Genomic DNA, 144179 nt, shown 5'->3' with positions numbered 1-144179 from the left:
CAGGTACGCCAGTGGCACACTCACAACACATAAAAGGACTTCTGACAGCGATACAGTTACCCAGAACAGTACCCGTCATAAAGTGCAAAGCCCATATTTTTGAAGAAGACCCAGTGTCATTGGGCAACAACAGGGCAGACGAAGCTGCTAAATGGGCAGCAGGGCAACCTATGACTGTATCGACCGAGACTATGATGGTTTTCAGACATTAGACATGCAGAAATTAATTGAAATGCAAGATTTGTGTTCCCTGCAGGAAAAGGCGGTCTGGAAGGCGAAGGGATGTGGTCAAGAGTCCTCAGGACTCTGGAGGGATGGACAAGGTAAGCCTGTAGCTCCCCGAACATACTATCCAAGCCTAGCTGAAGCAGCACATAGTCTGACTCACCTGGGTAAAGAAGGTATGTGCAAACTGGTGAGAGCATACTGGTGTGCTCCTGGATTTTCCTCTGAGGCTGGTAAGAAAGCAATGTCATGTCTTACTTGTTTGAGGAAAAATGTCGGGAAAACTATTCCAACTGAGCCATCCCACATCCCTCCTACAGACAGACCTTTTCATGTAATACAAATTGACTATATCCAATTACCACCGTGCAGAAATCTAAAGTATGTGTTAGTATGTATTGATGTGTTTTCCGGTTGGGTAGAAGCATATCCGGCAGCCACTAATACTGCTGTGTTCACTGCAAAGAAAATTGTACAAGAACTTGTGTGAAGGTTCGGTATCCCTAGAATCATTGAAAGTGATAGGGGTACCCACTTTACTGGTGATATCTTCCAGAATATGTGTAAACTCATGGGAATCAGTAGCAGACTTCACACCCCTTACCGACCACAAGCCAGTGGTAAGGTGGAAAGAGTAAATGGTACTATAAAGAACAAGCTTGGTAAGATAATGGCTGAAACTGGGTTGGCATGGCCTGAAGCTTTGCCACTAGTCCTCCATAGCATCCGAACCACTCCTAGACCTCCTCTTAATCTGTCCCCCTTTGAGATACTGTTCGGACGACAACCTCATTTGATCGTGAGTCCGTAAGACGACTTAAAGTGTAATAATGAAGTGACTGTGCAATATCTTATAAAAATGAGCAGACAGCTGAAACAACAACAAAAACTCAAAATGCTGTCACCTGGTATGCCAAAAACGAATTGTCATGATGTTGAACCTGGGGACTATGTTATGATCCGCAATTTCTTACGTTCAGGTTATTTAACAGACCGTTGGGAAGGCCCGTACCAAGTGCTGCTGACCAAAACTACATACTGAAGGTCGCAGAGAGAGACACTTGGGTCCATTCCACCCACTGCAGGAGAGTCAATAACCCGGAGAAAGTGCGAGATAAAATAGAGACCGACGACACAGATCTGTCACTCGTAAATCTGTTCTGGGAGACCTAAGGCCCGCAGTCAAGACACCTGAGCCAGAGACATTGCATAAGAACTATCTTTCCAGCTATGGAGTGGCGGTTTTTGTTTTTCTTTTGTTCCAGGATTTTCCTTGTTTTTACTGTTTCTAGGACATTCTATTTTTGTGAAGGAGAATGGAGGACAGAGGAAGGTTCTGGCAGTGATACGGATGAAATAGAAATCGAGGAAACGTTATTAGAATACCCAGAGCAGTCCATTATTAAGCTTGGTCCAGGGGTTATGAAAAGGTCTGCTAGCTCGGGAACTCGGAGATAGTGTGAGGGGCTATTGTCTGATGAGTATTGTATCTGCAAGTTCTGTGACTCCCTAGTTGAAAAGAGATGCATCCAGCGATGTCAGTCCACCGGTAATCTGAATGTGGGCGGGCATCCTTTGGAGGATTATCACTCCTTGGTGGGTAAGGTTCTAAACCAAACCGAGTGCTGGGTGTGCTCTCACGTGCCGTAAGGGCAGCATAACATAGGACTAGTGCCATACCCATTAAACATCTCCGAAGTACTCGAATTGAGGGGTGGGAGGCCCATAGAGGGGAGGTACAATAAAACTAGGTCCCCTAGTCTAATGCTTCGACAATACTCTGTAGACAGATCTTTGCTGTGTCTAAATATCTCTCATGCAAAGCTTCTGGAGAATTGGGAAGCTGACCTATCAAATCAGACAATGGCTCGCCACGCTCATTTTGGAGGGAAACGGAGGCCACCAATAAGCAGGAATGTTGATGGAAGTCACAAATTAGGGCGTGTAACCAAACATAAGAAAGTATCCATTGGAAAAGTCTCAATAGATAATTGTAAAAATGTCATCCATGCTGACACGTGTCTTGAGCAAATGGGGACACTAGGCATGGGTAGTTTTATCGAAACTCTGTGCGATATAATTAATGGACATACTGTTCCTTATGTTCTCCCTGATGATGTGTACTTTGTTTGTGGGAGGAAAGCTTATTCCTGGGTGACTCCGAGTTTCAAGGGCTTGTGTTTCTTTGCTAAACTGGTTCCTGAAATCATGACTATTAGTCATGAAGAAATGGTTGGTATTCACCATACATTCACACACAGTATGAACACCGTGACAAGAGAAATATGATTCCTGGTGAGGAGCCCATAGCTACAAAATTGATTAGTGAAACCGCTGGCTTTCAAGTTATGGTTGCTCTAGATCTCATCAGGACCGCTCGGGGAACATTAAACTTTAAATAAATCCAAGACCTAGCTAAATTAATAGATAATATCACCGAGATGTACGATGACACTTTCAGGTATACTGGAAGGGAGCTGCAAGCGTACAAGAAGGAGTTGGTGCAACATAGACTGGTACTAAATTATCTCACCTCTATTACTGGTGGGTACTGTGTGACACTGGCCACCCAGTTCGGTGTAAAATGTTGCACGTACATCACCAATAATACGGATGACCCTAAGGAGGTTATAGACCGGAAGATGGATGAAATTCTGCAACTGAAATGGGAATTTCGAAGGAACCATAATTCTTCGTTATACAAGGTCGGGAAAAAGGTGGCCGGTTGGTTCTCATGGTTGAACCCTGTGAAATGGTTCTCTGGTCTGGGGGAGTGGGTACAGGAAATGGTTGCTAGTGTAGGCAAGCTCCTTCTCCTTATACTGGGTGTCATCTTAGCAATTGGTTTATGTGTCAAATGTGTTCCTACTGTGTTGAAGTGTGGGAAACAGTCTTCTAGGAGAAACACTAAGAACGAGACAGAAAGGGTGGTGCAAGACACCGAGATCATGGTATGTGAAGAAGTGTTGTATAACCCTGAACTTGAAACGGTGATTAGGTGATAGTTTATTATACTATCAAAGGGTGGAGCTGTCGAAGTAAGCATATTGGATAAAGTCATTTCAATTAAAATCGAGCAAACTTGGTTGTCTTTGTTTGAAAAGATGCGCACAGTACGCTACGATGTGAAAGTGCACACTACGGCGTGGAAGGGCGTACGCAGCTGCAACACATGGCAACAACAGTATTTAGTATTTTACATACATTCGCATAAACACGCACACTTGTAAAATAGTACACATTAATGGTAGTCGCAACACATAGTCATTTATGTCGAAATATAGTAGTATTTATATGTAATATTATAAGTTATAGGCATATCAGTAAAACATATGGTACACGTTGAAGTAATCCAGTCATGTGTGGTATCATACCAATCCTCTCCTCATTTGCAACTGTCCGGTTCAATCTGTGAGGGAATCGCAGAGTGCATACGCAAGTTATTAATGTTAAGGAATTATGGACCATTATGATGAGTAATCTTGGCAGGAAGAACAGAGCTCATCCCCTGGAGAGATGACCCCCTCCTTTGGATTCCTGAGCTTAAACTAGCCTATGATCTGCAACCCCCTGGACCCTCCTGATGCCTGGACCAATAGAAGCAAGCCACACCTTTGCATTGTTTTACTGTATCTCTGTTTGCATATAAGCAGCAGCTCCTCATCCAGAGTTCAGTCACCTAGACCACAGACTTCAGGACTGAATGACTGTTCACTGGATCCAGAGCGCCTGCGATAAGTAACGGCTGTACTTATTATTATTTCGCTAAGATATATCTACTGCTACTTTTTGAGAATAAATATTTGTGCGTTGGAAACACAAATCGAGATTCGACAATCGTTATTGGATAGCGACTGTTAGGAACTCCCAAGCCATTACAGTGAAACTCGGGGACTACTCTGAAGGCCCGGTGTTCACTGGAGCCCCTAGTGGTGGGGACAGACTTGGCTGCGGACCGACCGAGGGTCGAGTAACGTATACTGACTTAAAGGAGAACCCAGGAGAGGAGTGATTGGCAGGCAGTAGTGAGGAGGAGATCCAAGGTCAAGGTCACTAGCACAGGTACAAAATCCGGGGACAAGCAAAAGGTCAGATACACAGGCAAAATAAGCAAAATCCGGAATCCAGGCAAAAAGGTCAGGGTCAGAAGCGAAGATTCAATGGTCCAGGAACAAGCAAAGGTCATACACGATTAGTCAATCAAAGGTAATAATAACCAAACAGAGAGAACAAGCAGACAGCAGAACTGAGCAATAACCGGCAATAAGGCAGCAGCCCTCATTGCCTTAAATGCAGCCAAAAGCCAATCACAAGCAGAGCCACAATTGTATGCTAATTGCCAGATACCAAAAGGCCAATCAGGGCTTAGCCCTGAACTCCACACCTGCAGGCTAAGTCCTGCTGATTCAGCCACAGGCTGAATCTAATGATTGGACCCTAATGCGCAAGCGCGCCCGGCTGCCGCCACGCTGGAAGCTGGAAGGAAGTGACGTCCCGGTCATCATGGCGACGGCCGGGACAGACAGGATGCGAGGCGCGGCAGCTGTGAGCACCGCCGCGGCTCATGACAGCGGCAAAACGCTCTTAACATGTTTAAGATGTGTTCCTACTGTGTTTTAGTGTGGAAAACATTCTACTGAGGTAAACACAGAAAATGAGACTGTAATGGTGATGAGAAGTACAGGTATCGAAGTTAATGAAGAACTGCATTACAATTCTGAAATAGAAAGCATAATTAGGTGATAGATTTGTGCACTATCAAAGTGTGGAGCTATCGAAGTCAAAAAATTGGACGTAATCATTTCAAATTAATATCTATCAATCTGATTGTCTTTGTATGAAAATATGCGAATAACACGATACGGCGTGGAAGGGCGAATTTAACTACAACACGTACGAACACTTCACACATTTACACTTACACATTCACTTGTAATTAGTTCACCTTAAAAAAGTTCCAACACATAGTCATTTATAATCAAATGTAACAGCATTTATAGTTAAATATAATAATGTTAAATACACTTTAGTGAGATCTAAGGTTCAAGATACAGGAAACATATTATGTCTAGTATCATTCTAATCCCCTATTTATCCTCAGACCTCCATATCTATCGGCAAAGAGATCGCACCTTGAGTATGCGCGTTATGGATTATAGGGAATAAATGATCACAATGGTATTCTGTGTGTAATGCAAATGGACCAGTTTAAACCAGCTTTTCGGTGGGAATTTTAGTATGCCTGTTGGAGAGTTGACCCCCACCCTTGGAGGGCATCATTTGAACTGACCAATGACCTACATTTCACTGGACTGTCCAGAAGCCTGAACCAATCGAAACATGATAAATCATCTCTATTGTTCTCAATGTAACACCAACTGTATATAAGCAGGAGCTCTGGAACCAACAGTCAATGACTGTATATTGGATCCCGGGCGCCTGCGTATGTAATCGCTGTACTTATTTAATTGAATTGTTACTTTGCCACTTTTTGCTATTAAATCGCATTAAGAGATGGAACCACGCTTTTCGAAGTGGACAATCTTCATTGAATAGCGACTAGACGTACATAACAATATATATATATATATATATATATATATATATATATATATATACACACACATACATATACACACACATATACATATTGTAACAAAGGGAGGCATTTATCTGACAAGATGCAGAGAAAGCATACAAGCAGCATAAAACATTGGCGCAGTTATGCACCTAGATTAAGATTAAACCAGGTAAAAACTTATGTCTAGTTTAAAGTTTGGTTAATTTACATGATTTGAAAGCTCCTTCCTCTCAGCAAACAGACTGGGTGTGTTTGTTAGTGCAAACAGAGCCAGTGATGGGAATGTCCTTTTAAAGAGAAGGTGGGTGTGTCACCTGCCCATCAAGCTAAGGCTGGGGGAGGAGTATCATGCATAAAAGCTTGTTTGTGTCATTTGTGCACTGAGACCAACACTGGAGAAGCTGGCTGGTCTTGAGAGAGATTGTCTATGTCTTGCTAGCGTTTAGGGTCTCCATATCTGCTGTGAAATTCATATGGTGTCAAATACATTTTAAACCATCCTGACAATAAAGCTGCATAAAAAGAAGAAGTTGTTCGCGTGTGCTTCAGCAGTAGCGGACTCTTGCCACAAGTAGTGTCAGGAGTGTGATGCTCCGGGAAGCAAGTTTCCGCTACCCAACCCGCGTAGACGTCAACATGGAGGAAGTACTGAGAATCCTCGTGAATGTGGCCGCTGCGCAGCAAGAGCAGCAAGCTCAGATGCTATGAGTCGCCGAGGCACAGGTGGAAAACACAAGGCTCTTAAGAGAAGAGTTAAGCCAGGTGAGGCATGACAGAAATGAACCGCCTGGTCCGGTTCTCCAGAAAATGTCACCAGCTGATGACGTAGAAGCATTTCTGGTGTCTTTTGAGAGACTTGTAAAAAGGGCAAAATGGCCTCCTAAAGATTGGGCTAAGAGACTGACGCCATATCTGACTGGTGAAGCTCAGCGAGCTTATATGGATCTAGATGAGGAACGGGCCTCTGATTATTTGTGCCTAAAGTCTGAGATATTGTCTCGCATTGGAGTTTCCGGGCCAGGCCGAGCCCAGTGCTATCACCAATGGCGCTATGATGAAGAAAAACCTGTCAGAGCACAAGTGGCTGAGCTTTCTAAAATTTTAAAGAAATGGCTGCAGCCTGAGGAGAATTCGCCTTCTCGGATTATTGAAGTTCTGGCGATAGATCACTGCATCCGGGGGCTGAACCGCGATTTGCAAAGGTGGGTGCTGCAATCAGACCCACAAACTTATGAAGAGCTTGCCACCGTGGTAGAAAGGTTTTGTGCGCTACAGCAAATGACTAAAAAACCTGCATTTGTGCCAAAGCCGCTGCCACGCCAAAAGTCAGGTTTGACAATCCTTGCTACAGGGCCCAATGGCAAAACTGCTACGGACAGAAGGCCAGGTGCAAAGCTGTCTAATCTGAAGTGTTTTGAATGTGGTGAGCCAGGCGACTTTAAGGCAGAGTGTCCTAAACTACAGGAACCCATGGACCGTTCCGTGGCACATATTGGGCCTGAATTTCCAAGCTGTTTTACCATGAGTTCCACATCAGGAAGTCCTTGTTTGTTCCGGGTGACTGTGCTAATCAACCAAAACCTTGTTCTGGCCTTGGTTGACTCGGGGAGTGAACTCTCATTGGTTTCCAGCTCTGCCTTACCCGAAACCATAACTTCTCGGTTGCCCAAGGTGAAGGTTCTTTGCGTAAATGGCACGACAGAGGAGTATGAAAGAACTATACTACCAGTCACAATCAAAGACAAAACCGTTATGGTGGTAGCTGCCATAGCACCTAAACTCCCATATCCCCTCATTTTGGGGCGAGACTTCCCACTGTTTAATGATGTCCTCGGTGAGCGGATCCGGCCGGAAATGCCGGCAACTGATGCAACGGTCGGAAGCCCGGTCTTAAAGGAACCGCCTAAGAATCAAAACATTTGGACATCGATCTTTGGGAACCACCAAACCGGAATGCCATCTTGGGAGTCACAGCAGGAGTTCCACAAAAGCATCCACCTGCGGGGAAACATTGACAGTCCAAACTAGCACTGGTCGGTGATGTCGCAGATGAGCCCACCACGCCTGTCAGTGAGGATACGGACTGGTCCGCAATACCAACTTTGTTTCCTCTGCAGGACTTTGCTCGGGACCAACTTAATGATGCCACTTTGGAACATGCCTTTAAAAGTGTGACTGAGGTAAATGGGGTAGCGAAAGCCACCCAGCCTGCAGAAGGTATACCATATTTTATTGTCAAAAATAATTTCCTGTATAGAGTTATTATTGTACAGGAGGAAAAAGAAGAACAATTAATGGTTCCTCAGGTTCATGTACCCCTAGTGTTAAAAGCAGCACACACACATGTCTGTGAGGGACATCTAGGGGAGGAAAAAACACGGGAACGAGTTCTGATTAGGTTTTACTGGCCCGGTGTACACATGGCAATGAAAAAATATTGCCGGTCCTGTCCCAATTGTCAGAGAACCTGTCCCAAACCCATGTATAGGGCACCTCTCATTCCAATACCAATAGTACAAGTTCCTTTTGAAAGGATAGCCATGGACCTTGTGGGGCCACTGGAAAAATCTGCATGTGGGCACCAATATATACTAGTGGTGCTTGAATATGCAACCAGGTATCCAGACGCAATTCCCCTACGAAACATAAAGTACAGCACCATAGATAGAAAACTTGTATTGATGTTTACACACTTGGGAATACCCAAATAAATTCTCACAGATCAGGGTACTCCATTCATGTCTAAACTGATGAAGGACATGTGCCAGTTGGTAGGGATTACGGCACTTCACACCTCTGTATACCATCCACAAACAGATGGCTTGGTGGAACGCTTTAACCGCACATTGAAGCACATGCTCAGGAAAGCAGTGGCTCAAGAGAAAAAAGATTGGGACACTCTTATTCCCTATTTGATGTTTACCATCCGTGAGGTACCTCAAGCTTCAACAGGGTTTAGTCCCTTTGAGTTATTGTTTGGGAGACAGCCCAGGGGTATCTTGGATATGTTAAAAGAAGGGTGGGAGCGGCAAGTTCAAAGGGAGCCAAATCTGGTATAATTTGTGTCTCAAATGTATGAGAGGCTAGGAAAGATAGGGCCCATTGTGCAGCAACATGTAAAAGAGGCTCAAAAACGACAGAAGAAAAGCTATGACAAAAGTGCTGTTGTTCGGTCTTTTAAGCCTGGGGACAAGGTCCTAGTCCTGGTTCCTACCCAGGAAAGTAAACTTTTCGCCCATTGGCAGGGGCAATATGAAGTTCGAGAGGCTGTCGGTCCTATTAATTACAGAGTCCACCAGTTAGGTAGGAGAAGGGAGGAGCAAATATATCATGTTAACCTCCTTAAACCTTGGCATGATGAGGAAACCTCTCCTCAGGTAGTGAGTACTGCCATTGAAAAGTCTGAAGTGCCCATAGAGCCAGCATTGTCTGTTAAGCAGAGACAACAGACTGAAGAAATGATTTGCCGGAACAGGGATGTCTTCTCTTCCCTACCTTAATCGAACACGACATTGTCACTTCGCCAGGAGTCATTGTAAAGCAGAAGCCGTATAGTATTCCAGAAGCCAGATGACTGGACGTGATAAAGGAGATCGAGAAGATGCTCCAGTTAGACATGATTGAAGAGTCCACTAGTGAGTGGAATAGTCCCATTGTGCTTGTTCCGAAACCCAATGGGACAATTAGGATCTGCAATGACTTTAGGCGCCTAAACAGTATGTCGCAGTTTGATGCCTATCCGATGCCACGTGTGGATGAACTGGTAGAAAATCTTGCTGGTAGCAACTATTTGACAACTCTTGATCTAACAAAGGGTTATTGGCAAGTTCCCCTGACTTCCACGGCCAAGCCAAAGACGGCATTTTCCACCCCTGATGGTCTCTATCAATATAAAGTCCTACCCTTTGGGTTGCATGGGGCACCTGCCACCTTTCAAAGTGCCATGAATAAATTGTTACGACCTCACACAGCTTATGCAGCCGCTTACTTGGACGATATAGTGATTTATACCCCAGACTGGGGATCACATTTAGCCAAAGTTGAGGCGGTCTTAGCTTCATTAAGGTCAGCAGGGTTAACAGCTAACCCAGAGAAATGTGCTATAGCCATGAGAGAAGCCAAATATTTGGGGTACGTTGTTGGTCGAGGGCGTGTAAAACCCCAGCTACACAAAGTGGAGGCAGTCAAAAATTGGGCAAGACCAGAAAAAAAGTCGCAGTTAAGAACCTTTTTAGGCTTAGTAGATTACTACAGGCGGTTTGTAAGCCACTTCGCCACTAGAGCTGCTCCACTTACGGACATATTAACAAAAAGTTGTCCAGATAGATTAACCTGGCCTGACTCTGCAGAAATTGCCTGGTCTGATCTTCGGTTAGCTCTTTGTTCCTCTCCAGTTCTACAAGCACCGGATTTTACCCGGAGGTTCTTCCTCCAAACTAATGCTTCTGGTGTTGGCTTAGGTGCAGTCTTGTCACAGGAGAAGAATGGAGTAGAAAATCCTGTCCTGTACCTAAGTCGTAAGTTGCTTCCAGGGGAACAAAAATATGCCACCGTGTAGAAAGAATGTCTCACCATAAAATGAGCTACAGAAGCTCTGCGTTATTATCTCCTAGGCAGAAAGTTCACCTTAATAACAGATTATGCACCATTGAGATGGATGCAGAACAACAGGGAGGTAAATGCCAAGGTAACCCGCTGGTTCTTGGCACTGCAACCTTTCAAGTTCTCAGTAGAACATAGACCTGGGATTCTGCACAAGAATGCAGATGCATTGTCACGAAAATATGCGCTCCTCGCGAAGTCCGCGTCCCCCTACTTGGAGGGGTTTACATCTAGCAAAGGCTGGCTTGTGAGCCACACCCAAATGTGCCTTAAATAGGCTTGATGGACAGCTGCTATGACAAAAAGGCAATATTTTGAAACAAAACCAGAGAAAAATAAGCCCGCGCTCGGTATATCACACATTATATATGGTACCAGCTGCTTGGCAATAAGCCCGCGCTCGGTATATCCCATATTGTATGTGTTACCAGCTGCGTGGCAATATAAATGACCATATATGTATACAAAACAAAAAGAAAGTTGTCAGCGCTTATCCTTTAAACTGCATATCTGTGTGTGTCTAGCAAAATGAAAACATGAGGTATTCGTTCATATTTTGGACAAAAGACTTAAGCCTGCATCCCAACGTCAAGGGTACCTCATTATATGCAGGTCCTACACTGACCTATATGCTTTAAACACTATTAAAATGCAGTTAAAATCAGATGCACTCACCTTCCAGGTATAGGGGTTTATATCTAGCAAAGGCTGGCTTGTGAGCCACACCCAAATGTTCCTTAAATAGGCTTGATGGACAGCTGCTATGACAAAAAGGCAATATTTTGAAACAAAACCAGAGAAAAATAAGCCCGCGCTCGGTATATCCCACATTATATATGGTACCAGCTGCGTGGCAATATAAATGCCCATATATGTATACAAAACAAAAAGAAAGTTGTCAGCTCTTATCCTTTAAACTGCATATCTGTGTGTGTCTGGCAAAATGAAAACATGAGGTATTCGTTCATATTTTGATCAAAAGACTTAAGCCTGCATCCCAACGTCAAGGGTACCTCATTATATGCAGGTCCTACACTGACCTATATGCTTTAAACACTATTAAAATGCAGTTAAAATAAGATGCACTCACCTCCCAGGTATAGGGGTTTATATCTAGCAAAGGCTGGCTTGTGAGTCACACCCAACAAAACCAGAGAAAAATAAGCCTGCGCTCGGTATATCCTATATTATATATGGAACCAGCTGCTTGTATGTATGTATATATACATACATCTATTTCTATACACGTATATATATACATACGTGTATGTATACATACATGTATATATACATATTATACATACATATACACATATATATACACACACACATATATATATATATCTATAATATAAATGCTTAGTGGCGTGTGTTAGTCTGTCTGTGTGTGTGTGTGAAAAAAAAAAAAAAACCAAGCTGCAGCACCACCTGCTGGGCTGAGTTATACACTGACCTACTAACTTCTTAGTGTGTGTGGAAAAAAAAATTCAGAAAGGGCTGAAATTTGGTATACTAAGATGTTTTTAATTTGTTCATTTAATTTGTTAATTGTTAAAAGTGTTTATAAAGATTTAAAAAAATATATATATATATTTCTTGAAGGAGAAGTGACAGTTGGGAGTGGTTGGTGGTGTCCGGGGGTGACAGTGGGGAGTTTTTAACACCTTAAGTAGCTTGATGAAGGATGTGGCGATGAAGATGAAGGATGAGGTGATGGAGAAAAATGATGAAGTGGTGACATGTGGACAAAACCACGTTAAAAAAGGGCGCTTGCGTCATTAGATAAATGATTTGGAAATTTCCATTGTCTATATGAGCCTGTTTTATGTGTGTTAACTATTTCCATCCATAGCATGGCATGGTCTGACAACGAGATGACTTCTATATCTGATCCACTCAGAGTGGGAAGTAGAGACTGGGATACTAATATGTAATCAATCCGAGATAACGTGCCGTGTGCTTCTGAAAGACAGGTGTATTCTCTTGAGGTGGGGTTCAATAGGCGCCAGTAATCAGTTAAGTGTAATTGATCTATGATATATTTGATTCCTACCTTAGGCAGTTTGGAGGAGTATTGAATCCGAGCAGATGCCCCCTCTCTGTCCATTGTCGAAGATGCAATGAGATTAAGTCTCCTCCAATTATCATATTGGAGTCTAAGTAGGGATATAATTTTGAGACAATGTTAAGAACAAATTGCTTATCATATTTGTTAGGTGCGTACAAGTTACATAATGTCAATCTTAGACCATCAAGGGTGATATCGGTAATCACATAACGTCCCCTGATGTCCTGGATTTGTGAGTGCATTGTATAAGAGATGCCCTTTCTCAGCAAAATTGCTACTCCACATGACTTAGATGTGTAAGAAGCGTAGGTGATTATTTTATATTGTAAAAGATTAAGTTTGTCGTGTTCTTTGTCTATTAGATGTGTCTCCTGAAGTAGGGCGACATCTGCTCTCTGGTCATTTTAATTACCATTGAATGTGTATATTTTTCACCTGTTTATTATACTATGTATAGGGAATTGTAATAAATGTTGTTACATGCAAATCAGTCTTGACCTACTTATACCTAATAGACTATACCCATATTAAATACTGCATAATACTTTAGAAATATCTAGCCAGTGAGCGCACTGGGCTTTTTTCATTGTTTAGTTTACTACTAGGGAGGAATCCCTAGTCCTGATTGCAGCTCCTGCAACCATCAGGAGGTGAGTGCACGGTCTTTAAAACCCTCTACATTTTCTCTTCATCTGCCAGATAATTTGGATCAAGTTCCAAAAAATGCAGTCAACATTTCACAAATCCTCCACAGTGTCGGTTGAGAATCTAACACAATTAAGAGTAAGAGGAAGACACTATAACATACTGTCTGAGTGGGGATGCAACAAATAGTCACTGTAATAGAATTACTTTCTAGGTTTAGCTATAATTATTTCATAAGTCTTTACAATGTCTAGCACCTTTAGATGTAAGGGGCAGACCATACCATATAATGTCTTGATGAAAATGCATCAGATAGTCACTGTGATAGGTGTACATTCTAGACTTGAACCGTCTATCTGTGGAAAGAACAAAAATGCAAAGAAAAGAGACTAGGCTTGAGAGATAAGTAAATTAAATATGATCAAGTAGCATCTAGATCCCAGAGGAAGCAAAAAGAGTAAGCAAAGAGAGAAAAAGAAAATTTTAAGCATAGTTAGATTCATGCAATTCTGATCAATTAGTGGGATTTTCGGTACAATCCTGTATTTCTGCCTCTTCTTCTTCCAAAAACTTCTGGGCATCCGCAACGGAGGTAAAGTCATGGAAAACATTACCCGAGAACAAGCGTAGCCTGGCTAGGTAGATCAATGTGAATTTTCTTTTCCGTTGTATCAACGAAGAGTATAAGGGAGAAAAATCTTTACGAGCCTTTAAAATTCTTCAGAAAAGTCTTCCCATGAGATGCTCTCTTTTCTTTTATATGCTGCCCATAATTCTGTTTTTTGGACATAATTGAGGCATTTGAAAATTACTGCTCTAGAGGTAGTAGAGGTATCTTCTCTTGATGGGCCCAGCCTATGGGCTCTTTCCACTACAATATTGCCTTATGATTCTGGTAAACCAAGTATGTTGGGAAGCGTGGTGGGCACAAATTGCATCAAAGCTTGGTTTTTGACTGACTCGGGTAGACCAATAATCCGTAAGTTATTTCTGCGGGAGCGGTTTTCCAAGTCGTCAACTCTATTCCAGGCTTGATGATGAGATTTGGTAAGCGATTTGATTTGCTCTTTAAGATCTGTAACTTCTTGGAAGAGTGAGCAGATCTGGGTCTCATTTGCCAATGATCTCTGAGTATTCTGTACCACCTGTTCTTTTAATTCGTGGATAGCAGAGAAGAATTTTTTGGATTGATCAGCAAGCAATGGCTCCATGGTTTCTTTAATTGCTTTCTACACCTCCGCATAGGATACTGGATTTGTAGAGAGATCATTCATGTTTGTGTTAGGTTGTGTATCATCTTTTTTGTTCGATTTTGATGTGGAAGTATTTGAATCTGTTTGGTTTTTTTTTCATTCCTCGCTCTCTGGGGTTTAGCAGTAACGTATTTTTCCATTTCTGCATTAGTAGACATACAGAGATTTTTTTTAATTATTTTTTTTTTTAGTGAGTGATTATGGAGTCTTCATAAAAAATTATGTTGGGTATCTTCAGCCTGTGCCAAGTAATCTAAAATAGTTTTATTAGGTAGAACCAAGTTGAATTCTAGGATCTATGTGGTCTTTTAATGAAAATGACTCAGAGTATAAATACCGGTTGTTTAGATGGTAGTGCACGTTTGAATCTGAATATGTTAGTAAACTTCAAAGACTCACCTCCTTCTGACTATGGTGCCGACCTGTGCTACTGGTTATACACAAATTTTCTACTGATGTCGCCCCCTCTGCGGTAGTTTGATGTTTCAGATCAGCGGCAGGGCAAATGATATATGAGGCAACCGAGGCAGGTTCACACCCCAGGGGGGAATGTATCCAGGTGACACTGAGTAAGAATATTGTAGCAGGGCGGCCACACGTCTCAGGCAGGTTAATGTTAGGTAATATGCAAGCCCTGTACTCGACCCAAGCAGCGGGCGGCGGGCTCCGATCCAACCCAGCAGCGCAGACACAGCTCCCACAATGAAGCCCAGCTCGCGACGCCCGGCAGGCACTCGGGAACGCTGCACACCACAGTCTTAGAGACAGCACAACAGGTAAGCTGGTTTGGTGTACTGTGGTAATCTGCAATTCTGAGCGATGCAGAACAGAGCCTGGATAGGGTCCCACAAGGTCTGCAATAGCCGCTGTGTGGTTTTCCACCCACCTCTTACACCAGGAGCTTACCGCCGATCTTCCGAGGACTCCAGCGCCCGTTCTCAGGTAAGAGCTACCACCGTCCCAACAGTGAGTAGGTGTTCCAGAGCTGCACACCAAAATGGCAACGGGATCGCGGTGCCAAGTTTCGCCGACCCGCTAGCTTCCTTCTCTCTCTCCTCTTCTGGGGTCCCAAGGATCCCCCGGCTGATTCGGCATCTTAGTGTGCTGTTTTTATCTTAGCTCCTTAACTTTAGAGCTCTCTCAGACTCGATATGTGTCTTCGCGCCAAAATTACGTGAGGAGTCAAGTCGGGCGAATTATGAGCCTTTCAGAATATCAAACTCCGAAATAAGGCAATTAGAGATTCTCTAGTGTAATCTTTATCTAATGCTGGTAGGTGAGCCTGTAAATCGATGTTATTTAGTAAGATGTAGGCTGATAATAATTATTCCGCAGTGGAGCAGTTAAAGAACACGTCCAGCCATCTTGGGTATCAGGTCACGCCCCCCGGCGTGACTGTTTTTAATCTATCCAACCTTAACAATGGGTTGGTTCTAAGTAGTATGTAAATATAGTATTGCTGTCTTCTTATTTGTTTATATAATCATACTAAACACTTGTCAAGTTTTTTCTCGCAGACAGTACACAAGGTTGCAAAGGATAAATTACAGCCATGCCAGACAAGGGTTAAAATACTTGAGATACTGTCTCACCCAGTTGTGAGGCAACTGACAACAGACAGGATTCAGGCCATGCAAGACATGACACTGCTGCAAAACCAGCAACAGATATGTACCTTCTTAGGGCTGTGTGGGTACTGTTCCTGGATCCCAGGTTTTGCTATTCTGACTTGTCGTAGTCGTATAATTGAATGAGCGAAAGTATATTGGTTAATATTGTTTTATTGTGCGATTGCACTCAGTATGCCACACTACACGTGGCATAGCGCGATCACACGGTAAAATACACACGCACACACTCGCACTACAACATCTAGTTATTTATATATTTCATATTTATATTGATTCCAATCCACAGTGATGTATTAGCAGATAGTATTTAGTTTATTATTAGTTTATATATTATGATTATATGTACACTTTAGTGTTATTTAAGGTTCAGGTTATAGGAAATGTGTCATGTCTGGTATTATTTTAATCCCCTATTCATCAGCAGTTGTACGGTTCTTTAGCCGAAGAGATCGCACATTACATACTCTAGTTAGTGATGTTAGGGAATAAATACTTAAAGTTATACTGACTGTAATATGTAAATAGACTAAGGGTGTGCACCGGCCACTTGTGGTGTTTTGGGTTTTGGGTTTTGGGTTCTGATTAGCTTGAGGTTTTGGGTTCTGATTTGTTTTGCCAAAACACCCCACGAAAGGTTTTGGTTCTGATTTTGGGTTTTGGGTTCTAATTTTTTTTTTTAAAAAAAGCATAAAAAGTGCTAAAATCCATATTTTTGTTTTTCTTTCACTCCTACTCTATTATTAACCTCAATAACATTAATTTACAGTCTATTCTGAACACCTCACAATATTGTTTTTAGTCCAAAAAGTTGCACCGAGGTAGCTGGATGTCTAAGCTAAGCGACACAAGTGGGCGGCACAAACACGTGGCCCATCGTAGATGGCTGTGTAGGCTTGAATGGCCTTTTGCTGCTCCTCCATCCTCTGCAGCATATAGAGGGTGGAGTTCAAGCGCGTCACTGCCTCTTGTTTTAGTTGATGGCAGGGCAGGTTCATGCTTTTTTGATGTAGCAGGAACAGTGAACGTAGTTTAGTATCTGATACTAATATTTCTGCACTGCAGAAACAGTGAACGTAGTTTAATATCTGATACTAATATTTCTGCACTGCAGGAACAGTGAACGTAGTTTAATATCTGATACTAATATTTCTGCACTGCAGGAACAGTGAACGTAGTTTAATATCTGATACTAATATTTCTGCACTGCAGGAACAGTGAACGTAGTTTAATATCTGATACTAATATTTCTGGACTGCCTATTGAAGTGGAATCTCAACGGGATTTGGTACCGGGGACACAATACCTCCATCAACCGTCTAAATTCCACTGCACTGATGGCGGACACCGGACGCACGTCTAACACCAACATAGCTGTTACAGCCGCAGTTATCCACTTTGCAATAGGATGACTACTGTCGTACTTCGTGCTCATGGCAAACGACTGTTGGACGGTCAACTGTTTTGTGAAAGACGTAGCGTTCTTACGACTTCCCCTCTGGGAAGATGACGGACTACCAACAGCAACAGCAGCAGCGGCAGTAGTAGGCGTACCGCTGCAGGATCCTCCGGAAGAGGACTCAGTCATGCCGGTGACATGGCCTGCAGGACTATATCTGATGGAGATCATGGAGGAAGTTGACGAGGAGGGTGTTGGTGGTGTGTATACAACAGGACCAAAGGATTTAGGTGTCCCTGGACTGCTGACGGTCCTAGCCACAGGTCCTGAACTAAACACTGAATTATGAAGGTTCTTCAGGTGACGTATAAGGGAGGGTGTCCCTAGGTGGCCAAGATCCTTACCCCTGCTTATTTGAGCTTTACATAAGGTACATATGGCCATATATTTGTTGTCCGGATTGGGATAAAAATAACTCCAGACCGAAGAGGTGGATTTTTTGGTCTTCTGACCAGGCATGACGATGGGCTTTTTCATCCCATGGACAACAACTGTTATCCCCCTGGTGCCTCATTTAAGATAACCACATCAGCATCCTCCTCGTCAAGTTCCTCCTCAGCGTCAGCTACATCAATATCCTCCTCCCGGTGTACAACATTCACACCTTCATTAGCCAAATCTGTAACTGGACTGTGGGTGATCCTTCCAGCATATGCAGAGGGCGTGCTGCAAATGGTGGAAGGAGCCACCTCTTCCCGTACATTGATGGGAAGGTCAGGCTTCGCAACCACCAACACCCTTGGACTCGCCTTGGGGATTTGTGATGCCATCTCTTTAGAAGGCAGAGTTGTTTGCTGTTTTGTTGATGACAGCTTAAGTCTCTTAAATTTTTTAGAGGGGGGGGAGGAGGAGGGCTTAGATCCTTGGGTGAAGCTGAACCACTAGTCATGAACACAGGCCAGGGCCTAAGCCATTCCTTGCCACTCCGTGTCGTAAATGGCATATTGGCAAGTTTATGTTTCTCCTCAGATGATTTCAATTTTCTTTTTTTGCTAATTCTAGTGAACTTTGGCTTTTTGGATTTTACAATAAACGTAGTTTGACTTTGAAATAGCAGTACCTATTTTTTGGTACAGCAGCAACAGTGAACGTATTTTGACTTTGAAATAGCAGTACCTATTTTTTGGTACAGCAACAACAATAAACGTAGTTTGAATTTGAAATAGCAGTACCTATTTTTTGGTACAGCAGCAACAATAAACATAGTTTGACTTTGAAATAGCAGTACCTAATTTTTTATACAGCAGCAACAATAAACGTAGTTTGACTTTGAAATAGCAGTACCTATTTTTTGGTACAGCAGCAATAGTGAACGTAGTTTGACTTTGAAATAGCAGTACCTATTTTTTGGTACAGCAGCAACAGTGAACGTAGTTTGAATTTGAAATAGCAGTACCTATTTTTTGGTACAGCAGCAACAATAAACGTAGTTTGACTTTAAAATAGCAGTACCTATTTTTTGGTACAGCAGCAACAGTGAACGTAGTTTGACTTTGAAATAGCAGTACCTATTTTTTGGTACAGCAACAACAATAAACGTAGTTTGAATTTGAAATAGCAGTACCTATTTTTTGGTACAGCAGCAACAATAAACATAGTTTGACTTTGAAATAGCAGTACCTAATTTTTTATACAGCAGCAACAATAAACGTAGTTTGACTTTGAAATAGCAGTACCTATTTTTTGGTACAGCAGCAATAGTGAACGTAGTTTGACTTTGAAATAGCAGTACCTATTTTTTGGTACAGCAGCAACAGTGAACGTAGTTTGACTTTGAAATAGCAGTACCTATTTTTTGGTACAGCAGCAACAATAAACATAGTTTGACTTTGAAATAGCAGTACCTATTTTTTGGTACAGCAGCAACAGTGAACGTAGTTTGACTTTAAAATAGCAGTACCTATTTTTTGGTACAGCAGCAACAGTGAACATAGTTTGACTTTGAAATAGCAGTACCTATTTTTTGGTACAGCAGCAACAGTGAACGTAGTTTGACTTTGAAATAGCAGTGTTAGGAAACTCCCAAGCCAGTACAATGAAACTCGGGGTCTACTCCGAAGGCCCGGTGTTTGCTGGAGCCCCTAGTGGTGGGGACAGACTTGGCCGCGGGCCGACAGAGGGTCGAGTAACGTATACTGACTTAAGGAGAACCCAGGAGAAGGGTGATTGGCGGACAGAAGCGGCCAGTAAAACCAAAGTCAGAGGTCACAAGCACAGGTTCGAAATCCAAGGACAAGCAAAAGGTCAGGAGCACTAGCGAAGGAGCAGTATCCGGTTTTCAGGCAAATGGTCAGGGTCAGAAGCATAGGTTCAGTGGTCCAGAAGCAAGCAAAGGTCATACACGGGAAGACAATCAAATGTAATAATAACCAGGCTGGGAGAGAACAAGCAGGCAGCAGAACTGAGGACAGGACGCTATAACCGGCAGTGAGGCTGCAGACCTCACTGCCTTAAATACCAGCATCAGCCAATCAGAGCTTAGCTCTGATATCACATGAGCAGGTTCTGATAACCACAAGTAATTAGCCCACAGGCTTGTCAGTGCTCCTGCGCATGCGCCCGGCTGTCCCCAGCTGCTGGGACGCAGCGCTACTCCTGCTAGTGTCCAGCCGTTGCCTTGGCAACGGTCGAGAGGTTTCCGGAAATGACGTCCCAGTCGCCATAGCGACGGCCAGGATGCCTACCCGAGGTAAGAGTCACGGCGGTGCCCGCGGCCACCGCGACTGCTGACAGTACCCCCCCTTGAGGAGGGGTCAAGGAACCCCGACATCCAGGTTTCGTGGGAAAGTTCTTGAAAAACTCTTCGATGAGCCTTCCAGTGTGGAGACGCCTCTGTGGTATCCAAGATCGTTCCTCAGGGCCATAACCCTTCCAATGTACGAGGAATTGAACTTGGCCTTGAACCTTCCTTGAGTCAAGGATTCTTTCGACAATGTATTCGTGGTCCCCGTTCACCATCAGAGGCCGGGGCCTGTTAGAGAGAGGCCGATTAAACTTGCTGGGAGCAGCGACTTTCTTCAGAAGGGAACAATGAAACATAGAAGGTATTTTTAAGGAAGTTGGTAGTTTTAACCTAAATGCCACTGGATTCATTTTTTTTTCAATTGGAAACGGTCCAATGTATCAGGGCCCCAGCTTCCGCAACCTGATGTTTCGTGTGGATAACCAAACCTGATCCCCCACTTTCAATGAACATGGTTTACGATGGCGGTCAGCGAAGACCTTGGATTTTTGGGAGGCTTGACCTAATGCAGAATGCACCTTTTTCCAGACAGACCTCAACCTGGCAGTAAAAGCCGGTGTTCCGGAATCCCCACAGGGAATGGTAGTAGAGAACGAGTTGGATTTTGGTTGAAACCCGAGGTTGCAGAAGAACAGGGATGTATGTATAGCGGAATGGCAAGAATTGTTGTACGCAAATTCTGCCCAGGGCAAGAGAGAGGACCAGTTGTCGTGGAATTTAGAAACGTAGATGCGTAGGAACTGTTCCAAAGCCTGGTTAGTCCTCTATGTCTGTCCATTCGACTGCGGGTGATATGCCGAGGACAGACTGATAGAGATCCCGATGGATTTACAAAAAGATCTCCAAAATCGGGCAATAAACTGGGATCCTTGGTCTGAGACGATGTCTTCGGGAAGCCCATGGAGACGAAAAAATATGTGCCAAAAACAAGGTAACCAATGTCCTGGCATCAGGTAACTTGGGCAAGGATAAAAAATGTGCCATCTTACTGAACCGATCCAGGACTACCAAAATGGTGTTATGTCCTGCGGATACTGGCAGGTCGACAATAAAATCCATCGAAAGATGGGTCCAAGGCCTGCTTGGAGCAGGCAAGGGTAACAATAGACCAGAAGGGCGGTTTCTAGCAGCTTTATTTCTGGCACATTCAGGACAGGCACGAACGTAAGTCTCCACATAATCTGATAATGTGGGCCAGCGAGAAAGAACTTCGATAGTCCTACGAATTCCTGGATAACCAGCAGAGCGGTTGTTATGACCTTCCATGAGGACAGATTTCATTAAGTGCACTGGGACAAATAACTTGTTGATCGGTGTCTGAACTGGAGCAATTCGCTGGAAGTGTCGGATAGTGACTCCTAGATCCTGGGTGAGTCTGAGATGAATAGAAGTTGCAGAAACAATAGGCAATGGATCAGAAGACTGAGGATGATGGGCCAGTATTTTTGGAACCTGTATGGAATGTAATGATGAACCTAAATCTGGTAAAGAATAAAGCCCAACGGGCCTGCCTGGGATTCAGAGTTTTAGCGGTCTGGATGTATTGGAGGTTTTTATGGTCCGTGAAGATGGTAATGGTATGTGCAGCTCCCTCTAACCAATGTCGCCATTCCTCCAATGCCAACTTAATGGCCAATAATTCATGATTTCCAACATCATAATTACTGTTATGTACGTATTGTCGCTAACCAATAACGATTGTCGAACCTCGAGTTGTGTTTCCAAAGCACAAAGATTTATTCGCAAATAGTAGAATAAATATGCTCAAGCGAAGTAATAGTAAATACAGCCATTACTTATCGCAGGCGCTCTGGATCCAGTGCAGTCATTCAATCCTGAAGTCTGGGGACAAGATGTCTGCACTCTGGATCACAAGCTGCTGCTTATATACACAATCAAATACAGTAATACAATGAAGATGGTATAGCTTGCATCTATTGGTCCAGATCTCAGGAATGTCCAAGGGGTTGTCAATCATTGGCTGGTTCATCCTAAGGAATCCAAAGGAGGGGGTCATCTCTGCAGGGGGTATGCTCTGCTCTTCCCGCCAAGATTCCATAGTCTTAAGTAATTCATAATTCCCTATCATTCATAACTTGTGTATGCACTCTGCGATTCCCTCGCAGAGTGAACCAAACAGTAGGATATGTAACAAGGTTCATTATGATACCACTCATGATGTTATTCCTTCAACCCGTTCCGTGTATTTCACTAATATGCATGTAACTCTGATATAACATATAAATACTACTATATTTCGACATAACTGACTATGTGTTGCAACTACCATTAATGTGTACTATTTTATAAGTATGCGTGTTTGTGCGAATGTATGGTAAAAGACCAAATACTGTTGCTGCCACGTGTAGTGGCTGCGTACGCCCTTTCACGCCGTAGCGTGCCCTTGTACGTCGTAGCGTACCGTACGCCTCTTTTCAGACAAAGACAACCAAGTTTGCTCGATTTTAATTGAAATGACTTTATCCAATTTGCTGACTTCGACATTACATTCGGCAGGCAGGAAGGAATTTTCTAGAGAAAAAGGCACAGGGATGTAACTTTTTACTCCATGGGTCTTTCTGTGAGAGGATGGCACCAGCACCGACATCCGAAGCATCCACCTCTACAATGAATGGAAGTTCTGGATCAGGATGTCTCAGTACTGAAGCAGAAATGAAAGCAGCTTTGAGCGCTGAGAAACTTGCCAATGCTTCCGAAGACCACTTTGCTGGGTTAGCTCCTTTTCGGGTAAGGGCAGTGATAGGAGCCACTAACGAGGAAAATGAGCCAATAAACATTCGGTAATAATTGACGAACCCAAGGAATCTTTGGATCGCCTTCAGGTTAGTAGGGAGGACCCAATCTTGGATTGCCTGAACTTTGGCAGGGTCCATTGCGAATCCTGATGAGGAGATGATGTACCCCAGGAACGCCACTGTGGACACCTTGAATTCGCATTTCTCCCGTTTAGCATATAGATGAAGCTCCCGCAATTTCAATAAAACTAGACGGACATGCTGACGATGCTGAGGTAAGGATTCGGAATAGATTAAAATGTCATCCAAATAAACAACAACTGTTTTTCCCAAGAACTCTCATAGAACATCGTTGATCAGGTCCTGAAAGACCGCCGGAGCGTTGCATAGCCCGAATGGCATTACGAGATATTCTTAATGTCCCGACTGAGTATTGAAGGCGGTCTTGCACTCATCCCCCTTCTTGATTCGGATAAGATTGTAAGCCCCTCGAAGGTCATTCATCGAAAATATAGTGGCTGTTTTCAATTGATCGAACAGAACAGAAATCAACGGTAAAGGATACATATTCTTAATCGTGATGTTATTCAGTCCACGGAAATCAATGCAAGGTCTAAGACTGCCATCTTTTTTTGAAGCGAAAAAAAACAACCTGCGCCTACGGGAGATTTAGAAGGATAAATGAATCCTTTCTTCAGGTTTTCCTCTATGTATAGCTCCATGGCCTGGGTTTCAGGTATGGACAAAGAGTATAAACGCCCTTTGGGCAACTTGGAACCTGGTACTAAATCAATTGCGCAGTCATATTCTCGGTGTGGTGGAAGTGAATCAGCTTTCTTTTTGCAGAACACATCACTGAAGTCCTGGTAGGGTACCGGCAACAATTCTGGACAAGGCCGTAGGATTCTAAGCGGCAAGGTAAAGCAAGACTTAGAGCACCCGGAACTCCAACGGATAATTTCTCCTCTTTTCCAGTCAATAAGGGGGTTATGACTGCGAATCCAAGGATACCCCAGAATCAATGGAGCAGAGGGACAGATAATAAGGTATTATTATTATTATTATTATTATTAATTTTTATTTATAGGGCGCCACAAAGTATCCTTAGCGCTGTACAAGGACAAACAATGGCACAGTACAAGGTGAAACAGCACAGTACAAGTAACAGTAAGCACTATAACTCTGGGGGCTCAGTCACAGCAAGAAAGAGAGGGAGGGGAAAAGTGAGTACAGGCAGGTAACTATGGCCCAAGAGGGTGGGCACGGATGACAGGTAAAGAGTCACTGAGGGGAGCGGAGAGAAGCAAGAGGAGACAGAGGGCAGAGGGTTGGAGAGGAGGTGAACTGAGTAGCTGGAGAGCGCAGTTAAAAGTGATGGAAACAGGAGGTAGGAGAGCCCTGCTCAAAGGAGCGTACAATCTAAAGGGAGGGGAAGACAGACAGGCACATGGATGAGACGGAGACGGAATGGGAAGAAGGGATAAGAAAGAGAGGAAGCCGACCAGTGGGAGTTTAGGCATGAGACTGGAAGGCTTTTAGGAAAAGGGGTAGAAGGGCTTTTAGGAAAAGGTAGAAGGAGAGTTCCTCAGTATGGAGGGCTCCTACAGACAACCGAACCATTGGAGTCCTAGCGAGAATTCTTCCCCCAGGCAAGGGGTTACCATCCAACCCACAGGTGGTGATACTTGATCCTAGCTTGATATCCGGAATATCGAGCGTCAGAGCCAAATGTATGTCCAAGAAGTTACCGGCCGCACCACTATCAAGAAAAGCCGTCAGATCCATGGATTTCCCACGGAAGGCTAAACGTCCAGGAACTAATAAGGAATTTTCAGAAGTGATAATTTGAAGACCTAAGCGCACCTCTTCACCTGCACTTAGGCTTTGGAGTTTCCCGGCTTATTGGGACAAGAACTTACTAAGTGGCCAGGTTGACCACAATACATACAAAGGCCCAGTGAGCGTCTTCTCGAGCGTTCTTACGGAGGCAAGTGGTTAGCGCCCAACTGCATGGGCTCAGAGGAATCGGGCAAAGTGGTACCGGAGCTAAAGGATAAATCAATAGGTATAAAGGATTCCCGTTCTGTCCTCCTTTCTCTGATCCGACGATCAATTTTGGTGACGAGTTGCATCAACTCCTCCAGTGAGTCGGATACCAGATACTGGACTAAGGAATCCTTAATCTGCTCGGTAAGCCCTAAGCAAAATTGACTTCGCAGTGCTGGATCATTCCAGGCACTATCGGTGGACCACCGCTGGAATTCCGCACAATATTCCTCAGCGGAGCGATGTCCTTGCCTTAATGCTCGGAGATGGGACTCAGCTGAGGCCACCCTGTCTGGGTCATTGTACAATAACCCCAAAGCTTGGAAAAAGGCATCAACGGTCTGCATGGCTGGACTTGTTGAAGGCAAGGAAAAGGCCCAAGACTGAGGGTCGCCCTGCAGTAGAGAGATGATGATCCCTACCCTTTACTGTTCAGAACCGGAGGAGCGGGGTCTCAGTCGGAAGTACAACCTGCAACTTTCCTTAAAATTGTGGAAAGCTGACCTGTCTCCAGAGAAGCGGTCCGGCAAGTTCATTTTTGGTTCTGGAGTGTTTCCAGCGGGAGCTTGCTGAAGCTGCAGGTTTCTGGAAGCCTCCTCTTGGGCTGCCAACTGCTGGGATAGATTCTGCATGACTTGGGAAACCGTCTGTATCTGGTTCGCCAGGATCTGGGCTGGAGACAGATTCGGATCGTCGTTGTCCATGGCCGTAAAATACCAATCTTCCTCGGCCGGTAATAATGTTAGGAAACTCCCAAGCCAGTACAATGTAACTCGGGGTCTACTCCGAAGGCCCGGTGTATGCTGGAGCCCCTAGTGGTGGGGACAGACTTGGCCGCGGGCCAACAGAGGGTCGAGTAACGTATACTGACTTAAGGAGAACCCAGGAGAAGGGTGATTGTTGGACAGAAGCGGCCAGTAAAACCAAGGTCAGAGGTCACAAGCACAGGTTCGAAATCCAAGGACAAGTGAAAGGTCAGGAGCACTAGCGAAGGAGCAGAATCCGGTTTTCAGGCAAATGGTCAGGGTCAGAAGCGTAGGTTCAGTGGTCCAGAAGCAAGCAAAGGTCATACACAGGAAGACAATCAAAGGTAATAATAACCAGGCTGGGCGAGAACAAGCAGGCAGCAGAACTGAGGACAGGACGCTATAACCGGCAGTGAGGCTGCAGACCTCACTGGCTTAAATGCCAGCATCGGCCAATCAGAGCTTAGCTCTGATATCACATGAGCAGGTTCTGATAACCACAAGTAATTAGCCCACAGGCTTGTCAGTGCTCCTACGCATGTGCCCGGCTGTCCCCAGCTTCCGGGACGCAGCGCTACTCCTGCTAGTGTCCGGCCATTGCCTTGGCAACGGTCGGGAGGTTTCCGGAAATGACTACACGAGGAAGGTAAGAGTCGCGGCGGTGCCCGCGGCCGCCGCGACTGCTGACAAGCAGTACCTATTTTTTGGAACAGCAGCAACAGTGAACGTAGTTTGACTTTGAAAAAGCAGTACCTATTTTAAGATTTTAAGATTGTAACTCTGGGGCTCTATGGTGACTTAGGAACTTTTATGACAGTAACAGGACATCAGTAATACAGTCACAACACAGAAAATAACTTTTGACAGTGATAAAATACTCAATATCAATGGTTAATAACAGGGCAGACAGAGCTGCCAAGTGGGCAGCAGGTTTATATATGACAACTGACAGAATAATGGTCTTTGAAACGAAAACCACACAAGAATTAATTAAAATGCAAGGTTTGTGTTCCCTACAGGAAAAGGCAGTCTGGAAGGCGAAGGGATGTGGTCAGATGTCCTCTGGACTCTGGAGAGATGGACAAAGTAGGCCTGTGGCTCCCAGAGCATATCTTCCAGTCCTAGCTGAGGCAGCACATTGGTAAGAGCATATTGGTGTGCATCAGACGTTTCTTCTCAAGCTGGTAGGAAGGCAATGTCCTGTCTTACTTGATTGAGGGAAATATGTAGGAAAGATAAATACCAACAGAGCCATCCCATATTCCTTCTACAGATGGACTTTTTCCAGGTAAAACAAATCGACTTCATCCATTTGCCACCTTATGTACTTTCTAACTAGGTAAAGACATTTCCAGTGGCCTCTAATACTGCTATTTCATAGCCATCAACTTGTATGCAGATATCGCATCCCTAGAGTTATAGAAAGTGATAGGGGTACTCATTTTCAGATCATATGTAAAACTTATGGGCATATGATAGTAATTTACATACTCTCTATAGGACACAAGCCTGTGGGAAAGTAGAGAAGGCAAATGATACTAGCAAGAACGAATTGAGTGATAGTTGAAACTAGATTGGAGTGGCCGGAAACTTTTGCCACTAGTCCTCCCCAGCATCAAAGCTACTCCTAAATCAACTCTTAACCTGTCACCTTTTGAAATACTTTTTGACAACCAACATGTCACGGATCAATGTAGAAATACAGCTAAGGAGCCATGAATAATGGTGAAAAACATACAAGTTTATTGCTGAAGAGACTGAACAGATGATGTAATAATGGTCTTGTAGAAATTATCAGGTATACACAGTTGCAGGTAAACAGGAGGTGGGGAAAGACTCCAGGCAGCAAGTACAGGGAGATGCACAGGAAAGTACCAGGTTCACAGATGAAAACAGGTCAGCAGAATGTATGTTAAGATCCCAATGCAGCATAATCACAGGAGCAAAACAGGAGGAAGAATCCACAGGGTGTAACATCAAGAAATGACAACAGGATGGGACAACAATAACCAGCAATGACTGCTGGGAGGAACAGGTATATAAGGGAAATAAGAACACACCCAGGTGCATGGGATAATTGGAGAAAGTGTTAACCCTTAATGCAAACATGAAAGGCAAGATAGCAGCACCTCTGGTGATCAGAGGTACTGCAGCAAATACACACTAATAAAGTCAAAAGGCAGGAGCTGCCAGGCAAAGTAGCATGTAATGCATAACCTTGCAGGCAGATCCTGACACAACCTCACTTGATGGTAGATTGCCAAGATGAGATAATATGTATATAGTGAGACAGCAACAAAGGATGATCGAAACACCGTCTCCTGATATGATATACACTCACTTTTATAAATTTGGACTGGGAGAATATGTTATGTAATTTCCTACACTCAAGTTGTTTAACAGCCAGTCTAAGTTTTGGTGACCAGCACCACATCTCTAAAAAGGATATGGTTTTCATGCAGCGCTTGTTAGGGCAGTGGTCGTAAGCTACTAATTGCAAGAGGTCTGCACCCTCAACAGTTACAAAAAGTAGAAAAAAAAATATATTGCAATAGTCGCCTACGCCACAAAATCAATCAAATGTGCACTGGTGATATGTTCAAAAATATATTTTATTTATTCCATAGTATATAATGTACTAAAATAGCAATAAAAGACCTCAAAATTGCTGTTAATCTACAAATAAATCTGTACAACATATGAATAAAACACTTAACACCTGGATATTGATAAGAACCACAGAAAGTTTCAGTGCACCTAATTAATCAGCAATTGTTGTGAAAAATATGAATATTCAATAAAAGTTCAGAGTCTATGTGGTAGCTGTAATGCTGCTTTGTTGTGATCCTCAGAAAATAGTGGAAGCATCAGGAAAAATAATAGTGCTGAATCTTTAGACTTTTAGGTTTAGTAAGGTAGATAATGTCCTAGGTTATTTAAACAGAATTAATGGCCAAATTGATGTGTAAAATATATAGAATAGTCCACAGTATAAAGATGAAAATGTCTCTTACCAGATACCTGGAATTATTGCAGTTTAGATTTCACCGTTCCAATTGTATTGTACCACCACACTGGCTCCCTGGGGCCGTCCAATGTGTGCAATAATGAAAGGATTCCTCCTTACACACCTGTTCCGATTATAGGTTCCTAGTCCTTCTCAGGCTCTATGTACGCTGCAGAGCGTCTTATCAGCAGCTGGCTGTATGAGCAAATGAAATCCGCAGCACTATCCTCGCTTCATGCTTAATAGTGGTGGTGAATACAGCAATAAAACTTCTATGGGAAAGAGCTGACGCGTTTCACCGCCATCAGGCAATTTCCTCAGAGATATAGTTCAAACTGCTAGAGGTCTTATTATATATCTAACCACAACCTAATTAAAATTAATTTTCCCTAGTACAATTTAACCCTATAACCGCAGCGCACAACTTTATAGCACTGTATAAATGTATAAACCAACTATACATTTCAAAGAATCTTGTTTATAATTCATTCATTAAATATTATAAAATATATAATAAAGCAAAATAAACAATGATAAGAATACAATAAACAATACAGAAACAAAATATTTTGATTAAAATGAATTGATAAGAAAACTAAAAGCAATAAGACACAGTATAATCGTGACAAATAGTATGTCTAATAAAATGAATGCATTCTTACTATGAAAGGGATCAGAGGAACCCAGTAGACAGTAATAATATCAAACCTTTATTACCAATTCACTACTATATATACTACTACAGAAGACCAGAGTATGACCAACAAATACTATAACACTAGTAACATAATAAATATATGTATACATGTGTAAACCCACACTTGCATATATTTCAACACCCTTGTGAACACATCCATAAGGATACATGGTGGATGTAAAAAATATTTATTTTTTTCCCCAATTAGACTATTTCATTGAGCTCAAGTGTTTCATTTAGACCTGCAGGCGATAATGTATTCAATTGATAGATCCAGAGGACCTTTTGTTTGCAAAGTCTCCTGAATCTATCCCCACCTTTAGGGGTGGCTTTTATCAACTATATGCCAGTAATGGAAGGAAAGTCAGGATTGCAAGATTGTAATTATGTTTCACATAGAAATGTCTAGATACATTATGAGATTTTAGCCCATTTAGGATATTTCTTCTATGTTCATTAAATCTTATTTTTAGAGCTCTAGTTGTTCTTCTGACGTAATATAGGTTACAACTGCATTTTAGCAGGTAGATTATGAACACAGAATTACAATTGATAAATCCTGATATTATATACCTTATCACCAGACATAGGGGTATATTTACTAAGCTGCGGGTTTGAAAAAGTGGGGATGTTGCCTATAGCAACCAATCAGATTCTAGCTTTCATTTATTTAGTACTTTCTACAAAATGACAGCTAGAATCTGATTGGTTGCTATAGGCAACATCCCCACTTTTTTAAACCCGCAGCTTAGTAAATCTAGCCCATAGTCTTAACAGAATACACTCTATTCTCAATATGTTTGCACGTAATACAATGTTGTCCCCCAGAACTATCTGGGGGGGGGGGGGGTGAAAGCCACTCTAGGTCAGCCCTATTTGTAATCACTGGGGATGTGCATCGGCCACTTTTCGCGTTTTGGGTTTTGGGTTCTGATTACCTTCAGGTTTTGGGTTCTAATGGGTTTTGCCAAAACACCCCCATCAAGGTTTTGGGTTTTGGGTTCTGATTTTTTTTTTTTTTTTTAAGCATAAAAACTGCCAAAATCCAGATTTTTGTTTTTTTTTTCACTCCTACGCTATTATTAACTTCAATAACATTAATTTCCACTCATTTCTAGTCTATTCTGAACACTGAACACCTCACAATATTGTTTTTAGGCCAAAAGGTTGCAACGAAGTAGCTGGATGACTAAGCTAAGCGACACAAGTGGGCAGCACAAACACGTGGCCCATCTAGGAGTGGCACTGCAGAGGCAGACAGGATGGCAGTTTGAAAAGCTAGGCCCCAAAGAGCACATAATGCCAAAAAAAGAGGTGCAAGATGGAATTGTCCTTGGGCCCTCCCACCCACCCTTATGTTGGTGAAATAGGACATTACCAAACCAATCATTTACGGCAGGATCAGTGAACTTATACAGCAGTACCACTGGACTTATACGGCAGGATCAGTGGACTTATACAGCAGTACCACTGGACTTATACGGCAGGATCAGTAGACTTATACAGCAGTACCACTGGACTTATACGGCAGTACCACTGGACTTATAAGGCAGGATCAGTGGACTTATACAGCAGTACCACTGGACTTATACGGCAGGATCAGTAGACTTATACAGCAGTACCACTGGACTTATACGGCAGTACCACTGGACTTATAAGGCAGGATCAGTGGACTTATACAGCAGTACCACTGGACTTATATTGCAGGATCAGTGAACGTAGTTATTATATTGCAGTACCAATGGACTTATACTGCAGGATCAGTGAACGTAGTTATTATATTGCAGTACCAATGGACTTATACTGCAGGATCAGTGAACGTAGTTAATTATATTGCAGTACCAATGGACTTATACTACAGGATCAGTGAACGTAGTTATTATATTGCAGTACCAATGGACTTATACTGCAGGATCAGTGAACATAGTTATTATATTGCAGTACCAATGGATTTATACTGCAGGATCAGTGAACTTCTATAGCAGTACCACTGTACTGGACACAGGACAGCACCACTGGAATAATGGCAGCACCACCACTGGACTGAGCAGGACAGAGCACAGGACAGCACCACTGGACTGAGCAGGACAAAGCACAGGACACCACCACTGGACTGAGCAGGACAGAGTAATGGACAGCACCACTGGACTCAGCAGGACAGAGCACAGGACACCACCACTGGACTGACCAGGACAGAACCACCGGAATGACCAGGACAGAGGACACCTAACCTAACACACCCTCCCTCATCCCTGATCAATGCCCGAGTGAAGATGGCGGCGGCAAGCAGGGAATATAAAGAATCCGAATCTCGCGAGATCCGACGGCGGGATTATGACGAAATACCTTGTTTTGAGTTTGGAGTCCGCCGGGAATACCCGAACAGTGCTCGGATCGGGCTCGGATCCGCACTGTTCGGGGCTGTTCGTATTTAGCAAATCCAAGCCCGCTAATCCTTGTTAGGGTTCTGTTCAAAACCACTTCCTTAATTACAGCCATGGAGCCAGACACGTGATATAAATGTTTTAAACTGTTTATTGCAGAAAAGTATAATCCAGGTAAGGCAAAATAAACAGTAACAGTTCAGGCTGAATGGAACAATGGATTTCCAGATCTTGGCAAACAAGCAGTAAATAATAAAGAAATGCAGCAGGTGACTTAACTGAAACCAGTTTGTAGTAGCAGCCAGAAACATGCAGGTAATCCAGGAACAGAGAGACACATGAGCAGGCTAGGAACATCAATGACCAGCAAAGGATTCAGGAATAAGCAGACATATATAGGCCACAGACAGGTGAGGATAATTAATTAGCAATGCTAGTTAACCCCTGATAGAGGAATGGCCGGACAGCAGCTCCTCTGGAGAATCACAGATACTGCAGTGTAATGTGCACACAGGGTAACAAGGCAAATCATAACACAGGGTAAAATGCACACAAAGAAACAGGGCAGATCATAACATAGCCCCCCCCCCTTTAAGGAGTGGATTCCAGACGCTCCATACATGCTCCTTTCAGGTTTTTCTCCTCTTCTTTTTCTTTTTATAAGATCTCCCTGGAGACACAATTGGGCTCTTCTCTAATGGAGTACAGAGAAGACCCAATTCTTCAGAAGCAGAAGAATTGGCAAGTTCGTCCACTAATACTCTAGTATCCTCCAAAAATTCGCTTTCAGAGTCTGAGTCCCAGCCTAGAGTCGGAACAGGACTGTTAATTTTATGAGAAGATGGTGAAACGCCCACGAAGCCGGTAACCAAGGTTTGTTGTTTGTGATTGTCCTTTTTATTTTTTGAAGATATAGGCTGACCAATGGAAGCAACGGACATCGATGACTTGTGAATAAGCAGAGGAGCTGAAACACAGGCCGGAATGGAAACGGAAGGACTATGACCAGGAAAATCAACTGTTGATGGAGAGTACTTCTTGCAAACAGCATTAACAAAGTCCATGGTATTATGAATAATGGGGTCATCGGAATTTAGTAATGAGAAGGCCCAAGTTTGTGGCTCCCCTCTAAAACACATAATAATTGAACCCACTTGGTTAAATTGATCAATAAAATAATCCGGAGATTCTTGAAACTGTTTCATGGAAAGTTCGAGTACCGTAACAAACTGTTTGTGTCTCCATCAAAGAGGACTGGAGGAGGATCTGATGACTCGGAAGAGGCTTTTGGGCATTCAGACGCAATAGCAGACTCTGGAGTGTACCCAGCTTGTGCAGCAATCTCTGGAGAGTCCTCGGCTGGGACGGCAGAGCAGGAGTCCCCGGCTGGGACTGCAAGTTGGGCACACCTGACGGGAAGCCCGGAATGGGCACAGCACTCCGACTGGATAACACTGTGAGATGCCTCAGAGCAGACAGCACTGTGAGGAGCCGCAGAGCAGACAGCACTGTGAGGAGCCGCAGAGCAGACAGCACTGTGAGGAGCCGCAGAGCAGACAGCACTGTGAGGAGCCGCAGACCAGACAGCACCAAGTGGTAACTCGGGCTGAACCGGATAGAGTGGCAACTCGGGCTGAACCGCATGGACTGGCAACTCGGGCTGAACCGCATGGGACAGGGCCCTCTCTGGAGGGACAGGGCCCTCTCTGGAACGGACTGGAGGGACAGGGCCCTCTCTGGAGCGGACTGGAGGGACAGGGCCCTCTCTGGAGCGGACTGGAAGGGCAGCGCCCCCTCTGGAGCGGACTGGAAGGGCAGCGCCCCCTCTGGAGCAGACTGAAAGGGCAGCGCCCCCTCTGGAGCAGACTGGAAGGGCAGCGCCCCCTCTGGAGCAGTCGTGGTCTGCGGAGAGGACAGGCTTGTAAGAAGTGTATATTACTTGCACAGTAGAGACAGTTTGTTGGTTATTCTGCACCGTCGCTCCGCTTCGGTCAGGTGGGGGCGTGGACCACCTGTGAAACGGGCATTTGTTACACTGTAGTTGTTAGTTAAATGCAAATTTGTCATAGTACTATTAAGAGGTGCTGGCAGCACAGTTTCAGCAGCAGACAGAGTTGGCTGAAGCAAATCAACAGTATTGGATTTCAGAGAAACAGATTCTGATAGTCTCCTGAGTGGGTCCAAAAGTATAGCAGAAAATTGAGCCAGCTGAGAGCGTAACAGAATTATGTCAGTTTGTAGACACTGAAGCAGAGGCTGTTCAGCCATTTGTAGAGCAGACATGTTTGCAGGGAGAAAACAAATGAAATCAATTGCAATGAGAGTTCCAGGTGAAATCTGAAGCAGGGTTTTTCCACATGACTCCAAGGCTTTCTTTTTGGTGCACTGCTGTGCCCGGGGGCCCAAGATGTTCTTAAGAGAGCCCTGAAACAACCTCATCCTCATCAACATCCTCATTAGTGCCCTCGTCGCCTACACAAATCTCCCCCGCATCCTCTTCTATTTCCAAAGTGGCATCCTCAATTTGTGTATCACCGGCTACAATCTCGCTGTTCAGGCACACTTCAGCAGCACTGCTGAAAGGGTCCCTCTTTATGGGTACACTAACAGAATGGTCACGATTAGACATCCCACTGTTGGATGGACTCACCACAGGGATTGGTGTCATTTGTGATTCAGAGCAAACATTATCCTCTAATGCCTTACTGTTATCTTGCAGCTCGGCTTTGACGCATAACAGTAGTTGTGCACCACTTGTAGGCTCTGTAACATTTTTTGATCTGCCACTAATAGACAAAGGTGAAGGCCTCATTCTCTCTTTGTCACTTTTGACAGCCAGAACAATTAATGCAAAAGAATGGGGGACACCCCAAAAGCACTTGGAGTGCCAGAAACTGCAGAAAAAAAACTCTCCTTTATCCTCCTCTTACTGTTGTAACAACTGGTATTAAGATTACAATGGTATTGCATACAAACAATAATGTGTACAAATACTGAGCTGTCCCTGCGCTGATCTAGTCAGTGTGACCTAACCCTGCTCTCTCCCTCTGTGAAATGGCGATGGATTGCTGTGGAGGCTGGTATTTATGCTTTTCAAATCTTACGAGAACCGAGCTCAGAAATACGAATACGTCACAATGACATTTTGCCTTGATTTCGAATCCAAATGGGCGGGAGAGTGCCGAGCGTGCTCGGCTCAGTACTTGGATAGGCTAAATTCGGATGAATTCGGATCTCGGGGAACCGAGCCTGCCCATCTCTAGTTTTCAGTTCCTACTCTGGTCTTTAAAAATTATGGCAATTACTTGTAGGAGGAGCACCCCTTCATCTATATAATTATACTTATTCTGTTTGATTATGTGTATGATCGAGGTCGGTCCCATTCCTTGTGCGATTACAATTATTTCGGTAGGGTTTTTTTTTACTACCACTTCTCTTTGAGGCTTCAGAAAACTGGGATCCAACACTTTCTTCAAATTATTAGCTTCTTTAAAAACCACTATTGGATCCTTCTGTAGTAGTGATTTTAACAGTGGGTCTTGTTTTAAAATGGAGTAAGTAGAACAGATAATTCTTTTAATATTAAGAAATGCCATATTATATTTTGAAATAAATGCTCACTCGAAATTCTCATCCTGTTTCTTTCTATTTTCATTTGTATTTTTAACAATAGCCTTGCTTTGTTGTTCAGCCACAATCATATTTGTTCCATTATTTTTCCTCTTTATCAGAGATCAATCTCCATTTTTTTTTTACTTCTCTAAGTGCTTGGTACACCAAGGCCAATGGGTATCCTCAATCTAAAAAGTTCTTTGTCATTATATCTGCCTGTTTGAGAGAAACCTCTTCAGTAGAACAATTTCAACGGAAGTGCATAATTTGCCCTTTTGAGATATATTTCTTCCACTTAAAATAGTGGGCATTAGAGTAATGCAGGTAAATATTACAATCCACTTTCTTGAAATAAGTAGAAGTGGAAATGGATCTGTTCGTGGCTGAGATGGACAGATCATAGAATTCCATTTGTGCCACATATTTATAAGTGAATCTAAGGTGATAATCATAATTATTTAAATAATCTACAAATTCCAGTGCCGTGTTTCATCCCCTTTCCAAATAAAAAAAAGTCATCTATAAAACAGTCATAGAGGACGAGGTCAGCCCCGAACTCATCAACCCACACTCGGGACTCCTCAAAGTACCCCACATACAGGTTGGCGCAACTCGGGTCGAAGCTCGTCCCCATAACCTGTAGCCAGTGACCACCATAAAAAAAAAAGTGATTGTGAGATAAAATAAAAGATATTGAATCTGTGAGAAACCTCTGAAGCTCAGTCGATGTCCCACTCCCCCGCGCCAATACTTTTTTTATTACCTTTATTCTTTTCTTATGAAGAATATTTGTCTATAAGGATTCAACATCTAAGATGCAAAGATTATATTCTCCGTGATAAATGACTTGTTGCTAGTTCCGGTTTTTCATCTATGGAACGCAAGGAAGTGCAGGACCGGAACTAACAACAAGTCATCTATCGTGGAGAATATAATCTTTGCATCTTAGTTTTAAACTATATGATTGGAAATGTTTTGTTAATAACTCCCCAATCGGATACGTCCAAAACATTTGATAATCCCTTTTAGATTTTTTATTGTTTCTTTTAATGAGGCAATTATGATTGGTTGGTGGTAGTATTTAAAGAGACAACTTTGTGAATTCTCCATACACCTTGATAAAGACACAGATGAATCGAAACATGTTGGAGCAGGAGAACATTTGATTTAATTCTACTTAGTCCCTCTTCCCTCCTGTCTCCTTACCCGTTCTTCTGCTCCGTGTCTATTGCATTTGCCTGCCGTTTCTGAAGTATTGGTACTTTTGTTTATTGTTCTGTACTGTTATACCCTGTATAGTCTACTGTTTGTACTATGTGCGGCGCTGCGGAAACCTTGTGGCACCTAACAAATAAATGATAATAATAATACTTATAAGACACACTGCCTTCTATACCATCTTTGATCTCAGGAGACAAGTGATTTGGATGTTTCTCAGGCCCCATGTGAATCCTTACACCTCTGGTAGGAGTGTGTATACTCAACATAAGTTTATATGCCTCTTTTAACTATTATTATGTGAGTGTATTTATGTATTTTTTTATATTTTGGATTTATTAAACGGTAATACACTAGATTCTTTCCGGGTTTTTTTCTCTTTTCACATGCACTGTGTTTTATGGAGATTCCATTTGATGATTTAACAACATGATGTTTATGAAAGAAATCTTGATTCTCAAGGCCTATATTCTATCAGTCTTGTGAGTAGCCTCAGTTTGGGGGCCAATCCATGTGGCATCATCATATATTGGGATTTATATGAATTTCTCCTGAGATTACATACATTGTGTATAATTTGATCCCTACAATATCACACTATTGTGTATTTTTTTTCCTTCTCTTCTATGCATTCATGAGAAACTTCCCTATGGAAGCTGCAGTGACTTCAGATGTCTAAGAAATCATCACGCTAAAATAGAAGTATACCTTATTTAGGAGATATAATTGTGCCTATAGTGTTCTATTTATTACCATGTTTTGGAGAAGACTTAAAAGATGGCAGGAATCCCGGATGACCTACCTCAGCTGAGTCACCATAGGTTGTAGATAAAATCAACATAACTAGATAGATTTGCAGTTAGTGACCCAATACCAGAAATAATAGGGCGCCCAGGTGGAGAGTGTAAGTGCTTATGAATTTTGGGCAAATGATAATAAATTGGTGTAATTGGGTGAGAAACAAATAAAAAAAAAAAAACATTTCATTCCTTGAAATGACCCCGTCGGCAATGGCTTGATCCAAAAGGTTCAATTCTAATGTATAAGATTCACCTGGATTGCTCTCTAATCTCTTATAAAACACTATTGTCTATTTGTCTGTAGGCTTCCTTTTTATAATCCACCAAACCCTGTACAACTCCTCCCACTTGGCCAGCATTTTTGATGACTACAGAAGAATCTAACTGTATGTGCGGCTATTTCTTTAAACAACAGATTGGAATGTCTATTCTTATTTTTGCTCACCGTAGAGTATAATCCCTAAATTGCTCCATAGTAAACTTATAGAAGCAATCCATCTGTATACTTCTCATTTGTACTGGAAAAAAAATCAGATTTTAATTAAAATTTTGATATAGTGATGGCACTTTGTTGGTTACTATAAAAAATTACAGTAGAATCAGCTTCTTTGGTTTTATTCTGTGACCATAATTCCTCCAAGTCTAATAATATCCTAGCATCTTGTTCATTGTCTAGAGTAATCAGCTGTACATATGTTAGGAGTCATGACAACCAAAATGCGTTTTTAGAATGGTAGTGTTGAGGTGTTCACCATTAGCAGTCGCGTTTCCAATAGAGCTTTATATGCTAACAGGTACTTGAATGCCCCCAAGTCTATAGCTCAGTGTAGTAAAAGCTCATCTATGATGACCGTAGCGCAGGTGGAACCGAAACCGCTAGCTCCCAGGCTGGAGCAGATGGTCAAAGGCAAGCCGAGGTCAGGCATCTGTAGCAGATAGGGAAATCGGTATCCAAGCAGAGGTCAGGGTAACAAGCGAAACAGCAGAGTCAATATTCAAGCCAAGGGTCAGGGCACAGGCAAGGTCCAAGAAACAGGCAAGAGTCACAACCGAAGATCGGGCAAAAACAGGACTCCAACAGCAGGTCAGCAACAGTATAAACTGGAACGGTATAACCGGCAGAGAGGCTCAGTCCTTCCTGCCTTAAATACCTAGAGCAGCCAATAGGTGTAGAGAGGCATAGCCTAACCTAATCAGCCCCAGGAGGTTGATAATAAATTATCCATTAATGCGCACGTGCCCAGCTAATTACCCTGCCGGGACACAGCGTTTTGGTAGGATGACGTCCGGCCGCTGCCCTAGCAATGGTCGGACCGGTAGCCGGAAGGGACGTCCCGGTTGTAAAGGAGGCGGCCAGGACGCAGGTGGCAGAAGAAATCGAAATTTGCTGACAGCAGTTCACTTCACAAGTTAGTTACACCAGACCTCAAGAATGATCACAATAGCCACGACATCAATACTGTAACATGTTTAAAATATGTTAAATATAGAAAAAAATCTTAAAGAAGGGCACAACAGAGACCATGTTCTTTAATTGCCTCACATCAACCAGTATGAATCACAGGAGGTCTTCAATATATTACAAAAATATAAATGGATATGCAGTGCTTTCAAAACTTCAAGCAGCAGGACACCACAGGAACTCACTAAATTGCTCAAGTCTTCCCAGATACCTAAAGGCATGTCCACAAATGTAATTTTAGCCCCTTTATTCAAAGCATAGCACAGAACTCCAAAGTTCTTAACATAGCACGTTTTTGAATAACAAGACCCTTTCTCAAATGGAAGAAGTGTTAGTAACACCGACACTTTATTTAAATAAAGCTAAGGATACAACAAGTTTATATATTTCTATTATTTTATACTCCATTTTTTAATATATTAGTTTCAGATTCAGCCATGCTTGAATTAGTTTAGTGAACAAAAAGCAGGTTCTCTCCCCCATCTCAGGGAGAGAAGCTGGTGGAGGTTGTGTGAAAACCTGACAAACAACTCATATCAAATGCTGTGAGCAACTCCACCCCCAAGGAAAGGTTTGATAATATGTAACTCAAGACAGTGGAAGTCTCTTTTGCTGCCTGCTCTCACCCTGGTAAGATACTCCCAGCTACTGGAAACTATGATTAATGGAACAGAGGTTTTTATATATGTGAGGTGGCCTGGAAGGCAGTTTCTATTAGAGGACCGCTCGTATGTAAAAAAGGATTTTAGTATATTTGAATGGAAGGTGAAAGGAAAATGTGTAACTGCAAGGTTTGTGTAAGTTTGCACAAGTTAGATTAAGTAAGAATTTGATGATGCAGTTTTGATAATGGAGGTTGTATATGCGACCGTGTAGTTTGAGATTTCATAAATAGGAATTGTATACATACAGCATTATAATTGAGCAGCATAGCTAGATAAGATGGCTGACAATGTGGTAACTCTACTATTCATTTGATTTATGAGACACAGTGAAAAAGGATTATAGTATTTGAATGGCATATATATATATATATATATATATATATATATATATATATATATATATATATATATATATATATATAGTTTGTACCCTTTGTCTTTGGTTTAAACTGTAAGTCCTGGTGTTCTTATGATATTTAGAATCAAAGGTAGTTTGTAATGCAAAACTTTTGAGATAATTCAGTTTATTGTTGGATAACTTGAGTTACTTAATATGGCATCAATGTATTTCCATGCTTTCCAGATGGCTGCCATTGTACGTAAATGTGATCATCATGATTAGACAAAATGTCTCCTATGTGAGTTTCCATACGAGTGGAATGTGGACAGTGAGTAATGGCTGAATAAATGGTAAAGGTTTATATGGGAGATATATAGAAGTTTACACTGTGAGAATATTGCTGTGGAATGTATGTTTTAAGGTTTCAAAAGTGTGTTTTAAATGCTTAAAATGGAGTTTCTGTTGCTAGACTCTCTCTCTGTGTCCCAATTTAGTAAAATAAAGAAATATGTATTTTATACATATGGACATTAAATATATCACATTATTTTTCAATAGCAACTTGACATCTCCGATCACCCCACACAGTGCACTGCTACTCAGTCAAATTTAGTTTGTCTAATCCTGTGCCATATAGACAACTACATTTTTACTATGATCCTTTAACACCACATCTATCAAGGTGCATCAAGACTATAATTTATTTTCTTTATTTGTTAAAATAAACAGAAAAATAACATCCAGTTAACTGGAAAAAACAAATACAAAAGTTTTTTAAATATCAACCAAGGAATCTGTGAAGTTAACACAATGAGGCCTTTAACCTTAATTTTTCTGCCATAGACAATTTTACAAATTCAAAAAATATATTTCATTTAAGGTCTCCTAAATGATCACTGTTATCTTCTATAGCGATATCTCTTAAAGTGGAACCACAACTGAAAAATACCATTGGAGAATTGGCAGCGGAAACCATGTCTATGAGAATACTCCCACTCACGATTCACTATTTTAAAGGCAATGTCTTCATAAGGAGGTCCTGCATGAAATCTCAGAATTGCAAAATCCTTATTGTCATGGCAAGCCTCAAGAAAGTACTCGGGAGTTGATCGCTTATTAATCAGGTCTGGGTAGAAAATGTTAAATTTGTAGCCCTGCACAATTTTTGGAGGAGGATTGTCAAAATCGTAGTGGGTCTGGTTGTACTTATTCCACTCAAAGCCAGTGTGGACTCTGTTAAAGAAACGAGGTTTTCGGGGCCTGTACTTGTCTGCCCACAGATAAGCTTTGCTTGTGACTGGAATCTCCACACTGAACTGAGCTTCATCCCCGTCCATTCCTTCTTTTGCCTTCCGAATAAAGATATCTTCAGGGCTCTCACTGGCATCCCCTGGAAATTGCAAAAGTTAAACAAAAACCATTATTAGGCATCATGAAACAGTTAAGAACAAAATAGGGAAAACTTCTAGCATATGGCCTGTCCAGGGTAAAAATATCATTAGCCAGTACCTATATAGTGTCAACATATTATATGAAAAAAAATTACAGAATTGCTATGTTGCTAACAGGCTAACTACTAAAGTAAGTGGCAGAGCGAGAAAAGAAAAGTACATCATCTACACAGCTGAGGGCCTTAATTACCCTTTACCTCACCAAACCCTGCTTAAATAGCAAAGATGGCTCAAACCCTAGTGTACCCTCACTAGGAAATTGGTTATCCTCAACAAATTTCAACCATCCAACACGACTTTAAAAAAAAATAATGAATTTACCAACTGAGGCTGTCCTAAACAATACTATAATACTGGTATATCAGACTTGGCTGGACACCACAGCTACCCATCAAACTCCCACATCCATCCTCACACACCTCCTCCTGGTACCAACTGTAGATGCCAAATTTATTTGGGTCTCTGAACTATCAAAGTGTAGTCTAACATGGTTTTCTATGTTATTTCTTATTTATAAATAAAGTCCAAAGATTTTGTTTTCTTTGAACAAGTGTGCTCTACTGTCATCACAAAAAAACTTAAATGTTACCAATTCCTTACACTAATATGTAAAATACAGTAAATCTGCATTACCTGTTACTTGCAGCTGTTGTCTGCACAATACCAGCCTCTGCTGGTCTTCTTCAAAGTCAACTACATGAGCATCGAAAGGCAACTCCTGGTTAGTTAACAGTTTGGGGCTGTATCTGCCTGCATCATAATCATTAAGGCTCTGCTGTATGAGGTCTTCTTCCATGAGCACAGATTCCCCACCTCCATCCTTCACTTCTCCCTCTGGAGCACTTACAGTTTCCTCAGTCACTGTAGCAGATGTTGATGTGCCAGGCTCCCCTGACATAGGCTCATTATTAACTGGCCTGAGAAGAATAGCAGAACAAATTAAATTCAATAATCATAACAAAAATAATCAAAGACGTCACATGATTTGTTGAAAACTAGATTCTGTACTTTAAAAAGAAAACATACATTTGTGTTTTCTTTTTTTGGAAAGTGATTCTTATTTGCGGACTCTCCATGCAATCAGCAGTGCATTGAAGCATTTAGCAAATACAGAGCCTCCTGTACATTTGCACATGTAATCAATGCTCAATAACCAGGGAGCTTAAATTGGACATCTACTTAGGCATATCAGATACCGCCAAACGCTTAAATAATTCAACAGCTGCAAATTATGCTTTCTATTAATTCATTTTGCTCGAAATACTCAATGGCAGCCATTACAATGCGTAATTCCCTTTTCAGTTTAGGTAGAGACGGGTGTAAGGATGTAAGGTAGTTGTTACTCTTTCCCTATGTCTGAGTCATTTCCCAAGCTTAAGTATGAAAAACTAACAAAAAAACATTACAAGCGTGGGTGATCAACTGGATTGCCATGGAGTATTTACAGGAAAGGGAATGCATGGTAAGCATAATTCACATTTTTCCTCTTGAATCCTCCATGGCAGTCACTAGAATGGGATCTAAAAGTAAAATAGCAGGGAGGGCCAGACAAATTCAAAACTATCCATATATGCTGCAAAATCAAGAATTTACTTTGTGGCCGAGCAGAGAACATGTCTCCCCAACTGCGAATCAGAGGCGGATAAGATATCCAGATTATAATGACTAGCGAAGGTATCGATAGGCTACTAATGCAGTGAAGAATCCTCTTCACTGCTTGAAAAGAGAATAACTAAATCTTCTTAAGCCAACTTGGTATCTATAAACTTTCTCAGAGCAAATACCTGTACCTTGAGTGTAGATAAATTCAGACCTTTGCTGTGTGAATTAACAGATTTCACATGGAAATGTCTGATGCATATACATTTGTTGAGCCTAGTGAAATCAAGAATGCTGCAAAATGCCCCTAATGGCTTTCTGACAAGGAAGAGTCTAGCATAAAAGCCTGTGCTTTCTTGACCTGAAGCAGTAAGAGAAATTGCAGGAGGCTATATTAACGATTGCAGACTGTTTTGCAAGGCTAACAATTCTACACTGGTTGACGGAGATCTGGATTAAGCAAAGAAGTTAACGTTGGGACACTGATGAAACTATATTGTATCTATTTCTTCAATGTCTGGCACCAACTGATCTGTGATGGAGTGAGCCCATATCTCTGCATATTCTGTGATTCTACCCCCTATTTGTGATTCTAGGGGGCTGATCCTGACAATAGTCATTGTGGCGTTTTCTTAATTCTTCTCATGTCACCGAAGTGCTAACAAGCTGAGAGAGAATACTTAAGCCTCCTATCTTGTCGCAGGCAGTTACATTTTCCCCCAGAGGACTTCTGTATAACAGTGTCTAATTTATCTCCAAAAAAAAACAAGATCCTCCAAACTGGAAACTTGTTAGACTATTCATTGATTGTAAGTTTGTCACCCTATGGTGCAACTAAAGGGCTCTCCTAGCCACCACTGCTGTGGCTATTCTAGTCCTTGTTGAAAAAGCAATGGTATCCAAAAGATACACACAAAAACCGTATGCCGTCAGCATAATTTAAGTGCTTTTCAACATGTGTTGTCTGCTATTTCTCTTGGACATCTGTATTTCCTCATAATCTAAGTACTCTTGCAACTGAAACCATGGCTACACAAGACTTCAAAGTGATTCCAGATGAAATACAAAGTATTTAAAAAAAAACAAAAAAAAAACAAGCCAAAAACAAAAAAACAACACACCTTCCTATCTACGGGATATATGAGGGGACACCCATCTTCAATAGGAATAGTAGTTCTATGTGACATACCAGACACAGGCGTGTCTACTTTTGGGGCCATACTCCAGTTCTGAGTCTCCACATCACTGAAAGGATAAATACAGTCGAACCTATTTATGATAAAGTGATTCTTGTCCACTTGTGCCCATTCTTTATAAATCAGCTCCTTCACCACCTAGGAGCACAGGGAAAACTACCTTCCTATTACAGTCTTCAAAAAAAGTTTTTAGGCGTCTCTGCGCACTCCTGTTCCTGATCCATACTCACATTTGTAAATATACTTAAGCAGAATTTCCACATTGTCCAGATTACACATCCTAGGTGCATTTTTAATCTGTCCATATTCACTCATGATGGAATGAACCAAATCAACAGGGGAATCACATTGTGAATGCAAGTATGTGTCTTTTTAATCTATACTAGTCTGGGACCTTGCTTTTATTAAGCCTGTATGGCACACAAATTTTATTTAGTCACAAAAGCTTCTCTTATCCATACTATACGTTTCTTATACTGTTCAGGGACCATTGCATATTGGCAGTACGGTTGGCTAAGTGGTTAGCACTTCTGCCTCACAGCACTGGGGTCATGAGATTAATTCCCGAACATGGCTTTATCTGTGTGGAGTTTGTATGTTCTCCCCGTGTTTGCGTGGGTTTCTCCAAAAACATACTAATAGGCTAATTGGCTGCTATCAAATTGACTCTAGTCTGTCTGTCTGAGTGTGTATGTTAGGATATTTAGACTGTAAGCTCCAATGGGGCAGGGACTGATGTGAATGAGTCCTCTGTACAGCGCTGCGGAATTAGTGGCACTATATAAATAAATGGTGATGATGATGATATTGTGCAAAAGACTCATTCAATTTTCATTCACTAAAGCCTTTTCAGCCTCCATAAACTTTATACATCTTCCTGTCCTTCTGTTTCACAGTCGCTACAAGAGTACTGAAGATCTGAATTCACTAACTGGCTAATCAAAAAAGCACACATAATGGCACACCCCCTAACTTAGAGGCTTACCTAGAGCGGGAGTACCTTCGAGGGTCTGACTCAGGTTCTATTAAATTGCCAGGACAAGATGACTTGCTCAGCATCAAGATAAAATATTTCCCAAAGGCAGGGAACGCGGTTTTGTGCCTCTTACTAGTCTGATCTCCATCTTGGTGCCCTGTTACATTGGTGCACATGCTGACCCAAAGGTCTGAAAAATGGCACCAACTTCAAAACTACTACACCAGATCTGGTCCTGGAGGTAGGAGACGGGTGATTCTCAAGTAACCAGCTAAAATGCAGCATAGAATGATGCATCACTGGCCCCAAGAGAAGGCAAATTGCTATATCCGAAGCATTACCTGCTCTAACTATTCTAGAGACAGGAAGAGACATCGATAGAGTTACCTTACATACCCATCCAAGGGCTGTTCTTTTGCCCTTTAACTGGAAACCTACTCATTGTAATGGCTGCTATGGAGGATTGAAGAAGAAAATGATGTCAATAGCAGCAATAATGTCTGCTTAAATTGATTCCCAATGAAAACAAAGAGCAAAAAGGCTAACCAGTCATCTGTGTTTCTGCTTGGATATCCTATCGTAGCTACAATTATATTTCTGTATTAATTATTTGTGAAAACGTTAACTGCTTGGCAACTAAAGATTACAGTACACCAACACAAATGTTAACTTCCCTTTTACATTTGTATAGTCATAGATAACACATGCAAAGCTTATTTTACAGGTCTTTCCTGTATATCTTGTAATAATATGAACTGCTCAGGGCCTCAAGGCAAAGAAAAAAATAGTTTTAACTGTAAAACATTACCCTGTATTACTTTCTGATGCAGACATTTTTGAATTACATACAACAAAACAGTGTACAGAATCAATAAAGTTAAGCTTCAAACAACACATCGCTGTAATGCAACCTGTCATTGGGGGACTCCCGCTCCTGCTTTATTATAGGAAACAGGGGCTCACTCTCCACTCCCTGCTCTTGCTTCAGCTTGAACAACTTCTGGCGCAAAACATCCTGGTGGCGCTCTCTAAGCCTGTGAAAGTGAAGAGACAAAACCCCTGAAATGACTTATATGACAGTCAGTATTCTTTACTTGGAAGAACACTACTGAGACATTTGTTCACGTGCTTTTACAAAGCTGTAGAATTTTTTCTATAGCTATAAAACGAGATCCACAAAAACCATTTTCCTTACCTTGCTCGTGCCATGTACGCACGAAGCTGCTGGAGGAGGCTCTCCCAGTATCCAATATCCAAATTTGGTCCACCTGCTCTTATTCTGCTCTCAATCCCTTGTGAAATGACCTGTAGCTGGCTGTAGGTCTTTCCTTTAAACACAGCCTGCACATCTGTGCTGACAGAGGCATTCACCCCTTCTCGTCTCTCTCCTATAAGAAAGAAATGTGTAGCAAAAAAAAAAAAAAGGATAGCCGTCTGTAATTCCTATTCTCTGAAATAAATATTTTAATTCTCCTCTACATTTTGGCACCAATCATTCTGTACCAGAAACAGCTAGTCTAGGTAACAATGCTAAATTTGTTTTACATGAAAGTAGCTGTGATTAAGCAAGTAACAGTTTGGATGTTTATTATGAATTATGTGAACAAAAAAATATATATTAATAAAGACATGCACAGCCATGACTACTGTTTGTATTAAAACACAAAACTGATTTGATGGGGAAAAAAAACCAAACAAACTTGGAAACTGGTGTGAAAATATAACTTGAGGCTTACTGTAGGTTTGTTTCAGTGCAATATTTTCATTACATATAATCATTTGGATTGCGATTTTTATAAAAAATGGAACAATAAAAAAAGGACAAAAATGTGCAAAAAAGGTTATTTTGCAATAATTTGTGAAAATTCAAGTAAATGCCTTAACAAAATAAATGGTCAAAAACTTATTGCGCTGACCAAGGTTGTCAATGATTTGATCACAGCAAAAAGTAAAAACCATTACTCTCTTCTAATTCTGCATTTGACACTGTTGACCACACTCTCCTCATACAAACGCTACAATCCCTAGGTCTTGAAGGCACTGTTCTATCTTGGTTCTCATCCTACCTATCTAATCGCTCTTTCAGCGTTAATTTCTCTGGATCCAGCTCTGCTCCACTTCCTTTATCAGTTGGAGTACCGCAAGGCTCAGTCCTAGGTCCTCTGCTATTCTCTATCTACACCACTTCTCTTGGAAAACTAATAAGCTCCTTTGGATTTTAGTATCATCTCTATGTGGATGATACACAAATCTAGCTATCCTCTCCTGATCTTTCCCCATCTGCATTGTCTCGCGCTACTGACTGTCTTTCTGCCATTTCATCTTGGATGTCTTCTCGTCAACTCAAACTCAATCTTTCAAAAACTAAATTAATAATATTCCCACCCAAAAACAGAAACTGCCTACCTGACATTTCTATTTCTGTTGACAACATGACCATAAATCCCACCACGCAAGCTCGCTGCCTAGGTGTTATCCTTGACTTACAACTATCATTTATTCCCCACATCAACTCTATATCTAAATCATGTTACATACATATAAAAGAACATTTCCGGAATACACACATATCTCACACAAGACACTGCAAAAACCTTAATTCATGCACTCATCTCCCGCATCGACTATTGCAATTCCCTCCTTACTGGTCTTCCCAAAGTCAGACTTGAACCCTTACAATCTATTATGCACGCAGCGGCTAGATTGATTTTCCTTCCAAAACGTTCTTCCTCTGCTGAGCCACTCTGTCTCTACATTGGCTGCCTGTATTTCAACGAATCCAATAGAAAATTCTTCTACTAACATACAAGGCCGTCAACAAATTTGCAGACACATACATTTCCTCACTCGTCTCAAAATATCTCCCTACTCGACACCTCCGTTCTGCACAAGATCTGCATCTCTCTTCCACTCATGACATCCTCTCATTCTCGGTTACAGGATTTTTTCCGTGCTGCACCAACTTTGTGTAATTCACTCCCACGCACAATAAGACTTTCCTCTAGTCTTCAAACCTTCAAGCGTTCACTGAAAACCCACCTCTTCAGACAATCTTATGATATTCCTCAACCACCATCTTATCCTCCCCTATTACCACCCTCTACAGAGCTAACCCAAGATAACAACCCTCTGACCAACATTGGTACACACACAGCCCACTCAGTACTTTTGCCTGTGAATTCTAGCTGGTCCAGTGTGCAATATGATGTAGCACAAGTCCTTGTGTTTCAAACTCCCATTGTCCGATAGATTGTAAGCTTGCAAGCAGGGTTCTCTTACCTCTCTGTCTTGTGTGTACTACCCAGTATTGTCTTATTAATGTTTGTTCCCAATTGTAAAGCGCTACAGAATTTGCTGGCGCTATATAAATAAATGATGATGAGGAGGATTTCGAATAGATTCGTCATACATTTAAGTATTTAGTACTTGATAAAAATAATTCAAGCTTATCTGACATTTCTATTTAAAATTAAATTGGTGGGAGTGAATGGCCTTCGCGAGGTCCAGATCTGTGCAAAATATGTTTAGGTTGCAATATAAGTGATGTGATGAACCATGCGAATGCTGGATATTTGTTACTATCTAATGATTCTAATAACTACTTAATTTCATATCTAAGGGGTAAATTTATCAAACTGTGGGTTTACAAAGTGGAAATATTGCCTATAGCAACCAGATTCTAGTTATCATTTATTTAGTGCATTCTATAAAATGGCCGCTACAATCTGATTGGCAACATATGCACTTTTTCAAACCCACAGCTTCAAAAATTTACCCCTAAGGGGGGTATTCAATTGTTAGCAAATTTGGAAGTTCGAGCGTGAAGAGTCATTTTTTTGCTATTTTACCTTATTTTCGAGCGCGAAAACTTCTCACGCAATTCTATTTTTTTTTTTACCGAAACGGTGTTATCGCGCTCCTAGCACTTGTCAATGTTAAAGTATAGGCTGGCTGCGAACCCTTAGCGGAAAAAGCTATTCAATTGTTTTTTAACGCTGAGTGTGAAAAAGGCAAATATGCTGTTTTATCTCGCACCTCCATGGTCTGCTCAAAGAAAAATTTTTTTTATTAAGTTAAGAAAAATATACATTAAAATGAGAAAATAGGTGTAAAAGTTCATAAAAGTAACCTAAAAAAAGAAAAGTACTAAAAAAGTGTATAATAATTAATAATTTTTGGAAATTTCCCCCTTTAGAAATACATGTATTTAGAACTTTTTTATAATATTTTTTTGTTTTTAAGGGGGGGGTGGTTGTGCCAAAAAGTATCATGTTTTTTTATTTATAATTTAAAAGCAAAATCGTTTGCTCCCCACTCTATTTAGTCTTCGCCCTAGTGCTAGCAGGCTATTGATGTGTGAAAAATTTGACGTAGGGTTCCCCCTAATTTAATTGAACCAGCACTAGACAAACCAGCCGGGGTGATAGGCACTATAACAGGGGGTGGGGAAATGCAGTTTGGGTCCCACGGCCATAATGACTAAACACCCACAGACTGCTCAGCGCTGGCCTGGATTCCCTAGGGATTGTGGTCCGCTGAAAAATGTAAGCGGGCCACCCAGGCCAGTGCCGATAGCACTAGGGCTCTTCCTACTACCCCTGGGCTGTGGGTGGTAGGGTAATAAATGGGGATTTTGTATGAAAAAAAACCCCAAACATTTTTTTTTACTTGTGGAACTACATGTCCCAGCCAGTCATGTTGTCCTAAATAGTAGGGCATGCTGCTACTTGTCTAACTACAACCACCAGCGTACCCATAGCACCCAGGGCATGTTTGCACTTGTAGTAGAACCACAAGTGCCAACATGCTCTTACACCTACGGCTGGCTGTGATCTGTAGTTCCACAAAGCAAAATGTTAAATAAGCACAACACCCTCATTCCAACCACAAATCTTTATTACAAATATTAAAACCCCAAGAAATACAGTAAACACCCTCATGTACACCATAGATTTTAATAAAAAAAATAAAAATACAAAATACGCACCATGGACGAAATCCTCAGTTTTATGATGCTTTACTTACACACACTCATTTACGCAAAGTCCCAACAAATATTTTTACCTTCGAAGAAAGGTCCAGCTTGCCCACTGTCCCACAAATATTTGTACCTTACAAATGTCCATGCTTGGCCAGTGTTCAAATGTTTGTAAATTTCAAAAAATGTACCTCCTTGTAACATAGTTGATGAGGTGTTGAAAAAAAGACACCAGTCCATCAAGTTCAACCTATTTTGAATCTCCTGCGATCCTGCACTTATATTTGAAATTAATCCAGAGTAAGCAACCGCCAATCTGTTTCAATTTTGAAAATCCCCCCAGACTCAATATTGCAATCCAATTTTTACCCTATATCCACTACTATCCTTTATTTTAAATTAACGGCCGTATCCCCGGATACACTTTTCCGCTAAAAATTTGTCTAACCCTTTCTTAAACATATCTATTGAATCTGCCATCACAACCTTCCCTGGCAATGAATTCCATATCTTGACTGCCCTTACTGTAAAGAACCCCTTCCTTTGCTGGTTGTGAAATTTCCTCTCCTCTAACCTTAGGGGATGACCACGTGTCCTGTGTATGGTCCTTGGGGTAAAAAGTTCACATGAAAGCTCTTCGTATTGACCCCTAATGTATTTGTACATAGTAATCATATCTCCCCTTAGATGCCTCTTTTCTAAAGTAAACATGCCTAAACTGGCTAACCTTTCCTCATAACTTAATGACTCCATACCCTTTATCAATTTTGTCGCCCTTCTCTGAACCCTCTCTAGTTCCAAATTATCTTTTTTATAAAGTGGTGCCCAGAACTGTACTGCATATTCAAGATGAGGTCTTACCAACGATTTATACAGTGGCAAAATTACACTGTCTTCCCTTGCATCTATGCCCCTTTTTATGCATGCCAATACTTTGTTTGCCCTTGCAGCTGCTGCTTGTCACTGAGCACTATTGCTAAGTCTACTGTCTACGAGCACTCCCAAATCTTTTTCCATTATAGATTCTCCTAAATTAATTCCATTTAATTTATAGATTGCGTTCTTGTTTTTGATCCCTGAATGCATAACCTTACATTTATCTGTGTTAAACCTCATATTCCATTTGGCCGCCCAATCCTCCAGTTTTTTTTAAGTCCCTCTGTAGAGAAGCTACATCTTGCTCTGATTTTATTACCTTACAGAGTTTAGTGTCATCTGCAAAAATAGAAACTTTACTCTCTAAACCATCACCAAGGTCATTAATAAATATATTAAAAAGGAGTGGTCCCAGCACGGAACCTTGAGGTACTCCACTTAAGACCTTTGACCAATTAGAAAATGTTCCATTTATCACAACTCTCTGTTCCCTATTCTCTAACCAGTTTTCGATCCAAGTACAAATTTTGATTCCTAGACCCAGTTCCCTTATTTTGTAAACCAACCTGTTGTGTGGCACTGTATCAAAGGCCTTTGCAAAATCTAAGTAGACCACATCTACTGTCCTGCCCTGGTCTAAGTTCCCACTAACTTCCTCGTAGAAACTAATTCGATTAGTTTGACATGAACTATCCCTCACAAATCCATGTTGATTCCCACTAATAATTTTATTGCGTACCAAGTAATCCTGAATACTGTCCCTTAAAATACCTTCCAGTAGTTTCCCACTATTGATGTCAGGCTTACAGGTCTATAATTCTCTGGTTGTGATCTCGTCCCCTTTTTAAACAACGGCACCACATCTGCTATTCGCCAATCCCTTGGTACTGAGCCTGATGAGATTGAATCTCTGAAATTTAAGAATAGCGGTCTAGCTATTTCCGAGTTTAACTCCATAAGGACCCTTGGGTGTATGCCATCTGGACCTGGAGCTTTATTTATCTTAATATTCTTCAGTCGCCTTTGGACTTCTTCCTCTGACAACCAAGTATTAATTAATGGCATGGTTTCATTTCCATTTTTATGTATTACTCCTGCCATTTGTTCCTCTCTGGTAAATACTGAAGAAAAGAACGTGTTTAATACCTCTGCTTTTTCCTTAGTATCATTTATCAATTCACCCATCTCACTTCTTAGGGGTCCTATATTATCTTTTTTTAATCCTTTTGCCATTTATATTTAAATCAGGTAAAATTTTATTGCATTTTTTCCTTTAAACAACAAAAAAAACCAAAAAAAAAACCCAACACAGTAGATTATCCCCCCAACTATACCCCATACAGTTATACAAGTATTGTCAAGTATATGTACACCATGCAGTTAGGAAAAGCAAAAAACATTGACATTCGCATTTCCAAGTAAAGATATATACATTTTTCCAAGATATAGTGAAATAATGGTACAGCTTTGGCAATACAAGATACAATCGTTGATCTTAATAACATAATAGGCGGCTGGATGTCTGCCCCAAGCTTCAATCAGGAGAGTTCCACTTCTCTCAATCCCTCCGTGACATACGGGGATATCCTCCATCTATACCATATTCTTTCACTTTTGCCATTTATATACTTAAAAAACTTTTTGGGGTTTGTCTTACTTTCTTTTGCAACGTGCCTTTCATTTTCTAATTTAGCCAATCTAATTTCCTTTTTGCATGTTTTATTACATTCCTTGTACCTATGGAAGGACTCCTCTGACCCTTCAGATTAAACAATTTAAATGCCCGCTTCTTCCTTTGCATTTCTTCCCTTACCTTTTTTATTTAGCCACATTGGTTTAGACTTAATTCTTTTACATTTATTTCCCATAGGAATGAACTTATATGTGTATGTTTCCAACAACATTTTAAAGACAGCCCACATTTCTTCCGTATTTTTTCCTTCAAAGGCTTTGTCCCAGTCTATGCTCTTTATAGACTCCTTTAGCATATTAAAATTTGCCTTTTTAAAGTTTAAAGTTTTAAAGTTTAAAGTTTAAAGACATACTCCTCCTCCCCTTTTATTTACCCTATCCCTCCTGAAGAGAGAATAGCCTTCCAAGTTGACTGCCCAGTCATGTGTATCATCCCACCAGGTCTCAGTAATACCTATAATATCATACTGCTCATTCATTGCTACTAGTTCTAACTCCCCCATTTTACCTGTCAGGCTTCTTGCATTTGCAAGCATACACTTAAGTCTATTGCCTCCCTTAAGTATTTCTTTTTGCTTTAAAAAGGGCCGCTCCTTATCGGCTATGCTTCCCTTTCCCCCCTCTCCACCCCCTTTACTCTTTTTAAATTCCTCCTTACTACTCTCAATGCCTATCCCATAAATACTTGCTTGCCCCTCCCCCCCAGAGCCTAGTTTAAAATCTCCTCCAACCTTCTAACCATCCTCTCCCCTAGCACTGCAGCCCCCTCCTCATTGAGGTGCAATCCATCACGACAATAAAGATGGCAACTGACCGAGAAATCAGCCCAGTGCTCTAAGAATCCAAAACCCTCCTTCTTACACCAATCTTTTAGCCACGCATTAACCTCCCTAATCTCCCGCTGCCTCCCTGGACTAGCACGTGGCACAGGTAGTATTTCCGAAAATACTACCTTGGATGTCCTTGCCTTAAGTTTGCGACCTATGTCCCTGAAATCATTCTTTAGGACACCCCTTCTTCCTCTAACTCGGTCATTGGTGCCAACATGCACCAAAACCGCTGGGTCATTCCCAGCCCCTCCCAACAATCTGCCCACCCGATCCGCAATATGCCGAGCCCGAGCACCCGGGAGACAACCCACTGTTCGGCATGCACGGTCCCGGTAACAGATTGCCCTATCTACCTTCCTAATAATTGAATCCCCTACCACCACAATCTGCCTGGGTCCCTGAGTAACTTTGGTCCCCTCTATGCTGGAGAGACCATTCCCCTGGTTGCTAGAGGAAGCAGTCTCATCCAACTCTACCAATTCTGAACTGCCTTCCACAGTATCTTCATCCAATCTGGCAAATCTGCTGGGATTGCCTAGCTCAGAACTGGCCTGCCTCTTCCTCCCTCTGCTACCCCTAGTAACTGTTACCCAGCTGCCTACCTGTGCATCCTCCTCAGTCTCTGCTCCACCCTGCTCAGCTAACGCATCAACGGTGAGCTGTAAACTCTGCTCCAGGTTGGCAATGTCTCTCAATGTTGCAATGGTCTGCTTTAGATCAGTTACCTGGGCTTTCAAAGAGACCAATTGCCCACATTTCTCACAGAGGAATAAACCTTGGAACACTTGCTCCAAGTGTGCATACATATGACAAGATATGCATTGAGTGAGATCATCAAGCCTGCTACTACTCATCTTATTATGGCTAACCTAACTTCTTATAGCCTACAGTGAACTTTAGTACTAGCCTTTCCTAGCCACTTACCAGATTAAACCCCTTCCTGGATTCAACTCGTTACTGGAACTCCACACTTTAAACAAAAACAGCACTTGAAATCAAAAAAGCAGGGAAATCACAAGCTCAATGAAATCGCTTGCTACCTCCTGTTAAATAGAGCTTGCACTAACCAGCTGTATCAACTATGCAATTAAACCACTGTAAAATCTTTAATTCTGCTGTACAGGGGAAGCCATTGTTGCTTGCAGTGCTGGGGCCCTTCTTCATTGCAGTGTGGGGGCCCATTCTCTTGTGCAGTGCTGGGGCCCTTCTTGATTGCAGTGTAGGGGCCCATTCTCTTGTGCAGTGCTGGGGCCCTTCTTGATTGCAGTGTAGGGGCCCAATCTCCTTTGCAGTGCTGGGGCCATTCTTGATTGCATTAATTTACTTTTATTTTTTTATAGTAAAATGAGTGCCTTAACCATTTCAAACTCGCTAGGACCAATAATAGAGCGCGAGGGGGTGCATGCAAAAAAACAATTGAATTGAGGGTTTTGTTTTTTTAAACGCGCGCTCGAACAGGTAAAGAGGATTTATGTACTTACGTTAAATCCGTTTCTCTGATTCCGTCTGGGGGACACTGCTTACCATGGGTTGTGGTGGGGAGCTTGGGAGTTGGCACCTAACTAGTTAATTTAGTACTGCTGGCAAACCCCTCCCCTCTACAAACCCCCTGCCTCTTCCTGTCCAGTTAGTTTTAACAAGCCCAAGATAAAAAAAGGGCAGTCACACAAGAACACACAGAAGAAAAACAGAAGGGAGGGATCGCAGTGTCCCCCAGACGGAATCAGAGAAACGGATTTAACGTAAGTACATAAATCCTCTTTTCTCTTTCATCCGGTCTGGGGGACACTGCTTACCATGGGGACGTTCTAAAGCAGCCCCCTAAGGGTGGGACTACTCTGAAAATCCTGCTCGTAAAGCACTACGAGCGAAATTTGCATCCGCAGAGGCAAATATATTAAACTGGTAAAATTTGGTAAAGGTGTGGACAGAGGACCAGGTGGCTGCCCTGCAAAGCTGATCCGCAGAAGCTCCATTCCTTGCTGCCCACGAGGCCCCCACCGATCTGGTGGAATGGGCCGTAAGTCTCTCCGGCACAGCACGGCTAGCATTAATATAAGCTTGCCTGATGGTAGACGTAATCCATCTGGCGATGGATTGTTTTGAGGCTGGCCAGCCTCTCTTATTAGCGTCATAAAGAACAAACAGTGAGTCAGTCCGTCTAATTTGGGAAGTTCTTTTAACATAAATGCGGAGAGCTCTAACCACATCCAACTTTTTCATCGATTGCTGATCCGTATGAGAAGTGGATGAGAAAACCGGAACAATTATTTCCTGGTTTAGATGAAAAGCCGAAACTACCTTTGGCACAAAGGAAGGAAGGGTTCTTAACACCGCTCTGTCCTCGTGGAACACCAAATAAGGTTCCCGACAGGACAGGGCTCCTAATTCAGAAACTCTGCGAGCAGAGGCAATAGCCAGAAGAAAAAGGACCTTCCAGGTCAAACACTTCAAATCCGCCTTGTTTCAAAGGCTCGAAGGGGGGTCCCTTGAGCATGTCCAGAACCAGATTGAGATCCCATGGAGCTGTAGGAGGGACATAAGGAGGCTGTATATGGAGAACTCCTTGGAAAAAAGTCCTAATGTCTGGTAAGTCAGCCAACTTCATATGGAATATCATCGAAAGGGCTGAAACCTGAACCCTTAAGGAGCCTAATCTAAGGCCTGCTTCTAAGCCATGCTGAAGGAAAGCTAACAAGCGAGGGAGGCGAAAGGAGGACGAGTGGTATGTCCTACTTTCACACCATCTAATATATGCCTTCCAAATCCGGTGATGGATGCGAGATGACACTGGTTTCCTAGCTCGCATCAACGTTTGAATTACACTGGAAGAAAACCCTCTAGCCCTCCAAAGGCTGGCTTCAACAGCCATGCCGTTAAATTGAGCTGATGTAAATTCTGGTGATGGAATGGACCTTGAAGAAGGTCGTGACGATACGGAAGGTGGAATCCCGGACCTTCCGCCATAGATATTATTTCTGCGAACCACACACGCCGTGGCCAGAAGGGGGCTACCAGAATTACTGGTAGGGAACCCTGTCGAACTCGTCCGAGGACGCGAGGAAGCATGGGGATCGGAGGAAACAGATATCCCATCCTGAATTCCCATGACATCGTCAGGACGTCCACTGCCGCTGCTAGGGGATCTCTTACCCTTGCGCAGGACCTGTGGACCTTTTTGTTGTGTCTGGAAGCCATGAGGTCTATGTCTGGAAGACCCCACCTGTGAACCAGAGATTGGAAGACTTCCGGGTGAAGTGACCACTCCCCCGGCATCATCTGGTTTCGACTTAGATAGTCCGCCTCCCAGTTTTCTATTCCTGGAATGAAAACTGCTGATATTGCCGGAACATATAGCTCTGCCCAAACCAATATTTGGGCTGCGATATCCATCACCGCTGCGCTCCTGGTTCCTCCTTGTCTGTTGACATATGCCACGGCCGTGGCATTGTCGGACTGGATACGGACTGGGTGGCCCTGAAGAAGGGATTGTGCTCCCTGAAGGGCTAGAAGAATGGCCTTCAATTCCAATACATTTATTGGGAGAGCCGACTCCTGAACCGACCAACAACCCTGGAGCCGGAGGTGCAGGACCACCGCAACCCAACCTTTGAGGCTGGCGTCCGTCTTGGCTATGATCCACGACCAAGGTGCGAAGGATCTGCCCACATTCAAGTGATCCTGGCACATCCACCACTGAAGAGATGTTCTCGCCCTCTTGGATAGAGAAATCTTTTGAAGATCTAGGCGTAGGTGTGAACCTGACCACTTCGACAATAGGTCCCACTGGAAACATCGAGAATGAGCTCGACCGAAGAGAATGGTCTCGAAGGAGGCCACCATCTTTTCCAGTAGCCTCATGCACAAGAGCATTGAGGGTCTGGGAGAAGACAGAACCTGGGAGGTTACCTTCTGAATAGAGGTGATCTTCTCTACTGGGAGAAATATCCTTTGTTTGCTGGTGTCCATGATGAGTCCCAGGAACACCATGCGCTGACACGGAACCAACTGGGATTTCCTTAAATTTATCAGCCATCCGTGGCCCTCGAGAACCGCTTGGGTGAGGGATAGGTGATAGCTTAGGCAACTCTCTGAGGAAGCCTTGATTAGCAGGTCGTCCAAATAAGGAACGACCTGAACACCCTGCAGGTGAAGACATGCTGCCATCACTGACATAATCTTTGTGAAGACCCTTGGCGCTGTTGATAGGCCAAAGGGGAGGGCCCGAAACTGATAGTGAACTGATCCCACCGAAAATCTGAGAAGGGACTGATGGTGGATCCAAATGGGAATATGGAGATACGCGTCCTTTATATCTATGGACGCTATGAACTGATCTTTCTCTAGGCCGTTTATCACTGACCTTAGAGATTCCATCCGAAACTTGTCCACCCTTAAGTGAACATTGAGGCCCTTTAGATTTAAGATAGGGCGAAAGGAGCCGTCCGGCTTCGGGACTAGGAATAGGTTGGAATAAAACCCTGTTCCTATCTGGCAATCTGGAACCTTGGCGATGACCCTCTGAGCTAGAAGAGAAGCTACACAATCCTGTATAGCCTGTCTTTTTACTGGATTTCGGGAAAGAGGGGCCTGGAAGTAACGGCGTGGAGCCGGGCCTGAAAGGTCTATTTTGTACCCCTCTGAAATAATTCCCCGAATCCAAGGATCTTGGGAAGACGCTGCCCACTGTTCGTAAAACAGAGACAGACGTCCCCCCACAGGCACCCCCTGCAATACAGGGTGGTCGTCAGGACGCAAGCTTCTCCTGAGATTTAGGGGCCTGGCGTTTGGATGCAAACGAGGACCTCCCTCTGGTAGAGGAGCCTCTGGAATTGGATTGCCTGCCTCTAAAGGGCTGTCCCCTATGGGGAGAGGCCCCACGAAAGGGCTGACAAAAGGAGCTACCCCTCGGGGCGCGGCTCCTGCTAGCATAGACTGGCAAGGACATGCTCTTGCCCCCCGTGGCCTGGGAAATAAGGGTATCTAATTCCGGGCCGAACAAATCTGCAGCCGAGAAGGGGATAATTTCAACGGACCTTTTCGATTCCGCATCACCTTCCCAGGATTTCAACCAAAGCGTCCTTCTGGCTGAAATGGAGGCCGCCTGAATGGAAGAGGAGACTGCCGCTGAGTTCTGGGCTGCTTCATAAATATACCCCGAAGCCTCCTTTAGGTGTAAAGCTAGGGGAAGAAATTCGTGGTCCTGTAAGGCCTCAGCTAGCTGGTCTGCCCATGCCTCCATGGCTCTAGCCACCCAGGCCGAGGCAAATGTGGGTCTAAAGGCAGAACCCGCAGCCGCAAATATGGATTTGAGCTGTGACTCAACCTTGCGGTCATTGGCGTCCGGCAGGGACGCTGAACCCGGGGCTGGGAGTAAAGTATGTTTTGCTAAGCGAGCAATGGGAATGTCCACCTTGGGAATACTTTCCCAGCGAGCCACTTCTTCCTGTAAGGGATACAGGGAAGAGAACCTCTTGGGAATAGAAAATCTTTTATCGGGATGTTTCCATGCCCCTTCAGCGATATCTCTAAGTTCCGCGGAGGGAGGAAAACGGCTGGCCTTCCTCTTGGCCTTTTTAAAGAGACTTCTGTCTCTGGGGGTTACATCTTCCGGTTCCGGGAGATCCAACGCCTGTCTTACCGCTAAAACCAAATCGTTTACAAATTGGCCCTTAGACACTTCTCCCTGCTCAGAGGAATGACCTTGGTCAGTGTCCGAATAAATTTCCCCTTCTTCTTCAGACTCCTCCTCAGAATCTGAGAGGGTCAATAGGGGATTAACATATCTAGGCCTCTTTCTTTTAGCAGGCGGGGTACTAGAGGGGTCAAGTAGCTGGTTAAGCTTATTCAGCCCTCTGATAAAAGCTGTAGACCATGCCGGTTCTGTAGCAACCAGGGCTGGGTCAGTCTGTAATGAGGATGGTCCCGGCAAACTCAAAGCACTAGAACCTGAGGAAGCCGGGGGGTCTGACTGTAAACTTGCATTACTAGCCACAGAAGTTGCCACAGTAGTCAGCAACTGGTTAGACTGAAGGACCATTTGAGCTAAAGAGCTAACCGACTGCGTAAGGGAGGTAACCCAGGCCGGTTCCACCGACGGTGGGACTGAAACCTGCGGTATCTGTGCAGTGGAAGCCTCTGCTTCGCATGTCGTGCAGAGCGCCAACGGGTCCCTCAGAGCACTAGGTAATTTAACATTACATTTTGAACATGTGAAATATTTTGGCATAGGGCCCTTTCCCTTATCTGTCATATTTATAAAGGAAGGTACACCAAGCACAGAGTAATAAAAAATCTAGCTGAATATACAGATAGTTAATATAGAGAGAGAGTAAATAAGCAATGAAAAACAGAGCAATACCAAGTAAACAACTGATATATTCTAAAAGTTGTACTTGAAATAGTAAACACCATAAATATCAATGGCTAGTAGGAGGCTATAATAGTAAACCTGCTAGCCCAGTATAACCACATCAGATATGTGTGTAAATAAAGGTGATACTTAGCCAAAGGCCACCCTGGGGAGCAGATCTGACAGCAGTCTGTGCTTTCTCCTCAGCTCTGTTCCTTTTCCCGGGCTTGTGCTGGTGCCAAAAGACCTGGGAAGGACCATCTAGCTCTCTGAAGGAAGGGGGGAACTCTATGTATTAGCTCCCCCTTCCTGTAGTTCTTTTTTCCATGTCTTCTCCTTCTTCTTCAAAAGAACTATCATAATAGTGGCAGAGTGGTGGAGACAGAGGTCTCCGCAGCAGAAGGTATCCGACGCCCCCCTCCTATGACTGAGGGGGGAATCTTGGTTTAGCCCCTTCTCCTCGGCGCTTCTGCCGAAATCCAAGATGGCCGCCGCCATTTTCATGATCCGATAACCGGCGCTCTATGCCTGTAATGGGGAGGCTGTAGGAGTGCAGCGGTCCATGAGACCGCTTGTCACGCCCTTCAATCAGGCACCTTGTCTTCAGCCCCTGTCAGTGAGAACCTCTGGCTCTCAGCTGACAGGGGAATGCCTGCGCTGCCAAGCTGCGAGTGTGTTCTCTATAATAGAACACACTCCAGCGCTGCCACCTAAAAAAGTAAAAAAAAGTAAAGGAAAAAAAATAAATTTTCAAACATTAAACTAAGCAGTAAAAAATAAGGCTGCCCAACTCCAGGGCACCTAAAAAAACTGGACAGGAAGAGGCAGGGGGTTTGTAGAGGGGAGGGGTTTGCCAGCAGTACTAAATTAACTAGTTAGGTGCCAACTCCCAAGCTCCCCTCCACAACCTATGGTAAGCAGTGTCCCCCAGACCGGATGAAAGAGAAAAAACGAGCGCGGGTTTCTTTTTTTTTTTTTTCCGAGCGCGAAATTTTAACGCATCTCGCTAACAATTGAATACCCCCCTAAGTGTGTTAAACTTGTTAACAGTACTAGTTTGCATGTGACCGCTTTTGTAACTCTTAGGGCTAGATTTACTAAGCTGCGGGTTTGAAAAGTGGGGATGTTGCCTATAGCAACCAATCAGATTCTAGCTTTCATTTATTTAGTACCTTCTACAAAATGATAGCTAGAATCTGATTGGTTGCTATAGGCAACATCCCCACTTTTTCAAACCCACAGCTTAGTAAATCTAGCCCTTAATGTTTCCAGCTCTCTCCAAGCGTTGCACTATATTTAAAATTTTGCTTTTACTAGGATCTGCTATTTTATTCAACATGCAACAATCATATTACCAATCTCAAGTATGGACAATCTGGTCTCTTAGGCCTTGAATGGTAGCACTCACTCATATTTGCACTAGGTCCCGATCTCTGACTTACCTTAGTTATGGCAATTTGTGCACCTATACATTGGTACCTCAAGCTAGTTCTTAGTTTTTAGATAGGTATTTGTTTAATGTGTGGGTTATGTGTTTGAGTTTTCAACATCTATGTTCACTGCAAAAAAAATTGCCAGCCGGGTGGCATTAAGAAGTAGCTGGTTCGGGGCAGTGTAATACTTTGCAATAATATTGGAAAATGTTGGAGGTTATTGCCCACACCTGCCGAAACTGGTCAACGGTCTAACACGCACTGCTGGCTGCAGTGCTCACATAGTGCCTCTTCTAAGAGGAAAAACAATGGTTTATTCTATTATAATAGGACTCTCTTGGGCTCCAAGAGCCAGGAGGCGAGTAAATACAGCCGGTTGGAGCACCAGGGAAATAGGTGTTGGGGAGACCACTGAACATGTTAACAGTTTTTCAATACATAAAGTTGATCAATGTGTGAGTGTTTGTGGGGAGAACCTGCTAAAAGCATGGGTAGAGGGACATCGAACCACTATTATATAATGGATAAAGGTTTACTATTAAAATGATTGAGAAGCTAATTCAGTTTTAACACTAATATATATATATATATATATATATATATATAATTAGTGTTAAAGCCTCCTGAATGTTTCTCTACCAAGTATATTTTGGAGTAGTGCCATGAATGTTTTCAGAATGTTACATTATGCCTTTAAATGTGCTGGGGGTGCTGAGGTCTGTGATTTTACAGCACATTTTATGTGGGTACTACACAAACCTCTATTCCGTACCCCATTTTACAATATCTTGAATGCATTGATCTTGTGTAGTTTTGATCCAAATATCAATGCGTTGCAACCCCGTAAACAGGGTTGTGGATTTCTGGGGCGCCTTCCATTTTTTACTTCTGAAAGAACAAAAAGGCTTCTAAATTGTCGTCCCTCCATACTCAAATATTGCTTACCTAAGTGATAAGTCTTACCTTCTTTAAATTGTTGCCTCAATGAAAAAGATCTTCCAATGCTATCTATTGGAAGGTGATGCAATTTGCTTTCCATGAGGTTCTTAATCATCATATCTAACTTATTGCCAAAGAAGAGACCTCCTTAAAAGGGAAATATCATTAATCTATTTTTCAACTGATGAACTACTGTCCAAGGGCTAAGCCAAATCGCTCTCCTAGCCACTACTGTTGAGGCTATGATTCTAGCGGAGAATGTACTTGTATCCAATGATGCTTCACACATGAAATAAATCCTTTTCTTCATGAGATACAGATTTTTCCTCAGACTGTGTCAGCTTACTTTCTATTGCACATCATCATATAAATTATCCATACAAATTCTCAGTGCCCAAGATACAGAGGCCATTGCTATTCCCACTGTTTCAGATTATGCATGAAGTTTCCTGAAACATTTCTCCATCTTTCTGTCCATAGGGTCTCATAGATGCCCGCCATCTTCTTAAGGTATAGCAGTTTTAGCCAATAGAAAAGCTTTAACTTTTGATAGGCAGAAATAACCTTTGGAACCAGTCCAATTTAGTGATTTGCTCCTTCTTAAAAGGATAAATACTATCTAATCTTTTGCCAGTCATGTGTCTCTTTTCCAATTGTTCCGAATCTTTATTTAGGATTTAATTAATCACTATATAAACACTCTGCATCTGTAATGTTTATCTTCCAAGAAGGTGTCTTGTAAGGAAGTTGTGGCTGGGATGTCTTATATTCCCATAGCCCTATTAATATGATAAATGAGTGTGCCCACTATTTCAGGGTTAAATAATATTTGTTCCTCCTTGATCTCTCCCTCTTCACCATCTAAAAATTCCTCACCATAACAATACACAGATTCAATTGATAGACTCCCCACCCCTGGGGTCTCCCATGTAACCCGTTGCAAGATGCAATTTCAAAAATTTTTCGATCCTCCCTTGTATATACAGCATAGAGAATGGTTCAAGCCATGAATATAAGGGTAAATCAAGAATTATTGTTCATGTTGAACTTTTCTGCACCTTGGTGAATTGAAGACGGCAGCAGGAGTGCCAAAATGCAGCTGCATTTAAAACAGTGGGATTGTTAATAGCCGATAGTGAATACTGTTATTTTAATACATACTGTCTATGGGTAATACATGGTTTGTTTTAATTTTTTTGTGGAGAAACACTTTCAGGTGCAGGAAACAAAACCTACAATCAAATCACATACACATATCAAGCCTCTTGTAACACACCTGGACCCTTCCCCGAAGTTTCCAGCTTCCGTAGCTTAGAAATTTCATCCTCTGTGATGGTTGTCATGTCTCTCCAGAAATCAACGTTCTTCCCCTGCTCCAGCTCCATGTAGATCTGAAATGAAACAGAATTATACTGCAAAATATATAATAATTCAGATCAGTCTCTGCCCCAATGGAACTTACACTTTAAATCAATACATGTGGCTATACAGAAATAAAACTAGACCTTGCCCTTATCCAAAGAAAAATACTCACTTGGATGTCTTCCAGCAAATCATCTAGATCAGACACTGTGAGTCCAGTTAAAAAAGTGTAAGGTTCATGCATTTCAACAGCCAAATCATCATCTTCTGCACTAATGTACTTTGCAAGCAGATCTATGGGTTTCGCACGACCATCCCTTATACGTATTTTGGACCTATTGTTAAAAAATAAGGGCGAGATAAGGAGAAAAAGTAAGTTTGAAATGTGTCCAATGTCATAAAATATGTCATGACATTTTATTATACTTCTCTCAACACCATTGAGTGTAGTGTAGTTTGGGAGGAGAGTTTTTTTGTGGAAAAAGGCAAGTATTTACAATAGTACATCCTAACAGAAGTTCGCAGAGAGACTTAAAAAGAGCCATTAAATCTGAAATAGGAGCTCATTCTACATTTACCTTTTAGCTGGCAGACAAGTTTTTACTCTCCTCAAGCAAAAATTACATTGTTTTTTTCAGGACAGATAGGGTTCTCGTTAGATAGCAAAGTAAGAAACAATAACACAAATAAAAAGTACACGCCATCTCCCCATGGCAAGCACAATAAAATGGTAGGGGTGTGAACGACATATAAGGCTGAAGCCTTAGTAGCAAATCAGTGGATTTAAGGAAGATAATGCAAACACAGCTTTTGTTTGTCTTTTTATTTTACAGAGACTTCGTAATTGTTGAAACAGAAGTGCCACTTCAACTTGGGCCAAATTATTAGACAAGAAATACACTACAGGAAAATCTGTTATTGTAATACTAACAAATTCCAGTTATCTTATTACAGGTCTCACAACACACATTGCAAGTGTCACCTAAGTTTTGCTTGATGGAGATGAAAATTGTCTTCTTGTTCCTCCCATGTCTTAAAGTGCTCTGCCTCCTTCTCTCGTTGTAGCATCTCCAACTCTTGCTCTCTCATGGCTTTTTCTCGTTCGCGCTCTAGACGAAGTTGTTTCACCTTCAAATGTAAAAAAACGTAATGGTTTCTATGCTTTATGTAAAATGTATCCATTTAAAATATTACGGCAATTCAGACTACTGCAAAAAAAAAATTTCTTTTGAGGCTGTAGGCGCGTGGAACACAGATGATGGTCCGTGTTTTACTCTAAGAGGCAGGGCATTTGTAATAGACTCGATGACTATTCCTCTTTGAAAAACCCCACCCTGTCCCCTTCAATTTGCAACTAGCCCAATAAGGAGACAAGAAATTGAGAGTAGCATACAGAAACAGAAGCTCATATTAAGAGCACTGTATAATAGAGCAGATCACAGTGAGTACATAATATTCAGTCTTCTGAGAACATGGCAGAATGTGATATACTCAATATATGTATTTTGAATGGGTTGTGTGGATGCAGATGTTCAAAGAATTACATTTTTTCCTTGCATGATAAAAAAATAAGCGAACATATAATTCCTTACAAATCTTCTATTCTCTCCACAGCACAAAATTGCACTTCCTAAATGTTTAGAGTGCTTCATGGAGTACATTAAAAGTCAAATCAGTTACCTCTAATTAGATAAATATTGAAAGAGACAAAACTCTTAATAACTCTGTTCATGTATGTATGTATGTATATATATATATATATGGTATGTCTATTAAATAACGAGACTGATTAAATAACTCACCTTTATTTATTGGTATTACAAATTTAACGTTTGTCCCCTTGAATATACTCCCCATTTGCACCAATACATTGCTGTAGTCTTGTTTTCCACTGGTCGAAGGCATGGAGCAAATCAATTTCTGTCACTTGTTTCAACATATCTGCCGTTTTCTTCTTTACAGCATCAAAATGTGTCCCTATAAGCACGGATTTAACTTTTGGGAAAAGATATAAATCGCAAGGTGCTAGATCGGGCGAATATGGAGGATGTTCAAGTGTAGTAATGTGTTTGTTGGTCAAAAACTGCTTCACAGGAAGTGTTGTGTGAGCAGGCTCATTGTCCTGGTGAAGAAACCATTTTTCCACAGTTGCGGCCGTTTCTTTCTGACTCTCTCAGCTTTTGCAAAACTTCCTTATAATAATGCTGATTAACTGTTGTGCCTTCTGAAACCCATTCTTCCAAAATTACACCCTTGATATCGAAAAAAACAATGAGCACTGCTTTGAATTTTGACTTGCTTTGACAAGCTTTTTTTATTCTTGGCGACGACGGTGTTTTCTAATGCACGGACTTGTCTTTTGGTTTCAGGATCGTACTGGAAGATCCAGGTCTCATCACAAATGATTACTTTATGAAACAGGTTTGGATCTGTGTCAAGTTGCTGCAGAATGCCAAGACAACATTCCTTGCAAGGTTCTTTTTGCTCTGGTGTGAGAACCCTTGGGACCATCTTTGCACAAACTTTCGTCTTGTTAAGATCCTCATGCAAAATTTTCCATACGGTGTCTTTGTCAATGTTCACGGATTCAGCTATCATTCGAACACTGAGTTGGCGAACTTTTCGAACAATCTAACTGATTTTTTCTAAATTTTCTTTGGTTCTTGAAGTGCAAGGTCATTCAAGGGCGTTCATCATCTTCAACATTCTCACGTGGCTCACTAAATCTTTTGTGCCACTCAAACACACGCGCACGAGACAGGCAGTCATTCCCATAGGCCATGTTAAGCATTTGAAAACATTCTGTTGGTGTTTTGTGCAATTTTACAAAAAATTTCAAATTGACACTTTGTTCAACTTTTAAACTTAGCATTTTTTTCAGCACTCTACAGAAAACACAACCAAACTAAATGGCGACTCATCAACTGAACGTCATAGGCTGTTGCAGCTTGTCATGCAGGTTCAAGGTTACTACGTATACAGTTATAACCGGGCTCTGACTGCTTTGTTTACTAGGTGGAATGACAGTCTCGTCATTTAATAGACATACCGTGTGTGTGTGTGTGTGTGTGTGTGTGTGTGTGTGTGTGTGTGTGTGTGTAATATATATATATATATATATATATCTGTATGTCCTGTTTTCCCTTCTGTACAACGCTGCGGAGCACTGTGGCGCCTTACAAAACTACAATAATAATATTTCTTTCTATACATTTTAATAATCCCCATCAGCTTGATTCATTAACATTATATCTCACTCATTTTAATATATGAACAGATTAAATATTTCATCTTAATAATGGATTTTATTTTTCATATATACACAATACATAAGGAAGTAGCTCTAGGTCTGCCTATAAATGAGACTACATGGCCACTCCCCCTCCCCCTTGGGGACACTATACACAAGTAGAAAACTACTCACACATTAAAGACTTCTGTTGAGGAGCTCTGTCAGCACTATTGTTCAAATAAAGCAGAGCAGTGCACTCTTCACATGATTGATCAAATGAGTAAGGAGGATCTTTATTCTCTTTCTATTCTGGGAACTGGAAGAAGTTCTAACCAGAACAACCTGCAAAGTAAGTTATACGTGTGCTACATCCACATACCATAACCCAATTTTTTTTATTAAATTCCATTCAGTGTTAAAAATACATGTAGTGAGTTATGCATATTAAAACTCCTGCAGACCATTTCATGTGTTTATGCACTGTTCCTCAAGGCAAAATATTTTGTTGAATGAAACCCTTTTTATGACTGTGCATATAAATCCGACAAACATTAAAATCAACCAGAATGCACACCAAATGCAAACGGTTATATAGCTGTACCATATATTTCAAGAATATAGGTAATGTAAATTTTGTTATGGAAGTATGTAGTATAGACAGATAGCCAAAACAACCATGGGTAGTAATGTTTCGTCGCCTCTGGTAAATTATTTCTTTGGAGAAAAGATATATTGATGATGTCCTAATTTGGAGGAAACACTCAATGACAGAGTAGAGAGTAACCAGAAACACCTTAGGGCACCAGCAATCCAAAACTAAAATAAGCCTGCTGAATCATGGACTTGATCTAGCAATAACCAGCAATGAAGCAAACACTTGGCAGTGGCGTGCAGTAGAGAACCATTAGAGACTTCCTTTTAACATCTAAAAATCGAAAATATCCAAGAGGACCAGCTAATCCTGGTTCCCTGAAAATCCTGACTTCTTAAAGAAGGGAAAACGAATCTCCTGATTAAGATAGAACCGTGACATCAACATTGGCTGGAAAGATGGCGTTGTGTGCAACCACCATGTCACTGGGGAAAATCAGGAACGGGGACCAGCAGTAGAGAGCCCAAACTCTGACACCATTGTAACTGAAAAAATAGCTATAAAGGAAGGTCACTTTCCAAATCAAAAACTACAACTAAGCAGTCTTCAGAGATTCAAAGGGAGGCCCCTGAAGAGACGAAAGGATAAAGTTAAGGTCCCAACCACAGCCTGGGCTAGTTGGGGGAAGACCACCATCATAGACTATGCTTCTTTGATCACATTGGCCCTTGGAAGACTGATCAAACCATTTCTCTATGGCGTTTATAACCAACGCCGACACCAGCATCCACATAAATTGTTTTCACATTTTTCCATCCTTGAGGCAAGCTGTCCCTGGGAAAGGTTAAAGTCATACAGTTAGGAATGTGCACCACTGAAACATCCACTCTCGGAATCTGCAACAATGTCATGAGCTAGTAAGGGATACACCATGGGAGACTTACATGGAACAAGGATTTTCTTATTCCCATAACCCATGCATCCCCATTCAACTCAGATAACATCTTGCGGATCGGGTGGACAGATTGTTGGGAGGGGCTGGGAATGACCCAGCGGTTTTGGTGCATGTTGGCACCAATGACCGAGTTAGAGGAAGAATGGGTGTCCTAAAGAATGATTTCAGGGACATAGGTCGCAAACTTAAGGCAAGGACATCCAAGGTAGTATTTTTGGAAATACTACCTGTGCCACGCGCTAGTCCAGGGAGGCAGCGGGAGATTAGGGAGGTTAATGCGTGGCTAAAAGATTGGTGTAAGGAGGGGGTTTTGGATTCTTAGAGCACTGGGCTGATTTCTCGGTCAGTTGCCATCTTTATTGTCGTGATGGATTGCACCTGAATGAGGAAGGGGCTGCTAGGGGAGAGGATGGTTAGAAGGTTGGAGATTTTAAACTAGGCTCTGGGGGGGGGGGGGGGGCAAGCATTTATGGGATAGACATTGAGAGTAGTAAGGAGGAATTTAAAAAGAGTAAAGGGGGTGGAGAGGGGGGAAAGGGAAGCATAGCCGATAAGGAGCGGCCCTTTTTAAAGCAAAAAGAAATACTTAAGGGAGGCAATAGACTTAAGTGTATGCTTGCAAATGCAAGAAGCCTGACAGGTAAAATGGGGGAGTTAGAACTAGTAGCAATGAATGAGCAGTATGATATTATAGGTATTACTGAGACCTGGTGGGATGATACACATGACTGGGCAGTCAACTTGGAAGGCTATTCTCTCTTCAGGAGGGATAGGGTAAATAAAAGGGGGGGAGGAGTATGTCTTTATATTAAGCCAGAATTAAAACAAAGTATTCAGGAAGTTATATACGAGAATATTGGTGATAATATAGAGGCATTGTGGGTGGAAATATCCAGCGGAGGAAAAAGTTCAGAGAAGTTTCTGATAGGGATATGCTATAAACCGCCAGATATTAGTACGATTGAGAAAGCCCAACTTCTACAGCAAATTGAAAAGACTACACAACTAGGTCAAATTTTAATTATGGGGGATTTTAATTATCCGGACATTGATTGGAGTACTTAGACCTGCGGTACAGCTAGGGGAAATAGGTTTCTGAGCACGCTAAAAGACCATTAAATGTCCCAATTAGTAGAGGAACCAACTAGGAACCGGACTATACTGGACCTAGTAATAACAAACAATGTAGACGTAATATCAAATATTCAAGTAAAGGAGCACTTGGGAAACAGTGATCATAATATGGTCTCATTTGAAATTAGTTTCCAGAAACAACACTATAAGGGATCAACTAGGACTTTAAACTTTAAAAAGGCAAATTTTAATATGCTAAAGGAGTCTATAAAGAGCATAGACTGCGACAAAGCCTTTGAAGGAAAAAATACGGAAAAAAATGTTGGCTGTCTTTAAAATGTTGTTGGAAACATACACGTATAAGTTCATTCCTATGGGAAATAAATGTAAAAGAATTAAGTCTAAACCAATGTGGCTAAATAAAAAGGTAAGGGAAGAAATGCAAAGGAAGCGGGCATTTAAATTGTTTAAGTCTGAAGGGTCAGAGGAGTCCTTCCATAGGTACAAGGAATGTAACAAAACATGGAAAAAGGAAATTAGATTGGCTAAATTAGAAAATGAAAGGCACGTTGCAAAAGAAAGTAAGACAAACCCCAAAAAGTTTTTTTAAGTATATAAATGGCAAAAGGATTAAAAAAGATAATATAGGACCCCTAAGAAGTGAGATGGGTGAATTGATAAATGATACTAAGGAAAAAGCAGAGGTATTAAACACGTTCTTTTCTTCAGTATTTACCAGAGAGGAACAAATGGCAGGAGTAATACATAAAAATGGAAATGAAACCATGCCATTAATTAATACTTGGTTGTCAGAGGAAGAAGTCCAAAGGCGACTGAAGAATATTAAGATAAATAAAGCTCCAGGTCCAGATGGCATACACCCAAGGGTCCTTATGGAATTAAACTCGGAAATAGCTAGACCGCTATTCTTAAATTTCAGAGATTCAATCTCATCAGGCTCAGTACCAAGGGATTGGCGAATAGCAGATGTGGTGCCGTTGTTTAAAAAGGGGACGAGATCACAACCAGAGAATTATAGACCTGTAAGCCTGACATCAATAGTGGGGAAACTACTGGAAGGTATTTTAAGGGACAGTATTCAGGATTACTTGGTACGCAATAAAATTATTAGTGGGAATCAACATGGATTTGTGAGGGATAGTTCATGTCAAACTAATCTAATTAGTTTCTACGAGGAAGTTAGTGGGAACTTAGACCACGGCAGGACAGTAGATGTGGTCTACTTAGATTTTGCAAAGGCCTTTGATACAGTGCCACACAACAGGTTGGTTTACAAAATAAGGGAACTGGGTCTAGGAATCAAAATTTGTACTTGGATCGAAAACTGGTTAGAGAATAGGGAACAGAGAGTTGTGATAAATGGAACATTTTCTAATTGGTCAAAGGTCTTAAGTGGAGTACCTCAAGGTTCCGTGCTGGGACCACTCCTTTTTAATATATTTATTAATGACCTTGGTGATGGTTTAGAGAGTAAAGTTTCTATTTTTGCAGATGACACTAAACTCTGTAAGGTAATAAAATCAGAGCAAGATGTAGCTTCTCTACAGAGGGACTTAAAAAAACTGGAGGATTGGGCGGCCAAATGGAATATGAGGTTTAACACAGATAAATATAAGGTTATGCATTCAGGGATCAAAAACAAGAACGCAATCTATAAATTAAATGGAATTAATTTAGGAGAATCTATAATGGAAAAGGATTTGGGAGTGCTCGTAGACAGTAGACTTAGCAATAGTGCTCCATGTCAAGCAGCAGCTGCAAGGGCAAACAAAGTATTGGCATGCATAAAAAGGGGCATAGATGCAAGGGAAGACAGTGTAATTTTGCCACTGTATAAATCGTTGGTAAGACCTCATCTTGAATATGCAGTACAGTTCTGGGCACCACTTTATAAAAAAGATAATTTGGAACTAGAGAGGGTTCAAAGAAGGGCGACAAAATTGATAAAGGGTATGGAGTCATTAAGTTATGAGGAAAGGTTAGCCAGTTTAGGCATGTTTACTTTAGAAAAGAGGCATCTAAGGGGAGATATGATTACTATGTACAAATACATTAGGGGTCAATACGAAGAGCTTTCATGGGAACTTTTTACCCCAAGGACAATACACAGGACACGTGGTCATCCCCTAAGGTTAGAGGAGAGGAAATTTCACAACCAGCAAAGGAAGGGGTTCTTTACAGTAAGGGCAGTCAAGATATGGAATTCATTGCCAGGGAAGGTTGTGATGGCAGATTCAATAGATATGTTTAAGAAAGGGTTAGACAAATTTTTAGCGGAAAAGTGTATCCAGGGATACGACCGTTAATTTAAAATAAAGGATAGTAGTGGATATAGGGTAAAAATTGGATTGCAATATTGAGTCTGGGGGGATTTTCAAAATTGAAACAGATTGGCGGTTGCTTACTCTGGATTAATTTCAAATATAAGTGCAGGATCGCAGGAGATCCAAAATAGGTTGAACTTGATGGACTGGTGTCTTTTTTTCAACCTCATCAACTATGTTACTATGTTACTATGTAACAGACGAGGAAAAGAAAGAACCGTTTTCTCTTTCTATAATGCTGCCTCAGAAGCAACAGCATCATCCAGGTCAAAAACGTCCATGGCTTAATGGACTGCCAGAACTATTTTGTCAATTACCTGACCTCCAAAAGATTTGCTTTCGAATCCAATGGGGTCCACTGGGTCTGAGTAAACCTGTCAGAGTCAGTCCTAAAACAGATTTCTCCAGCCATTTGGTCCATGTTGATTCACCCTGGGCCATATCTGAGACACCTGACAAATCCTTGATTATAGTCTCCAAATGTCACTCACCTCCCAATGATGCGCAGCAATATTTAGTCAACTTAACAATGGAAAGTATCTGGGATCTTGCTCACACTGGCACCTCCATCTCAGTTGCATCACTCCCAGATGTGCCTATACCATAGTTCTCCGCATTACAGGCTGCACACCAGGCATCTAGAACCTAATGTCCATTAAGTAATTTAGTTTGGTATTGGTTAGTTACTGGTGGGAGTGGGCTCACTCACAATTTTGCCTAAGAACACAGCCATGAATTATAGAATGGTACCAAAACATCCTCCAAGAGCAACTTCTTCCAACCATCCAAACACTTTGGTGACCAACAATGCCTTTTCCAGCATGATGGAGCACCTTGCTTCAAGGCAAAAGTGATAACTAAGTGGCTCGGGGATCAAAACATCGAAATTTTGGGTCCATGGCCAGGAAACTCCCCAGACCTTAATCTCATTGAGAACTTGTGGTCAATCATCAAGAGGTGGGTGGACAAACAAAAACCCACAAATTCTGACAAACTCCATGCATTGATTAGGCAAGAATGGGTGGCAATCAGTAGGTTGATTGACAGAATGCCATGGCGAATTGCAGGTCTCCAAAAAGAAGGGTCAAGACTGCAAATATTCACTCTCTGCATAAACTTAATGTAATTGTCAATAAAAGCCTTTGACACTTATGAAATGTTTGTAAATTTAGTTCAGTATAACATAGAAACATCTGACAAAAGACTTAAAAACAGTGAAGCAGCAAATTTGGTGAAAACTAATATTTGTGTCATTCTCAAAACTTTTGGCCATGACTATGTATAATAAACACATATACACATATATAAATGCACATACATATACACATATAAACATACATACACTACTGTACAAAGCTTTCAGCCAGGTTTAGAAAAAATGCTGCAAAGTAAGAATGCTTTCAAAAACAGGTGTTTATGGTTTATTTTTACCAATTGATAACAGGCTAAGTGAATGAACAGAAGAGAAATCTAAATCATTTGCTGTGACCACCATTTGCCTTCAAAACAGCATCAATTCTTCTTGGTACACATGAACAAAGTCAGGGATTTCATAGGATTATAGTCAGGTGTATGATTGGTTAATCATACCAAACAGGTGATAATGATCATTTTCATATGTAGGTTGGAACACAGTCATTAACTGAAATAGAATCAGCTGTATATGAGGCTTAAAGCTGGGGAGGAACAGCTAAACTCTACTGCAAAGGTGAGGTCGAGGAACACTGATCACAGCAACAAGACACAAGGTAGTTATACTTCTTCAGTAAGGTCTCTCCCCGGTAAAGATTTCAAAGCAGACAGGATTTTCAAGATGTGCTGTCCAAGTTCTTTTGAAGAAGCACAAAGAAACAGGCAACGCTGAGGACCGTAGACGCAGTGGTTGGCAAAAGAAACTTAGTGCATCAGATGAAGGACACATCATGCTTACTTCCCATCAAAATCGGAAGATGTCCAACAGTGCCATCAGCTCAGAACTGGAAGTTACCAGTGGGGCCCAGGTATACCCATCTACTGTTCAGAGAAGTCTGACCAGAAGTGGTCTTCATGGAAGAATTGCTGCCAAAAAGCCATACGTGGAAACAAGACCAAGCGGCTCAAATATGAACGAAAACATAGCAGCTGAGTTGCAGAAAAATGGCAGCAAGTGCTCTGAACTGACGAGTCAAAATTTTAAATATTTGGCTGTAAAAGGAGGCAGTTTGTTCGCCGAAGGGCTGGAGAGCGGTACAATAATGAGTGTATGCAGTCAACAATAAAGCATGGTGGAGGTTCCTTGCAAGTTTGGGGCTGCATTTCAGCAAATGGGAGTTAGATTAATTAATTAGTTGCTCAGAATTAATGGTGTCCTCAACGTGGAGAAATACAGGCAGGTGCTTATACATCATGCAATACCATCTTGGAGGCGTCTGATTGGCCCCAACTTTATTCTGCAGCAGGACAACGACTACAAATATACAGCCAATGTCATTAACTACTATCCAAGTGTAAAGAACAAGGAGTCCTAGAAGTGATAATATGGCCACCACAGAGCCCTGATCTAAACATCATTGAGTCTGTCTGGGATTACATGAAAAAACAGAATGATTTGAGCAAGTTTACATCAACGGAAGATCTGTCGTTAGTTCTCCAAGATGTTTGGAACAACCTCCCTGCCGAGTTCCTTCAAAAACTGTGTGCAAGTGTACCTAGAAAAATTGATGCTGCTTCGAAGGCAACCGATTTAGATTTTTCTTCTGTTTATTCACTTAGCATTTTGTTAATTGCTAAAAATAAGAGGATTTATGTACTTATGTTAAATCCCTTTCTCCGATTCCGTCTGGGGGACACTGCTTACCATGGGGTTGTGGAGGGGAGCAAGGGAGTTGGTACCTAGCTAGTTAACTTCAGCACTGCTGACAGACCCCTCCCCTCTACAACCCCCCTACCTCTTCCTCTTCCTGTCAGTTAATTAAAAAGCCCCAAGGAGAAAGGTCAATCAACCAAGAGCATACAGAGGAAAAGCAGAAGGGAGGGATCGCAGTGCCCCCCCGAGACGAAATCAGAGAAACGGATTTAACGCAAGTACATAAATCCTCTTTTCTCTTTCATCCAGTCTGGGGGACACTGCTTACCATGGGGACGTTCTAAAGCAGCCCCCTAAGGGTGGGACCACTCTGAAAGCCCCGCTCGTAGAGCACTACGAGCGAAATTTGCATCCGCAGATGCAAATAGATTAAACTGATAAAATTTTGTAAAGTCTGGACAGAGGACCAGGTGGCTGCCCTGCAAAGCTGGTCTGCAGAAGCCCCATTTCTCGCTGCCCGCGACACCCCTACCGATCTGGTGGAATGGGCCGTAAGTCTCTCTGGCACCGGACGGTTAGCCTTTATGTAAGCTTGCTTAATGGTTGCCGTAATCCATCTTGTAATGGACTGTTTTGAGGCTGGCCAGCCTCTCTTATTAGAATCTTAAAGAACAAAAAGAGAATCTGTACGTCTAATCTGAGAAGTTCTTTTGACATAAATGCGGAGAGCCCTAACCACATCTAACTTTTCCATAGACTGTTGATCCGAATGGGAAGTAGATGAAAAGACCGGAACTACAATTTCCTGGTTCAGATGGAAAGCCGAAACTACTTTTGAAATGAAGGAAGGGAGGTTTCTTAACGCTCTGTCCTCGTGGAAAACCAGATATGGTTCCCGGCAAGACAGAGCTCCTAATTCTGAAACCCTACGTGCAGATGCAATAACTAAAAGAAAGACGACTTTCCAGGTAAGACACCTAAAATCTTCCGTAGGTAATGGCTCAAAAGGAGGCCCTTTAAGCATATCCAGTACCAGGTTAAGATCCCATGGTGCTGTGGGCGGAACGTAAGGAGGCTGAATATGTAAGACTCCCTGAAGAAAAGTCCTGACGTCTGGCAGGTCCGCTAACTTCAGGTGAAAGAAAACAAAGCGCTGAAACCTGAACTCTTAATGAACCTAAACGGAGCCCTGCTTCCAGCCCATCCTGAAGAAAAGCCAATAAGCGAGGGAGACGAAAGGAAGACGTGTGACAGGACTTATTTTCGCACCATCTAATATAGGCTCGCCAAATACGATGATAGATGCGAGCCAAAACCGGTTTTCGAGCTTGCAGCATAGTGTTCACTACACTGGGGGAAAAACCCCTAGCTCTCCAGAGGATGGCTTCAACAGCCATGCCGTTAAACTGAGCTGAGGTAAATTCTGGTGACGAAAGGGACCTTGGAGAAGAAGGTCGTCTCGTGACGGAAGACGATATCCTTGTCCTACCGCCATGGATATTATGTCTGCGTACCACACTCAACGCGGCCATGAGAGAGTTATTAGAATCACCGGCCGGCCGCCTTGCCTCACTCGTCTGAGTACTCGAGGAAGCATAGGAATCAGGGGAAACAGATAACCCAACCTGAATTCCTATGACATGGACATCACGTCCACCGCTACCGCTAAGGGGTCTCTTGCCCTTGCGCAAAACCTGTGAACCTTTTTGTTGTGTCTGGAGACCAGCAGATCTATATCCGGAAGCCCCCACCTCTGAACTAGGGACTGAAATACGTCTGGGTGGAGGGACCACTCCCCTGGCATCATCGCATTGCGACTGAGGTAATTTTTATTCCTGGAATGAACACCGCCGAGATTGCTGGAACATACTGTTCTGCCCAAAGGAATATCTGAGCTGCCCCTCGCATTGCAGCTGCGCTCCTGGTTCCTCCCTGTCTGTTGACATATGCCACAGCCGTGGCATTGTCGGACTGAACTCTGACTGGGTGGCCCTGAAGAAGAGTCTGGGCCCACTGGAAGCATCGAGAATGAGCTCGACGGAGGCCACCATCTTTCCCAGCAGCCGCATGCACAAGTGAATTGAGGGGTTGGGAGAAGACAAGACCTGAGATGTTATACTCCGAATTGAACCGATCTTCTCGGCAGGCAGGAACACCTTTTGCTGACTGGTGTCCATGATGAGCCCTAGGAAAACCATGCGTTGACACGGAACCACCTGGGATTTCTTTAAGTTTATCAGCCACCCATGGCTCTCGAGAACCGCCAAGGTGAGGGATAAGTGCTGACGTAAGCAAATCTCTGAGGAGGATTTGATAAGCAGATCGTCCAAATAAGGCACGACCTGAACTCCCTTTAGGTGAAGACACGCTGCCATCACTGACATGATCTTCCTGAAGACCCTCGGCGCTGTGGAGAGGCCGAAGGAAAGAGCCCGAAACTGATAGTGGGAGGACCCCACTGTGAATCTTAGGAGAGACTGATGGTCGCTCCAAATGGGAACGTGGAGGTATGTGTCTTTTATGTCTATGGAAGCCATAAACTGATCCTTCTCTAAGCCGTTTATTACCGACCTCAGGGATTCCATCCGAAATCTGTCCACCCGTAAGTGCACATTGAGGTTCTTTAGGTTTAAGATGGGTCGAAAGGACCCGTCCGGCTTCTTGACCAGAAACAGATTTGAATAAAACCCCCTGTCCCTTCTGTTCCTCTGGAACCCTGCAGATGACTCTTTGCGAAAGACGAGAGGCGACACAGGCCTGTATTGCCTGTCTTCTTGTTGGATCTCGGGGTAGCGGGGTTATGAAGAAACGATGTGGTACCGGACCCAGCAGGTCTATCATGTACCCCCTTGATATAATGCCCCGAATCCAAGGGTCTTGGGATGACGCTGCCCACTGTTCCTGAACAAAGACAGACGTCTCCCCACTGGCGCCACCTCCGGCAGAATAGAGCGGTCGTCAGGACGCAGACTTCTCCTGGGTTTTGGAGGCCTGGCGCCTAGCTGCAAACGAGGATCTACCCGACAGAGGAGCCTCGAGCATTTGGTTGTCTACCTCTATATGACTGTCCCCTAGGCAAGGAGATCCCCTAAAGGGCTTACGAAAGGAGCTGACCCGAGAGGTCCGGCCCCTACTAGAGAATACCGGCAAGGAAGTGCTTTTGCCCCCTGTTGCCTGTGAGATCATAGTATCCAATTCCGGGCCGAACAAACTTGCTGCTGAAAAAGGAATGGTTTCAACAGACTTTTTTGATTCCGAATCTCCTTCCCAGGATTTCAGCCATAACGTTCTTCTTGCTAAAATAGATGCAGCCTGAATAGAGGAGGACACAGACGCTGAGTTCTGGCCCACCACATAAAGGTACCCCGATGCCTCTTTCAAATGTAAAGCCAGGGTAAGTAAATCAGAGTCCTGTAAGGCCTCTGCCAGTTGGTCTGCCCATGCTTCCATGGCTCTAGCAACCCAAGCTGAAGCAAATGTGGGCCTAAAGGAAGAACCCGCTGCCACAAATATAGATTTCAGCTGGGATTCCACTCTGCGATCAGTGGCATCCTGCAGAGTTGCTGAACCTGGGACTGGTAGTAAAGTGTGTCTGGCCAAACGGGCTACTGGAATATCTACCTTAGGAATACTCTCCCAGACAGCCACGTCTTCCTCCTGCAATGGATACAGGGAAGAGAATCTCCTGGGAACAGAGAACCTTCTATCAGGCTGTTTCCAGGCTCCCTCTGAAATATCTCTGAGTTCTACAGAAGGGGAAAACGGATAGCCTTCCTCTTGGCCTTCTTAAACAGACTTCTGTCTCTAGGAGTAGGATCCTCCGGTTCTGGGAGGTCCAACGCCTGTCTCACCGCTAAAACCAAATCAATAAATTGGCTTTTAGTGTTCCCTTCCTGTTCTAAAGGTTGAACCTGGTCAGGATCAGAATTTATTTCCCCCTCCTCCTCTGAAAACCCCTCAGAGTCTGAAAGGACCATAAGGGGATTAGCAGATCTAGGCCGCTTCCTTTTAGCAGGCGGGATGTTTGTGGATTCAAGTAACTGGTTTAGTTTGTCCAAACCCTTTATAAATGCTGCGGACCATGCCGGTTCTGTGGGAACAGGGGCCTGGTCCGCAAGCCATGACTAAGGTCCAGGTATAGACGTTCCAATAGAACCTGTGGTAGCAGGGAGGTCCAATGAACTAGCATTATTAGCCGCCGAGGCTGCCACACTAGATAGAAACTGAGTAGATTGTGATATCATCTGTGCTAAAGAGGAAACCGACTGTGTCAGGGAGGCCACTCAAGCCGGTTCCTCCGTCAGTGGGGCTGGAATATGCTGGGTTTGCGCAGGGGGGACCCCTGCTTCACAGACAGAGCAGAGCGCCAACGGGTCCTTCTGCCCACATGGTAATTTTACATTACATCTTGAACATGTAAAATACTTTGCCATAGGGCCCTTTCCTTTATCTGTCATTTTTTACAAAGGAAGGCACACCAAACACACAGCCTTAAATAGTTAGATTTAGCTGAGAGAGACAGAGAGAACAGTGGAAAAAAACAAGTAATCAACTAATCTTACATAAAAGTTGTACTTGTAATTTGTTAAACAACAAAAGAATATATTGGCAAGTAGGAGAACTACAATATAAACCCTACTAGCCCACTTTGCAGTCAGCAAATACAGTAATATGTGTTTAAATAAATCAGATACTTAGCCCACAGGCCACACAGGGGAGAAGTCCAACAGCAGTGTCCTGGTGCCTGCTCCCTCTGATCTGTGTCCTTTCCCGGGCTTCTCTTTGGCGCCAGAAGGCCAGGCTAGTCCAATTTTTCTTGGAGAGCAGGGGAGCTCTATGTCTTAGCTTCCCCCCCCTGATAATGCTGTCTCTCTGGATTTTTTTTATTTTTTTTAGAGGCCGCCATTAGAAAAAAACGGGTGGTATACGGCAGAGTATGAGGTCTCCACAGCGGATTTGCACCCCGATGCCCCCTCTTATGTATGAGGGGTGATTTTGGTATGGCCCCCTTCTGTTTTCTCTCCTCCGTGGAAGATGGCCGCCGGCAGTTTGTTCACTCCGATAAACGGCACTCCATGCCCGCAGTGGCAGTGCCGGTTATCGGGGAGGCCCCCAAGAGTGACAGCGGTCCGGAGAGACCGCCTGTCACTCTGTATTCAGGCACCCTATTTACTCTGCCAGTGAGAGCCTCTGGCTCTCATCTTACAGAGCAGTGCCTGCGCTGCTGTTCTGGGAGTGTGTTCTCTATAATAGAACACACTCCCAGGTCTGCCACCAAAAGAAGACTTCCTATATCAAAAAGGAATTAAATAAAATAAAGTTAAATGAAAAAAAACACTAGCAGTACTAAAACACTGCCCAACTCCATGGGCACCTAAAAAAAAACTGACAGGAAGAGGCAGGGGGATTGTAGAGGGGAGGGGTCTGTCAGCAGTGCTAAAGTTAACTAGCTAGGTGCCAACTCCCGTGCTCCCCTCCACAACCCCATGGTAAGCAGTGTCCCCCAGACTGGAAAGAGAAAAACTTTTATTTTTGAGAGCATTCTTACTTAGCAGCATTTTTTCCACACCTCCACTTTGCTGAATACTTAGGTCTTAGGGTACAACTGATTAGCCAAAGTTAAGACAATTTAAGACAATGGTCTTGGAGAAGCCAACCATGCAATCTGCATAGTATCCAACCTTCTGGAGCAATAGCCCATATCCTGCATTCCCCTTGTAACATGAAACATACACTTTTCCTTATTGCACTAGGTTTTATTTTTTTAAAATTTTGCTCACCTTCTGTAGTTCCAATCGATTGTCTTCTTGGATATGTTTGTTCCTGTCTTTCAGATCTTTTTCAGTAAGATGGCCAATACCTTTCTTTTCAAGTGCCTTTAAAAAACAATGAGATATTAGGAACTTCAAATTCAACAGAACAAGCTAGTTCAAAGACCACAGTCAAGCTGTTACGTATTAGCAAGACATTTGAGATAACAATCACCCTAAAAAGATTCAAAATAAAAAAAATGTATTATTATTATTATTATTGTTTATTTATAAAAGGCGCCACAAGGTTTCCGTAGCGCCGTACACAGTACAAACAATGGACCATACAGGGAATAACAGTACAAAACAATAAACGAGTAGTACCAAGACTTCAGAGGCTCCAGGCAAGGCAAATATATTGAAGTAGGAGCAGAAGATAAGGTAGCGAGACAGGAGGGCCCTGCTCATACAAGCTTACATCCTATAGGGAGGGTAGACAGATGGCAGGCACAAAGGGAGTCGGAGGAGGGGAGCGAGTGCTCCCCACTACTGAGGAGGAGCGAAGTGAAGCGAGTGAGGGTGGAGAGAGGGTTAGGTGGAAGGCTGGTAGGCTTTGCGGAAGAGATGAGTTTTGAGTGCCAGTTTGAAAGAGCACAGGTTAGGGGACGGGGGGCAGCTCGGGAGAAGTCTCGAATTCTGGAATGGGATGAGGTGATCAGGGAGGCGGAGAGGCCATGGTCATTGGCCGATCGCAGGGACCGGGCGGGAGTGTGGATGGAGAGGAGACTGGAGATATAAGGGGCAGTGGAATGGGAGAGAGCCTTGTAGGTGAGGGTAAGAAGTTTGAAGAGGATTCTGTAAGGGAAGGGGAGCCAGTGAAGGGCAAGGCAGAGAGAGGAGGCAGAAGAGGAGCGGCGAGAAAGGAAGATAAGCCTCGCAGCCGCATTGAGTATAGAATGAAGTGGGGCAAGGCGAGAGTGGGGGAGGCCAGTGAGGAGAAAGTTACAGTAGTGCAGCCGGGAAATGAGAAAGGAAGTGCCGGATGCGGGCGATGTTGCGAAGTTGGAAACGACAGGATTGAGCGAGGGATTGAATGTTTGGGGCAAAAGAGAGCGAGGAGTCGAGGATGACTCCCAGGCAGCGGAGTTGGGGGACAGAAGAGATAGTGGAGTTGTTGACAATGATGGAGAGATCCAGATGGGATGGGGACTTAGATGGAGGGAAAACAAAGAGTTTGGTTTTAGCAATGTTAATTTTGAGAAAGCGTGAGGACATCCAAGAGGAGATGGCAGAGAGGCAGTCAGATACACGAGAGAGGAGGGGGGAAAAAAATTAAGAGAAGAGATGTAAAGTTGAATATCATCGGCATATAGGTGATACTGAAGACCGAATGAAGGGATGAGAGCACCTAGGGAGGTAGTATAGAGTGAGAATAGTAGAGGGCCAAGAACAGAGCCCTGAGGGACTCCTTACAGGGAGGGAGGAGTGGGGGAGGGGGGAGGATGATCCGGACATGGAAACCGAGAAAGAGCGGTTGGCGAGATAAGAGGTGAACCAAGTGAGGACAGAGCCAGAGAGACCGAGAGTGAAGGGTCTGCAAGAGGAGGGGGTGGTCTACAGTGTCAAAGGCTGCGGATAGGTCCAGGAGGATGAGGAGGGAGAAGTGACCCCTGGATTTAGCAGAGAGGAGATCATTAGTTACAGTGGTCAGGGCGGTTTCAGTGGAGTGGAGGGGGCGGAAGCCAGATTGGAGAGGGTCAAGGAGGGAATTGTCTGAGAAGTGACAGGTGAGGCGGTTGTAGACAATTCGCTCGAGAAGTTTAGAGGCATAGGGGAGAAGTGAAATGGGGCGGTAGTTGGCGAGTGAGGTGGGATCAAGATTGTTTTTTTTTAGAATAGGGGTGATAAGGGCATGTTTGAAGGAGGAGGGGACAGTGCCAGAGGAGAGAGACAGGTTGAAGAGTTGAGCTAAGTAAGAACACACAGTGTGGGAGAGGGAGCAGAGAAGGTGAGAGGGGATGGGATCCAGGTGGCAGGTGGACAGGGGAGAGGAAAGAATGAGAGAGTAGATTTCATCGCCCGTAGTAGGGTGGAAGGAGCACCAGGGTGGGATGCGGGAAGAGGGAGGAGCTAAGAGAGAAGCAGGAGAGGGAAGGGAGGAGGAAATATCAAGTCTGATGGCCTCAATTTTGGAGGAGAAAAAGGATGCAAAATCAGTAGCAGAGAGGGAGAGTGGGATAGGAGGAGGCGGAGGGGTGTGGAGAGAGGTGAACGTGGCAAAGAGGTGGCGGGGATTAGAGGACTGAGAAGAAATGAGGGACTTGAAGGATTGTTTAGCTAGGGAGAGGGCGGAGCAGTAGGAGGAGAGAATACACTTGAAGTGAAGGAAGTCAGCCAGGGAGCAAGATTTCCTACAGAGGCGTTTAGCAGCACGAGTGCACTTCTGGAGGAAGCGGGTGAAAGTGGAGTGCCAGGGTTGGGGAATTAAGCGGCGGCGAACTGAGGTGGCAGGGGCGACGGCATCCAAGGCAGTGGTGAGAGTGTGGTTATAGAGAGAGGTGGCTTGGTCAGGGCAGACCAGGGAGAGAAGAGGGGAGAATAGGGTTTCAAGAGTGGAGGAAAAGGAAGTAGAGTCAACAGCATCAAGATTACGCCTAGTGAGGGTAGATTTAGGGAGGGGTGGGGCAGGGGAAGAGGAAAGATTGAAGGAGAGTAGGTGGTGGTCAGTGAAGGGAGAGTTGGAGAAGTCAGAGAGATCACATCGATGAGAGAAGACAAGATCAAGGGAGTGACCAAGGCAGTGGGTGGGGGAGGAGGTCCACTGAGTGAGGCCAAGGGAAGAGGAAAGGTCAAGAAGTTTGATGGAGGCAGGGTCGGAGGGGAGATCAATAGGGATGGTGAAGTCGCCAAGTATGATAGCGGGGAGGTCAGAGGACAGGTAGTGGGGAAGCCAGGATGCGAAGTTGTCGAGAAAGAGGGAAGTGGGGTGGGGGGGGGGCGGTATAGGACTGAGACACGGAGGTGAATGGGGGAGAAGAGGCGGATGGAATGGACTTCAAAAAGGAGAAGGAGAGGGAAGGTTCGGAGGGAATGACACGAAAAGTGCATTTGGGGGATAGGAGGAGTCCCACTCCCCCACCTGGACGGTCGTCCGGTCTGGTGGAGTGGGTGAAGGTGAGACCACCATGGGAGAGAGCAGAGGGGGAAGCAGTGTCAGCAGAGGAGAGCCAGGTTTCGGCGATAGCAAGGAGGTTAAGAGAGTTGGAGATGAAGAGGTCATGGATAGCCGGTAGTTTGTTGCGTATAGATCTTGAGTTCCAGAGGGCACAGGAGAAGGGGAGGGAGGGAAGGGGAGTGATGTGGAGGAGAGTGGCGGGGTTGGTGGGGCCTTAATGTATGTAACAATTAATTGAAAGTATCTTTTATATATGTGCTCACACACACACATATATTATAATATATATATATATATATATATATATATATATATATATATATATATATATATATATATATATATATATGGGAAGAGAACATTGGATAGAAATTAAATTAGTGTCTCATTTCATCTAGGGGCACTGCTCCATAGGCATAGAGGTCTTTTGCAGAGGTAGGAACTTCATTTAAAATATTGAGAACTGTCAACTTGAAGCTCATCATCATTTTCTACCACATGTACCAATAGTCCCTATTTTTTTTATCCAACAAAGCCCATTGGAAAGCTCATAATAATCAAACAACCAACCATTCTAACTTAAAAATCATACTCAACATTAAAACAGAGCATACAAAGGGGTGAGAATACAGTATCCTCCAGATGCAATCAGAGAAATTGATATAGCATGGATGGATTTATGTTCAAAGATCTTTTCTCTTTCATCGACGCTGGGGGACACTGCTACCTTCAGGACATTCTAAAGCCTCCCCTGGGGAAGATTATACAATGAGAAGACTATCGTTCCTATGCATGGATGAAGCTCTGTTGACATATACCCTCCATGATCTGACCACATCTAATAATTGCAGGGACTCTTCCCTTCCAGAAGATTAACTCTGTCCATAAGGTAAGAATAAAAATGTCCTGGTTCAGCTAAAAATCAGAAATTACCATGGGCTGGAAAGATGGTTTTATGTGCAGTACAGCTCTGTCATTCTGAAAAATAAGGGATGGCGACCGTAAAATAAGGCCACCAACAAGTATATTCTTCTAACTGATGCAATGGGCAAAAGTAGGGAACTTGATATCAACTGTGTCTAGAGGTTCAAAGGGTTTTTTCAGCAATTAAGATGTCATGGAGAAATTGGGAATACATAAGGTATTTGGATGTTTAGAACACCTTGAAGAGAAGTCTGAATTTCTGGAATGATACTCAACTCATTTTGAAAGAAAAAGAAGACCAACAGAGCTGAGATCTGGACCTTCTAACAAGACAGACTCAGATTACCTTCCTAATAAAACTGTAAAAATGACAAAATCCATGTCAAATTAAAAGTAGTGTGTACGGCTTTCTTTTCCATGAAATGTATGCCTTCAACACTATGGTAATTTTTCAAAGAAAATGGGTTTCTGGCTTTAATCACGGTTTAGATAATGGTCAGACAAAACCTTTGCCCTAATTAACGAATCCTCAGCAGGCACGTCGCTAAAGGTAGCAGAGCTAAACCTTGGTGGCAAGACGGATCTTGGCTTAACAGACCTTTTCTTAGAGGAAGATTCCACGGACGATCTTTCGCCATGCCTAAAATGTCAGCGTTAAAGTCTCAGTCCAACTTATACAGGTGCTGGAGTAATTATTTGCCGCCACAGTCAATATTATTTGCTCGAAACTTTTATGGAGACCAAATACCAAAGAATGCAAACTGATTTGAGATAAATGTCAGTATATTAATGTTAATCTTAATGAAAATTTCTAATGCTCATAGCATATATTATATATATATATATTTTTATTTTTAATTTTTTTTCCCCTCAGATTAACTAGGGAATCGAGCAAACAGTCTCCTTTACAGCTGCAAGAGGTAAATAGGAGCTCGAGATTTCTCTTTAATTTACTGTATTGACTCAAAATACCCAGGTATTGTTGAGGTTTGTTTTCAATTTCATATGTAGAATTGTCGACCATTGTTCATATTTTCCTACTTCAGCCACCAAAGTAGGGACAGATGGATTAGTGGTGAAAGTTTGACGAACAGAGCTTTCACATGAGGATTTGATCTGGACCATTGGACTAGGATCTCCGCTTGAAAAATCCTCTATTGAAACAGAGTGGATTGGACAACCTTGAGTGAAACTCCCCACAAGTTTTATGCAGTGGAGAATCGCTACTTTCTTGTATCTCAAAATATATTTCACCCGATTCTGCATTGTTATGAATCATTGGCTTTATTGACTAGGTGATTAAAGAAATAGATCAAGAAGGGGCAATGGATGTAGCTTATCCAAACTTTAGCAAGGCTTTTGACATGGTCCCATATTGCAGACTGTTAAATAAACACAAATGCTTGGGATTGTATTCTAAGATGGTTGCATGGATAAGATCTTGGTTGCAGGATAAAAAACAGAAAGTAACAGTATGGAGTGCATTCACAGGAGGGAAAGGTGGAGTACCCCAGGAATCCGAACGGAGACTAGTGTTTTTTTTAATATCCTTATTAGCGACATTGCAAATCATATTGAAGGGAAAGTATGTCTTTTTGCAGATGACACAAGGATATGCAATAAAGTAGACACACCAGGAGGGGTAAAACAAATTATTTATAATCCAGGTTATATATCAGCTGGCTACCTACTGGCAAAGGCCACCAGCATCAAGAACTTTGTCTCCCAAATATTCTCATGCTACCCTGATATGGTCCATAGGCAACAATTCTGTTCTGGGCCTAAAAGACTGCGAATCCTCACAAATCTGCTCAGCACATTTCTTCTTGTTACACAGGCAGCTGTAAGGATTCTTACCTGTCCGCGATCCAGCACTGTCAGCCACACTTCCGGGTTCGCGGCGAGGAATGTCATGTGAATCCTCGTCAGCGATCATCACATGATCCCGCGGCAGGGAGTTCGAATAAAAGAAGCATCTGACGTTTACCTGTATCAGATCAACAGCCGCCTTCTGACTACATGGTTAATTTGTTCCTGTGAACTTGCTGCTTCTCCTGTGTACCAGACCCGGCTTACTTGCTTGTTGTTTCCTTGGATTCTCCTGTGTGCTGTCTACCATCTGACCTGTGTACCGAACTTGTCTTGTGTCCCGACTACTCCATTGCTCATTCCAGTGTGCTGTCTGCCATCTAACCTTTGTACTGAACTCTGCTTGTATCCCGATTCCTCCCTGTGGGACCGATCCTCTACAGGGTGCAAGCCGTATCCAGTATCACACCTTAGCACTCTCCAAGGTACCATCTGATTTATATATTGTGTTGCCTTTTCACCTATCCCTCCCATGTCTGCAGTCCCTTTGCAGCCAAACCCATCCCACATGGTGGTGGTTCTTGGTGAAGACCAGGGGACTCCGCCTTGCTAGGCCTGTGTAAATCTAGTAGACTGAGTGTACCCCTGAGCGTAACAGCAGCTGCTTGAACAGGTCTGAAAGATGCCCAAATTGCACCTTCTATCCGTATTATCTTTTAGTAAATCAGCATTGAAAATAGGAATGTTCATGGATTTAGAAAGCAATGCAATGGGAGCATCCACTCTTGCTGAATTTTCCCATATAAAAGGATCTACTTCAGGTTTTGGATAAATTATCCTTTACCTGGGATTAGGGAAAATATTTTTCTAGACCTCAAGCCAGTGGTGGGACCTAATCAACTACTTCAGAAACACCCTGCGAAAAAACCTCCTTCAAATCAATAAAAATGGCCCTGAGGAAGAGGGAGGAGGAATTTTGTAACCTACCTCTTGCGGACGTGCAACGAGTCACATCAATTCAGCAGTGGATAAATCTAGCGACTTTGCTACGCCAGTTCTCAAAGGTCGCCTATTTCACCACCAGATGGGTATAGACTGTGACCCTCAGCCACACAAGCCATGCATCAGGCTTCTGGCTCCGAATCTCCATTAGGTAAAATTGCATTTTAAATAGATGAAGTAAATAACCATTTTATCACGGCAGGTTTAGAACTGGAACTTTTTCACTTCTCGGGCATGAACTATATTACAATAGCACAATGCTACACTTTGTATAGAGAACGCAAATGTGAAGACAGACCAACTGTTAGACTATCTTGTACTGTTAGAGAACATAACAGATCGACAGGATAATTAGTCACACACTGAGCCATTTTACAACACATGAAAAAGAAAAGGTTTACCACTTTTTCCCCTTAGGAGTATATTGAGGAGGAGCCTCAGACTGTGTAGAGCAAGCCTGTCAGATTTTTGCAGGCTTTCCGGTGTAAGTATAAGCCTATCAAGAAGGAGGCTACACATAACTTTGGCGTCAAACCGAACAGGATCCGAGTGCATCAGGAGAGTAATACCCTCAGTGAAAAATGGATCAGCAACCGGCAGGGCCTCAAAACCTAGAACAGGCTGCCCCAGCAACAACACCAAATGTGCCCATAACCCTACCGTACTATTTCGGGGCCCCATGGCTCCCGAAGTACAGCGGGGACGACGACAAGCTACAGAAGACTTCATTCACAGAATTCGAGAACAAAATGGAATCCATGTTACGGCTATACCCGTTGAATGAACAGCAGAAAGTGGAGATCGTAATAGGGCAACTCACAGGGTCGGCGCTCAGAGAAGTAATCTCATGGCCGAGGGATGACAAGAAAGAAGCGGCACAAGTTTTAAAAAAAAATTCCACAACGTTTGAGACAAGAACTCTTCCGGAGTTGAAGATGAAACTATATGCTCGCAAGCAACAACCGAACGAGACACTGCGGGACTATGCCCTGAGCCTACAAGAGATGTTAAGAGCCATTCAGGCAGTGGACAAAGAGGAAGTACGAAACGTGGACGAAGCCCTAACCGTACAGTTCGTAGAAGGAGTCGCCCAAGAAAGCGTTAAGATTCAGCTACGACTGATGAAAGCACAGATGCCAGGCAAAACCTTCCGAGAGTTTAAAGAGACCGCCATCGCCATTGTCGGTAACCAACGGGGAAGGGAGGAAGAATACCCAGAATTGGTATTTGTCAGAGAAAGCGCAAGCTCGACGAGAGCCATAGCAAGCATTCTTGGTTATCACCATTTCTGCAACAAACTCTGAGGAATAAGCAACTACCCTAACTAGTCTAGTACAAGTATGGCTCTTCTTTAGACAGCTCCCTCTGCCCAGTTTGCCTCACAGTGCCCAGTGGTGACAGCAGCACACCCCTTCTCGGTCTTTAGATGGCAATGTCCATCAGCATGGATGAAAGAGAAATAGATTTTTTTAATTAATTTTCTTGCAATCTCTTCATTATAATCAAACAGACATCCACCAGAGCAGTAGGACAAATTTAAAAAAGCTTCAACCAATCAATATCTAAAATACACACACACACACACACACACGTATGTACACATACACATATCAGTGTTTGTTATCACATAACAAACAATAGTTATAGGATGCTGATTAACATAAAGCAATTTAAAAATATGCACAAGTTGTTAAAGTGCTCAAAAAAGCAAAGTGCATACATTTCATGCAGTGCACTGTACCAGCTACCAATTAGACTGTACCAGCCCCTTCGGTGCCACAAGTTATAGGTTATTGAGTCTAGTATATCCACCAACAACTTGCATTATATCAAAATGTCTTGGGGAACTACAGATAAACTGAAGCATGAGACTTTGCTTGGTACTTTCTCTTGAATGGTGTGTTAAGTTTACACTTCAATTAGAGTTTACTATTGAATATAAAATGGGTTTCAAATACACATAAGAGTTATGCTTTATGACAAGTGAAAGAAGAAAAAAAGAAATAGCCCAGCAACTAGAGTACCCTGTTACTACCCCCTTTACATAGTTCACACAAGACAACAGCCCAATGGTCCCCTGACCAGCATTGTGACGGGATCAAATAGCCCACTAAGCAATTTATACCTTTGCAATCTGGCTGGACCAATATGCAATATGTAGCACTTAACCTCCTTTATCAAACTTCTATTGTCCTATAGATTGTAAGCTTGCAAGCAAGGCCCTCTTACTCTGTCTTATGAGGACTGCAATATTCTACTAAGCTAATGCTCTTTAAAAAAAATGCCCCCTTTGTATTTACTCCCATTCAGCAGGCTTTTGTCCCTATATGTGGTTAATACTTGAATCCTACAATAAGTGCGATTAGTAGAAGACCTCAGATAATAAGATAATTTCTCCTGATCTAACCTTGCTCCAGATGAAAGTGCCTAGTAAGTTGTTATCTCCAAATGGGTTGTCTGTATTTGTATATCCCATATACTCCTCTCCCCATCCCATCTTTTCTCTCTTTTTTCTCTCTTTGGCCTCTTTCTTGGCTAAGCGCCTGGCTCTCTTTTCTTCTGGTGTCTCGATAGCCTTCATCATCTCCATTTGTTTCTTTTTTTCTTCCTTCTGTTTCAAAAGCTCTTGCAGACTGAGACCTCCATTAGCTCCATCTTCCGGGCTCTGAGACCTCGCTGGTGATAAAGACGACACAGAGGACACTGAACATCTTGATCTTGATGTTCTCCTCTCTCTGTTACGTGCTTTGCAATGGACTTCTTGCTCTGATTCAGAAGACAACTGAACATTTTTCTGTCTCTTCTTATCTCTGTCACCTCGAGCTTTCCTTCTTGCACCTGAGTTTGACCTTAAATAAAGTCAGACAAAGATCAGATAAAGGCAATATGTACCCTGCTTCAATGTAATACACATATTAATTTTGTATGATTATACAATAGCATCACTTGAAAAAACCATGCTACAGTGTATTGAAGTCATTTCCCCACCAGCACTTTGGCCCTGGCTGCCAACCCGAGTCCCAATAAGAGCTGATGTAGAACCTTTGTTTAAGCAGGAACACCCCTGATAATGAGCACAATATTCATAATAATGATATCCCCCTTTATGCTATTTAGGATTCCTAATATTGGAATTATCTTTCATATGTAATCTCACTGGCATACTGTATAAACTGATGTGAAATCACCTCTCATACATAGTAACTCATAGAAAATATTAGACAGAACATCTTGAACAAGACCACAATAAACATTATACAAAAAAAGAAAATTGTACTCAAATCCATTTCTTTGATTCCATCTGGGGGCACTGTTACTATGGGGTTGAGCTGGGCACTTTGGGGTTAAACATTTCAAAGTCTGAAGCTTCTTCCCTCTCCAGTTCACAATTTACAAAGTTACAAAAGGACAGGGTAAGCAGGACATAAGAAAAAGAAGTGGACACTCGAAACAAACCTCAGAACTGAAACACTAAGCATAATGGATGGGACAGCATTGGATTTAACATAAGTATAACTATCCTCTTTTTCCCTTCTTGACATCTGGGAGATACTATTACAGTGTTCTCTGCAGAAAATTTTGCCAGCCAGGAGGCATTAAGAAGCAGTCGGGTGGGAGCAGTGTAATACTTTGCAATAATATTGGAAAATGTTGGAGGTCATTACCCACACCTGCCAGGACTGGTCAGGCTGGTGGTCAGTGGTCTAACACACACTGCTGGCTGTAGTGCTCACATAGTGCCTCTTCTAAGAGATAAAACAATGGTTTATTCTATTATAATAGGACTCTGTTGGGCTCCAAGAGCCGGGTGGCTAATAAAAACAGTTGTGTAGACCACCCGGAAAAAGGTGCAGGGGAGAACACTGTGCTATCATGGGGACATTCCAAAGATACCCCTAGGGGAGGGTATGTTCAGACACTGCTGAACTTAAAACCTTTTGCCCAGAACTAGCCTCTTTGGATGTGAAAACATGAAAATGGTAAAACCTAGTAAAAATGTGGACAGAGGATCAATTTCCTACTCTACAAAGCTGCTCAGCCAGGGCCCCATGCTGCGCCGCCCCAAGAATTACTTACTGGGTGAGCGGAGTTTTTCTTCCTACAATCAATTTACGGGACCAGAGATAAGCCTGATGAATAGTGGCCCTGACCCACCTGTCAATAGTCTGTTTTGTTGCTGGCCAACCCCTCTTCTGCATCATAAAGAGACAGAAAAGAATCAGTCTTACAAATAACATAAGTTATGTCCAAATTAATTGTTAATGACCTGACCACATCCAGTAAGGCGAGCTGGTCCTGAGCATTTGAAGAGAAGGAATAACAATCCCCTGGTGAAGGTGGAAACTAGAAACAACCTTCGATTGGAATGAAGGAGTACTCTGCAAGACCAACCTATCTTCGTGAAATATCAGAAAGAGAGATTTACAGGATCCCAACTATGGCAAGAAGGATATTTGTTTTCCCTTGTCAAAAATGTCCAATCAAAAGGTGGAAGCTGAAGGGCAGAAAGTACCAAGTTCAGGTCCCATGGTGCTGTTGGATAGATATACATGGAGGTTGAACACGTAAAACACTCTGCAAGTAAGTTTGCACCTCTAGAGTAAAATCCAACATCTTTTGAAAATAAAGAGACAGGGCCGAGGCCTGAACCCTAAGGGAGCCAGGTCAGAGTCCGCTGTCACAACCGCCCTGGAAAAACCAAACAAGTCCAAAAAGCGGAAAGGAAGAAGAAGCTCAAAAAACCTTTTGTTCGTACCATACAATATATGTTTTCACACCATGATAATTTCCTGCCACTGGCTTTCTTGCCTTCAAAATAGACTGGATAAGTTCTTCTGAAAAATCCCAGCTCCAACAGTCAAGCTGTCATAGCCAGTTCATGAAGGTTCTTGTGAAGAAATGGACCTTGAGAAAGAATATCCTCCCTTAGTGGAGCCACTAAGATCAGTGGGACTTCCTAATTTCTCATATTCTTGAGAACTCGAGGAAGCAAGGGAATCAGCGGAAACGGATGTATCAATAGGAACCTCCACTGTACAGTTATGGTGTCCGCTATGAATGCCAGGTGACCCCTGGTTCTAGAACAGAACTTGTCCTCTCAGCACAACAACAAAGTTGACATCATGTCAACCTCCAGCTGAAGGGACCACTCTCATAGGTCCAGCCTCCTCCAAAGTCATGTTAACCCTATGCTGTCAGCAAAGGGCTCACTTCCAACCAGCTGTATGCGTAGCAAGGTGGGGCTGGTAGTACTACAAGAACCAGCATACCCATGCCTGATCCTGACACTGTCATCAGGGACGTTTTTTTTACCACGCTGTCTTAGACTTTTTTTTTTTGCCATCCATGTTCTGGCTGGATTACTTTGGGGATCAAGCTGTAAAAATGTAAACGTAAAATGTGTGGGGGTTTTTTTTCCATCACTTAGGGGAAAAAAATTTGGTTTCATTTATTTTCTTCTTCATCTATTGCAATATTTTTTGGTCTTTTTATTTTTAACATCATTTGGAATTTGTTTTTGTTTTTTTTTTTACTTCACTCATTTTGGATTAAAAGCTTACAAGACTAGATCATAAAGAAGAAAGAAGAACAGAGTTGGTAAGTAAGATTGCTTTTATTTTGCTTTTTTTTTTAATAAAATATTGTGGTGTTAACTAAGAGTGTGTTTTATTTACATTTTGGTGCACTATAAGAGTGGTTCCCCAAGTGCCAGCATGCCCAAACTGCTCGAGGCAGCGTAAGGTTTGCTACGATCTGTAGTTCACCAATGTAAAATAGCAGTTCATTAATTTATTACTTTTTTACACTTTCATTACCCCAAATCCACCGCCGAGGGGTGTGGGAAGAGTCCTAGTATGTCAGCACATTTTTGTTGCAGACCCCAATTCTTCCACTGTTTACTGCCAGCGGGACCCGGTCGCATTGCCGTTTTAGTGCCGGCAGTGTGGCTGTCTGCATTTTCAATGTCAGCAATTACACGGTCGGTATTTTATCCATATAGATATTTTATCCATGCAGGTATTTAGACTGTATGGATTTTCTCCATGTCGGTATATACACTAACCGTATTTTAACAGTCGAAAATATTACTACTACCTCTCTGGACGACAGCTTCGTCTCCGATGCACCCGAGCTGTAAGCATTAAATACTGAATGGTGCCAATGTATAGCATTTACAAAGCAGCTTTCACTGGAAACATCTCACAGTCGGGTTTTGAAGAAGGGTGAAAGTGGCTCTAGCTACGGTAACAGTGTTGAGAATTGTGAACTAATATTACTAAGTCTGGAAGCACCAAGATAACAAGAACTAGGTGGGTTATTGGGATGACCGGCTGGTGACTTATTTTGTTATAGGGGCTTTTTTCTGTTATGGCATATAGGCAGGTGCAATGCTTTTCTTGTAGGGACACGTAGACTAGTGTAATGCTTTTCTTGTGGGGACACGTGGACTAGTGTAATGCTTTTCTTGTGACATTACCACACTATCAAGATTTGCAAAACAATGCATAAACAAGATTTCATTTTGCAGAGCAAGATTTTTAAAATGAGAAAAAGGAGTGCAATTTAGGGGAATTCCTTGTCGTACAGAGGGGCGCACATCCATTTGCATTCTACAAAAGCACTTTATTCCTGCACCAGTTGCACTTTGGAGGGAAAGTGCGTTTTTAAACACACTTTGTTAAATATAAAATATCTTCAAACATATGAAAATGTAATAAAGAAAGTCTTGATGGTTCTTTTACATGATGTTTACACTTTTGCACAGTATTCCTTAATAGATTTTTCCACTTCTCCACACACCTAGGTGCACTTTTAGTTTACACTGGCGTCTCCCTAGAATGCAGAATAGGTGAGCCTTTATATGCACTGTGCAGAGCATCAAGTAGCACAAGTGCCAAAACCTGACTATTCAGTGTGTTACTTAAATGAGTTGCAGTGTATTCTATGCATAAATATAGATCTGTCAAACTTGTGTGCTATTTTATCAGAACAATGTATCTGTTCAGTTGAATAGTATAATTTCAAGTAAAAATGGTCCTAGATTGCTAAATATTTTGCAGTGCTCTTCTTCATATCCTGGGTTACCCTGCAGTCATTTATTCTTTTTAAACATAGTTTGCAGATAAGAGACCGTTTTGAGTTCATACAATGTATTTCATCACTAACGCAGACCATATTCCTTACCTGGATTTTTTGTGCCCTCTTCTTTTTCTCCCTGGACCATTTTGACTGCTGGAACGAGCCCTGTGCCTCCTTTGCTCTGTGTTCTCCGGACTGCTGGAACGAGCCCTGTGCCTCCTTTGCTCTGTGTTCTCCGGACTGCTGGAACGAGCCCTGTGCCTCCTTTTCTCTGGACTGCTGGAACGATCGCTGTGCCTCCTTTGCTCTGGGTTCTTCGGACTGCTGGAACGAGCCCTGTGCCTCCTTTTCTCTGGACTGCTGGAACGATCGCTGTGCCTCCTTTGCTCTGTGTTCTCCGGACTGCTGGAACGAGCCCTGTGCCTCCTTTTCTCTGGACTGCTGGAACGATCGCTGTGCCTCCTTTGCTCTGTGTTCTCCGGACTGCTGGAACGAGCCCTGTGCCTCCTTTGCTCTGTGTTCTTCGGACTGCTGGAACGAGCCCTGTGCCTCCTTTGCTCTGTGTTCTTCGGACTGCTGGAACGAGCCCTGTGCCTCCTTTTCTCTGTACTGCTGGAACGATCGCTGTGCCTCCTTTTCTCTGGGTTCTTCGGACTGCTGGAACGAGCCCTGTGCCTCCTTTGCTCTGTGTTCTCCGGACTACTGGAACGAGCCTTGTGCCTCCTTTTCTCTGGACTGCTGGAACGATCCCTGTGCCTCCTTTTCTCTGGGTTATCCGTACTGCTAGAACGAGCCCTGTGCCTCCTTTTCTCTGTGTTCTCTGGACTCCTGTTACGAGCCTGGTGTCTATTCCGCTGAGTATAGTCCTGACTCCTAGACCTGGAACTCCTTTTCTCAGTGTTCTCTTGACTGCTGGAACGGGCTTGGTGCCTTATTTGCCCGGTGCTTTCTTGACTGCTGAAAAAGGCCCGGCATCGATCTCTTTCTTTGTTGTTGAAACGTTTCCAATTCCTGTCACGATTGCGAGACTCATTCTCCCCAGAGTCAGAGCTACTAGAGCGCCCTGAGCTCCGGCTTTGTCGCCACCACCTTCTAGAACGATCCGTTCCTCCCGGAGAAGGAGAACCAGGCGGCATGTCTACGTTCTAACAGGGGTCCTACTTTCTAAGGCTACTTAAACTCTGCCAGGGGAAAAAATGCGAAAGGATCGCTAAAACCACAACTTATCAAACACTGAGAAGACACTGTTAACTACTAGGTGTCGATATTGGAGTTGAAGGGGGAAGCAACAGTGAAATTAATTTTGCCGTTTTTAACAGGCACATGCAAAGACAATTATAAAGTCCTTACTGAGTTGTAAGAGCGTAACTGCAGGATAGTATCGTGTCCGGGGCTCTGCAATTGAAAGCTCCCCCTGCTGGTCAGTTTAGTGATCGCTTGTTATAGGCAAGGGAAATTTGAGTCAGTAGTTAGGAAAAAGTATCCAAATTGAATGTGAGGCTTGGCTACCTAAAGTTTAAACAGAAGTCAGTGGGACCCTGGTCAGGGCTCTCTTAACAGCATTATAGGCCCCCGGGCAAAGCACACCTACACAACCACTCAGGCCCAGCGGACAAGGGGGCCCGACTCAGCACTCCTATTAAAAGAAAAAAACAAAAACTTACCTTTTGCGGTACCGTTCAGGTCAGGTGACGATCCGGCTCCCTCCCTGGTCCCCTCTTCCGTGCTGCGCTCGCAGTGAATGTCGGATGTGATGTCATCACGCCCGACATTCACTGCGAGCACAGCTCAACCTGCTGGAAGCCCCGGATGTGCACTGTCTGCAGAAAAAGGCCCTTGCTGCCTGCTGCAATCACTTCCAGAGACGACTCACAGGTTAGTGGTTTGGATCTAGCTACACGCCACAGATCTTCCTGCATTGCTCATATATATATATATATATATATATATATATATATATATATATATATATATATATATATAAAAATCACTGTGTGTGTGTGTGTAAAAAAAAAAAAAAATCACTTTTTTTTTACACACACACACACACACACACATGCATACATATATATATATATATATATATATATATATATATATATATATATATATATATAAATAATAAGCAAAAGGCGCTTAGTGCGTTTATATGAAAACCACCAAAATTGTGACAATACTTATGTGTATATGTGTAGCTCATACACAATAAGGATATAAAAACATACAAATTTATGCAGCAGGCAGCTCCTCAAAAGCAGGCACTCATTTGCAAGTGCCCAAATAATTCTAAAAGACAAAAGGAGAGAGAAGCGCCACGCATAGTGTATTAAATGACTAACAATTAGTCTTCTCAGTGCGACAAACAAGTGAATTGGCCTCGTACCAAAAAACGAATAATAAACAGCTTATCTGTAATTAGATTCCCGACATCCTATATAGTAAAGATCTTTGATGTCCAGTCCTTATGGCTCCAAATATTCAGATCACTATGGACTCAGAACAAAACTATTATGGTGTAGTATGCCAAATAAGGCTACCAACAATTCCTCAAAAGTGGGTACCAACATAAACTCATAGCAGAATTAATCCATTAAAAATTTATTACAAAGGTAAAATAGTTTTATATATATAAAATGCGCCCGTACATAATATATAACATATATAGGCTTATCTGCAGTCTTTCCAGATGGTAGTCACGGATCTCTCAAAACCACCTGGCCAAGGTAGATATGGTAATCCAAAGGAAAGAATCAGAAGACGCCTTATCCCCCTCAACGCGTTTCGTCACTCGACTTTTTCAAGAGGATTCCGGGTATGTAGTGTAGTATATTAGTCCAAATGTCTAGTTTATATAGTCCCACAAAGCACAGACACCTGTAAGTATCATTATCCGGAGATCCGGCCGGACAAAGCGATATGACATCACTTCCGGTAACGGACCCTCCGTCACTTCCGGTATCGGAAAATCTATCACTTACCAAAGTAAAACATTTTCTCATATTATTAGATACAGATTACTTCCACATTATAACTATATTACATATTGTTTATACACAGCACTCAAATAGTAACTCTTTATCGAAAACGAGCCTCCTCATACTTATCAATAGAACAGTTCACATATCATATTATCGTCCTCATTTTTGTACAATGGAGAGCGCCATTTTCTAGTGGATTATACCACTAAAGCATACGGAAGCCATTTCTAAGTAGATCCCCTCGTTGTTACATAGGGCATTAAAGCAATACATACAAGCATCTATTAAAATACCATACTTATTATATATGTAATACAAGCATCAATTTATACACAGTACAACAAAGAATTAACATCGAATCAAAGTACATTTCCATACATAAAATTACATATAAAAACATATAAAAAATATTTTGAATATAATATATCTTATTATATCAAGAAGTATTAGAACTTCCAAAATACATAATCCCCCTGTCAAATAAACAAGAGAAAAAAAAGAGGAAAAAAGGAGGAGAGAGAGAGAAGGGACAAAAAATCAATTAATATTACAAATTAGAAACATAGATCATATGAAGGCAGCTAGCTCAAAGGCTTCATTTAATCCCCTTGGTGCAAGTGTATCCAGTTTGTAGATCTAAAACATCTCTCTACGTGATAATTTATTAGCTAAGTCTCCACCTCTAGGGCCCAAGGAGACTTGTTCTATAGCCTTAAATTTAAGCCCCTTTGGATCAGCATTGTGATGTTTAGTAAAATGTCTAGGAATAGAGTGTATATCTAATTTATTTTTAATTGATCTCACATGCTCCTGGATTCGTAATTCGATATTCCTCTTAGTTTTCCCAATGTACTTTAGGCCACATGGGCATTCCAGCATATATACAACAGATGAAGCCAAACAATTCATATATGTTTGGATTTTAAACTCTTGTTTACTACCAGAGTCTGTAAATATCTTATTCAGTCCATCCACAAATTTACATACATTACATTTGGTACATTTATAAAAACCATTAGGATGTTTTAAAAAATTATTAGTTTTGTCCTCACAAACCAGACTTTTCAGATTACTAGGTGCCACCATATCTTTCAAATTCCTAGATTTTCGAAAAACAATATCAGGTTTTTTTGGCACTATGGGACCTAAAACCCTATATATATATATATATATCCTTTTTTTTATATATATATATATGGTCCCTGGTGCACTGCTTTGCCCGGGGGCCCATAATGTTGTTAAGATAGCCCTGCAAGTGGTGACAAAATTTCCCACCCATCATGTTCGATAAGTTTATGCTTAACAGCTTGAGAAGTCACTGAGGGACTGAAGGGGGGAGGAGAAGCTGCACTATTAGCTACCTGGGTGTGTTTCTTATTTCCTGTCTTTACCTAAAGCTAGAAGGGACTAACCCATTGTAATGGCTGCCATTAATTATCGGTAAGTATAGTTCACGTCTATCATTTGACTTGTGTTGGCTTAAAAATATGACACCAATCACACACAATTATGGCCTGTGGCTACCATGCACACGTCTGTGATTTCTGAATGTGCTGAAGATTTGAACTTTGGTGAATCATGGCCTATGTACCACATCAAAATGATACATATATGAAATGCATTCATCTCGCATAGTAATATGGGATGTGAAATACATGGTGCATAGAATGGTTCTTACTGTAACGGATTAGCTGGATTCTGTACTAATCTTGATTAGCGCTTGTTACCTGAGGCGCGGAGTCTAACAAACTCCCCGGTGTTCACCAAGAACCGCTGCAAGGTGGGAAGGGCTTAGCTGCTGGGAGACGCAGGTTGCAGTCCTCAGGCTTGCCTCAAGATGTAGTATAGTAGATGGAGCAGCGGATAGATGCAGCATTAAGGAAAATGGGTTCGGTACACAGACTGGCGGCAGAGGTACAAGTGGAGGCAAAGAGGCGTCAGACAATCCGGGTCAGGGTCACAGGCAATCAGAATGGTCAGCAAGCCGGGTCGGTACACAGGAATAGCAGAGAAACGGAGTAGAGAGTGGAACGTCAACAATCCGGGTTAGGGTCACAGACAAACAGAATGGTCAGCAAGCCGGGTCGGTATACGAGAGCAGGAGATCCAGGAAGGTGAGAATAGCGGGGACTGGTACACAGGAAAGACTTCACAGGGAGCAGGCACAAGGATTTATCCAAAGGAACAGGAACCAGGTAAGTTGCTCTGACACTCACCGAGTGTCAGAGTAGGTTTTAAATAGGAACCGCTTTTCAAACTCCCCTGCCCCGAGATTGCGGTCATGTGACCGCCAAACCCGGAATTGCAGCTTCCGGGACCGACGGAGCGGCGGGGGAGCGAAATAAGATAAGTTTGTGACAGTACCCCCTACCCTAAAGGTGGACTCCGGACACCTACAAGGCTTTCAAGGGAATTTTTTTATGAAAGAGTTTGAGTAGACGGGGGGCATGAAGGTCAACAGCTCTTACCCAGGATCGTTCCTCGGAACTATAGCCTCTCCAGTCCACCAGGAATTGTACAGTCCCTCTGATTTTATGGGAGTCCAGAATCTGCTTTACCTCATATATCTACCCTGATCCTGTACAAAAACGGAAGGGGGAGCTCTGGGAGGAGTGAAAAATTTGTTAGTAACCCCCGGTTTCAACAAGGAAACATGAAAAACGTCTGGTATACGTAGAGAACGTGGAAAGCTTAATCTGAAGGCTACTGGATTGATGATCTCAGAGATGGTAAAGGGTCCAATGAATTTGGGGGTGAATTTCTCGCTGGGAACTCTTAAACGAATATTTTGTGTAGATAGCCATACTTTGTCACCGATGGTCAGGTTAGGGTCAGCTCTTCTCTTTCTATCATAGGCTTTTTTAGAGCGAATGGTGGCCTTTTCTAGGTTCAATTTGGTTTGTTCCCAGATGTGCGAGAAGTTGCGAAATAATAAATCCACTGCTGGAACTTCGGAAGAAGATATTTGGGAAAGGATGGGTAGTCTGGGGTGACAACCATAAAGGACAAAAAAAAGGGGAATTGGAAATGGCCTCGTGGAAATGCTTGTTGTGGGCAAACTCGGCCCATGGAAGGAGATCCACCCAGTTGTCTTGATTAGCTGAAACAAATATTCTTAAGAATTTCTCCAACTCCTGGTTGGTTTTCTCTGTCAGGCTATTAGACTGGGGGTGATATGCGGAGGAAAAATCGAGCTTTATTCCAGACTTGTGACAAAAAGATCTCCAAAACTTGGATATAAACTGGGATCCTCGATCGGAGACAATATGATGAGGACAACCATGAAGGCGAAATATCTCTTTAATAAAAATATCAGCTCAGGATAAGGAAGATGGAAGACCTCCCAGAGGAATAAAGTGGGCAGTTTTTGAAAAGCGATCCGTGACCACTAGGACTACAGTACATGACTTGGAGGGAGGAAGGTCCGTGATGAAGTCCATGGAGATCTGTGACCAAGGGTATTCAGGAACTGGTAGTGGAAGTAAATGACCATAAGACCCCCTCCTAGGGGTCTTGTGTTGGGCACATTCAGAACAAGAAGAAACAAATCTTCTTACATCCTCCAGTAGGGAAGGCCACCAGTAGTTGCGATATAACAAATCCCAAGTCTTGCGAATGCCAGCATGACCGGAGAAGAGAGAACGATGAGCCCATCTTAGGAGTTTGATGCAGAGGGGAGCAGAAATGAAAGTCTTGTCCGGAGGACAACTTCTCTTGAGATGTGTTGCTGCCAAAATTTGGCTAGGGTCCAGAATAAATTTATTCTCCAAGGGTTCCGAGTCAGCAGGATCAAATGAGCGAGATAGAGCTTCCAGATCGGAAGGAGATGTTAAAATCAAAGCAGGAGAAGAATAAGGACCATCTTGCCTGCTGAGGATTTAGACAGTGGGCAGAACACAAGTATAGAATTTCTTTGTGATCAGTGTAGATTGTGATTGGAAACTGTGCTCCTTCTAGGAGGTGCCTCCATTCGAAAAGTGCCAATTTGATGGCCAGGAGTTCTTTGTCACCGATACCATAGTTCCTTTCAACAGGTAAAAAGCAACAGGAAAAGAATCCACAAGGACTTAGTTTACCAGCAGAATTCTGTTGTGAGAGCACTGATCCTGTACCTACGGAGGATGCGTCCACCTCCAGGACAAACGGAGAATTGCTTTACCAAAGTGGCTGAAATGAAATTCCTTGCAGCTCCGGAGTCAAGGAGTGCGGACTGAGAAAAGGTATATAACCCTGTCTGTAAAGAAATGGGAATGGTAAGGCAATCGTTGCTACAATGGGACGAGGGAGACTGAGTTAGGAGGCCCAAAGATACTGGACCCGAACACGTTAGGTCCTGTCGTTTTCCGGACATTTGGGACAGGAATTCAGAAGGTGGCCGCTCTCGCCACAATACAGACACAACCTGTTTCGGAATCTATTCTCTCTCCAGCCGACAGGCGGGTCCTCCCCAATTGCATCGGTTCTTCAGGAGGAAGAACAGGTGTTTGTAAGTTAGGAGCCAAGCGAATCATACTGCGCCGAGATTGTTCCCTCTCGGAATTGCGTTTCTTAAAACATAGGTCAGTCTTAACTCAGAGGGAGATAAGATCATCCAGAGACGTAGGAAGTTCCTGAGATACTAGCTCGTCCTTAATACGATCCGAACGGCCCTGCCAGAACGTAGCCACGAGAGCCTCGTTCCAGCAGAGTTCAGAGGTCATCGTTCTGAAGTGGACCGCATACTGCCCCACAGACTGTTTTCCCTGGCGCAGACACAAAAGCCGGTGGCGACATTAGACACCCTCCCTGGCTTATCAAAGATCCTCTTGAAGGTGGACAAGAAAGTGGTAAAATTGTGCAGAATGGGATCGTTCCACTCCCACAAAGGAGAAGCCCAGGCTAAGGCTTGACCAGACAGGAGCGATATCACATAGGCCACCTTGGCTTTCTCAGAAGGAAAATTTCCGGGCAGAAGCTCGAATTGAATGGAGCATTGGTTCAAGAATCCTCTGCAAAGTTTAGAGTCCCCATCGAATTTAGGCGGATTAGGTATCTGTACTTGGGAGGAAGCAGCTACAGACCGGGGGTCGGAGGCCGCAACCACAGGTGCAGGTGGTCCAGTAGCCACCAAGGTATTCTGAACAGTATCCAAACTGGTAGATTAAGCTCTGGAGAAATTTTAGAAGTTGCTTTTGATTGGCCTCTTGTTTTTCCATTCTTCCCACTAAATGCTTCAGTAGGTCTCCTGCTGCTGAATCCATGGTCAGAGCAAACTGTAACGGATTAGCTGGATTCTGTACTAATCTTGATTAGCGCAGGCTTACCTAAAGCACGGAGTCTAACGAACTCCCCTGTGTTCACCAAGAACCGCTGCAAGGCGGGATGGGCTTAGCTGCCGGGAGACGCAGGTCACGGTCCTTAGGCTTGCCTCAAGATGTAGTATAGCGGATGGTGCAGCGGGTAGATGCAGCGTGAAGGAATCCGGGTTCGGTACACAGACTGGCAGCAGAGGTACAAGCGGAGGCAAAGAGGCGTCAGACAATCCGGGTCAGGGTCACAGGCAATCAGAATGGTCAGCAAGTCGGGTCGGTACACAGGAATAGCAGAGAAACGGAGTAGAGAGTGGAACGTCAACAATCCGGGTCAGTGTCACAGGCAAACAGAATGGTCTGCAAGCCGGGTTGGTACATGAGAGCAGGGGATCCAGGAAGGTGAGAATAGCAGGGACTGGTACACAGGAAAGACTTCACAGGGAGCAGGCACAAGGATTTATCCAAAGGAACAGGAGCCAGGAACCAGGTAAGTTGCTCTGACACCAAGTGTCAGAGTGGGTTTTAAATAGGAACCGCTATTCAAACTCCCCATCCCGAGATTGCGGTCATGTGACCGCCATACCCAGTAGTGCGACTTCCGGGACAGACGGAGCGGCGGTGGAGCGAAATAAGGTAAATTCGTGACACTTACATAAGGTAAATGTGCAATTCAGGTGAATACTACAGTTCAGAACATTGTTATTATATATTTATTTGTTATTCTGGAAACAATCACAACATTTAGAAATTGTAATTTTTATATATACACATACTTGATTCTACATTCCAATATAGGACAAAAAGTACCATTATTAGGAATAGTGTGGATGATAGTATGACACTACATTTTAGGTACCTTTGATGAAAGGCGCTTTTGCTTGTTGAAATCTAGTGCCATACCATCATCTCCACTCTTGCCACTAATTTGTATCATGTGATCTATTTGTTTTTGTGTCTTTTTTTAGCACCTTGCACCTATTTTTTCTATTTCTCTTCATATTAAGGAGAACAAGGGGGCTTTCCTTTTTTGTATATGTGTGAGAGAGATTGTCATTATAATGATGCCAATCTACCTTATCATTGTTACTTATATGAAAAATTTATAAGAGTGTATAATCTAAAGTTACTTTCTTTTTCATCCAATTGAGGGACACTGAAGACCTTGGAGTATAGAGTCTCAGACAATATTTAGATAATAAGCATATGCTTTTTGTATTTAAGAAAGATTGCTCGCAATATGTGGCTTCATTATAAATGGTTACTTAATTAACATTCTAATTGTAACACATATATAATAAAACAGTATATTATACAAACTCAACAGGTTTCGATTACTCTATTGGCAAATGATATAGCATAGATGTTAATACAATACATTGCATTCATTGCCTGTTTTATAATATATACCTTAGTGTGTGTGGGGATAATTGTATTCCTATATTTGTGGGGACATTGACCTATTTAAACACCAAAACTATGGGGACCTCAGTTTTAGTGGGGACAAATAATGAAGTCCCCACAAAATTTACCAATCCTAGTCAATGCAGAGGACCTATCTAATATTCTTTGCATCAAAATCTGGCATGTCCCCATTAGTCACTTTTGTTGGACCAAAAGTGTGTGTGTGAGTTTTTAACGTAGAGGGCAAAGTATGTGCACGATAGCACCAGATGTCAGTGGAACAGTATGCTCATGCGTATGTTCGAGTACGCCCTGGAACTGAAAGAGATTGCAGCTTTCCTGCTCTTTAAGACAAAATGTGGATAGGACATGGTCACATCCTTCTCCTGCTGAAAGTAAAGTGGTGGACAGTGGGGCACAACACAGCACAGTGATAGCTCCAAATATAACGCGGAGAGCAATGGAGGCAAATATATCCCTGACCCTTCAGAAGAGAGTGGTTCAGACACCAGCTGCAACAGCGGTGATGCATCATCACGGGGTAGTGGAACAAAGCGAAGGAACATAGAAAAACGTTCTATGCACAATGACCCTCAACCTTACAGCAGTAGCGTTTTGAACACAGAAGACCAGAAAGATGATGAAAGGTCTGTGCAAACACTTTCCAAAAAAAGTGATGGCTCCAGGGCATATAACAAAAAGCTGTACTGCCTGTAATGTGAGAAGCCCCTCTCAAACGTAGCCTAGCATATGGTGCATGTTCACCGTAATAAGACTGAAGTTAGCTGGGCCATGAAATTTCCCAAGCACTTGAAAGAAAGATGCATGCAATTTTCACATCTTCAGAATAGATGCAACTTTGCACAAACTCTAAGGTGGTAAGGACAGGACGCAGTTTTCTGATTCCATGTAAACTACCAAAGAGATGTTTCCCAAAGGCTTCATGTACAGTGTAGCTTGCCAAGGCTTGTTTGCTCAGCTTGTTCCACCTGACATCAATGGTGGCTTGTCAAAGCTCTTGAGCGACCTGACCCCAGATGAAATTTTACTCACAGTCAAAAATGACCAATGCAGATGGGGCAGCATCTCTTCAACCGGGTTGGATTAGATGTTGGCAAACACTAGTACATCCGTCAGAACCTCAGACATGGGAAGGCTACTGTTACATGCCAGAAGAGCTACCCCTTTGGAGAGGATGGAAGACTTCACATTCCATCAAACTTTCTGCATTTAGTAGATCTGGTGAAGCTCATAGCTGCTATAATAAACACCCTCACTGGCACTAAAGGTCTGGCATGACTTGCAAAAGTTATCGAGCCTTGTGGATTGCCGAGCAATGGTGGAGTCCTGCACTGCTGTGGTTGAAAATGCATGCAACTTCATGAAAATCTATGAAGCAAGATGGAACGACTTGTTCTCATCAGCTGCCTGGTAAGCGCTTACCAAACTTAAAGTGGAACATGCCTCAATTCTTACCTTTCACTGAAGATGTGAAACATATGCACTTGTATCTCGATGCAACAGCAATGCTACCAAATCAATTTATCCACAGAGCCTTTGCTTAAATATGGGTGTTGCATGCACAAATCACCCTAGCACAGGTGGACTTATTCAATCAAAGAAGGGATGGGGAAGTTTCCAAGACACTGTTGACTACCTTCTCTTCAAGAGATACTTTGGATCTCCACAAAGACATTATCCTAGCACTTTCCGAGTTTAAGAAGAAGCTCTGCTGACACTTCGCACGGATTGAAATTTGGGGAAAGCAAGGGAGCAAAGTTCCAATCCTTCAGAAACCAGCAATGCAAAGCGCAATGAATCTTCTTGCAGAGAAATATGAAGTATGTGGAGTGACTATCCAAAATATCTCTATGTTTGCCCGACCAGCTGCATCTTCACATTTCATAGGCTCTGATTCTTTGTGTCTTTGCCCGAGAGTGTGGGACTCAAACTCCCCAAACGGTGTCTTCCATGAAGCTTCGAAAGCATGTTGCCACTTTTTCCAAGGTCCTCATCCTAAATGACACAGAATTGGATCAATTGGCAGACTTCATTAGGCACAACATCAGGGTGCCTCAGTAGTATTACCACCTCCCAAAAGGTGCCCTCCTACTTGCCAAGATCACCAAACTTTTAATGGCTCTCCAGAGGGGAAGACTGCTGAATTCAAAGGCAAGAATTTCAAAGAGATTGACGTTGATCCAGACAATAAGTTGAAAACCTTTGTCGAAGTCAGCAAATTGGATAAAGTCATTTCAATTAAAGTCTAGCAAACTTGGTTGTCTTTGTCTGAAAAGATGCGTACGGTACGCTATGACGTACAAGGGCACGCTACGGCGTGAAAGGGCGTACGCATCCACTACACGTGGCAGCAACAGTAATCGGTCTTTTACCATACATTCGCACAAACACGCATACTTATAAAATAGTACACATTAATGGTAGTTGCAACACATAGTCAGTTATGTCGAAATATAGTAGTATTTATATGTTATATCAGAGTTACATGCATATTAGTGAAATACACGGAATGGGTTAAAGGAATAACATCATGAGTGGTATCATAATGAACCTTATTACATATCCTACTGCTTGGTTCACTCTGCGAGGGAATCGCAGAGTGCATACGCAAGTTATGAATGATAGGGAATTATGAACTACTTAAGACTAAGGAATCCGGGCGGGAAGAGCAGAGCATACCCCCTGCAGAGATGACCCCCTCCTTTGGATTCCTTAGGATGAACCAGCCAATGATTGACGACCCCTTGGACATTTCTGAGACCCAGACCAATAGATGCAAGCTATACCATCTTTATTGTATTACTGTATTTGATTGTGTATATAAGCAGCAGCTTGTGATCCAGAGTGCAGACATCTTGTCCCCAGACTTCAGGATTGAATGACTGCACTGGATCCAGAGCGCCTGCGATAAGTAACGGCTGTATTTACTATTACTTCGCTTGAGCATATTTTTCCACTTATTGCGAATAAATCTTTGTGCTTTGGAAACACAAATCGAGGTTCGACAATCGTTATTGGTTAGCGACAAAACGCACATAACAATTTGGGGGCTCATGAGCTTTGGAGGTTTCGTTGCCGATGATACGCAAGACCAACGGATTTCGGTTCCTCAACAAAGGATGGAGACGCGTCATAAACGGGAAAGAACGCATTGTGTTCAAAACCTGAATTTTACTCTGTGTTGTGAAACCGAATGTCCGTTTTGCATTATCTAGGGCACGCTAACTAGAACCTAGGGACAAAAGAGAAAACTGTTTCTTTTTTCTGTCATTGTGCGTTTTAACTGTATTGCATTGCTTAGCGTATGTGTATTTCCTGCTGTGTGTACGCGAACTTCCGGTAGACTTGCCACGTGGTTAAACAATCGTTTTGATAGTTATTGTACGTGTATAGTATAATTACTTGTGAAAGCCTCTGAGGTATTATGACTGTTGTTGGGAACTTTTGATTTTCTGCGCAGAAAAGGTGTATAGTGTGTGATGTTGTAACGTAGATACACTGTTTTGTTGTGGATTGTGCTCAGTTGCTGTCTGACGAGGCGGATTGCCCAACTGAAGGACGGTATACAGGGCAGGTATACCGAATGCGAAAACCGGGTTTTCGCAAAGCGCTACCAATAGATCGCAAGGTTTGCTAATAATTAGTATTGGTAGGCAGTGCGATCCGATCGCACCGTTAGTGCGAATTGGTGAAGCAGCTAGGAGGAATTATACTGGAAAGGCAGGTTGATTGTATTAACTTGCGCTCCCAGCGATAATAAACTCAGCAGATTTTTGTGGTTGAGCCAGGGTATCGAGGAGCTGATAGCCCTTGGGGCCCACAGTGATATTTCTGTATTAGGGATCCTCGCCAGGGGCGAGAAAAGCGAGTGAACGCGGCTAAAGGAAATACGTTCACCGAGTATTATAGATCTCTATCGGTGAGTATAGCAACAGAGTTGAAATTATTAGGTGGAAAGAACAGAGCATTGTGGTGTGTCTGTGTTTCACATTTGGCCGGAAGGAACAGAGCATTGCGGTGTGTCTGTGTTCCGGGTAGAAGGTATATTGTTCAACATGGGTGCTAAGCATACGCTAGAGAAGGTCAGTGTACTGCCTAAGGAAGGCCGTATTGGTTCAGCGAAGTTTCTCATGTGTAAGAAATATGGTGCATACGCAACTGTGTATTGTGACACGTGGGTCAAGATGACCAAAGATTGTGATAGGCCTTTCCCAACAATAGGAAGTTTTAATACAGAGATACTAAATACTGTAAAAGATAAAGTAAGGTTGATTACCTCAACGAAAGTGAGGAATAAACATAATGATTGTTTAAAATTGTGGCAAATGGAAAGTAACACGTGGCAGAGCAGCGAATGCAAACCGGAAGTAGGCGTGACGAAAAGCGCGCGCAAGGCGGATGTAACCGTTGCGAAGCGTGGCGAACTCAGCGCAAGTGCGCCCCCGCCACCTTATGTGGCGGGAGGGGTAAGTACAGCCGTTGTTAAAACTGAAAATAGAAAAATTGCTAAGTTGTATCCTGTTTTAAACCAGTTTAAATCAAGTGTATCTGAAAGTGAAGATGAACCCACTGTGATTTCGGCCATTGCCCATGCCGTTAGTGTACTAGAGGCTCAGTGCAAGTATGAGAAAATGGCTGAGATAGGTGAGAGTAGCGTGATCACTAGGAGTGAAAGCGTTCTAAATCTAGGACCAGTAAATCCTGTAGTGTCTCCTGAAGTCAGTGTACCAGAGGGTGCGTTCCCGGTCCGCACAATATCAGTTCCCAATGGGAAACCGGATAAGGATGGTGTAGTTCCTTTAAGAAATGTTACAATGCATTGTCCCTGGACTAGATCAGAATTACGTTCCATTATGACTGAATTCCCAGATCCTAGAAAAGAGTTAGCTAAATGTCAGAAATTTGTTAAAGATTTAGGAAATGCTCACGAACCAACCAGTAAGGATTGGCGGGTAGTGTTGAGGGCGTGTCTTCCTCCCAATACTAACATACAAAAATTTATTAAAGATTGTTTGTTGGAGGAAGATGAAACCTTGACTGATGAGATTAACCAACGGAATATAGAACAAATTGTCAAACACTTAGCCATCTGTTTTCCAGTAGTAGTAAATTGGAGTAAGATTTTCACCATTAAACAAAAGGATAGTGAAACTGCCTCAGATTACTTTGCTAGAGCTATAACAGCGATCGCACGATTTACTGGGATATCCAACATAAGTGAGGACCCACATCACAGAGAGGTAGCTGTAGGAGTACTGATGGATGGCCTTAGAGAAAATTTAAAGACGAGAGTACAAACCACATTACCTAATTGGAGAGGCGTCACGGTAGACTCTCTTAGAGAGTCTGCTGTGGAGCATGACAAAAACCTTTTTAGAAAAAGGGAGGAGAAAAGTGATAGGTTAATGATGGTAAGTATACAGGCTCTAGAAAAGGTGCATACACGACCACCAGCATACAACCCATATAACCGGAAACCTAAAGTGATCAGGTGTTTTAACTGTAACGAGGAAGGACATTACGCTAGAGAGTGTAAAAAGGAAAGACTCAATACACAGAGAGGTGGGTCACATAGATATCCTCCAAGGAGGGATTCACATAGACTAGAAGACTCACATCTACCCGCGCATATTACGGCAGCAAATGCTGCGCGGGAAATCAATAGTCAGCGGTAGGGGTCAGGTCATACCTGTAGTCTACAGCCAGTGAGGTTAACTGAGAGTCAGAGTGAAGAACCAACAATGATAGTTGACATAGCTGGTAGGAAACAAACTTTTCTTGTAGATACAGGGGCGGCCCGATCTGTGATAACCTCTCCTTTCAACCTACAGGTGACCAGCAAAACTATTCCAGCTATGGGGGTGACGGGAAAAGTGTTACATTATCCTCTAACTAAACCCGCCGAAGTTACTATCGGGCCTCTGCATACTAAGCATTCGTTTCTCTTGGCTGCAGCGGCTCCTACTAACTTGCTAGGGAGAGACTTGTTATGTAAAATGGGATGTGTCATATACTGTACTTCAGATGGTGTGTTCCTAGATATACCCGAGAAGGTTGCACATGAGGTACAGGACATATTGGACACCCCTCAAAGGTTAATGTTACACACTCCTGTTATAGAACAAAGTCCATCTCAAGTAAAGGGGATGTTGCTGGAAATACCAGGTTCCCTATGGACCAGAGATGGACAGGACACTGGACTGATGGCAAACGTAGCCCCTGTCATGGTCAATCTAAAAAGTGGTAGGATAGCTCCAAAAATCCCACAGTATCCATTAAAACCGGAGGTGGAACTAGGGGTATATCCTGTTATTGAGAGGCTGTTACAACAAGGGATTTTAATTCGTACAGCCAGTACAGCAAATAGTCCCATTTTCCCTGTGAAGAAGAGTGGGGGGAGGGGCTATAGATTAGTCCAGGACTTAAGGGGAATTAACAAAGTTGTTGAGAGCCAATTCCCCGTAGTGCCGAATCCAGCTGTCATCCTCATGCAGATTCCACCGTCTGCCAGTCATTTTACTGTCATTGATCTATGTTCTGCTTTCTTCTCAGTCCCTCTTCACCCTGACTGCCAATACCTTTTTGCATTCTCCTACAGGGGAGTGCAATACACATGGACCAGACTACCCCAGGGGTTCATTGACAGCCCCAGTATTTTCTCCCAAGCCTTACATGACTGTTTGCAATCCTTTCAACCCCACAATGGGTCCGTTCTAATTCAATATGTGGACGATTTGTTGTTGTGCTCTGATTCTTTTATGTCATGTTTGCATGATACTAAATTGTTGTTGCTTCATCTTTCACAAACAGGGCACAAGGTGGCAAAGGATAAATTACAGCCATGTCAGACTAAGGTCAAATACTTAGGACACTGCCTCACTAAGGGGCTAAGACACCTGACAACCGACAGAATTGAGGCCATACAACACATGACCCTGCCGCAGAGCCAGAAGCAGATTCGTACTTTCTTGGGGATGTGTGGATACTGTAGGTCCTGGATCCCAGGTTTTTCTATTCTGGCATTACCATTGCAGGAGCTAGTCTCTTCCTCAAAACCAGAGCGTGTTGTACACACAGAAGAGTCAGAGCAAGCGTTCTTTAACCTTAAAGATAGTCTGACAAGAGCACCTGCATTGGGAATACCTGATTATGAAAAGCCTTTTGAGCTATACTGTACAGAAGCTGATGGCTGTGCAGCAGGTGTCCTCGCACAGAAACATGGTGACGCTAGTAGACCGGTAGCATACTACAGTGCACAATTAGACAATGTGGCAAGGTCACTCCCAACATGTCTCAGAAGTGTAGCAGCAACGGCCCTTCTAGTAAGTAAGAGCGAGGATGTAGTATTAGGACATAATTCAACCATCTATACACCCCATGCTGTATCAGCTCTGTTAAATTCAGCCCAAACCAGACATGTTTCTTCAGCTAGATTCACAAAGTGGGAACTAGCCCTGATGGCACCCTCAAACATCACCATCAAACGATGTAGCACCCTAAATCCAGCTACATACCTTCCGTATGTGTCTCAAGAGACACAAAGGGTGGGAGGTGAGGAGACCCTGGTTGATGATGAGTTAGGCAAGAATACTGACACGCATGACTGTATGGAACACCTGAATCAGACCTTTACTGCAAGGCCCGACATACGTGACACCCCCTTAGAAAATGTAGATTTTACGTTTTATACAGACGGAAGTTGCCATAGACAGACAGAGACAGGAGAGCTATGTACTGGTTATGCTGTTGTAGACGATCAGGATGTGGTAGAAGCTGAACCCCTTGGTCCACCTCACTCAGCCCAGGTGGCGGAACTAGTAGCACTAAAGAGAGCGTGTGAACTGGCAGAGGGTAAATCAGCCAATATATATACTGACTCTAGGTACGCCTTCGGGGTAGTGCACGATTTTGGGGCCCTTTGGCGTCTTAGAAACTTTACGACAGCAGCAGGTACACCAGTGGCACACTCACAACACATAAAAGGACTTCTGACAGCGATACAGTTACCCAGAACAGTAGCCGTCATAAAGTGCAAAGCCCATACCTTTGAAGAAGACCCAGTGTCATTGGGCAACAACAGGGCAGACGAAGCTGCTAAATGGTCAGCAGGGCAACCTATGACTGTATCGACCGAGACTATGATGGTTTTTCAGACATTAGACATGCAGAAATTAATTGAAATGCAAGATTTGTGTTCCCTGCAGGAAAAGGCGGTCTGGAAGGCGAAGGGATGTGGTCAAGAGTCCTCAGGACTCTGGAGGGATGGACAAGGTAAGCCTGTAGCTCCCCGAACATACTATCCAAGCCTGGCTGAAGCAGCACACGGCCTGACTCACCTGGGTAAAGAAGGTATGTGCAAACTGGTGAGAGCATACTGGTGTGCTCCCGGATTTTCCTCTCAAGCTGGTAAGAAAGCAATGTCATGTCTTACTTGTTTGAGGAAAAATGTTGGGAAAACTATTCCAACTGAGCCATCCCACATCCCTCCTACAGACGGACCTTTTCAGGTAATACAAATTGACTATATCCAATTACCACCGTGCAGGAATCTAAAGTATGTGTTAGTGTGTATTGATGTGTTTTCCGGTTGGGTAGAAGCATATCCGGCAGCCACTAATACTGCTGTGTTCACTGCAAAGAAAATCGTACAAGACTTTGTGTGTAGGTTCGGTATCCCTAGAATCATTGAAAGTGATAGGGGTACCCATTTTACTGGTGATGTCTTCCAAAATATGTGTAAACTCATGGGAATCAGTAGCAGACTTCACACCCCTTACCGACCACAAGCCAGTGGTAAGGTGGAGAGAGTAAACGGTACTATCAAGAACAAACTAGGTAAGATAATGGCTGAAACTGGGTTGGCATGGCCTGAGGCTTTGCCGTTGGTCCTCCACAGCATTCGAACCACTCCTAGACCTCCTCTTAATCTGTCCCCCTTTGAGATACTGTTCGGACGACAACCTCATTTGATCGTGAGTCCACAAGACGACTTAAAGTGTAATAATGAAGTGACTGTACAATATCTTATAAGAATGAGTAGACAGCTGAAACAACAACAATAAAAACTAAAAATGCTGTCACCTGGTATGCCAGTAACGAACTGTCATGATGTTGAACCTGGAGACTATGTTATGATCCGCAATTTCTTACGTTCAGGTTGTTTAACAGATCGTTGGGAAGGCCCGTACCAAGTGCTGCTGACCAGTACTACATCACTGAAGGTTGCAGAGAGAGACACTTGGGTCCATTCCACCCACTGCAGGAGAGTCCATAATCCGGAGAAAGTGCAAGACAAGACTCAGACCGACGACATAGAGCTGTCACTTGTGAGCCTGTTCCGGGAGACCTAAAGCCTGCAGTTGAGACACCTGAACCAGAGACGTTGCCTCAGAACTATCTTTCCAGCGATGGAGTGGCGGTTTTTGTTTTTCTTTTGTTCCAGGATTTTCCTTGTTTTTACTTTTTCTTGGACATTCTATTTTTGTGAAGGAGAATGGAGGATGGAGGAGAGTTCTGGGAGTGATACGGATGAAATGGAGGCCGAAGAAAAGTTAATAGGATATCCTGAGCAGCCCATTATCAAACTTGGTCCAGGGGTTATGAAAAGGTCTGCTAGCTCAGGAACTCGGAGGCAGTGTGAGGGGCTATTGTCTGATGAGTATTGTATCTGCAAGTTCTGCAACTCCCTAGTTGAAGAGAGATGCATCCAACGATGCCAGTCCCCCAGTACTCTGAATATAGGCGGACATCCTTTGGAGGATTATCACTCCCTGGTGGGTAAGGTGCTAAACCAAACCGAGTGTTGGGTGTGCTCTCACGTGCCTCAAGGGCAGCATAACATAGGACTAGTGCCATTCCCTTTAAACATATCCGAAGTACTCGAATTAAGGGGTGGGAGGCCCATAGAAGGGAGGTACAATAACACTAGGTCCCCTAGTCTGACGCTTCGACAATACTCCATAGGCAGATCTTTGCTGTGCCTAAACATATCTCATGCAAAGCGCCTGGAGAATTGGGAGGCTGACCTATCAGATCAGACAATGGCTCGCCACACTCATTTTAGAGAGAGACTCACAAGGTCACTACTAGGCAGGAATGTTGATGGAAGTCACAAGTTAGGGCGTATAACCAAACATAAGAAGGTATCTATTGGAAAAGTCTCTACAGATAAATGTGAAAATATCATTAATGCCGACACGTGTCTAGAGCAGATGGAGACACTAGGCATGGGTAGTTTTATCAAAACTCTGTGTGATATAATTCATGGGCATACTGTTCCTTATGTTCTCCCTGATGATGTGTATTTTGTTTGTGGAAGGAAAGCTTATTCCTGGGTGACTCCGAGTTCCAAGGGCTTGTGTTTCCTAGCTAAACTGGTTCCTGAAATCATGACTATTACTCATGAAGAACTGGTAGATATTCACAAGACTACATCACCACCATACATACACACACAGTATGAACACCGTGGCAAGAGAAATATGATTCCTGGTGAGGAACCCATAGCTACAAAATTGATTAGTGAAACTGCTGGTTTCCAAGTTATGGTTGCTCTAGATCTCACCAGGACCGCTCGGGGAACATTAAACTTTAAATATATCCAAGACCTAGCTAAATTAATAGATAATATCACCGAGATGTATGATGACACTTTCAGGTATACTGGACGGGAGCTACAAGCGTACAAGAAGGAGTTGGTGCAACATAGACTGGTACTAAATTATCTCACCTCTATTACTGGTGGGTACTGTGTGACACTGGCCACCCAGTTCGGTGTCAAATGTTGCACGTACATTACTAATAATACGGAAGACCCTAAAGAGGTTATAGACCGGAAGATGAATGAAATTTTGCAGCTGAAATGGGAATTTCGAAAGAGCCATAATTCTTCGTTATATGAGGTCGGGGAAAAGGTGGCGGGTTGGTTCTCATGGTTGAACCCAGCAAAATGGTTCTCCGGTCTGGGGGAGTGGGTACAGGAAATGATTGCGAGTGTAGGTAAGCTCCTTCTCCTTATACTGGGTGTCATCTTAGCAATTGGTTTAGTTGTCAAATGTGTTCCTACTGTGTTGAAGTGTGGAAAACGGTCTCATAAGAGTAACACTGAGAAAGAGACTGAAAGGTTGGTACCAGATACCGAGATCATGGTCTGTGAAGAAGTATTGTATAATCCTGAACTTGAAACGGTGATTGGGTGATAGTTTATTACACTATCAAAGGGTGGAACTGTCGAAGTCAGCAAATTGGATAAAGTCATTTCAATTAAAGTCTAGCAAACTTGGTTGTCTTTGTCTGAAAAGATGCGTACGGTACGCTATGACGTACAAGGGCACGCTACGGCGTGAAAGGGCGTACGCATCCACTACACGTGGCAGCAACAGTAATCGGTCTTTTACCATACATTCGCACAAACACGCATACTTATAAAATAGTACACATTAATGGTAGTTGCAACACATAGTCAGTTATGTCGAAATATAGTAGTATTTATATGTTATATCAGAGTTACATGCATATTAGTGAAATACACGGAATGGGTTAAAGGAATAACATCATGAGTGGTATCATAATGAACCTTATTACATATCCTACTGCTTGGTTCACTCTGCGAGGGAATCGCAGAGTGCATACGCAAGTTATGAATGATAGGGAATTATGAACTACATAAGACTAAGGAATCCGGGCGGGAAGAGCAGAGCATACCCCCTGCAGAGATGACCCCCTCCTTTGGATTCCTTAGGATGAACCAGCCAATGATTGACGACCCCTTGGACATTCCTGAGACCCGGACCAATAGATGCAAGCTATACCATCTTCATTGTATTACTGTATTTGATTGTGTATATAAGCAGCAGCTTGTGATCCAGAGTGCAGACATCTTGTCCCCAGACTTCAGGATTGAATGACTGCACTGGATCCAGAGCGCCTGCGATAAGTAACGGCTGTATTTACTATTACTTCGCTTGAGCATATTTTTCCACTTATTGCGAATAAATCTTTGTGCTTTGGAAACACAAATCGAGGTTCGACAATCGTTACTGGTTAGCGACAAAACGCACATAACACCTTGTATATGATGTGTGGTTTTGACTTTTACCTTGGTCATTTACTTATCTGTTTCTTTTCAGAACCAGTCCAACTACAGAATGATGGATTTTATAATGAGCTACAACAGTGAGACAACTGGGCCTGCATTTCGGCAATACTTCACCGTCAGAAGGGAGTCAGTGTATGGACCTGGCAACACGAAACCAATGCCCAGTCAAGGCTGTCAAAAGTCACTGTAGCACACAGTATTGTTATGCAAAAGCATGTTGCCTTATCTATTTTTTGTAGATTCGTATTGGACCACTCTGCTTCCTTTCAGGTTGTAAAGAAGTTCAGAGAAAAACCTGGGAAAGATGAAATCCAAGCTGTGAAGAAGCACATGATTGAGTTTATCCAGACATGCGTTGCATGCATTATGGCTGAACCATCAGCACTAAAAAATCTAAACGGGTTAGCTCTGAAGTTTTAAATAAAGAATTCTATAACGACTGTAAAGAGAAATAAAAATTAGTTGAAACAATATGCAGTGGTTGAACATGACTGTGACCTGCATGGCTAGGTGTTGGTGTATGCGGGTGTATGGATGTCCTCAGATGACCGAAATAAATGACACTTGCCCCACCAAGCAGTCCATGTTAATACTATGATCAAAGGCATACTGAAAATCTCAAGTTGTAACACTGGTGACAAACAGCTCCTACACATACCCATATAATTGTTCTGTTGACAGGGAATTAGGAAAATGGTGTCCCTATGTGTCATGTTCCAGACATGGGTCCTCACACTACAATACAAACAAGTGTGTGTGCGTGTGTCGTAGCTAATGTTTGTAATGGTGTATATATACCAACATGAATTGTGTGGTGTGAGGGAGACACTCTCAGACTGCCCTCCATTTTAAATATCCAAAAAAACATACTTACATTTATATATTACAGAAGCTTAAAATTATTCTAACCAGTACAAACTACATACCACTCAAACTCTCTAATCTCAGCCACACGCTAACAAAAATCAATCCATCTTGTTTCACTACCATAGTATTTCAAAGCGCACAAGCATTCCACATAGCTAATTGTTCACATATATACCATATAATCCTCTAGATATAAATCAGTTCTCATAGCACTATCATTATATGTATATAACAACTATCTCACAACCATAGTGCCTCCCAATACACAACCCCATAGGCAGACAGTGTTACTCCATTATACAGTATAAACCATAGTATTGTCACAATCTGCATCTGGCTGCAGTTCTGCACCTTCTCCATAGATGCTGCTTTGATTTCCCCTGATCCTGCCTACAAAGGGTTAAACTCTCATCATTGGATTTGGATCATGCTCACCTGTCTATGGCCTTTAAAAGACTGTCTCCCAGCAATCCAGTGAGTTCATAAACTGTCTTTGCTGCAGCTTGTTTCTCAGTGTAACTCCTGTGTTCTGATCCTGATTGACTCCCTGGTTATTTTACTTGCCTGTAGCTTCCTATGCTAATCTGTTAATCCAGTCTCTTTGTGCTGTAGATCACCTCATCAACCTGGTATCCAGCTCACAAACTTATCAGCTATATCTAGCAATCCATACATCCTTTATCTCCAATCCACCTTATAACTTGGAAAACCAGAATCTCCAGCTTCCCAGCCAAACCTGCTTACTCTGATTAACTGTTACGAACCGCCGCGACTCTCTCACAGGTGTCTCGGCCGTCGCTATTATGACCGGGACGTCACTTCCGGGGCTCGTTCTGGCCGTTGCCTAGGCAACAGTCAGGACGCTGAAGGACATAGCGCCACGTCCCGGCAACGGAGTACAGCCGGGCGCGTGCGCAATTAAAGAAACTAGCCTTTGGGCTAATTAGGGATAATTTATTAATTAGGCATAGGCTAGGGGCGGTTTCAGAGCTAGTCTCTGATTGGTCACATTGAGTATTTAAGGCAGGGACGGCTTAGCCTCCCTGCCGGTTATAGCTTCCAGATTTCTGTTTGCTACCTGCTGTTGTGCTTTTGGTGTAAAACCTTTGGACTTTCGTTTGCCGTGTATGACCCCTGCCTGTACCTTGGATGTGCCTTTTTGCCTGTGCCCTTGACCTTCTGGCTTGAACCTTGGATACTGCTGATTTGCTTGTGACCCCGACCCTTGGCGTGTTTTTTTGACTATTCTACCAAGCAAGTGACCCCTGACCTCGGCTTGTTCTCTGGATATGCTGTCTGCCATAACTCTCTGTTCCTGGGTTCTCCACAGCCGGTACACATCTCACGACCCTCCGTTTGTCTGCAGCCAAGTCTGTCCCCACCACTAGGGGCAACAGTGAACACCAGACTTTCGGAGCAGACTCCGGGTTTTGTTGTACTGGCTGGAGGGGTTCCTAACATTATAACCGGCCCTAAACTTCTGGAGTATTCGCTTCAATGGATGAAAGCGGGGCAAACCTTTCTCCAGCCCAAGTTCTGGCAGGTCAGATCCAGTCCATCTCCCAAGTGGTCCAAAACCTGGTTCAACATTTATCTGTTCAGGAAGAGGCCACCAGAGCCGCGCAATACCAGCAAAACCGGTCAGCTCCCGCCGTGGAGCTCAAGTGTCACGGTCTCAATAGATTCCGGGTCTTTACGATGTGAATCCTAGGATCTGCACAGTTAGCGTTTACACTAACAGGGCGCGAAGTCTAACGAGCAGATGGTGTTCACCAGGAACTGCCGCAAAGCAGTATGGTCTTAGCTGCGTCTGCTCTTAGGTCGCGGCCCCTGCCAGAGTACTGAGCAAAACCCTCTTGGAAAGGCAGAAGAGTAGAAGGAACTAGATAGGAATGTCAGCCTTGTAGACAATAAAGTAGCAGGTACTTGAATAGAGAGAAGGGTGATGCCCATAAACCACCAGAAAGGGAGACTGAGAAGTGGATTCATGGAAGGCATTGTTGTGAGAGAATTCAGCCCACGGTAGGAGATCTATCCAATTGTCCTGGTTAGCAGAGGAGAACATTCTGAGATAAGTCTCTAAATCCTGGTTCACCCGTTCAGTCTGCCCATTAGATTGTAGGTGGTAGGCTGACGATAGATTCAACTTGATTCCCAATAGTTTGCAGAGGGACCTCCAGAATCTGGAAACAAATTGAATGCCTCGGTCCGATACTATTTCGAGAGGACAGCCGTGCAGACGGAATATCTCCTTAACAAAGTGAGATGCTAGGATGGATGAGGAGGGAAGACCAGGAAGTTAGAGAAGCGATCGACCACGACCCAAATGACTGTACAATTCTTGTTAGATGGAAGATCGGTTATAAAGTCCATACTGATATGGGTCCAGGGTTCCTGAGGAAGCGGCAGAGGTAGAAGTTGATGAGTAGAAGCTGCAGACGAGTAGAATAGCAGGTACTTGAATGGAGTGTCAGCTTTGCAGACGAGTAAAATAGAATAGTTGGTACCTGAGTAGGGTGTCAGCTTTGCAGACGAGTAGAATAGCAGGTACTTCAATAGAGTGTCAGCTTTGCAGACAAGTGGAATAGAATAGTTGGTACCTGGGTAGAGTGTCAGCTTTGCAGACGAGTAGAATAGCAGGTACTTGAATGGAGTGTCAGCTTTGCAGACGAGTAGAATAGAATAGTTGGTACCTGAGTAGGGTGTCAGCTTTGCAGACGAGTAGAGTAGCAGGTACTTGAATAGAGTGTCAGCTTTGCAGACGAGTAGAATAGAATAGTTTGTACCTGAGTAGAGTGTCAGCTTTGCAGACGAGCAGAGTAGAATAGTTGGTACCTGAGTAGAATGTCAGCTTTGCAGATGAGTAGAGTAGCAGTTACTTGAATGGAGTGTCAGCTTTGCAGATGAGAAGAATAGCCGGTACTGGAATAGAGTGTCAGCTTTGCAGACGAGTAGAATAGCCGGTACTGGAATAGAGTGTCAGCTTTGCAGACGAGTAGAGAAGAATAGCAGCCACTTCTTAGGTACCCAAAGGCAACTGAGGAACAGGCACTGAAGGTTTGGAGGAAGTGCCTATTTGTATTCCCAAGATGCCACCAAATGCCTTATCCACTCTCTGATCATCTCCCGCCTGGACTACTGCAACCTCCTCCTCACTGGCCTCCCCCACTCTCATCTCGATCCCCTTCGATCCGTCCTTAACGCTGCAGCTAGGCTTATTTTCCTCTCTCGCCGCTCCTCTTTTGTCTCCCCCCTCTACCTAGCCCTTCACTGGCTCCCATTCCCCTTCAGAATCCTCTTTAAGCTCCTCACACTCACCTACAAGGCCCTCGCCAACTCCACTGCGCCCTACATTTCCACCCTCCTCTCTATTCATGCTCCATCCCGCCCTCTCCGTTCTGCCTCTGACCGTCGCCTCTCTTCCCCCCTTATAACCTCCTCCCACGCGCGTATCCAAGACTTCGCCCGCGCTGCCCCCCTCCACTGGAACAAGCTCCCTCCCTCCATCAGAACTTCCCCTAATCTGTCCAGCTTCAAACGGGCCCTAAAAACCCACCTTTTTCTTAAAGCCTTTCTGTCTCCCACTTAACTTCCTACCTTATCTTCTGCCTCTGTCCCCCTACTCTCCCTCTCTCCCCTGCGTCTCTCTGTCTGTCCACCCCTCCCCTTAGATTGTACGCTCCTCTGAGCAGGGCCATCTCTCCTCCTGTTTCCACCACTTCTAACTCTGCTCTCCAGCTACTTAGCCCTCCTCCTGAAAGGTCCTCCACCCCACGTCCACTTTCGCTCCCTCCTCCCCCCCTGGGGGTCTCCCTGTCTTCCGCGCCCCCCTTCTTGGGCCCCGTCGTTTTCGGATCCTCCCTCCCCTTTCCCCGCCCTCTCTAGCTGTGCATTGAGCGTACTGAGTTGCTGTGTTTACTGTACTGTGCTGTCTCCCATTGTATTGTGATTTTGTTTGTCTCTGTACGGCGCTGCGGATGCCTTGTAGCGCCTTATAAATAAATATTAATAATAATAATAATATTCGGCGCCAGGATTGCCTGGCCAATAGGAAGGCAGTCAGAGTTTTCATAAGTTGCGGGTCTGCGCAGCAGACCCGAATCCAAGATAGCGGTGGCCGGGACAGAGCGGACCGCCAGATCCAGGTAAGTTTGCCGGGTTCGGGTGAGCTGCCCGATACCCCGGCGGGTGACACCAAGCTGAATTTACCGGACCGATTCTCTGGGGACAGAAGCCTGTTCCGTAACTTTAAGGAGAATTGTAAACTTTACTTCCATCTACGCCCCCGCTCCTCCGACTCTGAACAACAGAGAGTGGGTTTAGTGATTTCACTACTTCAGTGGGACCCGCAGTCTTGGGCCTTCAGCTTGCTTTCTGACAGTCCTTCGCTGAGCTCAGTGGATTCCTTTTTCAAAGCCCTAGGCCTTCTGTATGACAACCCAGATCGGGTAGCCTCCACTGAGGCCCATCTCAGATCCTTAAAACAAGGCTGACACTCTGCGGAAGAATACGCTGCTGAGTTCCGGCGTTCGTCCACTGACAGTGAGTGGAATGACCCAGCTTTACATACTCAGTTCCGTTTGGGGTTGTCGGAACAAATTAAGGATTCCGTGGTACAGTACCCTTCACCTACCTCCCTGGAGGGACGTATGCAGCTCACTATCAAAATTGATAGACGCCTCAAGGAAAGAAGAGCTGAGAAGGAAGCACCCACTCCCTGTACATTTCTTTCTGTGCCTCCTCCTAATATGGAAGTTGTGGAGCCTATGCAGCTAGGGGCCTATCGCCTCTCCCAGGAAGAGAGAACTAGGAGACGCACCTTAGGCCTCTGCCTATATTGTGGAACCAAAGGTCACCTTCTGCGTTCCTGTCCCAACAAGTCGGGAAATGATCAGGCCTAGAGAATGCGGAAGAAATTCATCTAGGTCTGCAGTTCATTTCTTCCAAAAATGCATTACTAGTTCCCGCTCGTCTTTCCTGTGGATCACACTCCTCTGTCATCTCAGCTTTTATTGATAGTGGTGCCGCAGGGAACTTTTTGGATATCAGCTTTGCCAAGTCCATTGGAATCCCTTTTGTGAAAATGAATTCTATCACTGTCTGTGGTTTGGATGGGGGTCCCTTACCCGGAAGCAGGATTTCCTTCACGACTCCGTCATTACAACTTACAGTTGGGTCTCTTCATTCCGAAACCCTGTCTCCTCTCCTCATTGATTGCCCTTCCGTTCAACTTATTCTGGGTCATCCCTGGCTCCATCTCCATAACCCAGTAATCGACTGGAATCTTGGAGAAATTATTCGTTGGAGTACCCACTGTTCTCAAAATTGTTTGGCCGTGTCTCTTCGGCTTCTGCAGCCGCTACCAGAACAACTGCCTTCTGCATATTGTGATTTCCAGGACGTGTTTTCCAAGAAGGCGGATGATTCTCTACCTCCGCATAGAGACTTCGATTGTGCCATTGATTTACTTCCAGGATCCAAGTTGCCCAAAAAGAAGGTTATACTCCCTTTCTAACCCTGTGTCACGGGCACTAGGAGTCTTTACCCAGTATCACCCGCTAATGGTCTTATCAGAGCAGTAGAGTTGGTATATGATACTCTGATGGCAGGGTGATAATGGAACTGGAAACAGCAGATGGTTAGAGAATGCTCAGAAAGTCTATGACTGGCAGCACTGGTAAACAATAGGTAACTGAACACGAGGATCTGGATGGACAAGGACACGTGAGGGTAGTCAGTGGTCTGCGCACGGCAAGTTGTACCACTGCTATAGTGAGAAGAATGTCCAGGAGTAATAAGGAGGTGGAAGTCAGCAGTCTGCGTATAGCAAGTTGTACCGCTGTCTGTAGTGAAGGAATGGAATCCAGGTGAAGGTAACGGGGAAGTCAGTGGTCTGCGTGTAGCAAGTTGTACCACTGCTTATGTGAGAGGATATATGCAACTGGTGACACAGGGAAACAGGAATCAGTGGTCTGCCTCTAGCAAGTTGTACCACTGAATATATATGTGAGGAAGGACACGAGGAGATAAATGCTATGCAGAGTCTACACGGGTACACTGAACTTGATCCCACGTTGAACTGCACACAATAATAATAATGAATGAACAGCACTGCACAGATAAACAAAGTCACTAGAATAGTCCAGCAAAAGGAAACACAGTCAATAATAGCAATAGTCTCAGAGGATGGAAACTCCGGAGGAGAACAACTCAGTCCAGATGGATATGCAATACACCAGCACAGTCAATGAGAAGTATGCATACCGTGGTTCAGATGAGCAGGCTGTTAGAGATAGCTGCAGGGATACCTGAGCGGCAGGGAACAGACGAGATGAGAAGTCCTTGCAGAATGGAAGCGGCAGGTAGGTGCAGCGCACTGTAGGTAGGCCAGCAAGGACGACAAATACTCAGGAAGCAGTAGTATATCGAATTGAACAGCAGGAGACCACGGGAGAGTTGAAGCGATGTAGCAGAGCTGGAAGCCGAGGAGCGTAGACTCGATGCTAACAGGCAAGTTGACACAAATGGACACACTGTAGAAGCAGTAGGCAGCGGGTCAGCTGACGGCAGATAGAATGCAGACTGGAGCGCTGAGACGAGCAGGACTCTGTAGACACGCTGAAGTAGCTAACAGGAATCAGCTGGAACAGTAGCGATGTAACACAGGAGAGTAGGAGAGATCTGTAACTTGTTAGACACACGGAGGCAGCGGGTAGGAATCAGCTGCTGGAGTCACGATGAAACACAGGAGAGTTTGCAGTAATCTGTAACTGTAGATACACGGAGGCAGCGGATAGGAATCAGCTGCTGGAGTCACGATGAAACACAGGAGAGTTTGCAGTAATCTGTAACTGTAGATATACGGAGGCAGCGGATAGGAATCAGCTGCTGAAGACACTAGGAACACGAGGAGTAGAAGTGGTCTGGAAACCACAAACGGCAAACAGGAATCAGCATCAGCTGAACACACGAGCAGGCACTGGAACACCTTCAGAGACTCATGAGGAATGAGACTCCAAGATCAGGCAACGTGGTATTGACCACAGGTGCTTAATATAGGGAGTGTTGCCTGATCAGCCAATTAAGTTAAAGGAACAGAACTGAAGGTTAAAAGGGACTGCACATGCGCAGTACCTCATTATAATGGACGGACACGGTTCCTAGCTACCTTAGAAGTAGCACTCACAGTCCGGTGAGTGACAGTACCCCCCCTTTTAAAGGTGGGCACAGAACACCTGGAACCGGGTTTGTCCGGAAATTTGGTATAGAACTTTTTCAAGAGGGCTGGAGCATTGAGATCTTCAGCTTTGATCCAGGAACGCTCCTCAGGACCAAAGCCTTTCCAATGCACGAGGAAACGAAGGACTCCTGGCGAAATATTTTAGCATCCAAAACCTGAGTAATCTCAAAGTCTTCCTCCTGATGAACTTGATGTGGCCGAGGTGCTGAAGGAGGGACCGAGAAACGGTTGATGATGAGAGGTTTGAGCAAGGAAACATGGAAGGAGTTGGAAATACGAAGACTCTTGGGAAGTAAAAGTTTGAAGCAAACTGGATTTATAACTTGAATGATCCTATATGGACCAATAAAACGGGGAGCAAATTTCATGGATGGAACCTTCAAACGAATATTCTTAGTAGATAGCCACACCCGGTCTCCGACTTTCAATGGTGGAATAGCCCGTCTCTTTTTGTCCGCAAAAGACTTATATCTGGCAGATGTCTTCTTTAAACAGGTTTTTACCTAAGCCCAAATATTTTTGAAGGTTTGACACAAAGTCTCAACAGCAGGAACTTGGGTGGGCGGGAGGGCAGGAAATTCCGGGAAAGACGGATGGTGACCGTAAACCACAAAGAATGGAGTTTTAGATGATGACTCATGGTACATGTTGTTATGAGCGAATTCAGCCCAAGGAAGTAATTCTACCCAGTTGTCTTGATTGGCTGACGAGAACATCCTTAAGAAAGTCTCAAGATCTTGGTTGACTCTTTCAGTTTGTCCGTTCGATTGAGGATGGTAGGAAGATGAGAGTGCTAATCGTATGCCCAAGGTCTTGCAAAGGGCCCGCCAGAATCTGGAAACGAATTGTACTCCTCTATCTGACACGATCTCGGACGGACATCCATGTATACGGAAAATTTCTCTAATGAAATGTTCAGCCAGGGTAGAAGAAGAAGGTAAACCAGACAAGGGAACGAAATGCGCCGTCTTCGAAAATCTATCCACCACTACCCAAATGGTGTTGCAATTCTTACTAGGAGGAAGCTCAGTAACAAAGTCCATACTAATATGGGTCCAAGGCTTAGATGGAATGGGTAGTGGCTGAAGCAACCCCGCTGGAGTTCTGCGGGGGGTCTTGAACTGGGAGCATAAATCGCATGCCGCGATAAACTCTTTGACATCTCTCCTCATAGAAGGCCACCAATAACTTCGAGAGAGGATTTCAAAGGTCTTGCGTTCACCAGCGTGTCCAGAGAAACGAGAAGAGTGAAACCATGAAAGGATTTTTTTCCTAAGAGCAGGAGGCACGAGGGTCTTCCCAAATGGTAGCACTTTAGTGGAAGAAGCAGCCAGAGAAACACATTTGGGGTCTAATATAAAGTGGTTAGGACTCTCTTCAACGTCTGAGGACGCCACAAAGGCTCGAGATAGAGCGTCTGCTTTTTTATTCTTTGCAGCTGGTTTGAAGGTTATGATTAGATCAAAACGGGAAAAGAAAAGAGACCATCTTGCCTGACGAGGATTTAAACATTGAGCAGACTGTAGGTATGACAAATTTTTATGATCCGTAAAAATTGACACCGGATGACGAGCTCCCTCTAACAAATATCTCCACTCCTCCAATGCTACTTTAATAGCCAGCAACTCCTTGTCCCCGATGGTGTAATTCTTCTCCACAGGCAGAAGACCCCGAGAGTAAAAGGCACAAGGATGGAATTTTTGTTGCTCCGATTTCTGGGAGAGAATGGCTCCTAGACCAACATTAGAGGCGTCTACTTCTAGGAAGAAGGGAAGCGTCACATCAGGCTGTCGAAGGATGGGAGCAGAGGAGAAGGACTCTTTAAGAAATTGAAAGGCTTGGAAAGCCTCAGATGACCATTGCTTAGTATTGGCCCCTTTGCGAGTTAGAGCCACATTGGGAGATGCAATTGAAGAGAAGTCTTGAATGAAGCGTCTATAGTAGTTGGCAAAGCCTAAAAAACGCTGAATGGCACGAAGAGTAGTTGGCTGATGCCAAAGAAACACAGCATTCACCTTTTCTGGATCCATTTGTAGACCAACTCCGGAAACAATATAACCCAAAAATGGAATCTGGGGCAACTCAAATGAACATTTTTCTAATTTACAGAATAATGAATTTTTCCGGAGTCTGGAAAGAACTTCGGCCACTTGTTGGTGATGTGAAGGCAGGTCTTGGGAAAAGATGAGTATGTCGTCCAGATATACTATGACACATACATATAACAAGTCCCGAAAGATCTCATTAATGAAGCCCTGGAAAACAGCAGGGGCATTACATAACCCGAAGGGCATTACTAAGTATTCATAATGCCCATCTCTGGTGTTAAAAGCTGTTTTCCATTCGTCACCAGACCTGATTCTAATCAAATTGTAGGCACCACGAAGATCCAACTTAGTAAAAATCCGGGCTCCCTTGATCCGATCAAACAACTCAGTAATCAGAGGAATGGGATATCGATTTTTGATAGTGATAGCATTAAGTCCACGAAAATCTATGCAAGGGCGTAATGATCCATCTTTCTTCTTCACGAAGAAGAACCCAGCTCTAGCTGGAGAAGTAGAAGGTCGAATAAATCCTCGCTGGAGATTCTCTTGGATGTATTCAGCAGTAGCCTGAGTCTCAGGTAATGAAAGTGGATACACACGACCCCTAGGTGGAGTCTTGCCAGGTAACAGGTCAATCGGACAATCCCATGAACGATGAGGGGGAAGACGTTCAGACTGAGCTTTATCAAAGACGTCGGCAAATGAAGCATACTGAGGAGGAAGTCCCGGTGAGGAAGGTGAAATGGAGGTTTGCTGTATTTTACGAGGAACAACATGAGAAAGACAATGTTGGTGACATTCAGGTCCCCAAGACGTAACTTGAGGAGTGCGCCAGTTAATCTGGGGAGAATGACATTGAAGCCATGGAAGGCCTAAAACAATCGGACTTGTAGTAACAGAAAGGATTAAAAACGAAATTTCTTCTCGGTGTAGAACACCAATCTGAAGGGTCACTGAAGACGTACTTTGGGTGATGAGACCGTTGATAATACGTGATCCATCGATAGCAGTCACCGTAACAGGAGTCTTCAGGGTAATCACTGGTAGGAACCATTGATTTACAAGGGATTCAGAAATGAAATTTCCCGCAGCTCCTGAATCAATCAGAGCTTGGGACTCAAAAGACTTAGTTGCAAATGAAATGGTAACGTCAAATGCACAGATTTTTGATTTCGTAGAAGATGGAGAGGACTCCAGGGACCCTAACTTCACCTCTCCAGAACTAGTTAGGGCCTGGCATTTCCCGATTTTTTGGGGCATGACTGGAGCATATGTGTGGCATCAGCACAATAGATACAAAGTCTATTCTTAATTCTTCGATTCCTCTCTGCAGAGGTTAGTTTGGAACGTCCAATCTCCATCGGTATTACCGGAGGTGAAGCAGGACGAATTTGAGAAGTGGGACGAAGAGATGTTTTAGCTGAAGTAGTTCTCTCAGAGTCCCTCTCACGAAATCTGAGATCCACACGATGACAAAGAGAAATCAAATCTTCTATAGACGTAGGGAGTTCTTGAGTAGTCAGTGCATCTTTAATTTTGTCCGAGAGCCCCTGCCAGAAGGCGGCAATTAACGCTTCAGTGTTCCACTGAAGCTCAGAGGCTAAGATCCTAAATTGAATGACGTACTGTCCTACTGTACGAGAACCCTGTCGTAAACGAAGAATGCTGGAGGCAGCGGAAATAACACAACCTGGTTCATCGAATACATTACGAAACATGGAAATAAATTTGGCACTATCCTGTAACAACGGATCATTTCTTTCCCACAGAGGGGAAGCCCATGCGAGAGCTTGTCCAGAGAATAATGAGATGAGATAGGCCACTCTGGAACGATGAGTCGAAAAGTTTTGAGGTTGGAGCTCACAATGTACTGAGCATTGGTTGAGGAAACCTCTACATGTTTTGGGATCTCCATCATACTTTGACGGAGTTGGCAGGTGAAGCGTGGAAGCCGTAGACACCTGGGATGGCACTGGGGAAACGGAGGAAAGCACAGGAGCATCAACAGAAGCTGTAATATTCTGCCCAGACGTTCTTTGGGAGACAACCGTCTGGTAACATTGTAGTAATAGTTGTTGACGAACATCCTGTTGTTCCACACGGGTGACCAGATGCTGCAGCATCTCTTTAGCTGTGGGTTCCGAATCTGGGTCTGTCATGGCCTGATCTTACTGTCACGGGCACTAGGAGTCTTTACCCAGTATCACCCGCTGATGGTCTTATCAGAGCAGTAGAGTTGGTATATGATACTCTGATGGCAGGGTGATAATGGAACTGGAAACAGCAGATGGTTAGAGAATGCTCAGAAAGTCTATGACTAGCAGCACTGGTAAACAATAGGTTACTGAACACGAGGATCTGGATGGACAAGGACACGTGAGGGTAGTCAGTGGTCTGCGCACAGCAAGTTGTACCACTGCTATAGTGAGAAGAATGTCCAGGAGTAATAAGGAGGTGGAAGTCAGCGGTCTGCGTATAGCAAGTTGTAACGCTGTCTGTAGTGAAGGAATGGAATCCAGGTGAAGGTAACGGGGAAGTCAGTGGTCTGCGTGTAGCAAGTTGTACCACTGTTTATGTGAGAGGATATATGCAACTGGTGACACAGGGAAACAGGAATCAGTGGTCTGCCTCTAGCAAGTTGTACCACTGAATATATATGTGAGGAAGGACACGAGGAGATAAATGCTATGCAGAGTCTACACGGGTACACTGAACTTGATCCCACGTTGAACTGCACACAATAATAATAATGAATGAACAGCACTGCACAGATAAACAAAGTCACTAGAATAGTCCAGCAAAAGGAAACACAGTCAATAATAGCAATAGTCTCAGAGGATGGAAACTCCGGAGAACAACTCAGTCCAGATGGATATGCAATACACCAGCACAGTCAATGAGAAGTATGCATACCGTGGTTCAGATGAGCAGGCTGTTAGAGATAGCTGCAGGGATACCTGAGCGGCAGGGAACAGACGAGATGAGAAGTCCTTGCAGAATGGAAGCAGCAGGTAGGTGCAGCGCACTGTAGGTAGGCCAGCAAGGACGACAAATACTCAGGAAGCAGTAGTATATCGAATTGAACAGCAGGAGACCACGGGAGAGTTGAAGCGATGTAGCAGAGCTGGAAGCCGAGGAGCGTAGACTCGATGCTAACAGGCAAGTTGACACAAATGGACACACTGTAGAAGCAGTAGGCAGCGGGTCAGCTGACGGCAGGTAGAATGCAGACTGGAGCGCTGAGATGAGCAGGACTCTGTAGACACGCTGAAGTAGCTAACAGGAATCAGCTGGAACAGTAGCGATGTAACACAGGAGAGTAGGAGAGATCTGTAACTTGTTAGACACACGGAGGCAGCGGGTAGGAATCAGCTGCTGGAGTCACGATGAAACACAGAAGAGTTTGCAGTAATCTGTAACTGTAGATACACAGAGGCAGCGGATAGGAATCAGCTGCTGGAGTCACGATGAAACACAGGAGAGTTTGCAGTAATCTGTAACTGTAGATATACGGAGGCAGCGGATAGGAATCAGCTGCTGAAGACACTAGGAACACGAGGAGTAGAAGTGGTCTGGAAACCACAAACGGCAAACAGGAATCAGCATCAGCTGAACACACAAGCAGGCACTGGAACACCTTCAGAGACTCATGAGGAATGAGACTCCAAGATCAGGCAACGTGGTATTGACCACAGGTGCTTAATATAGGGAGTGTTGCCTGATCAGCCAGTTAAGTTAAAGGAACAGAACTGAAGGTTAAAAGGGACTGCACATGCGCAGTACCTCATTATAATGGATGGACACGGTTCCTAGCTACCTTAGAAGTAGCACTCACAGTCCGGTGAGTGACACCCTGAGACTAAGGCAATTCAAGATTATGTGGAGGAAAACTTGCAGAAAGGTTTCATCAGAACTTCAAAGTCTCCTGTAGGAGCGGGGTGTTTTTTTGTGTCCAAAAAGGACGGTAGTCTACGCCCGTGCATCGACTTTCGTGGTCTGAACAAGATCACCATCAAAAACACATATCCGCTCCCGCTCATCTCTGTCCTGTTTGACCAGCTGAGGGATGCTACCATATACACCAAGATTGATCTTTGTGGCGCTTACAATCTCATAAGCATCAGGGAGGGCGATGAGTGGAATACGGCCTTCAACACTCAATCTGGCCATTATGAGTATTTGGTCATGCCCTTCGGCCTGTGTAATGCGCCTGCAGTCTTCCAGGATCTCATTAACGAGGTTCTCTTTGATTTCCTGGGTAATTTGTGGTAGTGTACCTGGATGACATCCTGATATATTCTCAGTCTCTCCCTCAACATCGTAATCATGTCAAACAAGTTCTGCTTAAACTCAGAGAGCATCATCTTTTCGCCAAACTTGAAAAGTGCGAATTCGATGTAAAAAAAGTGTCATTCCTAGGATACGTAATTTCTCCCGATGGATTTTCTATGGATCCTAGTAAAGTCCAAGCCAACCTGGCGTGGCTACGTCGCACAAATCTGAAAGCAATCCAAAGATTCCTGGGCTTTGCAAATTACTATCGGAGATTCATTCAGGCTTTTTCTGATTTAGTGGCTCCCATCACTGCTCTTACCCGCAAAGAGGCGGATCCCAGTAATTGGTCACCGGAGGCCATTTCATCATTTGAAGCTCTTAAGAATGCGTTCACTACTGCTCCGATCCTCAAGCATCCTAATCCGCAGTGTCCATTTATTCTGGAAGTGGATGCCTCGGAAATAGGCGCTGGTGCTCTCTTATCCCAGAGGGACCCCGATGATCATAAAGTGCATCCATGTGCCTTCTTTTCATGCAAGTTTTCGGTTGCCGAAGTCAACTATGATGTGGGCAATCGGGAACTCCTGGCAATCAAGTGGGCATTCGAGGAGTGGCGTCACTGGCTTGAGGGAGCAGTTCATACAATTTCAGTCTTCACTGATCATAAAAACCTGTTGTACATCGAGTCTGCCAAACGGTTAAACTCCAGACAAGCTCGATGGGCTTTATTCTTTACCCGTTTCAATTTTGTCCTAACCTACAGACCTGGTTCTAAGAATACAAAGGCGGATGCTTTGTCCAGGAGCATTCTATCTCATCAACTACCCACTGGTGAACCACCATCTATAACTCCGGCCTCTATCATTCATGCTGGGTTGACCCAGGACTTAGAAAACACTGTACGTCAATTACAGAAGGTAGCCCCTGCTGAAACACCTGCGGTACATCATCGTAGAGCTGTCCTTGCTGAGGTCCATGAGAACAAATCGACCGGGCATCCGGGTATCTCTAAAACCCTTGAAATCCTTACACCTTCTGTATGGTGGCCTTCACTGTCCTCGGATGTTGAGAGCTTTGTCCGCACTTGTGAAGATTGCGCAAAAAACAAAACCTCCAGAATCTCTCCTTCAGGTCCACTTATGCCTTTGTCTACGCCTATGAAACCCTGGACACATCTGTCAATGGATTTTATTGTGGATCTGCCATATTCTTCAGGAAACAACACTATTTGGCTGATAGTGGACCGTTTCAGCAAAATGTCCCATTTTGTTCCACTCACCAAGCTCCCTAGCGCTCAAGATCTGGCTGTGCTTTTTGTACAGCATGTTTTCCGTCTTCATGGCTTACCCATTGATATCGTTTCGGACCGGGACTCCCAATTTGTTGCTCAGTTCTGGAGGTCCTTCTGTAGCATGCTTGGGATTAACATCAGTCTCTCTTCAGCCTATCACCCTCAATCCAATGGACAGACTGAAAGAGTGAACCAATCGTTGGAACAGTTTCTACATTTCTACACTAATGAGTTTCAAGACAATTGGTCATCATTGCTTCCGTGGGCTGAGTTCGCATATAATAACGCATCTCATTCCTCCACTCAAACCTCTCCTTTTTTCTGTAATTTTGGCTTCCATTCAAGATCCAATTCCTTGTCCTTCTCAATTCTTCTGGCTTTCCGGAGATCCGTTCCACGGCTTCATACCTCAAATCTGTTTGGAAAAAGGTGCACACTGCATTAGTATGGGCCTCTTGCCAGTCTAAAAAATTTTCAGACCGTCATCGGAAGGATTGTTCATTTAAAGTGGGACAAAAAGTCTGGTTATCCACCCGCAATATTAAGCTCAAACAGCCCTGCAAAAAACTTGGCCCTAGATTTATTGGCCCATTCCTGATCATCAAACATGTCAATCCTGTCGCCTTCAGGCTGAAGCTTCCTCGCTCACTTAGGATGCCGAACACTTTCCACTGTTCTCTCCTGAAGCCTGCTATTCCTGCATGCGAGTCTAGGCTCCGTTACTTACGGAAACCTGAGTCTGTCAACTCTGAAAGTCATCGGGAATTCATGGTGGAGAAGATTCTGGACTCCAATCTGGATGTCGGGGTTCCTTGACCCCTCCTCAAGGGGGTGTACTGTTATGAGCCACGGCGATGCCCAGCCACCGCGACTCTCTCACAGGCGTCCCAGCCGTCGCTATGACGAACGAGTCGTCACTTCCGGGGCTCGTCCCGGCCATTGCCTATGCAATGGTCGGGACGCTGAAAGATATAGCGCCGCGTCCCGACAACGAAGAACAGCCGGGCGCGTACGCATTTAAAGAAACTAGCCTGTGGGCTAATTAGGAATAATTTATTAATTAGGCATAGGCTGGGGGCGGTTTCAGAACTAGGCTCTGATTGGTCACATTGAGTATTTAAGGCAGGGAGGGCTTAGCCTCCCTGCCGGTTATAGCTTCCAGATTTCTGTTTGCTACCTGCTGTTGTGCTTTTGGTGTAAAACCTTTGGACTTTCGTTTGCCGTGTATGACCCCTGCCTGTACCTTGGATTTGCCTTTTTGCCTGTGCCCTTGACCTTCTGGCTTGAACCTTGGATACTGCTGATTTGCTCGTGACCCCGACCCTTGGCGTGTTTTTCTGACTATTCTACCAAGCAAGTAACCCCTGACCTCGGCTTGTTCTCTGGATACACTGTCTGCCATAACTCTCTGTTCCTGGGTTCTCCACAGCCGGTACACATCTCACGACCCTCCGTTTGTCTGCAGCCAAGTCTGTCCCCACCACTAGGGGCAACAGTGAACACCAGATTTTTGGAGCAGACTCCAGGTTTTGTTGTACTGGCTGGAGGGGTTCCTAACACTTACTAGTACCTGCAGTTAGCCTGTTGTGCTAGATAACCAGTACTTTTTACTGGGGCACCAGTACTTGTGCCCCTTAGTTAACTGTGTATCCTGTTTCAATGGAATTGTTTTATCTGCCTTTTCATTTGCTACATCTTTAAATAAACCACCTTGTTTCATTCCCATTACTCTCTGTAGTACTTAGTCTATGAATCCTGACAAGTATGCACAGACAGTAGCTTTAAGCTTTTCCTGCCATTTAGTACACACATTGCTGTATAAATGCATATAACCTCATTCTCATCACATACAATCACAAATACAAGTCACACTCACCATTCCTCATATATCACAAACTATACATACTCCATTCAAACACAGCTCTAAATACTGCAACATTGACAATTCAGTCTCCATTATAACCAAATATGAACCTGTAGTCTCACCTATGCACAAACATAAACTGCCTTCCAATGTGCCTAACACAAAAGTAATCTATATTTAACAATTACAAAACTACCACAACTCACAGTCCCATTACACTATAGATGCAATTCTGTCATTGGTCAATTTACTTGACAGACATCTGAGTTTAAAGCATTAGCCAATAGAAACCTGGTGATATGCAAATATGAAAATACACCAGTAGAACATATGCCATGCTTCTGTGGCAATATAAGATAGCTGCTGGGAAGCCATAAATTTGTGTATGCTATCCCATAAATATTTTTAATATAAGTAATATTAATATAGTGATGTACTTTTAAAGTGGGAAAGCTGATTGTTAATAACACATGCCAGCTTCATCTCCCTATTTAACTTAAGTGTATCACAGAGCTGCTCTAAAGACTTGTTTGGCCTTTGAAAGGGGAGAACTGGCTATGTGTATCTCCATAGTAAACAGGTGTGCCTACTGGCTTCTACTGTGCAGCCATTGTGCAGCTGTTTTCATACTTAGCAATTCCAATACATTGAATGACTTCAAAGTGGAAAACCATATTTTGTGTATGTTATGCTAATAAGAGATGATTGCACTTTCTTGCCTATATGAGAACCATCAAAAATAGATGGTTTCTATATGGATGGATTCTATATCAGAACCATCAGAAATAGGGCCTTATAATGGGCACAATTTCAATTTGAAATCAGGATATCTATCTATCTTTAAAACTAAAACATGATGTCTTTTTGAAATAGAAAATGACAGCACATTGTCAAATTGTGTGTATTTCACATTAAAACAAAATTCTTACTCTCCTAATATAGGTGATGTTTGACAATGTCCTGTTATTTCATGTTAAGTATTCACCCATTTATGTAAAGAGACCAAAAGAGAATATTGTTGTGGAGGATATAAGCATCCTGTACTTGCCAGCTTTGCTCGAACCGTGATGTTAAACCTCACAAAGAAATGCTGTCATTGGTCAGTTTACTTGACAGAGTTGAGTTTAAAGTATTAGCCAATTGAAACATGGTGACAAGTGAATATGACAATACACCTGGAAAGAATCTGCCATGCCTTTATGGCAATAGGCAATGCCTGCTGGGAAGCCTTAACTTTGCATAGCTTATCCCAGAACTATTTGGAAGCTTAGTATTAATAATATATTGATGTACTTTTGAAGTGAGAGAGCTGATTGTTAATAACAGATCCAGCTACATCTCTTTAATAAGTTTAAGTGTATCACAGACCTGCTCCGAAATTTTGTATAATAAGACTTTTTCTGCTGTTGAGAGGTGAGAGCTAGCTATGTGTATGGCCATAGTAAACACATGTAAGTATTGGCTCCCTTTACCATTATCCAGTGTATTACACGGTGGCAAAGTGGGTAGCACTTCTGCCTCACAGTGCTGGGGTCATGAGTTCAATTCCCGACCATGGCATTATCTGTGTGGAGTTTGTATGCTCTCCCTGTGTTTGCGTGGGTTTCCTCCGGGTGCTCCGGTTTCCTCACACACTCCAAAAACATACTAGTAGGTTAATTGACTGCTATCAAAATTGACCCTACTCTCTGTCTGTGTATGTTAGGGAATTTAGACTGTAAGCTCCAATGGGGCAGGGACTGATGTGAATGAGTTCTCTGTACAGCACTGCGGAATTAGTGGCGCTATATAAATAAATGGTGATGACGATGATGATAGCTGTTATCATACTTAGGAGCATATTCAATTGCTGGTGGTAATAGTGCGCATAAATACCGTCATTACGGTAATAGTGTGCATAAATACTGGTATTACGGTACTTTTCTCGCTGGATTTCAGCTCGCAGCTCCCTGAGCCGCGAGCTGAAATCCAGCTTACTATTACCGTAATACCGGTAATAGTTTTAACGCCGCGGGGTAACTAAACAATTGAATATGCCCCTTAGAAATATTATCTATTTATATATCTACAAAACTTAATCATTGTGTCCATTTAAAATAGAAAACCTCTTCACACGTAATTCATCCTAAAACAGAGTTCAACCGTCTCCTAATGTAGGTTTTTTTTTTGCAATGTCCTGTTATTTTGTGTGATATAGACTCTCATGTATGTAAATAGACTAAATTAGAAGATAATTGTACAGGAAATAAGTATTCTGTAATTGGCAGCATTGTTAGAATCATGTTATGTCAGTAAGGTGTTAAACATCACAAAGGGATTCTGTCATTGGTCATTTTATTTGACAGACAGCAGACTTTAAAGTATTATTCAATTGAAACATGGTGACAGTGGTCACCAGGTGGGAGTGGTCATACAATTGGTGGTGTGGTTATGCATCATTGCGTGTGTGCTATGCATCATTGGGGCGCATGTCTACCAGGTTAAAAGCGCTAGTCTACCCTCATACCGAAAAAACCCTGCATTGCTGCGTACACCATTGGCATAAGGGTGCAGCGCCCGCTTGTCAGAGCATGACATATGTCCCAGCAGTCCTGACTTTCAGGACAGCAGGACAGTGATCTAAAAACATAATTTTCAGTGTAAGATATGTAGATGTTATAATGAAAAAGACAAATATAAACAAACAATTTATTTTGTTACAGAATGATAGAGAAACTTAACTTTGGCATGTTAAAATTTTAAACATAAATATCAAAATAATTTGAAAAAATGGGGAAAAAATAATAATAATAATAAATCAGTGCTACTGTAAATACCTCGGCCATACAGACATCTCCAACAATGTGTATGTGTCAGATCCCCAGTTACACATTGACATGATGAAGTATGAAAGCAAACCAACATACAATATACATTTGGAAAAAAACTGCCATTACATCTGACAGGTAAAGTACCATAAAATATATTAGGAGGTAGGTTAGGAACATATTAGTCACAATACAAAATTATGATCAGTGTTTCATTGAAACAAAAAATCTAGAGAGCCTGCTTTATTAAGTAAAGGAAAACAAAAGAAGCAATATATTTGCACCTTGAAAAAACCATGTTGCATTGGAGGAGGAGGTAAATTTTAAATGTGGGGACAGATTTATAGTTGGAATAGGGCATGTCCTAGATCAACTTAAATTTTCAGTGTAAAAGTGAAGCTTTCAGTGTGCTACATGAAAAAACAGCAAGTATTTTCCTTACATGCCAAATAAACTAATTTTCAACCCTTTGCATTGTAACATGGTTTTTCCAAGAGCTAGTTTACACCTTTTTTTGCTTTGCTTGGCTTAATGAATCCAGCTCAGAGAGTGCAATTTTAAAGCGACTTAACCAGAAGTTACAATTTTCTGCCTGTCAGTAAGAATACACTTTATTTTTCATAAGTACATTATTTCTGTATTTTACACATTACACATTACACCTCTGCAGTAGTAAGATGGTTTTGCATCAAGTTTTTTTTAAAGTTTGTAAACATCAAAACACTTAAAACTTTCTCAAACAAATTTGGTTCATAACAAAATTACATTTGGTATGACCAGTAAACTATATTTATCAGGGGCAAATGCAGGATTTGAGGAGGGGGGTTTCCACGGCTCACCACCAGTGGGCGTGACCAGCATGCATGGGGGTGTAGCTATAATTTTAGACAGTGCTAGGTAGCTCTCCAACTCTTCCAATCCCCCTTTAAGTACACGAGCAATGCTGCATGCACTACTGTTAAGTGCATGCAGCTCCGCCTTCATGAGGTGAGCAGTGTGAAGTGGGACATACCTCCCAACTGTCCCTGCAGTCAGGACAAAGTACTGACTGAGTGAGTCAGTCCCCAAACTCAGGACTGACCCACCAGAATCAGAACAGTTGGCAGATTGTCCTGCTCTCTCCTACCTGTTCTTCCTGCTTTCAATACTTGTTACTGCTGCTCGTGTCCTAAGCTCAGTTGTGCTTGTCTGGATCCTGGAATGTTGGGTCCCTGTTTGGAAATAGAATAGGTACATGAGATATAGAAATACCAGCAATAAGTGAACACAGTAGGCCTCCCTCCCTCCCTAATGTCTATGCAGTCTGACATTAAATCAAAACAACTCATGTTTTATTATTAGTGCCCCTTTCTTGTAACCAGCCCGACTGTAAAATAATTTTATTCAACCTTTAATAAAAAGACCTATTTCCCCCTAACAACCCCAACATTAATCACATTTATTAAATAAACCTATATCCTACCATACTGTCATGATCGGACTTGGAGATGCCGCTGACTGGTATTGACTCTACTAGGCAGGAAGGCGCGGAGTCTAACGTACCCCCAGTATGCACCAGGGACCTCCGCAAGGAGGTATGGGCTTGGCTGCGGTCCTTCAAGCTAGTTAACTGTGCAGTGGGAGATTGCAGGAGTAGTCGTACGGTCCGGGTCGTAGCCAAATGGTAGCGCAGTACATAAGGGTAATCCAGAGGAATGGTCTAGAGGGAAGCCAAGGGTCAGAATCCAATAAACAAAGAAGCCAAATCGTGGAACAGAGAATGGTCAGAAACAAGCCGGAGGTCAAACACCAAAGGAAACTAGAATATGGGAACAGGATACAACGCTGGAGAAAGGTGAAACCAATACTCTAGCACTGGATAGGGAAAAGGAGGAGCTATATATAGTAGGGCACTAGCCCTACTTGGACCTGTGGCGGTCAGATGCTCCTGACTGCCGATATAATGGGGAAAAAGGCATCCCCTTGCCTCGCAACGGGACGCGCGCACTCCGCATGAATGGCCACAAACCAGAACTACGTCCCGTTGCTAGGCAACGGGACATGGACCCGACGGAGGAGACAGGCGTCCGCTTCCGACACCTGGCATGGTGTGAGAGCGGCGCCTGACAGTACCCCCCTCCTTACTCTTCGAGGACTTGTTCTTCAGAAACTGAGCCAGGAGACACGGAGCATGAAGATCTTTCTTGTTGACCCAGGATCTCTCCTCAGGTCCGTAGCCCTTCCAATGGACCAAGAACTGTGGTTTACCTCAGAGGGTTCGCTCTTTAAGGATACGCTCGACTTCAAACTCATCCCCGAACATGGTCCTGACAGGAGGAGGATCAGGAGTTTTCTTTGAAAATTCATTGATAATCAGAGGTTTGAGGAGAGAGATATGAAAGGAATTATGCACTCGCAGGGAGAGAGGTAATCGGAGTTTGTATGTAACAGGATTCAGCACTTGCATGACGGAATAGGGTCCAATGTAGCAAGGTGCGAACTTCATGGATGGAACGCTAAGTTTAAGGTTTCGAGTGGAAAGCCATACTTTTTCTCCAATGTGGAGTACAGGGATATTCTACCGATGGTGATCCGCAAAATGTTTGTAACAATCCAAGGAATGCTGTAATTTGGCCTGTACTTGAGACCAGATTGATGAGACATTATGAACCATGTCTTGAGCTGCCGGAACCGTAGAAACTGGCAGGTCGGAGAAGGTAGCTATAATGGGATGTCTGCCAAACAGAATAAAGAAGGGAGACATAGTAGTGGATTCATGTAGATGATTACTGTGGGAAAATTCTGCCCAACGAAGGAACTTACTCCACTTAGATTGTTGACCGGAACAAACACATCGAATATATGACTCCAAATCCTGGTTGACCCGCTCAGTTTGCCCATTTGTCTGGGGATGGTATCCTGAAGAGAACTTCAAATTGATTCCTAGGAGCTTACAGAAAGCCCTCCAAAAGCTAGAAATAAACTGTACCCCATCGAAGGGGAAGAATAAATAATGATGCCAGTTTAGGAGCAGAGGGAAGACCTTTGAGGGGGACAAAATCAGTGAATTTTGAAAAACGATCCACAACAACCCATATACAGGTATAGCCATCACTATTAGGGAGATCTGTGATGAAGTCCATACTCATGCTGGACCAGGGATGTTCAGGAATGGGAAGAGAGCGCAGGAGTCCGGCAGGAGGTTGTCTTGGAGTCTTATGTCTAGCGCATACCTCACAGGCTTTGATAAACTTTTGAACATCAAGACTTAAGGAGGGCCACCAGTAAGACCGGGAGAGGAGTGCCACCATTTTCTTCACGCCGGCATGGCCTGCAAATCTGGAGCAATGGGGCCAATTTAACAACTTGCGACGTAAATGGGAGTCAACAAAAGAACGGCCCCTAGGAGGGGTTCTGACTGAGGATTGATTCAAGGCCAGGATTTTTTCAGGGTTAATAATAGGTTTAACGGGCACAGACTTCTGTCAGTCGGAGGGGTCAAAAGAGCGTGAGAGGGCATCTGCCCTGAGTTTTTTGGAGCCAGGCTGGAAGGTCAAGATGAGTTGGAAAGGTTGAAGAATAATGACCATCGTGCCTGTCGAGCATTCAAACATTGAGCAGTTTGGAGGTAAATGAGATTCTTGTGGTCAGTGAAAATGGTGACTGGAAAGTGGACTCCTTCCAATAGATGGCGCCATTCCTCCAGTGCGAGTTTAATAGCCAGAACTTCTTTGTCCCCGATACCATAGTTAGATTCTGGGGGAGAACATTTTTTAGAGAAGAAGCCACAAGGTCTGAAGATGCCAGATGGAGTCTTCTGGGATAGAATAGCTCCTACGCCTAAGGCAGATGCATCAACCTCCAGGAAGAAGGGTTTGAATAAATCGGGCTGAATAAAAATGGGAGCTAGAGAGAAGGCTTCTTTGATAGCTCTGAATGCCAAAACTGCTTCGTTGGGCCATAACTTCGCTTGGCCTCCCTTACGTGTCAGAGAAGTAATAGGAGTAATAAGAGTAGAGAATCCCTGAAAAAATTGCCAGTAGTAATTTGTGAACCTGATAAAACATTGAGTAGCTTTTAAACCTGCAGGTTGAGGCCAGTCACGGATAGCTTTAAGTTTATCTGGGTCCATTTGGAGGCCAGAACCGGAGACAATGTATCCCAAAAAGGGTACTTGGGATTAATGAAATAAGCATTTCTCCATTTTGCAATATAAATGGTTCTCTCGAAGGCGAAGAAGTACCTCTTTTACATGGTGTTGGTGGGAAAAAAGATCCTGGCAATATATCAAAATATCGTTCAGATAGACCACCACGGACTGGTACAATAAATCTTGGAAGCCCTCATTGACAAATTCTTGGAAAACGGCTAGAGCATTACAAAGCCCGAAAGGCATTACCAAGTACTCGTAGTGGCCGTCTCTGGTATTAAACGCCGTCTTCCACTCATCCCCTCTTTAATCCTGATCAAGTTGTAAGCGCCCCTGAGATCCAATTTTGTGAAGATCTGGGCTGACCGAATACGGTCAAATAATTCCGGAATAAGGGGTAGAGGATTCTAACCGATTTAACCGATTCTTAACCGTGATGGCGTTGAGTTTGCTGTAATCTATATTGGTCTAAGAGATCCATCCTTATTTTTCACGAAGAAGAACCCTGCACCAGCCGGGGAGGATGATTTACGGATAAATCCTCGTTTGAGGTTCTCGGAGACATACTCGGACATAGCCTGGGTCTCTGGTATGAACAGAGGAAATACCCTGCCCCTTGGAATGTTCTTGTCTGGCACTAACTCAATGGGGCAATCCCAATGGCGGTGAGGAGGTAGAGATTCCGCAGCCACTTTGCTAAAAACATCAAGGAATTTGGAGTAAACCTCGGGAAGGGTATCACAAGAGGGAGCAGCTCGGCAAGAGATAACTGAATTATTGCGAATGACAATGATTTTTACAGAATGAACCCCAGGAGATGACCTGGGCGTGGTGCCAATCAAATTGAGGGGAGTGGATCCTTAGCCAGGGTAGACCCAGAATAATAATAATGTCCTTTGTGTTTGTAAGTCTTTCTGTGTTTTCTGTGTTTGGCATTTATTTGTCATTATGTCCAGAGATAGGAAGGGAGAACAGGCTGAGGAGAGGGAGATGGAGGTTGAGGGGTCAGAAGAGGGAGAGGGAGAGGTTGAGGAGACAGGACAGGGCAGGAAGTTCAAGACAGGGAGGAATGTACGCTTCTCACATGATGAGAATTGTGTGTTGGTGCACAATATCATTCCCTGCTACGAGGTCATCCTAGGCAACCTGGCAGGCCGGACTCCTCTAAGGCGGCGTCACCAATTGTGGGGGCGTGTCTGTGATGCAGTGAACGCGGTGGGCCCACTGAAGCGGACAGTGGCGCACTGCCGCAAGCGCTTCTCTGATATTAAGAGGAGGCTTAAAGAGAAGATGGCCCAGGAAAGGAGGTCTACAAGGCGCACGGGTGGTGGCCCCCCACTTCATATGGAGTACACCACGTACGAGGAGGAGCTGCGCCAGATAATGCCGGCTGAAATTGTAGAGGGCATAAATGTGCAGGACACAGATCGGCCCTCTTTTGGCCAAGTAGTTGGTGAGTGATTTGTTTTTTTTACCCTAACAGTTTTTTAAATGCTTTTTTTTAATGCTTTTCTTTTTTTTTAAATGCTTTTCTCTTTGGTTAAATGCTTTTCTATTTTTTTTAAATGCTTTTCTCTTTTTTTAAATGCTTTTCTCTTTGGAAAAGTTTTTTTTTATTTGTTTTGCATTTTTTTTAGTTTTTCAAAGTGTATTTTTAACTCTATTAGTTTGTAAATGATGTTTTTTTCTCCTAAAAAATTTTTTTTTTATTCGCAAACACATTTTTGAAATAAACAGTATATTTGTAAATTGCTTTTTGCTGCAAATACATTGTATGCTTTTTCTAATACATCCAGATTCGCCAGGACCGCAGGTAACTCCCAGTCCGAGGTCTACACCTCCACCTTCAGCGAGAGATTCAGGCTCTGAAGAGCAAGCAGGTGCGTGGTCTCTATTTGGGGAAGAAATAATGGAGTTAGATGTTTTTCTGTGCAAATGTTGGTGTCCATGTTATATTTAGTGATTTTTATATGCTTTCCAATGAGAACATAGGGCTAGATTTACTAAACTGAGGGTTTGGAAACCTTGAGATGTTGCCTATAGCAACCTATCAGATTCCATTTTATTTTTTTTTGCCCATTCTGCAAAATGTCAGCTAAAATCTGATTGTTTGCTATAGTCAACATCTCCACATTTTCAAACATGCAGTTTAGTCTATGTTCCCCATCATGTACTACACAGAGGGAGAAGTAAAATAGTATTCGCTTACCCCAAAGCACGGCCTTGCAGCATTTTGCTACAAGCACCCTCAATGTTTGCATTTTAAATTATTTACATTTAGATCCCTTCACTGTAACGCATAGGCAAAATGAGATGTTACTCCTAAAACATATGAGGAGCATCCTTCAGCAGGTCGCAAGAGGACAACTAATCTGGAAGGTAGACATTGTTAACCATTCTTTAGTTGTTAAAGGTTTTTGTTTTTGGTACAGTGTCCAGAATTCAATTGACAAACATGTTAGTTCCTATATACTTACCTTGGTTATTTCACCACAGGAACCTCATCATCTCTGCCAGGCCAGCGCCAGTCTGCGCAGATGTCACCTCCTGACGACACACAGGAAGACACAGTCATCACTTTAGAGATGGTAGATGTCCCCGTGTCTATGCGCCAGGAACAAGCAACTGCCCCTGCGGAACAGTCATCCGAGCAACAAGCTGCAGCTCCTCGGATGGATACAGGGCGAGAAATGGCCCAATCCATTGCAAATTTCCAGGCACAACAGTCTCAGTTTATGGACAGCCAAACGAGACACATGTCACAAATTGCGGCCCATTTGAGGCGGATACACCGCTCAACACCGCTCAAATAGTCAAATCCCTGCTGGAATCAACCGTCTGGCAAATGCTTTGGAACAAACTAATGTGCAGCTGGCACAAATGACTGGGGCTGTGGAGGCCTTACATTCAACAGTACGTGAGGGGAATGCCAATGTCACCCGGCTGGCAGGGCAACTACATTCTGAAATTGTAGCCCGTTTACCAGCACCTATGTCTTCAGCCACCACCAGTGCCGCTAGTACGCCTACCACATCTCTACAGAGTACTCCTCCAAGGAGAGGTGCTCGCACCAGGGGTGGGCGAGGGAGGGGAGAGAGTGGCACCAAGCATAGCGATATGCCTGCAAAAAGGCGTCGCTAGTACAATGTTTATTATTGCTTAATGTTTTCTAAAGTTTCTATAAGCATTATACGTTATTATTTATTGTGTTCTGCAATAAATGCAGTTAAATTTCTATGATGTCAGTCTTTCTTTTCTGCACATTAAACAAGTAAAACAATTAAAAACTATGCACTAATTTCACTTAAACATTGACCTCTGACTGTCACATTCCAGGGATGTTCATATTTACCACATGAGGAGTACACACTATCCTCTTTTTAAAGGTTCCAATTTACAAAACATTTTAAATAAAAAACAAACATTACACTCATATAAAACACTGTTTAGAGCAATAAATGTTTATCATACTATGTACTTCCACGTAAAGTAGTTTGTAATGAGACGGTCTCTAATCTCCCTTCCG

General features: G+C 43.2%; 1 protein-coding gene across 1 annotated transcript; it reads right to left on the bottom strand.

Annotated features, from left to right (window-relative positions):
- Nucleotides 1–40631: 40631 nt before the first annotated feature.
- Nucleotides 40632–95628, bottom strand: CACTIN (cactin, spliceosome C complex subunit). The gene is made up of 10 exons (XM_075204880.1): nt 94450–95628; nt 89672–90113; nt 80385–80480; nt 64604–64749; nt 63794–63956; nt 63536–63650; nt 46355–46547; nt 46071–46193; nt 42022–42305; nt 40632–41327 (listed from the first exon to the last, which is right to left on the bottom strand). Exons 1-10 carry the CDS (start codon nt 95478–95480, stop codon nt 40837–40839), a joined length of 3084 nt encoding a protein of 1027 aa, XP_075060981.1. The 5' UTR covers nt 95481–95628; the 3' UTR covers nt 40632–40836.
- Between the last annotated feature and the right edge of the window lie 48551 nt (nt 95629–144179).

Source organism: Mixophyes fleayi, chromosome 1, assembly GCF_038048845.1.
Source record: "Mixophyes fleayi isolate aMixFle1 chromosome 1, aMixFle1.hap1, whole genome shotgun sequence".
NCBI classification, from domain to species: Eukaryota; Metazoa; Chordata; class Amphibia; order Anura; family Limnodynastidae; genus Mixophyes; species Mixophyes fleayi.
This window is presented reverse-complemented; position numbering and strand designations above follow the sequence as displayed.

Bases quoted from the DNA above. Each gene is read 5' to 3' on its own strand.
- CACTIN (XM_075204880.1), bottom strand. From the start codon at position 95,480: ATGCCGCCTGGTTCTCCTTCTCCGGGAGGAACGGATCGTTCTAGAAGG. The intron at 63,957-64,603 runs GTGACACTTGCA...TTTTAACAATAG, and splicing joins CTCCATCAAGCAAAACTTAG to GTCCAAAATACGTATAAGGG. The intron at 46,548-63,535 runs GTGTGTTACAAG...TCTTTCTTATAG, and splicing joins AACTTCGGGGAAGGGTCCAG to GAGAGAGACGAGAAGGGGTG.